The 144,179-nt window shown below is 31.3% G+C and overlaps 1 protein-coding gene across 1 annotated transcript; it reads left to right on the top strand.

Annotated features, from left to right (window-relative positions):
- Positions 1 to 40,525: 40,525 nt before the first annotated feature.
- LOC143071149 (adipokinetic hormone/corazonin-related peptide receptor variant I-like) lies at positions 40,526 to 118,735 on the top strand. The gene is made up of 6 exons (XM_076245284.1): positions 40,526 to 41,553; positions 105,451 to 105,655; positions 111,657 to 111,779; positions 113,428 to 113,491; positions 116,444 to 116,532; positions 116,905 to 118,735. Exons 1-6 carry the CDS (start codon positions 40,927 to 40,929, stop codon positions 117,030 to 117,032), a joined length of 1,236 nt encoding a protein of 411 aa, XP_076101399.1. The 5' UTR covers positions 40,526 to 40,926; the 3' UTR covers positions 117,033 to 118,735.
- Positions 118,736 to 144,179: the final 25,444 nt, after the last annotated feature.

Below are 144,179 nucleotides of genomic sequence, written 5' to 3'. Positions count from 1 at the left end.
TGTCTCCATTGAAACTTAAAGGTCAAACGAGAACCATTTTAATCAAAACCATCCTTGACTTATGTCGTGTGAAAACGTGCCAGATATCGTACTGATATCTAGTCGCTAGAAAAAGATCATAAGGGACACATTGAGAAAATCCGTTATATAGTTTATGATCAATTAAAAAACGGTAAAGGTAAAACTGGTCAAATGTAAAGTTATACCAGCTGTCAATTTTCAACAAATTGTCAGACGGCAGTTGTCCCTAAAATGAAGACGTTCGCTTATTATTTGCATTCTTCTTATTATCTTGTTGTCTTACTGAAGTGTTTGAAAATAGGTTTCCAAACCTCTGTTGCTTTACAGTAAAACAGTTCTTTTAAGAGCTTTCAATAAGAGTAGTTCACTTTGTCTGGGAGTCTGAAATCGAACATGAATAAATATCTGTACATTTTTTCGTCAACACCTTTCTTCGATGTTAAAAAAAAATCATCCACATGCAAAGTTTTCAATTCCTTAGTTGATTTGACCTTACCGACTGCTTTTAAAGTTAAAAGTGTTATTGGCATATCGATAAAGATCCGCTGATTTTGGGTTTATATTGTGGGTACTAGGTAATATAACATTTAGAAGATGTCATCATAAGCTTTCTTAATGGTTCCCATAACAATATTATCACCAGAAAATTCAACAACAAGAAATAAAGTAGACAACTTACGCTTTCTCGTGTGATCTTTGTCCACTTTTGACAATTTTGAATGATGTCTATATAATTTATACCCTGCTGACAACAGATGTTGTGACTATTTATTTAAATGAACACAACAAACTATATACATCTTTTAAAATAAAAACAATACGTAATTAAGATTGAACGAGACATTCTTGAAATTCGTTTAAAATACCTGTACTTGTATATGGCTCATTTCATGCTGATACTACATGTACTTGTAAGTATTTGTTATGGTGAATTACATGATACCTTTTTGTTTTTGTTTTCACCACATCAATCTTTGTTCGTCGTTAACTTCTACTAAATAAAATGTCACAGAACGTTAAGCAGACAACAATCAATCAATATTCTGAAATGAAGAAATTGATTTATCATTTACTGACCTAAGGTTGGCTCGATGCGGAAAACATACAAATTTCAAATAATGGCAGTTAGTTATTCTTCAATACATATACAAATTTAAAAGTGTTCATTATTTCGACATTAGTTCAACAAGAAGTGATAATGATAAAACAATAGTAACTCAGTGACAGATGGTATCCATTCGTTTGATGTGTTTGAACTTTTGATTTTGCCATTTGATTGGGGACTTTCCTTTTTCAATTTTCCTTGGAGTTCAGTATTTTTGTGATTTTACTTTCTTCAATTACCTGTCTTTAAAATCTTATATACTTTCATTAAGATTTTAAGTCGAGATACTATAAAAGAAGACATTGGATCTTTAATTACAAACATGTATATCACGATATTCTTATTTTCATATGGATCGGAGTTCCAATCCGACACTTGTCAAAAACAAGAAGATCAAAGAAGTCAGGTTATTTAATTTCACTTTCAGATATATTGATGATGTTTTTTTCCATTAACAATCAGAACGTTTTCTGATGGGCTTCAATTAATATATCACCCAGAAATAGAAATTGAAGAAACAACAGACACGGATTCCTTCGCCTAAATCTTTAGACTTATAGTTGTATATATTGTTACTAAAATCAAAGTAATGTCATGGAAAATCATATACATGTACAATAAGCAACAGTAGTATTCAATAGAACACTATACAACATTTCCAACTCTTTTCTGTCTTCTTTTTTTGTTCGTATTCTTTATTTTTTGTTTGTGCCGTGTTTATTCTTTATAATCTATTGTTTGCACTTGACATTGTGGCTTGCAGCTGTATTGTATAATTTCACCGTTATCGTCGATGACAGCATTATTACTCTAAATGTATATCAATGCCGGTGTACCTTATGGTGTCTAAATAGCTTGTGACAGTATAGAATTTGAAATAGAATTCCCACAGCAATTTTTCCAAATGGTATATAAAAGATAATGATGGCATATTTATATAAAACAATAGTAACTAAGTGTGGTAAGGGTTATTTTCGTGCAACGATTTCGGCCGTTTTATTTCACGTGTTTTCGTGTTTTGACGTTTTATTTCTCGTTTTCTCGTCTTTGGTTCGATGTCGTTGTTTCGAGTTTCCCCTTATTTATTTTTCTTGTTTCTGTATTTTGGGTTCTTGTGTAAATCTTCCCGCGGGATAAAATTACATAGTCGATTCCTACAAAACAATAAACAGTTACTACTGCTAGTAATTACGGCGTTTTGCTTTTGCGCTGATTTTGTTTCTTCATTTCGAAGATTATTTTACTGGTAAATTTTCAACTATCATCATAGACCTCTTCCGTTAGCCAATTGTACAAATATTTTGAATTCACACAAATGGCTCATAAACCACTTCACATATGTTCTGTAAACACTCAAGGTTTACTACAATCTGAAAAAAAGAAAAAAGAATATTTGAGTGGTGCAATCAGCAAAAATGTCAAATTTTAATGATGCAAGAAACGAATTTCACGAACTATTATGTCTGCTTAGTTCACGCATCATTGTAAATATAACGGAATTTGATGAGACTGTCATCAAAGTGAGAGGGTTAGCGCTATGAAACCAGGTTTAATCCATCATTTCCTACATTTCAAAATGCCTGTACCAAGTCAGGTAAATGACAGTTCTTGTCTATTCGTTTTTGATGTGTTTTGTTATTTGATTTTGCCATGTGATTATGGACCTTCCGATTAGGTTTTCCTCTAAGTTCAGTATTTTTGTGATTCACTTTTCACCAAAAGTATTTATGACAATTTAAATAATGACTTACCTGGAGAAATTTTTCATAGTTGGGGTAGTAGCGCATCAAGGGGTGTAGCTATTTGGTTTAAAAAAAACAAACAAAATATAATATTATGAATGAATTTAACGATAAGATGGACGTTATCTATAAATTAATGTTGAACTAGGAGATAATGTCTTTTCTCTTATAAACATATATGTATCAAAATAGCAAAAACAAGAAACACTTTCTGTAAAAAAAGTAAAAGACTGGACCCAAGAGCCCAGGACAAATTATAATAGGAGAAATTTTAATGACATTCTAAAAATCAATGATACAAAAAATAAAATAAAACAAAAAACAAATTTAACAAACCAGTTCACGGCCTTAAAACGCTCATAAAATATTTCAAATTTATAGATATATGGAGAGATAAAAAAACCCACACAATATAACGTATTTGATGAGACTGTCGTACAAAGTGAGAGGTTTAGCGCTATAAAACCGGGTTTAATCCACGATTTTCTACATTTGAAAATGCCTATACCAAGTCAGGAATATGACAGTTGTTGTCCATTCGTTTTTGATGTGTTTTGATTTTGCCATGTGATTAGGGACTTTCCGATTTGATTATTTTTGTGATTTTACTTTTTATTCAATATACTTGACGTAGAAAATCAGGGTTAGACACAAATAGTCAAAGCAGATATAAGGCCTATTATATCAAAATCAACAGACAATAACGGTATTTCGTTAAAAATCAGAACTCAAAAAGTCAAAGGCAAAGGATACTGGAATATATTACGAAAACAAGGAAAAAACAACAGAAAATTTAGGTAAACTGTGGGATAACTTTAAAGCTGAAGTTCGGGATATCAGTCTAGATTTTTGCAAAAGAAAAGCAAAACAAAAAAGAGAAAAAATAAAAACTTATGAAAATGACCTTAATAAGCTAAATATTAAATTAGATCGAAGTGAAAGTTCTAATAATTCTGAACTACTTTCACAGATAAATAATAAAACCGACCATTTAGATCAATTATACCTTGAAAAAACTAAAGGAGCTCAAATAAGGTCAAGAGCAAAATGGATAGAAGAAGGTAAAAAAATATTGCTTTTTTCTTAAACTTAGAAAAATCAAGACAAGTAAATAAAACTATAATAGAATTGCATGACAATAAAGGCAATATTACAACAAACCAAACTGAAATTTTAAAAGAGGAAGCAAAATATTATGAAAAGTTATATAAATCAAGATAAATTACATACTAAAGAGTATATTCAAAATACTAAAATAGAACAAAAAACTCTCAGATAAAGATAGTAATAGTTTAAAAGGGCTAGTAACATCAGAAGAAATTACAGAAGCAGTGTTTAAAATGAAACTTAATAAAGCACCAGGTTTAGACGGACTTAATGTATAATTCTATAGAAAATGTTGGCCCCAAATTCAAAAGTTACTAACCAAAGTATATAATGAGTCATATAACAAGAAAAGTTTGACAAATTCTCAAAAAAGGGGGCAATTTCACTGATCTTTAAAAAAAAATGATCCAAAATCTCTGGATAACTATAGGCCAATAACTTTATAAAATGTAGATGTTAAAATTCTTGCTTATACACTTGCACAAAGACATGGCGTTGTCAGTTTGTTTTAGATTTATGAGTTTGACTGTCCCTTTGGTATCTTTCGTCCCTCTCTTGCACAAAGACTTAAAATAGTTTTACCCAATATTGTTAATGCCAACCAGAAAGGCTATACGTAAAACATAGATACATTGGTTTTAATATTAGACAAATTCAAGATGTCATTGACTATGCTAAATATTTCAAGGTAGAGGGGGCAATTTTATTTCTAAATATTTTTGAAAAGCTTTCGATTCAATTGAATGGTTTTCATGATATCAACATTAAAAAAATTTGGATTTAAAAAAATTTTATACACTGGGTTGAGACTACATACAATGGTATATCAGGGTGCATTGTAAATAATGGTAGGGTTGAAAACCCCTTTCAGATCTGTCATGGAATTCGACAAGGATGTCCGTTGTCCGCTTTGATTTTTGTACTAGCGGTGGAGGTACTAGCATGCAGAATTAGATCTGAGAAAAACATCAAAGGGTTCCAAATTAAATTAAATGGAAAAGGTTGTAGTATAAAAATATGTCAATTGGCAGACGACACAACCTTATTTTTAAAATCAAAAATGGAAATATCTTTAGTCATGTACTTAATATAGAAACATTTGGCTCATTCTCAAGATAAAATTAAATAGAACTAAAACTGAAGGAATTCTAGGCAGACTTAAACATACTAAAGATAAATTCGAAAGAATTAATTGGACGAAAGAACCTATAAAAAGTTTGGGCATTTATTTTGGCTATAATAAAGAAAACTGTCAAAAAAATTAATTGTCAAAAACAATCTGATAAAATTGAAAAAATTATAAACATGTGGTCAAAACGAAAGCTAAGCATGCTAGGAAGAATAACTGTAGTGAAGTCTCTAATAATCCCAAACATAACATATATAGCAAGCAGTATGATATTACAAAAACAAATTATACAAAACATTAAAACTATGATATATAACTATATCTGGAATGGAAAAAGAGATATGATTAAAAGAGATACTTTGTCACAAAATTATATTGATGGGGGATTACAAATGATTTGTAAAGATACTTATATATCAACAAATGGATAAAACAATTATTGTTTGATGAAAATTATGAACAAACTTGGAAGATAATTCCAAAATATTTTCTGGATAAGTTAGGAGATAACTTTTTGATATTCAAGATGAATATAGACAATATAAATATTATTGAAATAATATTACAAAACAAATCCCAGAGTTTTCTCTGCAGTTAATAAAGACCTGGATTAAAGAAAAAGAGAAAACTAAACAAAAGCCTATCTTGTTTTGGGAAATTATGAAACAAATAATATGGGGCAATAAATATATTAACATCAACAATAAATGTTTACGGTTAAAAACTGGATACAAAGCAATATTCTGGTTATAAATGATTTATTAGATAAAGATGAAAACATATCCTTAGACATCATACTAAGTAAACTAAAAAATAAGGAAAACTGGATAGCTGAGCTAACAAAACTGAAGAAAGCTATTCCAAAACAGTGGACCAATATCATCAAAAACTCACCATCTAAACATACCCAAGTCAATATAAATATAAAAGAAAATCTTAACCTCATATACAAAAAACCTATTCAAACCCTAAATAACCATGAAATGTATTCAATATTTTCAATTCAATATTTTATTTAAGTCTCATCTCTCAATAATATACAATACAACATTACATTAAATGTAAAAATATATAAATATAAAAAGAGAGCCATTCTGTACAGAATTACAAGAGACTATAACATTAAAAATAATATAAAGAATGCATCTATTGTTAAACATATTGACATTAACATTATTTACAGTATAAAACATTTCTACGTCTATTTAAAATTAGATTACAGGCTTTGGCACAGCTACGAATCATATTATTATCTGTAAATAAAAACACCAATTTCTGTTTATCATCAAAAGACATAAAATCACTATTAAAATGTGTTGCTTCATCAAATATTTTTTTTCTAAAATCGTCATATAAAGGACACGATAAAATAACATGGGCTTCATCTTCTAAAATATTCATACAATTATCACAGACTCGATCTTTTAAAATTAATTTTTCAAATCTCCCCGTTTCTATTCTTAGTGGTGCTACACCACATCGAAATTTGGCAAAAGAACTCCTTTGCGAAAATGGCATTGGAATTTTACAATAGGTTTCCGTTTCAAAAATGTTCTTTAATAGATTATATGTACGAAGTTTGTTACCACCTTTACCACATAAAGTTTTCTCTGATTGCAAATTGCTTTGCCACTGTTCGACATATTTACTAAACATTTTAGACATAACAGTATTGACAACTGAGGTACTATCAACATAATCTGTAATGATACACAAATGTTCTGCATTATACTCAGAAAACGTTTTCCTTACATAAAAATTCCAATTTTTAATACACTTATGTTTTTTACTCATAATGTCTGCCCATATGAAAATTTTTCTGTTTAAACGATCAGAACTCATATTGTTCAAACGACACCATAGTCGAATTAAGCATTGCCATTGTTTTTGAAAGATAGGTATCCACCCCATATCCCCTGCAACTGCAGCATTTGGAGTATATTTACCTACTCCAAGAACAAATCTGCAAGCTCTATTATGGATGGCATTTATAAAAGAATAATTTTTGCAACCCCAAATACCAGCACCATATTCAACAATGGGAAGCACCAGACTCTCATATAATTTTGAAAAGACATTATGAGTAACACCAACTAAGATTTTGCACTTAGCTATAACAAGGCCAAGTGCTCTATTTGCAGAAGCTGCAACAGCTTTAGCAGTTACATTATAATCTAAAAATTCACTTAAAACTAAACCTAAATATGTATAAGTAGTAGAATATTCAATGATATCATTCCCACATTTAAATTGAACATGTGACTTATTAACAGAAGGTGTTCTAAAATGCACAATATTACATTTTTTCGAATTAATGGTAGTTGAGAAGAGCAGGATTTGGAGATAGAAGAAAGTACAGAATTATTAGAAACACTTTCGCAAAAACAGAAGATTATTAGTGCTTTGGATGAAGAAATTCTTAACTTAACAAAGGATGAGGATGTTGAGGATGAAATTCTACAGACAGATGAGTATAAATTCTTTCTGAATACTAAAATTAGACACATACGTAAAAAATACTCAAATTCACCAACCTCGAATATTACCAACTGGCCTAATCAATCATTGGAAAATACTAATCAGCATAGTTCAGTAGAAAACACATATAGCTCTGTTCAACAACAAATGTACCATGTTCCGACCAACGTTACGCAAAATCACCAACTTCCGAAACTCACCTTACCTACATTTACAGGAGAAACACTCATGTGGCAAACTTTTTGGGACTTGTTCGAATCATCTGTACACTATAATCCCACACTTACCGACATACAGAAATTCACATATTTGAAATCGCAACTTTGTAATGAAGCCGCTCGATGTATTGATGGACTACCGCTCACAAATAATAATTATACGGAAGCTATAAAATTGTTAAAAGAACGTTTTGGTCAGCCACACAAAATCACGAATGCCTACATGCAAGCCCTGTTAGACCTTCTCGCACCACAATACAACCTTATTAGCCTCCGTAATTATTACGACAAACAAGAAGCATATATAAGAGGCCTAGAATCGTTAGGCAGATCGGGAGATTCATATGGGGCACTGCTCATCCCAATTATCTTGAATAAGCTACCGTCAGCTGTAAGACAAAACTTAGCTAGAGAAAACGGAACCGATAATTGGGAATTAAAAGAATTAAGATATGGGCTATTGAAAGAAATCACAATTTTAGAAGCCGGAGAGAAACGCACCGATGTATTTATTGACACCTTACCGTCTACAGCGTCATTTTTGACTATCGCCAATAATAGAGACTACACGCAAATACAAGACAGATTTGAAACCGATGGAGTAAATGAACATTTACCGTCTATAGCGTCATTATTGACAAGTGCCGATACGAGAGATTACCCGCGAACACAAGATAGATTAGATTACCGCCAAAGCACAAACATTCGTCAGAAACCTTGTATTTATTGCAACGATATGCACGACCCCGCAAAATGCTTAAAAGTTCCAGGTTATGAACACCGGATTAAACACAAGCACTTATGCTTTAAATGCTTGGGATCGCACCGCGCATGTGAATGTAGATCTCAATTTCGTTCGGATTCTGTAACAAGAATCACCATACTAGTATATGTACCCAAAATACCGGCAGATCGTACTTTGATAAAACCGCTAATGTAAGTAGATATGATACGTCAGTTAACGCCGTAGTCAACAATGAAATTGTTGCCACTGCCACAAGTTTTTATTCGTCCACGATGCAATCCCGTTCTAGCGTATTACTGAAAAGCGCCGTAGCACCCGTTTGGAGTGAACATCAAGGAATGAATACGAATATATTGTTCGATGAAGGAGCACAGCGTTCTTTCGTTACCGAGGAATTAGCTTTAACACTAGATATTAAGACAGAAGGTACCGAAGTAATTAATCTTTCGACATTTGGAAATACAAACACTAAAGTTCAAAACTTACCGAAAGCAATTATATATGTTGAACCAATAGAAGGAGAGAAAATACCCATTGAAGTTTTAGTAGTTCCTACTATAGCAAGTCCGATCACAAATTATAGTGCAAATAAAACACGAGATTGCAAACATCTAGAAGGATTAAGATTAGCACACCCGATCACGAACGACAACAATTTTAGTATATCTTTACTGATAGGTGCTGATTTTTACTGGGATTTTATAGAAGATACCGTTATTAGAGGAAAAGGTCCGACAGCTGTTAAATCTAAACTTGGTTACCTGTTGTCTGGTCCGACATCACCAGATGTGAATCGTAAATCGGGAGCAGTAGGAATGGCCAGCATTTTAGCAAATCAGAAACCGGAAGAGTTTAAAGTAGAGTCACTAGGAGAAGTCGATACACAACATGATGAAGAAAATATGTACCAAAAAACATCAGTAGAATTTCATGAAAATAGATACGTACCAAAGTTGCCCTGGAAACATGATCACGATACCTTACCAAAAAAAGTAATTACAAAACAGAGAACTGATAACGTTAGAGAGTTACATAAAAAGGGTAGAGACACCACAATCAACATCCGTTTAGGAGTTATTGGGCAAGTTCGTGAAGAAAAACCACGAACTCGGTGGAAAAAAGCAATTTTTCCAGATCGTCAAACTTTATCCGCTAGAGATCAGCAAAGAGGACCTACCAAATACAGCAGATGAGACGAATGAAGTTGATACCAGAAGAATAGTGCCTATGCGAAAGACATCTTAAAACTTGGACAAATTCTTCTAGACATTAGTTGTGTGTTCGATTTTAAAATCGTTATAGAGACTGTTAATTTTTAATTTTATCATAGTGACAGTAACTGCCCATCATATTTTAAATCATATTTTTTCGTTTCAATTTTGGACATTTAAAGATTATTTGAATTTTATACAAAGATATACTTTTGCGGCCCCCCAGTATGTTGAGAATATAATGCAAATGTTAACGTTATGTTTCCCGTATTTACGTCTTATGTTTATGACGTTACTTTGTACCTTTGTATGGGCGCCTTCGATATAGAGTTTGAGCATAAAAGTAACACAACGCAAAGTATCGAGTTTTAGTCGTTTATTACAATACAATGGTCATACAATTTTCTCCACACCATATATCTAATGCATTTGACAGAATTTGTAATTCTTTTTCATCGTTTGCAAGTAAAACCACACCATCAGCATAAAGCAAAATATAAACTTTTTCATCATCAATATCAATACCACACTCATATGATTTCAAGAATGAAACTAGGTCATAAATATATAAATTAAATAACAAGGAAGATAATGGACATCCTTGTTTAAGACCACTGTTAACATTAAACCATTCTGATAAATGGCCGTTTAATCGTACTGAACATAATTCATTTGAATAAATAGACTGTATAGCAGCACAAAAATTTTCAGCCACACTCATTACATTCAACTTGGACCATAATATATTTCTATTGATGGTATCATATGCCTTTTTAAAATCAATAAACGCACAAAAAGTAGATTTACGAAGCTTCTTTCTGACTTCAATTATGTTTGTAAGAGAAGACAATTGGTCTATAGTGCTTCGATTTTGACAGAAACCATTTTGTTCGTCGACTAATATGTTATTGTCATCTATCCATTGCGTAAACCTTTCGTTTGAAATATTACAATAAAGCTTATAAGAAACACAAGCTAATGCAATTCCTCTGTAAGACAAAGGGTCGCGCGGATCTGTCATGTTTGCTTTAGGTATAGGATTGATAATAATTTTGTTCCATAATTGTATATTTTCTCACTTGAATCAAAGGAAATGCAAACACCTATTGGCTTTTTAAAATGGAAATCTTATTTTACACTAGAAAATACTAATCTAGTATATGAAACATTAAAATTTATTTTTACATTCTTTACAACAGAAAAAGATAACGGCATGTAAATAATCCTTTCAAAACAAATATTTTGGAAAATTTCCTTGCACTAATGTATATTCCATATTAAGCACAACACGTGTTAACTAGCTTCTCTGTAAACACAGAAACTAGTATAAAATATTAGTCAGGCGAAGACATGAATTATATCCGGATTAATGAAAAATTGTGTACTAACATAATTAAACATAAGGCCTCAGATCACAATTAATTCCCTTTGTTCGTGGTCTAGGAATATAGTTCCCAATTATTATATGGGGTATTTCTTCCCAAGTAATCGGTCTACTGTTTTCTTTGAAATGTTTACTATTTGAGTGGTCCTATCAGTTGCATATATATTTAAATAAGTAAAACATGTGGAAAAAAAATGATTGTTGAAAGTGAAAGTAGTGATTTGGCCAAAATGAAAGTAAGGTAGAAATCAGCCTTCGTCATTTGTTCAAGATTCAAATCCTACCATTGGCATGCTAATAGGGCCCTCAAAAGAAAAAGCACTGATGGATTGTACTGGGACAAGCATATTTTATTAGAATAATAATGGTCTATAAGCAGTTAAATTTATATCATGTTTGTGGCGGTGCAATTTTTTTAATTCAATTTGACTTTAACTAAAAAATGCATTGTAGCCAAGGGGAAGAATAATTGTGTTCTGAGGCCATAATAGATGTTCCATACTAATGATAACGAGGCTGGGATAAGGTACCGGTATTTAATGTATCTATTAACAAATGTAAATATGTTAATAAAACTAAGTTTAAAAAAAAAAAAAATTTTGAATCGTCAATTAATCTAGATATCCATTTATCAATGTTACTGAATTTGTCTTTATACTCTGTGCTCAGCACAACAGACTGAATTTCCCTCCACCAGCTATGAGCCTGATAAAAACAACAACAATCTATTCTACATTAAGAAATGCATACATTATTGCGGTATGTATTGCTTGCTCAAAATCAATCTGTATAACCTCAGCCACACTGTAAATATACCTGACGCCTGACGCGTCCGGAGGCGTTCAAAATTTGTACACCGAATGCTCAATATTTTAACGTCATATGTTCATGTTTAGAGACGTGTTCAAAGTTTTAACGTTTGTGTTTAAAATATTAACATGTGTGTGAACACCGGTGTTCAAATTCTGATCTAAAAAAGAAGATAGCTGTTTGTCCGATTTTCTTTCCTTCTAATTGGCAAATTTACAAAGAAATTCATTAAAAAATATGAATGTATACGCAGGATGATGATCTTGTAAATTTTTGACTAATATTTTAGTAATTATGAAATCTTAAACTTCCAAGCTGGCATATATGTATAGTTTATGAACTTATTTTATTATTATTACTAGTTTTACTTATAAGTGACATAATTATGCATATCAATGAGGCCTGTTATGATAATATCGTAATAAAAATGTCGATGTTTATCTTATTTCATGATCCGTTCAGTTTATTAACATTACATGTCCAATCAGTATTCAAATCGCTCGAAATTTTGAACACATCGCGTTAAAAAAAATATACCAGGGTACCAAATACCGTAAACAGATATCGGCTGGTGATTTAGGCGGTTAAACGAAGAATGGATACACACAAGGAAGAGAACTGGAGAAGGGACTTCTATCCCACATGAACACAAAAGAAGTGAGTAACACGTTAGGATAATCTCCATAGGTAGTTCGATGGCTTCCTTAATTGTTATTTTCTCATGTCAGATATCTATTTGTCAAATATTCATAACTTTTGTATCCAAATTTTCAATATTCAACATAAAAGACGAATTAAAGAACAGGATTTAGATTAAACGTAAATAACTGTCAGCTTTGTTCTGATGATTTCCTAAACTGATGAATAACCAGTCTGTGATCGTCTCTCTGTTATACAGAATAAATGATGATTTTTGACATCCACGTATATTAGCTGAACACTAAGTGTTAAGAACTCTAACATCAAGTGTTCAAAAATGAAACACAAAGGCATTAAAAACTGAACACTACACATTCAATTGATGAACACTAAGTGTTAAGAACTCTAACATCAAGTGTTCAAAAATGAAACACAAAGGCATTAAAAACTGAACACACATTCAATTGATGCACACTAGTGTAAACATTTGGAACACCATTTTTGACTTAGAAAATGCATTCGTTTTTTTCTATTTGCAGGAATCGTTAGATTGAATGTTTGAACTAGGAACCGGTAGCCAATAATCCCACGAAGCTCATTTCTGCATGCTATAAAGTGTTGGAAAAAAGAAAGATGTCAAAAAGGTATGACAATATATATTATATGTTATTCAGGTCTCAGACAGGGTATATACTGTGACATTCCCGGCTTAGGGTTTATATCCCCTGAGCCGAAGGCGAAGGGGATATAAGCTCTAAGCCGGGAATGTCACAGTATATACCCTTTCTGAGACCTGAATTACACATATATTACGGATTACCCCTGACTTAATGTTATTTTACAGTGCAGGTATTTGTTGACAACATATAAGTTGAAAACCCCAACCTGATATGTTTGTCATACGTAAAGGATTTTCTAATTTGCTGTCAACATAATTTTATCGTGTATGTAATAATTTATAATAACACTTTTAACATTAGATTTAAGAAATAAAAGTGTTAATTGCGTGATTTTGTATCAAAAATGTATTATTGACTGAAGCACGTCATTATTTTCCCTCTGTGAGCCTCTGACAGTCTGATAGCTTTTGACTACGTCACATAGTAACCGGTGTTATGATGACGTTTTTGAGGTTCTAATTGGGGATTAAAACGTCGTATATACCCCGGCAGTTTCCTGAATATATACTGACATCTCTGTGTTGTTATCCAATCACAAACCTCGACACATTTGTAATCCGTAATATATAGAGAATAATACATGGCAAAATCCGTATCATATGTCGTATCATCCCGAGACATCAATATCAGCCCGAGGGCCTTTAGGCCCGAGGGATGATATTGGTCGAGGGTGATACGGCATGTGATACGGATTTTGCCATGTATTATACGCTTTATCATATATTTCAACAGAAGAGTTTTATATTATATGAATGTTTTCTGATCCAATAGCACTGGGTTACCTTCAGTTCTGCTTTTATCTTGTTTCAAAGCTTTAAAATAACTGCTCAATTATTTATACGAAGCACCTAGGTTACCTTACAATCTGTTGTTTTGAAAATATTTTGTTTATTATAATTGTATTATTGAGTGTTTTGTATTTTTTATAGTTGCATTTAGTGTGCCAAAAAAATTGTTGTAAAAACTTGATGTTCGTGACGTTACATACCAAACAATGACGTAATTCAAAAAAATGACCTATTTTTAGAGAAAAAAAAAATCTTTTTTTTTTTTTTAATTTTTTTTATATTTTTTTTTTTTTTTTTTTATAGAAAAAAAATTCTAAAGCAAGAAAAAACCTAAAAAACTGACTTAAGTTTAAAAAAAAAAAAAAAAAAAAAAAGGTATGCGATACGGGTTTTACCATGCGATACGGGGTATGCGATACAGGTTTAGCCATGCGATACGGGGTATGCGATACAGGGTAGGTGATACAGACTGGAAAAAAGAACCTTTATTAGATATACAAAATAGCTGTATTTTGTACTAAATATATGATAAATATATATATTAATAGCTTATGTGGGTGTATCATTTCTATATCTGTATACCTTAGGTCAAGACTTTGTAATTTATAATGTCAAAACTTGCATTTCACTGCCATAGAATACCAATTTATACTCTGGTATATACCGAAATTTAAGCATAACAACCATTGCATAATTTGATGCTTTATGAAAACTCTCTTCTATTAATTTTAAATTTTATTTTGCAGGATATATAGGCTCATAGACATTACATGTAACGTGTTGTGGAGGATTTTGATAATGTAAGTTGATAACAGCACATACAATGCCACCCAGTTGATAATTTTAAGTGAAGATGCACTGAAAAATGGAGCGTACAATTGTATGTGATCGTACAAGAACTGTTGGAATTTGCAAACTTTAAACTTTCATTGTGACAAATATCTATATCATAAAGTTAAAGCTATATACTTATGACATTGACATGCTTTTTTGGTTAGGATACACATGATGTAGCAACTATCTGTCATGTAGGGGTAAATCATTATTTGTGATATATTTAAGTCAGTTTAAAAACGTTATGTATAAGATTTCATTGACTTTGATATCATAAGGTATTCTTGTGTACTTTTCTTACATATATGCTCATTCGATTATATTAAGAATTACTTGTTAAAATAAGTTTTATTGTTATATTTTGCCTGATTCAATGTAGTTTTTATAACAGTTTAGTTAAGTTTAGTACTTATGGAAAATTGTGTACGCTTGAAAATAGAACATGTTCCACATTTGAACACCATCACTTTGAACACCTATGTCAACTGTTCTGAATGTTAACGTCCGGTGTTCTGAATCTTAACATTTTGGTTTTTAAACATGTTCTGTGTGTTCAAAAAGTGTAACATGGCTGTTGAACGCGTCGACGTATAAAAGATTTTGAACATTCGGACACGTTAAATCTTTGAACACTATTGTTAAGGTCTCTAACACCAAGTGTTCAAAAATGAAACTCAAACTCATTAAAAACTGAACACCACACATTCAATTGATGAACACTAGTGTAAACATTTGGAACACCATTACACGTTCAAAAAGTGTTACAAAAAAGCGTTCAAGCAGTGTTCTTTTTATTAACACTTAGATTTACAGTGCACAAAGGAAGGTGTTGGGTGACGGCAGAGATCGCAAAATATTTTTCTCATCACTACATAACACTGTTTATCTTTTGCTGGTAAGAGGGCGTATCTTAGAAGTGCGTAGTTTTCCAATTTTACATTTGTGTTAAGTATATAACTGATAAAAGTACTTAAACGTTCCATCTATAAATATTGCAGACATATCATTGCAAAAAAAAAATCAAAATTGAGGTGCAGAAAAAAATAAGTATACCTTTCGCAATCATTTGCACTGACCTTCCGATATGTATGGCCAATATTTAGTCACCTATGTTAAGCTGTAAATGCAATGAGGAGCAAATATTAAATCGATGCAAATGAAAAAATGAAATCGGCGCAAATGAAAGAGTGAACATTTAAAAATCGGGGCAAATGCCAAATATTTAGTAATTTGTGTGAAATCCTAAAATAAAAAAAAAAAAAAAAAATGACGATAAAGAACAAGTAAAATTTTAGAATAATCTAAATTCTGTATAAGCCGTTTGTGTCAATAAGAAGTTGTTATTATTAATTTTAGCATATTATTATTATTTTTATTATTATTATTATTTGTAAGAACAAAAACAGATACTGTCATTCTAATGAAAACGTTCAAGTATATGTATATGATAGTTGTTCAAAAATATATTATTCACAACACTACACACACATAGTGGAAATATTAAACAATTCCGAACAAGAACAATATGATTAATAAATTGGAAGCTGTCATTGTACTTATAAAATCATGTGCAATGTAATCAAGTATGCGTCCTGCTTGTCACATTTTCCTTTTTGTCAAATATTTCCGATTTGTAATTATCAATCTTTTTTTTATTTATTCCAATTGTAATCTGGTTCTTAAGTTTCTACTTATACAAATAACTTTAGTCGACAAAATCTCAAAGTCGATTAAAATTATCGTTTGCAAATTAATACATTTGTTATGAAATTTAAAACAAATAATGTAATGATTAATATATCATATGTAAGCTATTACAATCTTGGTTAAAAAACAAAAGTGGGAAATTTCAAATTTTGATTAACATTGATTTTCCGAATTTTGTGCTGCCATACCTTAACGGACATTGTCATGTAAATAAACGAAACGTGTGTAATATTATGAGATTTAATAAAACGAAGTTTTTAGGCTGAGGCCCAATATCGAATTTCTTGGGTATGAAAAAAAAAATAATTACGCTACAGCATTGTCTTATTCGAATAATTGCTTGTACATTACATCAGGTTCTCCAATGGGACAAAACAGTCGTAAAGTCCTTACCTTCCCCCAAAATGTTTATTTAGTTCATGTCAAATACTGACGTCATTCTTAGAATATTAATTAAATATGTATTCATAACTGTTTTTACAGACATTTTCGTATTAAATTTGAAAAATACCACAAAAGATTTTTTAATTGTACCTTTAAGAACTTCAGAATCTGTGTTTTTCGTTTTTTGTTGTTATTTTGACAGGACAATGGAAAGGAGGAGATTCAGTCATTGCAAAGCAACTTAAATATTTTAACGCGATGATTATACCATTTTAAAACACGTTAAATTCTTAATCCGATTTATCATGTGTATGTTATAAAAAATAATAAAATTCGTATGCAAATTTGAACATGTGTCAACTTTAAGCACGTGTGTTCAAATCAAAACATGTTCATGATTAATTTGATTGGACAAACAGTAAGTTATAACTAGTTTAGGTAATATCAATCATGATAACTTCATGCTAGTATTTAAGATTGTGTTTATATGTGATGGCAGAGGTCGATGACAGCAGATTGTACATTTGTGTTATTATTTGTAATAGAATAAGTTTTCTGTATTGTCGCGGTGAGCTGATAACCAAATAACGGTGTTGAGTTTTACTTTATAAATGGTTTATGTTCGTTTGAAGTATTGAACAAGAACATAAAGCTAACTTAACTCTTTACTACAGAATGAACATAAAAGACTTTTATTTATCATTACAAAACCATGTGTATTTTATTTATTTATTTTGAAACGATATATCAACCATGATTTTATTATGAACTGAGATATAATTACCAAACAATATTACAGTCAGGATAATTGAAATCTGTAAATCTAAGACGCCAACTATACGGGGACATTACACTTACAAATTACGACAGGTACACTTAAATACGTAAATTGTTAAAAGGTGGAGGGGTAAATTATAGAAAGAATTTGAGAGCAAAAAATATTTCTACCATTCAAATATCCAATAGAATCTCATAAAATCAAAAATTATGGGAAATGACAATATGTGCAGTCAAAATTGTGGCAGATATGAAAATTAATAGTACCATTACGATGATTGAGTAGCCTGGCTTATACATTTATAGCACATTATTGATTATAACATGGAAGCAAGAAATTTGTCTTTATGATTTATTATCGCAGAAGAAAGTAAAACTGTACTTTTGGAATAATTAATTACCAACATTTTCATAAATTATCTGCAATTTTTTTCTCTAATGCTCACTTACACATGTTGCTTAGTCTTTAGTTTTCTATGTTGTTTTTTGTGTACTATTATCTAAAATTGACAATGGAAATGGGGAATGTGTCAACAACAACCCGACCATAGCAAAAAACAACAGCAGAAGGTCACCAACAGGTCTTCAATGTAGCGAGAAATTCCCGCACACGGAGACGTCCCTCAGCTGGCCCCTAAACAGATTTATACTAGTTCAGTGATAAGGAACGCCATATCTGTCTGTTTTTCTTTTTCTTTTTAGCCATGGCGTTGTCAGTTTATTTTTGATATATGAGATTGAATGTCCCTCTGGCATTTTTCACCGTTCTTTTTAACTATCTTTGAAACCTTTTCAAATTTTTCATAAACCAATTGAATCGAATGAAGTCCAAAAGAGGCATCCTGGCTGTTTCGATAACGTATGTATTTCTTGCTATATTTTTCTCACTGCTTAAGACTGAACCTAAAGTTTCTTATATTGTTGTGATTTTGGTCAATGGTAGTTAGTTGTCTCCTTGGATCTCATACCACATCTTATAACTGTATAATGGTCCTGAATAGTTGGACTGGAAACTGCATGAATGTAATCTTGATCATCAGTGATTTTGACATTTGCAACTAAATTGCAGGTTTCAAAGTGATTTATACCATAGACATGACCTAATAGGAACATCTTTCTTTTGAACTTTTTGTACTACACTTTAAATCGGTTGTTTTCTGACTGTCTTATTGAGATTGATTATGATACAATAGAAGAATATGTAAAGTTATTCAACGGTAGCAATGAGAAAATTACCATTATAGATTATTTGTGCTTCAGTATAATTCAATAGATTAAGATGGTTATACAACATATTACCTTCGTCAACATAGTTTGTAAACAATAATTTAACAATACATTGATGGGATAGGAAATAAATAAGTGCAGAAAAAATATAAACCTATTAGCTTTGTGATTGTCGAAACATGTTTCTACCCGAAATTCGGCTGTCATTCAGCCTATTAAAATATTACAAAATGTACATAACATCCCTCTGATTACTTTATTACTCTCCAAGCACCATTTGTCGACAGCTAAGGCTTTGATGTGTTTGAGGTATTATATTTGTACTGCTTTAGGATATGTAGTGTCATAATGCCACAAAATAACACATACAATAATGTTTTTACTCTTTTCTTGGCATAATTCATTGAGGTCTAAGGAATTTTTTTTTCTTATCTTTAGTTGTATCTCTACTCTCTATTGTCTAATATATACCAGCTTTGGTAAGGGTGGATTTTCTTACCCCAGGAGTAGATTACCTTAGCCGTATTTGGCATAACGTTTTGGAATTTAGGGTCCTCAATGCTCTTAAACTTTGTATTTGTTTGGCTTTTTAACTGTTTTGATCTGAGCGTCACTGATGAGTCTTATATAGACGAAACGCGCGTCTAGCGTATTAAATTATAATCCTGGTACCTTTGATAACTATTTAGTATGACGATAGATTTTCACTTCTGTTTATACATGTAGCACTATGAACAATAAAATTATTTCTTTTGTAAAACATGTTTCCATTATCCATTTATACTGTATACCTTACAATTTTTTGTTTTCCTGTGTACATTATTCTATTTTGCGGCAATGGTACTTGTTCAGGGTTATGGTTGACTTTCTGAAATCACAGCGATATGCTACTCTTGACTTTATTTATTGCTTTTTATTTTTTTTTTCTTTTTTAGTAACGTTGTGTCATAAATTAAATTTATTCGTTCAGTGTATGTTCACTTGTGTGAATATGTCTTTTGATTGAGTGAAATTATTTCAATTGATATTTTATATTGTGTCTTTCTATGTTGTGATGTAACGCTAATGTTTCGGGTAAGGGTAAAAGTTGGTACCTATTAAAACGTTGAAACCCACAGCATTAGTTTGCACTTGTCCTAAGTCATGAAACTGATGTTCAGTAGTTGTCGTGTGTTGATGTGGTTCATAAGTGTTTCTAATTTTTCATATAGATTTGACCGTTGGTATTCCCGTTTAAATGGTTTTACACTAGATATTTTTGAGGCCCTTTATAGCTTACTGTTTGGTGTGAACCAAGGATCCGTGTTGAAGACCGTACTTTGACCTATAATTGTTGTTTTTTTAACACATTACTTGAATTTACACATGTTACTTGGATTGATAGCTGTACCATTGGCACTCATAGTACATCTTCTTATATCTATAGCCTGAACATATATGTAAGTGTTTTCTTAACAACATTCCAAAATTTCAATGTTATATCGAAGCGACAGCAGAGGAAATAACTTGTGTGAGGTATGGCACTTAAACCAGTATTGAAAAGTTGGGATATACTAGACTAAGTAATCATTTTATATATGATTTCAAAAATAAAGCATGTTTTTTCTTCGTTTAAGGGGTAGGCCTTGGTTAGACCAAAATATGCCTTTCGTTTAATTTTTCTTATATTTACATAATAGAAAAGGAAGGGGCAATTGCATCATCTGCCAAACTCTTGGTGAGATTCACCGTTTCATTTTATGTTGAGGGTATATTGAATATGACCAGTTGTGGTGTACTCGAAATAACGGTCGAAAACACTAGTAGGTAAAAAGCATTGTGTGTTTTTGCACATGTTGTTATAAGAAATACCCATGACTGTTGAAATGTATAGCAGAAACATATTTTTAGGTAAATCTGAAATATTATGGTAATACTAATAGTCTGAATGTAAAACAATTGGTGTTTAATTATTGATAAGGCTGAAATTCTGGCCAGCTGAGATAACACATTTTTTTTTTCAAACTTATCCTGGAAAAAAAAAATGTCGTTTAATTCCTGCCAAAAATTGCTGAAACATTTTTTGGTTATAAATCTTGAAAATCGCAAAGTTTGATCAAAACTGACTGTTTAATATTGTCAAAATATTTAAACAAGTTGGCTTACAAGGCACAGGAAAAAAGGAAAAGTTTTAGAAAAAAATCATTTTTCTCCAACAAAACCTTCTAAAGACTAATTGCATTCCATTTATGTGCAAAAGTCAAAATTGTACTATCCCAATACTATTGTAATACAGTTTATAAGGAAAAACAGTAATATTCAGTATGGGACGAGTACCCTTGGGGGCGAATTGATATATCACAATTATGTATTGGTTAATCTCCCCAGAGTACAAAATGCCCCTGTCATTAGTTCAAACGCTATCAGAATTCATCGTTTTGACAGTCTGCCACTATCTACGTACTAGCTTTGTGTTAATGCAGATCATTTATTCGCTTAAATTTGTACTTGGGTTGATGCCCAGATCATATCTTCTATCGGTGACAATGTAAGGGAATTTGATACGACTGTCATATAAGTGAGAGGTTTACCTAGCTATAAAACCAGGTTCAATAACCATTTTCTACATAAGAAAATGACTGTACCAAGTCAGGAATATGACAGTTGTTATCCATTCGTTTGATGTGTTTAAACTTTTGATTTTGCCATTTGATTAGGGACTTTCCGTTTTGCATTTTCCTTGGAGTTCAGTATTTTTGTGATTTTACTTTTTTCTAGATAGCACCCTTTATATTTGAAAAAAAACCCATAGACAAACAGGTAAGTACAAACTCTTTATCACTGTCTTAGCACTAAAACCAAAAAACTTCATTATCTAATTCATTTGTTCAAATTGAATTTCCCAAACCTTCCAAGATTTTTTTTTCTAAATGATGTCACAGTCAGTATAGTTTTTTTGCAGACTCAGACTAAGTACATTGGTGTTTTTTAAGCATTTCATGAATGGTAATTTTCTACCTTTTTATCTACATTATCAACATGATTAAAAGAAATATTTTCCTTAAAAATGTTTGCTGGTGTCAAATATGTACATTTTGTACACTTTACTGGATCTGTTTGCAACATTCTCAAAGCCAAATGTAAACAACATAAATGCTTGATCACTGTTTAATTTACTGCTATGTTAAAACGCACAAATGACTGCCAATACTTGTGTAAAAGAGGGACGAAAGATACCAGAGGGACAGTCAAACTCATAAATCGAAAATAAACTGACAACGCCTGGCTAAAAATGAAAGAAGACAAACAGACAAACAATAGAACACATGGCACAACATAGAAAACTAAAGAATAAGCAACACGAACCCCACAAAAAATAGGGGTGATCTCAGGTGCTCCGGAAGGGTAAGCAGATCCTGCTCCACATGTGGCAAGAGTTGTCTCCCATACACCAGGTCTACCCCCTTAATACTGATTTCACTAGTTCTCGTCACCCAGCAACTAATCTTTTTTGCGATGTGACAAATTGCTGAAAAGTTATGAAAGCAAAATAAAATTAGAGCTTCAAACGGATACGTAAAACTCATAAACCAAAATAGTTTCAGAAACGTTCGTTCCTCAATGATATCACGCAGATTTGCAAAACATCGTATTGAAATAAAATTTAAACAATGTTATCTCTTCGTTATTACTATGTGGTTATATGACAAGGACAGTCACTTGGTCAGATCCTTTGCAAGGTATCATTTGTGGAATTTTCTTTGATGTTCAGTGACCTCTCTCATGAGATTAATATTTCTTTCGGAAAATGCCTGTATAAAGAAAATAAACGACAGTTGTTATTTTAATTGTTACATTCGTTGATAGCGTTTATTTTTAATTAATTCACAAGGACTTCCTTTTTTATTATTTGCTTTGAAGTCAGGTATGAACATTTTTTTATTGCTTATTATTATATACGCTGTTATTGTAATTAGTATCAAGTTTTCTTTGAATTAAAGGCGTGTTCGTAATACAAATGATAATCATTATATTCATGGCACGATCTTGGCCTCGACTGTCCGAATACTGATATGAATTATAAAAGATCTATATAAGACATATGTGTTTTTGGATCAATATTACAAGATATGAGTCAGGCGATCACTGAACACCTGAGACTATCATGTATACCAATCGTTTGAAATCATACACACAATATCAAATAAAAAGATAAAATAAATATGAAAAGATCTTTGTATTTGTTGTAATGTGAAGCTTCAAAGAAAAGTGATACGAGCAAGGCTGCTACACTAAATTAAAATCATTGTAGTATCAGAAGGTCATGAGCCTTTATGAATATCGGGATGACTTACAATCAACATGATTGGTAATGTAATAGATGCCTCAAAGACACCAAACTTCGACTTCCTGATATTTTTTTTCCTTTTGTCGATTGATTATAAGTTTAATGACTATTTTCTTCCTAGTTTTCTCTTTGTCTCAACACAACCATCTAAATAATTCTAAACTATGACTTTATATTTTTGTAAATATGTTAATTTCCTTCACAGCATATTTAAAAAAAAAAATCTGTTTTCCCTATTAGTCTTTGTTAAATTGGCACTTTTAAAAAAATCGTACAGTATTTACCTTTATTTCAACCAAAGAAATACTTTGCATGTGTAAAGTTCAATCCATTCCAGTGATACAGTGAAAATTTCACACTACATTTCATTGCATATAAGAAAGTAACCACCGCCGAGGGTAGACAACCCAATTTTTACACTGTTATTTACTGGTTACCTGCTTTGGTAACTATGTAACCTTAACGTTCCAAAATATTTTATAAGACCATCAACTAAAAAAAAATTGATGCTTTCAGACACCCAACATTCATATTTACGACTCAGAAAAATTTAAGTGCATTGAAATGCAGGGTTAATTTTCTACAACTGTCAAATTCAAGGGAATATTTTTTTAGGCCTACTTTCGTATGCAACCGGATGTTACGTACCATGATTTGGTAGTATTACACCTTTACCTTGTGTATTTCTTTGATGGCTTCAAAAAGGAATGGATTATTTTGGTGAATATTCCACTTAAATATTGGATATACACAATTTAATAAAGATATTTATATTTTAACGACTACATTATTTCTACGGGGCGCCGAATGGGACTCTTGTGGTTTTGTACTCAAAATTCGATTTTGTACGGACAAAAGTGACTTTTGTTCAACAAAAATAAGTTCAGTTTAACAAAATTTGTATCATACTACAAATTTAAAATTTTGTCATACAAAATTATCTATCAGCGGACAAAAGTCACTTTTGTCATGACAAAATTCATTTTTGTTACACAGACTTGAATTTTGGTACCTAATTTGAAAATTGGGCGACAAAGGTCAATTTTGTATTCAAATTAGTTTAGTTTGGTTTCTGTGAACTAATTTGCATACAAAATCGACTTTTGTTACACAAAATTGACAAAAATGAATTTTGTCTCAACAAAATTGACTTTTGTCTCAACAAAATTGACAAAATTGAATTTTGTCTCAACAAAATTGACAAAATTGACTTTTGTCTCAACAAAATTGACAAAATTGACTTTTGTGAGACAAAATTGACAAAAATGAATTTTGTCTCAACAAAATTGACAAAATTGACTTTTGTCTCAACAAAATTGACAAAATTGACAAAATTGACTTTTGTCTCAACAAAATTGACAAAATTGACTTTTGTGAGACAAAATTGACTTTTGTCTCAACAAAATTGACAAAATTGAATTTTGTCTCAACAAAATTGATTTTTGTCTCACGAAAGTCAATTTTGTCTCATAAAAGTCAATTTTGTCGTCACAAAATTGACTTTTGTCTCAACAAAATTGACAAAATTGACTTTTGTCTCAACAAAATTAACAAAATTGACTTTTGTCTCAACAAAATTAACAAAATTGATTTTTGTCTCAACAAAATTGACAGAATTGACTTTTGTCTCAACAAAATTAACAAAATTGACTTTTGTCTCAACAAAATTGACAAAATTGAATTTTGTCGTCACAAAAGTCAATTTTGTCTCACAAAAGTCAATTTTGTCTCACAAAAGTTAATTTTGTCTCACAAAAGTCAATTTTGTCTCACAAAATTGAATCTTACCTCACACAATTGACTTTTGTGATTTAATTTCCATATCAGGTAACAAAAGTCAATTTTGTATGCAAATATCTTATATTTGCATCAAATATCTTATATTTGCATACCTTTTAGACAAAATTGACTTTTGTCATGACAAATATGAATTTTGTCTACAAAAATGAATTTTGTCATGACAAAAATGAATTTTGTCTACACAAATGAATTTTGTCATCACAAAATTGAAGTTCTCACAAAACAAGTCTGTAGCACATAGTTTTGTAAGACAAAAATGATTTTGTTATGACAGAATTGAATTTTGTACAAAACCACAAGAGTCCCATTCGGCGCCCCGTAATTTCCTCAATGATTATTATTTTATTCTGACTAAATGGAGGATCTTGAGAAGAACTTTGAACTACTTTGACATATTTTGGTCCACCAATTGTTTATAACTATTGAATTGTCATTTCCTAATTAAAATAGTTTTTTTCAAACGAATCAGAATTTGCCTGACGTTAATACCTCAAATCTGGTTGGGGAGGGGGACTATTTGTTTTCTTTTTAACATAGAAAATATGGGTTATTAAGCAGTTGAGTAATTAGATATCAAATAAGCTTGAGGTAAATATGTGGTTATTCTCTTAAATCTATAGAATGTCTTTTTTGTCATCCTTGTCTAAGTATCGATTTGATAGTTCTAGCCATTTCCGAAATGGTGGTTTGTGTATTTAAGGTTGTTATTAGAGCTGTTGCACGTATTGAACCCTCCCGTATTATTGTCGTCAGAACACCAAGGTACGAAACAGTTATGGTGATTACCGTTTGTCATACTCATTTTCAGGCAATCATTTTTTTTATTTTAAAAAGTCAGGCCGAGTGTTTTCTCTTTTTATTGTTTCCAATTGTGTCATTGTAATTTTATCTAACGTTATGATCAAAGTTTTACTAAGTGTCGAAAGCTGTGTGGTAACCTGTACTTGTTTACATCTTTGTACTTTGGTGTTTATTGACAACTTCCTCATTGTCATGCACTCCTTCTTTTATAATTGAGATAATGCAACCTTACTGATTTTCTATGGTTAATTCATACAGACTTACAAACTGGATTATATTCGTGATTCCAAGATAGTAATTACTTTTGTCATATTCAAATTGGCTATATTTATTTATAACATAGTAATCTTGAATATTCTGTTGGTAACATCACAGCAAAATAAACAAAATCAAAACAATTGACGAAAAAATTACAGTTCAAAGCACACTACACAGAATACTGAAGATTAAGCAGCACAAACCACATCTAAATATGGTGAACTTGGTAGGCAATAAATAAAGGCAACAGTAGTATACCGCTGTTCGAAATTCATAAATCGATAGAGAAAAAACATATCCAGGTTACTTGTTATGAATAAAAAATACTTATAAACAGTTTGGTGAATTTCGTAAAACTTCATTCGCCAGACAAGTAAATTCTCACAACATCTATTGGTTGGAAAGTTCCATCGTTGTTGAATTTTGAGCATATAAGATAATGACAATTCATCGTTTAATATAATGTTCTATATTAGTAGAATTTTAATATTCAACATGTATGTCAAACTAAAACATTGATCCGGACTAAGAAGCACTTATTGTAATGTCTCTATTTTGTCAAATCTTGTGTTGAAATTATCACAATGGAACTATTGGAATAAAGTTCAGGGACGATTTTTTGTGATCGAATCATACAACGATAAACATATAAGTTTAAAGAATGCAGGGCGATACCTGTTGGGTTGTAAGTGAATGATAAAACACCTAAATGCAGCATAAAGTGTTGACATTATATGATTGCGCAGTAAAGGGCGACAACCCGCAGGTCAGAATTGTTTACAACTATATCTTTAGTTCAAGTTGATAGAAATTAGGTCATCATACCGATAACAGGATTGCAATTTTATATATATGCCAGACGCGCACTTCGTCTCCTAAAGATTCATCAGTGACGCTCAGATAACAAAAAGGTTAAATAGGCAAAAAAAACGCCATTTGTCTAATGCGCGTTTGTCTCATTCCTAACATTTTAATCAGATAAGCCAAATTTGAGTTGAAGATATGTCAGTAAATAACGGAGGTATACATCCCCCCCAAAACAAAATAATATCTAAAGACTTTGAACATAGGTAGACTAAAGATGACTCTTAATAAACAGAAAATTATGACTTGAAAGATTTGTATAATTTTAACAATCACTTATTTTCTTCTGTGTCTAGATAATAGTGACAGCCTCATCACTAAGAACAGGTTTTATAATCCGATCTAAGTCATGGGAGAGAAAAAATACATTTGACATTTAGTTAAAGAAACAATGCTACGTTTTGAATTTCCCTTATATCAAATCACATAAATGAGTCCTCTAGTACGAGTTTAATCTACAAGAAGTAATTATTAAAGGACAGTTTCATTGAATATTATTATATTGTTTTCTCCTTGTTCATTAAAAAGATGTCAGAGCAATAAGTAAATTGCTTGAAATTATCCGTCTTTTTGTGAATTGTTTAATAAATCTGTAAGTATCGGACAATATAAAAAAAAATGCAGATGATTCATCGAGGTCTGCGAAATATAATTTACCTTACGATAATCTGTATAAAACTCAAATGTTGTTCTGCACTAAATTGTTTCATACAAAGATGTAGCAAATCATTGGTTTTGTTTGAACAGTCTTTTATTTGTTTCTTCGAGCTTCGTAGACGTTATACTTATGTCAACACGAAAGGCATAAAAAAGGCTGTTGCTATGCAAAGGCAAAATCCTTTTTTGCTTTTTGAATTATCAGCCGTTGATTGCCAGGGCGTTAAAAGACAAATCAGAACCAATATCGTTGAATAAATGTCTCTTTTTGTCTTTAATGAATAGATTCAATGGCAATCATACTACATCTACATTGTAAACGGTCAAGTTTGCCTCAGGGTGTAGTAATCTTAGTTCTAGTACTAAAATTACATACTTATTTAGGAACTTGACATTTACCAATCAATTGGCTACCACAATCATGTTGGTACCGAAGCACTAGATCCATACTGTCAGCTCGAGGCTATTGTCGGACATTCACCAACACTCTGAAAATTTGTTTTTGCCTGGATAGAAAAAAACAAACAACAGTAGTACATGTTTGAATAATGTTTTACAAACACTAAACTTACAAAAAATTATCGGTCAACACAGCAGTAATCATCGTTGTCAGGTAATATTGGTGTCCAAATGTCAGTCATCAGTGACAACAACTTAGTGCCTTTAAAAAAGATTAAAGATAAAAAAAATATATAGGTTGGTAAGCATAAAACGTATTCTTTTAAAAAATAGAACATTTTAAATCTTTTTTCGTTTTAAGTTTTGGGACAATTACTATTGGCTACGATTCTGCTACATGTGCATTTATACTTTAGTTTTGTCCTGTAAATATATAGTAATAATCGTAAGTTCTGATTGGAATTGTTTGTTTGTATCGTCCGGCTTTGTAAAAGTGACAAGTTCCAGGGTCCCATTTAATCTTGTGAAAACGCAAACTCCCTTACAACGTATTAACTTATTATAAATTTTAAGTTTTAAAACAACAAAATACTATAATTGTGGTTACATTGTTCAAAAGTCAAGAATGATTTAAATTCATCTCAACTTATTAAGTGCCTTCAGTCGGATTGACAAGGTGCTTCAAAATAATGTCGCTGAGAGAAACACAAAGACCGATTTCAATAAAATTACATATATCCTACAGAAACCAACGAATAAATAACGTCAACAACATTACCAAGAAATTTAAAATAAAACTGATTAGAATTGCCTTAAAAATAGATAAAAGTCAATTTGTACGAAACGTAGACTAATTGGTATAAATGATCTCTTCCGTTGAGAAATAATGCACTGAAAGGTCCTCACAATAACACGGATAATTTAATGAATACTGTTCCAGTTTTCCGCATTTAGTTAAGAGTCATGCACTTTTATTTCGTTACATTAGAAGAAGAAAACTGTAACCCCAAAAGTAAAACAAGCTGCAATCCACGTTTTAAAGTACATTTATGATGGTTGGTATTTCGTGACACGCAGATCAATGACTGATAGTTCAGATAAAAAAATGAAACTTGAAATGAAATAAATGCATTCCGTTTTAACAAAGCCCAAATCTTCCAGTTCAAGATTAAAATTCAATAATTGATAATATAAAGCAACTTGTATATAGTATACGTATCTTAGTATTGTGTTTGCATTCTTAGATTCTCACCATTTGCTTAATGGTTTCTTGAACGTACAAGTATGTTTAACTTTTTCTTAAAATTCCAACTGGCTGTTTTATATAGCAATGTAAATTGCAAGTTGATGTCAATACATTATTATGTGCAACATTTGCTTAGACTACATTGACAGACTATCGCTTGTATAACCAAGTTTACACCCATGAGCAACTATGGCCGTGTTCACACAAAACGCCGTGTACAGTAAACATGTTTATATTTGTAATGTACACTAGTTTCACATTAAATTTGTTCACATCTATACACCTTGTTTAGCTACCTGTACGTAAGATTTGTTCACACTTGTAAACTATATGTCATTTAAATGTTAATTACGTAGAACCGAATTCAATTTTTCAAACAACTTTTCTAGCAGTTTAGGAACGAATTTAGAAAAAAAGGGGGGGGGGATTTTTCCACAAATTGACTTTAAAAAAAAATCAGGTCGTACAGATGATTAGAATAAACAAATATTCTGAATCCAAAGTTTCCCCATACAATATAGCGTTGAACATTGAATTGGTACATAGAAAAAAACTAAACATAAACTTTCGCGCGAGAAAAAATTCTGACTCAAAATCCCCCCCCCCCGGGCCCTTTTTTAAAAGTAAAGTCGTTGCTCCTTTAAAAAAGTCATTTTGGATGATTTGCAGTAGTTTAAAGATGTCTCGATTACGCGTTAAAAACGTAGGCTGCATCAGCGTGCTTTCAAACGAAGAAAAAAAAATTGCGATGTTTGAGTAAAGACCAGTGGCAAATATTTCTGTCAGTGTGTACGTCCAGTCGATTCGGGAATACCTTTTCAAATGAATTATGTGTTCGGCAATGATGATGGATGAGTCTTGATAAGAGGTTAATAAGGCTACGTAAAGTGTTTTTGTAACAAATAAATATATCAAGTTTAGACAAATATTTCTGTAAAGAACTTAATAAGATTTAAACTATATGTAACTATTGAGTTTTATCAATGGGAACGTAATTAAGTTTAGTTTATGTGTGAGTTACACTAACACAACACCGAGTTAAGGTCAATGTGAACACAGCCTATGTCATGTCTATCTTATACGAGCAAAAATTACTTATTAAAACAACAGGTATTTTCTGCAAAGTGTGAATATTGGCAAAAAGGACGGGAATTACCGCCATTGGGAAGAAATGTAGAAGGATGTACAAGGCTGGATATTTATATTGTATGTGTCACTTTGAAATCTTACACATGTATCTTTACTCATAAATAAAAGCAACAGTAGCTTATAGTCATACATTGATTTAACCGAAAGAAATTCAGGTCAAAAACCAAATTCATAAAATGTCTATTTGCCAAACTAGTACAAAACATAATATGTCTTTAGAGAGATTTATAAGAATAATGACGTTTATCTTACAAAATACTCAATTCCAAAGACGATAAAATTTTGTTCGTGTCTCTGATCTTGTCTTGGAGGTTGTTTCGTAACACTGAAGCTTGTGATAGAAACACTACAAGCATAAAAGTCTATTTATCCGATGTTGAAAATAGATTTTCATCAGACTGTACTCGTATAGATATCTAAACGGAAATACAAATATAAAACCAGTTTACAACTTGACAGCTGTGGTAACACGTAATTTTTTTCTAACCAGCTTGTCAGGGATGTAACGATGTCGAACTTCTCATAATGACATGTGTACCTAAAATACTATGCATAGCAGAGAAATATCTAAATTTGAAAATTTCTTCGTTTATTACAGAAGACAAACATGAGAATGCCACATAACTGACGTACATATATGTGTATTAGTTATATATCAAAACTTAGCTCAATTCAAAAAATGGGGAACGTTTTGTTTCATTACCTCATTATGGAACAAAAATTGTACTGTGAAAATCTAATTTGAAATGGTAAAATCTCTTAACCATTAAATAAAAACATTCTTATCATGATTTCCTGGATAGAAGATTGCTTGATAGTTTGGATAAATGTTTTGCATTGTTATAAATCAACTATGAGAATTTGAGTCAAATCTGTGACCATGAATTTGACAGCTAGTGCACCTTCAACAAAAAGGGCACTAGACGTTTTAAATATCTAGTTTTAGGAATGAATTCAGCTTACTTTGTAAAAATCATACAGAGTCAAGCAAAAAATACACCGAAGAGGATATCACTGCAATGCTGGACTTTTTGATTGACAACATATTTGTTGAATTTGGAGGTTTGGAATTCCAACAGATTATTGGAATCCCAATGGGTACCAATTGCGCTCCTCTACTTGCAGATTTGTTTTTGTATTCCTATGAAGCAGAATTTATCCAAGGGCTTGTACAGAAAGGAGAAAAGAAATTAGCCCAGTCTTTTTATTTCTACTTTCGGTATATTGATGATGTACTGTCTCCTAAGAAAGATATTCAGTGGTCACTTACATTTGATATATCTAAGTGAACTTAAAATTAAAGATACTACCGACACAGATAAATCTGCATCATATTTAGACCTTTTTCTCGAAATTAATACTGATGGTAGGTTAAATACTAAAATTTATGACAAACGCGATGATTTTAATTTTCCTATAGTCAACTTTGTGAAGCAACATCCCAGCGGCAACCGAATATGGAGTATGTGTGTCTCAATTAATATGGAGTATGTGTGTCTCAATTAATACGTTACTCCTACTCGAGAGCTAGCTCAAAGTACGTTCATTTTGTTCAACTGCGTTCTCAAAAGTTGATAAGACAGGACTATGAATCAATCAAATTAAGGTCATCACTCAAGAAATTTTACGGTCGCCACCATGAGCTGATTGGCAATTATGACAAAAGTATGTCAGAAATCATATCTGATATTCTTCCTCAGTCATAAAAACCTTCCACCATTACCGAACTGAACAAAGACATAACACAACAGGTGCCGTATACGGTGCAGGAAATGCTTACCCTTCCTGAGCACCTGATTTCACTCCCGGTTTTTAGTGGAGCTCGTGTTGTTTCTTAATTATTATTTTTAACTGTTGATGTAAATGTCTTTTGGTTTTGTGAGTCTTTGTTTACTCCTTTGTTTTGAATGTTATTGTCTTTAAAACATACGTACAGATGTCAATAAAGAGCTATCAATATCAGATAGCCCTATAGCCTTATGATTCTTTGTCGTTTATTAATTTTACGTACTTTCCTCATAGAGAATACACGCTTCTTTAAGTGTCTTTAACTATGAATTTAACAACAATAAATATGACCTTTTCTGTTTTAAGAAAGTAGAATAAAGAAATAAAATATCTCTATTAACAGTCATTTTGTTAATTTCCATTAGAATAAGCAACACAAATATCTCTAGTGTATTATTGACTTGTAAGACAATAATGCAACTCAATTACATCCGTTTTCCGACAACCTTGACCTTTGGAGAATATTGTGGCTTATTTACTTACAGAATAGAATGTTAACATTGCTGATGAATCAAATGAGCAACAAGTCATAACAATTTAGTTGACTGACAATGATTTACCTATAAGTTTTAACCTATTGCAAGAAATCTGTATTTACTTTAGTATTTGGTTGTATGCTTAGATCAGATTTAATAACCGTCGGGTCTGGTATTTGTTTTGTTCAACTCTGATCAAAATGAATAGACACGATAAAAAAAATAACTAGTTAAACCCCATCACATTTTGTATGGGCCTGTCCCTAGTCATGACCCTGTCATTCGGTGATTGTTGTTTTGTTTACTGTGTTATATAAATTTGTTTATTATTTTGCATCTAAATAAGCAGTTCGTTTTATCGTTTAAATTGTTTTACATTTGTCATCTTGGGAATTCTTTTAGCTGACTATGCGGTATGGACTTTGATAATTTCTGATGTTTGGTCTCTTGTGGTTAGCTATCTCATTGACAATCATACCACATGTTTCATTTAAGTAGGACCCTGAAATGACTATAACTAAACTAATCTCAATGTAGACGTTTAATGGTAGGAAATGTCAGTGTTAATTTGAGACGTGTTTCGTTAGATAATATCCTGATGGCCTGTTCGTTATAATTTAATTAAATTTAGGTTATAGTAAAGTTATAAAACTGATGATGTTATCTAGTTTTACAGAAAACTAAATGAAGATGTATCTTTGTATCACCGCACATCTATCTTTATATGGTTGTGAATACTAGACTGCCGCTTACATAACTATCCTGGCTAACCATTAAACTTTACGATTTAAAGAACTTGAGATTACCTACAGTGTGCATTATTTTGCAACTACAAAAATAATACACGGAAGATGACAAAGAAATATTTGTCAAAAACGTGGCCAAACAAAATGAAATACGGACCTCTTTATTCTTTGCATTGGGAACATCTAAGCTTACTTCCATTTGTTGGTCGGGTTCGTGTAGCACTGTTTATATGTTGTGTTTTGTAAACTTGGTTTGCCTTTTGGTCGTTGTCCGTTTTTTTTAACATGGTTAAGTCCCCTTGGTTTCTATTGCCTCTCTTTTGTTTACAGATATTTCTTAACCATGTTGAGTATAATGGCAGAGTTAACAGTTAAATTAATCAAGGGCGCTTACAATGAATAACATACTTTACAAATTTTAATAAATATCAACGAGTATCTCTAAAGTCTGCTAATTTCATGCTGTCACATGTTAGCTATGTTCATTAATCAACGGTAACGGTGAAGAATATAGCGTTAAAAATTATGTGCCTTAAACAGATATATTAGTTATTAAATAATACTAAATGGTATTTGTGTCTCCTACTGCATTCCCTAATCTTTATCTTTCCTCATAGATTATAACTCAGAACTCTAATTTTATTATTTGCATTTGATTAAAGCTATCAGAAATCTAATTGTTTGCTGTGGTACGACATTTTCATAAGCAATTCTTGAAATCAAAATATTTGTAAAGTACATGTTCACTTAATGTTCTTTCACATTTTATACCCATTAGTATTCCACAAGCTATGATTTTAAAGCCTTTACAAATATTGCTGTTCGCTTTAATGAGATCTATTAATGAAAATCGTGAACATTATTATAACCAATAACTAATGAATTTATAGTTTGTTTGCAATAGGTATCTTGTAGATTAATAGTTATCAAAATATAATTATTTTTTTATTCGTGCGCCACATATGAAACCTACGCAGAGGACACGCGCGTCTTTGGTACTCTTTTTTATGTGTTCTTATTCTATTTCAATAAACTTTGGAGTTCGATGATCTCTATACCTAATGACAAAATTTTACACTTAAAGCAGATATCTTTCACGGCAAGTAAGTTTTAGTTGCGTTTAATTTTGTTTGTTCAGGGTATTAATTGTTTTATCGTCGTTGTGTGTTCAAATGGTTCGTATCCGTTAACTATTCGAAAACTACTGGGGTGTGCTTATCGTTATTGTAAATGGAGCAAAATTGTTTTCACGTATTTATTAACAGTCATTTTAGAACACCGTAAAATATGTCTTCTCATTAATGAAGATGATTCAACCAGGTTTGAATAGTTTAACCCACAATCTTTTCTTAACATGTCCTGTACCAAGTCAGGAAAATGACAGTTGTTATCTTATAGTTGATTTCTGTGTGTGTTGCATTGTCCCTTGTTTTTGTTGTACTTCAATGTTTCTGTTGTTTCGTTGTTGGTTTTTTATGTGTTTTCTTCGGTTTTAGTTTGTAACCAGGATTTGTTTTTTTTCAATCCATTTATGACTTTCGAACAGCGGTATACTACTGTTGCCTTTATGTTGCTTATATTTTGTTTTTCAATCTAACTATAGTATGAGAACTACAGTAGCGTATAATAGTGTAAATGCTTTTGAATTAAAATATTCAAATACTAACCCATTATGAGAGGGACTTTGGTTGTGTATATTGTCAACCGTATCTTCGGACTCCTGTTAGAAATCGTATAATAATTAACTGATGTTTAAAACTAGAAGAATCATCAATGCTCTTCAAATTTGTACTGTATTTGGCCTTTTTAATTTGTTTGATTCGATCGTCACTGATGAGTCTTTTGTAGACGAAACGAGCGTCAGGCGCATATACAAAATTTCAATATTGGTAACTATGATGAATTTATTTTAAATATAAAAACAAACAGATAGAATATAGGGAATCAAATCGGTAATGGATTGTTCAAAGAGTTCTATCTGTTGTTTTTTTTACGTGTTAGAACATGATTGTGTGATAGACGATGTTCAGTGTATGGTCAATTATTGGTTGTTAAAACAATTAACATTCGTCTTGTTCAATCATTTCCATTGCCATCATCTGTTTACCACGGTGTGCATAACGACTTGATCTGATAAAAACCAGATATCAATCAATGTGCAAAACTTTGTTTAAACAATTCTTAAAACAGATTCTTCAAGGTTGTTTGAAATAAAGTGCATTATTGATTCATTGTCTGGTAAGACAGATACAAATATTTTTTTTTTCGAATTCCTTTGTAAATGAAAACATACGTGCATGGCGTTTCCTATCATTTCACTATCTTGTATTAATAGTCTATTTTGTGCGCATGTTGTTTTGCGTATAATTTAATAGTCTAGAGTAATTTACTTTGAAATTACAGTATGATAACTCGATGGTTTATTATGGTTAAATTTGCACTATCAATTTGATTTAAGGAAAGAATTTCTAATTATATCATGCACTTTTCACCGCAGTCATTAAATAAATACAGTATGACTAAATTTTATACATCTTTTCCGTTGTGCTACCAATGCATCTTCTACATGATTTAAACACCAATAAACAACTGTTGCACGAGTTCATAATAGTTTAAAAAACAGGAATGCTTAAATATTAAATGAATAAAACCAACCACTAATTGATTCATTTTCGATAAAGAAAAAAATAGCAAAATTAAAATGTCAATTGTTCTTGAACAATTGAGAGGTCTTTCCTTTTATAATGTAAAATATATGTTCAAATAGACGTAGAATGTATTGAAAAGCTTTAAAACACACTGAAAATCCTTTAAATAAGGTCAAAAACACATAATTCGCTATATGGGACATGACCTTGACCTTTGACCTTTTGACCTTTGTAAAGGTCATTAGTCCCCAATGTCATTGCTGAAGACCCCATGGGTCTAGGACCTTTGGTTATATAGTAAAAGCTGATTTTGTCTTTTCAGAAACCTAAAACAGGGGTTATGCCCCTTATAAAAAGGTCAAATCTCTTTGGTCAAAATGTAACAAAGTTGCGCCTTAATGACCCAAACATTTTCCACTATTCAAAACTTCTGTAAGTATAATGGTTTCTGAGATTATCCCATAACAAGGTTTTGGGTCAAAGGTCAAGGTCAACATACAAATTTGACCTTGAGGTATTTTTCAAAGATACATGAATTGATGATGATTGGTGAAGATCCTAGGTGTCTACAACTTACGGTTTCTGAGTTTTGGTGGCCAACCGACACCGGTTAATTTTCATAGGGGCATAACCCTACCAATGAGTCGTTGAATCTTTTCGATCCAAATGTAACGAAGAACCGGGGTCTGGTCTTGAACAAATTTCACCCTTCGTTTTTTTTCTACCTATTACGGTTACGGTGTTGGAACGATAACAAGGTTTTTGGGTTTCGGAGGGATTACTCCGAACCGACAAAATATTTCGACTCACAGGGTGAGTTCCGGATAGGTATTCATGACACCGATACAAAGTGTGAACATGAAAGCGACACGTCTTACGGTTAACGCGGCTAAATTTGTTAAAGTTTGGCGGAAAAAGAATAATAATAATAATAATAATAATAATAAACAGAAGAAATACAGTAAGGTCTTTCCCTTTTGTAAAAGGAAAGACCTTAATTATTTGCTGCACATTGTTTTCTAATTATCAGATTTTCTCATTCATATCATTATGAAATTTAAAATGTTCAAAGTAAAATCGGTTATAATGTCAAAAAGTAGGGATTTGAATCAGATTTGAAAGCGCCATCGATGTTTTTTGCAGCTGTCTATGCATGTTGTTATTTATGTATTATTAAGGTCTTTCCTTTTTCAAAAGGGAAAGACCTTACTGTATTTCTTCTGTTTATTATTATTATTCTTCCGCCAAACTTTGACGAAGTTAGCCTCCGTAACCGTAAGACGTGTCGCTTTCATGTTCACACTTTGTATCGGTGTCATGAATACCTATCCGGAACTCACCCTGTGAGTCGAAATATTTTGTCGGTTCGGAGTAATCCCTCCGAAACCCAAAAACCTTGTTATCGTTCCAACACCGTTTTTTCAAGTAGAAATAAAAAACGAAGGGTGAAATTTGTTCAGGACCGCACCCCGGTTCTTCGTCACATTTGGAGCGAAAGGATTCAACGACTCATTGGTAGGGTTATGCCCCTATGAAAATTAACCGGTGTCGGTTGGTCACCAAAACTCAGAAACCGTAAGTCGTAGACACCTAGGATCTTCACCATTCATCATCAATTCATGTGACTTTGAAAAATACCTCAAGGTCAAATGTGTATGTTGACCTTGACCTTTGACCTAACACCTTGTTATGGGATAATCTCAGAAACCATTATACTTACAGAAGTTGTGAATAGTGGAAAATGTTTGGGTCATTAAGGCGCAACTTTGTTACATTTTGACCGAAGAGATATGACCTTTCTGTAAGGGGCATAACCCCTGATTTAGGTTTCTGAAAGACAAAATCATCTTTTACTATATAACCAAAGGTCCTAGACCCATGGGGTCTTCAGCAATGACATTGAGGACTAATGACCTTGATAAAGGTCACAAGGTCAAAGTCATGTCCCAGATAGCGAATTATGTGTTTTTGACCTATTTTAAGGATTTTTAGTGTGTTTTAAATGTGTTTAAGGTTGACCTTGACCTTTGACCTTTCAACTTTTTAGTCGATATCTCAAAAACGGTTAATCTCACAGAAATAGTAAACAGTGAAAAATGTTTAGGTGACTGAGGCACAACTTTTTTACGTTTTGACCAAAAAGATTTGACATATTCTTAAGGGGCATAACCCCCGTTTACGGTTTCTGAAAAGGTAAAATTAGCTTTAACTCATGAACGAAAAGTCCTAGACCCATGGGGTCTTTTACAATGACATTGTGGACCAATGACCTTCACAAAGGCAACTGTTTTGATCTGAGCGTCACTGATGAGTCTTATGTAGACGAAACGCGCGTCTGGCGTATTAAATTATAATCCTGGTACCTTTGATAACTATTTACACCACTGGGTCGATGCCACTGCTGGTGGACGTTTCGTCCCCGAGGGTATCACCAGCCCAGTAGTCAGCACTTCGGTGTTGACATGAATATCAATTATATGGTCATTTTTATAAATTTTCTGTTTACAAAACTTTGAATTTTTCGAAAAACTAAGGATTTTCTTACGCCCAGGAGTAGATTACCTTAGCCATATTTGGCACAACTTTTTTGGAATTTTGGGTCCTCAATGCTCTTCAACTTTGTATTTGTTTGGCTTTTTAACTGTTTTGATCTGAGCGTCACTGATGAGTCTTATGTAGACGAAACGCGCGTCTGGCGTATTAAATTATAATCCTGGTACCTTTGATAACTATTTACACCACTGGGTCGATGCCACTGCTGGTGGACGTTTCGTCCCCGAGGGTATCACCAGCCCAGTAGTCAGCACTTCGGTGTTGACATGAATATCAATTATATGGTCATTTTTATAAATTTTCTGTTTACAAAACTTTGAATTTTTCGAAAAACTAAGGATTTTCTTACGCCCAGGAGTAGATTACCTTAGCCATATTTGGCACAACTTTTTTGGAATTTTGGGTCCTCAATGCTCTTCAACTTTGTATTTGTTTGGCTTTTTAACTGTTTTGATCTGAGCGTCACTGATGAGTCTTATGTAGACGAAACGCGCGTCTGGCGTATTAAATTATAATCCTGGTACCTTTGATAACTATTTACACCACTGGGTCGATGCCACTGCTGGTGGACGTTTCGTCCCCGAGGGTATCACCAGCCCAGTAGTCAGCACTTCGGTGTTGACATGAATATCAATTATATGGTCATTTTTATAAATTTTCTGTTTACAAAACTTTGAATTTTTCGAAAAACTAAGGATTTTCTTACGCCCAGGAGTAGATTACCTTAGCCATATTTGGCACAACTTTTTTGGAATTTTGGGTCCTCAATGCTCTTCAACTTTGTATTTGTTTGGCTTTTTAACTGTTTTGATCTGAGCGTCACTGATGAGTCTTATGTAGACGAAACGCGCGTCTGGCGTATTAAATTATAATCCTGGTACCTTTGATAACTATTTACAAGGTCATGTCCAAATTATCGAATTTGTTGTTTTCGTCATTTTTTAACGGTTTTGTGTGTGTTTGAGAGCTTTTCAATGCAATCTACGCCTATTGGCACATGTACTTTACATTTCGAAAAGGAAAGACCTCTCAATTGTTCAAGAAAAATTGACATTTTAATTGTCATTTTTTTTTCTTTTGTTACATCTTCTGACATCGGACTCGGACTTCTTTTGAACCGAATTTTAATGTGTGCATTGTTTTGCGTTTACTTTTTTACATTGGCTAGATGTATGGGAGAGGGTTGAGATCTCATAAACATGTTTAATCCCTCCGCAATTTTGCGCCTGTCCCAAGTCAGGAGCCTCTGGCCTTTGTTAGTCTTGTGATTTTTAATTTTAGTTTCTTGTGTATAATTCGGAGTTTAGTATGACGTCTATTATCACTGAACTAGTAAACATATCTTTAAAGGGCCAGCTGTAGGACGCCTCCGGGTGCGGGAGTTTCTCGCTACGTTGAAGACTCATTGGTGGCCTTTGGCTGTTGTCTGCTCTATGGTCGGGTTGTTGTCGCTTTGACAGATTCCCCATTTCCTTTCTCAAGTTTATTTTCACATATCTTGTTCAATGAAATACTGCATGATTGTTCAATTAATAAATCAACCATAGCAATTTCAATATGCATTTACCTCAGCAAATAACATTAACGGTACCAAAGCTTTTAAATCAATTCCCAATAGTTTTATTAATTTTCATTCATGTTTCATTAATCATAAAACTCTTCATCCTACATTCTCTGCTTGATAACAATAAAATAATGATCAGTAAATGATTTAAAATCTCTTTCACAGAATGTCTGCCGTAACGATGAGCTCAGATTCATCATCACATGTAAAACCACCTGGTGTCATTGATACGAAATACTACAGATTTGTTTAACTATCACCCTGTAAGATAAGGGCGTTACAATTCGATCTGCCAATCAGAAAATTGTTAACAGTTCATTAGAATCTTCCTGGAAATGGACATCATTAGGAAAATTTCTCGTGAGTTAGCATGTTAACTGTTGAACTCGTTGTATTATCGTATTGACTGACATATCGATTTGAGAAAATAACTGTTCTATGTTAAATAAAGGATAAATATATAACTTCTCTTCATTCACAAACTTTCATGGTTGGCAGTCACAACTAAAGTTGATTGATTTTTACCTTTCCTGCATTTAACATCATATCTTTACATACATTTAAATGAAAATTAAAGGTACTTACCGGCAATTTAAAATGTAAACACTTACAGAAAAGATAGTAGGACTAATAAACAAGACAATTTTGTATTTTTTTAACAAGCATGACAGCACAAGAAGATCCGTTCGATTTCTTTTCATATCATATGCCAGATGTATCACGCTGGAATATTTCCGGTGGGTTTGATTCAGAAAGACCATATTCGTCGTGTACGGAAAATGGCATTTGTAAATGGGATGTAAACTTAACCGATGGTAAAACTCAAATAGTGAACCATTTCAATGGGTCAATTCCGCCGCTTCCCCGGGAAATGACATTTAATGATGATAGTGTTCTTTCTGTGATTGCATATTCTTGTCTCTTTGTGATCGCTGCTACCGGAAACTTGACTGTTCTGATAACTTTGTTAAGGAGTCGGACTATCAAATCACGTGTCAACACCTATATTATGCACCTATCTATCGCCGACCTTATTGTTGCCTTTGTTATGTTGCCTTTAGAAACCGTATGGAATATCACCGTTTCATGGGAGGCAGGTGATGCAGCATGCCGAATCTTGATGTTTTTTCGTGCCCTTGGATTTTATTTATCTTCTTTCGTTTTGGTGACTATAAGTCTTGACAGATATTTTTCTATAGTGCACCCAATGAGTATACATGATGCTGAACGCCGCGGCAAATTAATGATATCCTTAGCTTGGGCTCTTAGTGTCATAGCTAGTCTACCACAGGTAAGTCACCGTTACAATCTTATTTTTTGCAAGACTTTGCATTTGTCGAGCTGATTTTAAAGAAATTCGGACTTTGCCTGATGTTCTTACGTAATTTTATATCGGGATATCAGGATCTTCAGGGATTAAGAATGAAATACATTTTACCATTACTTTTTCATGATTTTGTTATTTTTTGTCGACTCTTGTGGGAAACATCTTATTCGTATTTTCCTAGGAATAGGTTCAGTAAGACCCCTTTTTGGCCCCAAAGTATAGCAGTTTATGTAAACTTGTAGCTATTAATTTGAAAGTAGAGTACTACTGCTGCATACATATGGTCTGTTTTAACAATACAATGCACATATGTCGGGTACTAGCATCATTAAGTCATGCTAAATTACTGAAATCTTCACAATTTTAGCATTTGAGTGAAATTTTACATGGTTTCCGTCTTCAATGGAAGTGGCTGCATTTGTGTTCATTCTTTATATTTAAATGTAAGTTGTATTTGATAATTATACATACCATATATAAAAGTTGAGAGTTAAAAAAGGGATGCAGTACCTTTCATGTTTGACAAAATCCATCTAAAAAGTGATATATTATGGCATATTCGATAGATTTTTTCATATTTAATGTTGAATTTGACGTCTTTAATGACTAAATCAGTTCAATCCTTTCACATAAACTAATAGAATCGACTGAAGTAGAAACTTAAGTGTTTAAAAAGAGTTCAAAATCTTTCATCTATTGAACCTGAAATTTGAGGCCGAAATCGACCCTTACAGTTTTAAGTTAAAGACAAAACAAAACCAAACAATTGATTCCAAATGTTAATATTTTCATGTGTTTTTTTATATTTGTGTGCTGTATTTAAACAAAATCATTTATAATGCCTTGCATGTACATAATCATACAACATTGTACAAGAGAATAACCACGGTTCAAAAATCTTTGTCTGTGATCACTTTCAATAGGCAATACAATATGAAATGATGAACAGTATAAAAACGGATTATATTATTTAACAACCTAATGATTCCAACTTAGCTTTGATCAATGTGTGTCACTGATTAAAAGACAGAACAGGGGATTGCGTGTGGATTTGAATTCAGTGTAAACAAGATTTTTATATGCCTCTTTTGGTTTATAAAAATGGGTGCATGTTTATCAAATGATTTTATTTTATAGACATATCACATGTAGACGCATATTCTTTTTATGTGGATAACCAAGATTGTTATAAATCTGGATTTAAATATTGAGTTTGTTTTCGAACATTTTATAATTATGTAAGCCTGTTTATAATCTGTAATGTGCAATTCTATATTTTGATACTGTCCTACAATTGAGATGTTTTGCTAGCTATAAAACATTGGTTTAATCCACCATTTCCTTCTTGCCTGTACCAAGTCAGGAATATGACAGTTGTTGTCCAGTCTTTTGCTGAGTTTGAGCTTTTGATTTTTTTTCATTTGATTATAAGGGACTTTCCGTTTTTAACTTCCCTTGGAGTTCAGTATTTCTTTTATTTTACTGTTTACGATATATAGACTCAAATTTAAAAAACAAAATATTTATTAGTATTCTCACTATTACAAAAATAAATGGACATTATGGTGTGCAAATATATTTCTTAGTTCAAACCCCAGGGCATATATATCTTCAATTAATCAATGGCATACGATGACGCTGCTAACGTAAATTTTCACGATGTCAAACTGTGACATACCGAGAAAAGATGCATTTCAACTGATTTTTAAGATTTATTTAACACAAGCACTAGTTCATGACCGACATTTTTTCAAAATACTACATTTGACATGATTATGTATGGAGATTCCTTGTGTCAAAGTTTTTGAAAAAAAAACACAAATAATTTTTTTAATGAGATTCATATACATGAAAACATTCCGATTTTTGACTAAAATCATGAAAATGTGATACAAAAGTCCTCTATCGTTATATATATGTTTAGAATCTAAAAAGTAAAGTATATCTTTCCAAATAATAAAATGTTCAAACAATCGAAATTTCCAGTGAATACATAAAATTTCCACCCCACTGGTTTCTAAAATTAACACGGGAAGGGATAGTGTTTTATTGCATATTTAATATACGCGGGATAAAAAGCTTGTATGTAATCTTTTTATTCAGTTTATGATAATATCTGTATCGTATTTCTTTAATACACTTAGCTGCTTATTTCATGAAAATTAACCTATTCCTCTAAATAAGCAGATAAATTCGGCCTTATCAACTGTAATGGTAATCTTCTTTACAAAATCAATCACAAACAGTTCTTTTCCTATGGTTACGTTTCCTTTCTTCATGATAATGAATAGTTTACTCGTTCTTTTAGAGCGTAGATGTGTTATTCGTTTCGGTATGAGAGTATTCCTATTAATATACCATAGCTCAATGAATGTACCAATTTCCGTGCTGAAAATATAAAAGGACAACTGTATCATAAATTATAACTTTAATACATGGCCTTATTTTGGCATATAATTATTAAGTTTTTACAGCACACACCAAGGTGTTAAAGGTTCTACAATTTACAAGGTAAACAAGCTCAGGAATAAGTATGCATGTCTGTACGTTTGTTGTTGAACCAGAACCTTGATGTTTTCTCTAATCAGATTTGATTTGACTTTTAACGTTTTATCTTGGGATCCAGGGGCATGTTTTAAATACAGCCATAGTACTGAAATATGACATTGTCTTTAGATTATATTGGGACACATCTTTATACTCTTTGGGTTTATCAAACATATAGCAATGACATAATATAGTGTGTAATGATGGTCCTAATGTGCTTCTAATGTTACTTTTTATGATGCTTCAATTGTATCTGTAAATTCTGTTTTACCTATAAATATTATTTAATTTTGGAGTCGTTTGATTACTGTTTTATTGAAGTACCCTACAATTTCTTTTGATACATAAATATATGTTTAATTAGACAGCCATAAGTTAATCAATTATTACTGAACACATGATAACTGCTACGGCTAGATAAAGAAAACAGAAATTGAGTAGAATGTTATTTTACATCTGTTAATATCTTTCCGAAAAGTCATAAATATTTGATAAGTTTGATAAATAGCAATTATTACCTTTTCATTTAATAAAAATATTTGAAGCTTAATGTGTATATCGGTTGGTTAAAGTTTATAGATGACTATCGTCATTTGAGATAACAGATGCTTTTACCATAACGTCATTAATTGACGAGTGTATATATATTGAATGCTGAAGTTTCATAAAATTGATAATTCTTTGCTGAAGACTTCGTTTTAAATAATACATATCACAAGGGATTTTGATATTGTGCAGTTAAAATAAGTTAAAGTAAATAAAAAATTGAAATTTTGCATTAAAAAATAACGTCAATCAAAATAATCTAGTACATCAGTCAGTTTCCGGTTTAAAATGAGAACTAATGTTTTTGCTAACTTTAACTTTAACAGTTCATAGGACACATCTGCAATTGCATCATCAGCTGTATTCCCTGGACCAGTTTTATTGTATTATGATTGCCATTACTCGCCACACTTCATATTCGCATGTCTAGAATTGTTCAAATGACTGTATAAACTAATAATACTACATTATATACTCAGTCCGAAATCGAGTTTACGGAAACAAATAAAGGTTCGTCTGATCTCTTTGCTAATAAAACATAATACACACCTTACTTCAATTTTTGCAGAGACAGTTAGTAACGGCATAGATATGTATATCTTTATGCAGATAAAAAAACCAATATGTTATGTTATTACCATATATAAAGATTAATTGATAGCAGTTATGTTATTTGTTTATGATGCGGTATAAAATTGGACTGTTACACCTGTGATAAGTGGACACTTAATGGATTGAGATGTCATGAGTTGAACTACTACGTGTTGACCTCCTCCACTCAATATTTGAGATTCGTCCTGTTAGAAAATATATGACAAGTTGTATTATATGCAGTCTGTATTGAAGCGAAAAAAGCCCACGTATGATGGTCGAATGTAATAATTAGAACAAATTCAAGCTGCAGTACATATTTGTAGTAAACGTACAAGAAAATTTGTCAAACCCTCGATAACTTCGCAAAATCTTTATATAAGAACTACATTGTCTATTCTATGAAATACCCATTAAACGTTATATTTTTAATATCCCAAATACCTCAACCCCAACTGCTAAGCGTTGTTGTGAAATCCACTAATCAATAATCTTGAAATTGACGAAAGCCGTAATCAAATCAATACACGTGTTGCTAATGTTTTTTTTAATCTTTAAATGTCAATTTGCATACGAAATAACCGGGGGGAAAAGTTTTGTTTCATTACATGTCACATAAAATGAAAGTCTGCAAAATGGTACTTTGTATCGATTACATTTTGAGTAGCCAATGGCGTTATAATGTCATGATTTAGACTATCACCATGTACCAGCAGAAGTTCAGAATACATGTAAATATATGATAACATAAAAAAATTTACCAGATTTAAAACCAGGGAGAAGAGTTAGTCCATACGCGATTTTCATATGTTTCGTATCATAAAAAAACGAATTGCATTTTTTTCTAATTTGTACTTTAAAAAGATAGTGTTTATACAGAAATTATCTTCGAATGTAGCAAAAACAGACAGATTTACTGTGATGTTCGAAGTTTATTGCAGAAATACTATTCAATATGTAGCTAATAAGGTTACGAGAAGATTTTAAAGTGCCTCATTACCGATTGTTAGTTGTACGTTTTTACCTCTACATGCTATTAAATTACGCAATAATGTTTGGCGGCTTTGCAGCACGTATTCATTTCCTATTAAACGTAAAATTATGAAGGAAAGAAGCAAAATCAAATAACTGCACTCCATTACATGAAACGTATCAAGTGTTACGCAATTTAGATTCTAAAGTAGGAAGTTCGTTTCAACGATGATCAGTTATTCCGAAGAAGATTTGGACATTTATATATAAATGCGCGTTCAAAACACAACACAGTAACCACACAAAAAGACTTCTGTACTCTACAGGACAGACTTATATATAATATAAATTAGCCAAGCTCTAAACCCTTTGATTGTAAAGGAGATGACAATATATTAAACAGATGCTTTCGAAGATCTCCGTTTAAAGTAAAACTCCATAGATGACAGAGACAACCACAAATGAGGTTCAATGTGTCTAGCATCTGACAAACCAATGATACATGTTTTGTGTCGTCAGTATACTGTTCCATTTTAAAAGTACCTCACAACTTCTTTAAGTATAAAAACATAGTTTCAAATTATTCAGTCACTATTGAATCAAGTAGTATGAAAAAACAATATTTGTTACGGATAGACAAAGATCAAAGATAAGATTAAAAATTTATTTTAAGTCTGTTAATATCTTTCAGAAAAGTCATAAATATGTGATAATAGGTTTGATAAATTGCAATTACTACGTTTTATTTGATAAAAACTATTGAAACTAAAAAGTGTATAAATGTTTGTGAAAGTTTATAGATGCTTGTCGTAATTTTAAGATAATAGATGATTTTACCATAACTTAATTAATTGACAGTTATATAAATGCTAAATCTTCATAAGTGTATAATTTATCGCTGAATTCTTTGTTTTACACAGTATTAATCTGAGCTGTAGTATAAAGTTTAACTTAATAAAAATTTGAAATTTTGCATTACAAAAAACGTATGTCAGTATCCTATGAGCGATGACTTCAAATATTTGGCAGAACTGATATCTTTGCTGGATTTTTAATAGTTCATTTGATACATCTGTAATCGTATCATCAGCTGTTCTCTCGTGCTTATTTTATTGTATAATAATTGACATTATCCTTCTTTCATATTTGCATGTCTAGAATTGTTCAGATGACTGTATGAACTAGCTAGATTTAAACATATACTAAATCCTAAAACGAGTTTACGGACACAGTTAATGGTTTGTCTGATTTCTATGCTAAAAAAATAACACACACCTTACTTTAATTTTTGAATAGACAGTAAGCCATGGCAAAGAGTTTGTACATCTTTTCGCAGATAAACAAACCAACGTGTTGTTATGTGTGTTCGGCGAATGAAACCGTTCGATCAACGTTATATGTCTGCTTTTTCGAAAATAAATACAAGTAATTACTATATGTACAATTTATTGTAACCAGTTTTGTTTTATTGTTGATAATGCGCTATAAAATTGAACAATTACTCCTCTAATTGGACACTTAATGTATGAAAATGTTACGAGTTGAACAACCACGTGTTGGCACCAGCCATTACATATTTGATAATCGTGTTGTTAAAACAAATATGATAAGTTATAGTATATGCAGCCTTTACTGAAGCGAACAAGAAGAAAAAACAAAAAACACGTGAGATGGTGGAACGTTATAATAAAAAAATCAGGCAGTAGTAGTAAATGTACCTGAAATTTCTCAAACTATATATAACCCTAACCCTCGATAACTGCGGCAGCTCTTCACATGAGTACTGTCGTTCCTAGTCTAGTGAAATACCCATAAAGCGATCTAAAGAAAACATTTGAAATATCCCAGATTCCTCAATTGCAACTGCTTAACCTTAGCTTTCTGTTAAATACTCAAATCATTAACCTTAAAATTGACGACAGGCGTAATCAAATCAGAAGTCATGTTGCTAATGTCAATTTACATTAAAATCAAAATTAATGTGTGTATTTTAGTTTTCACGCAATAAAGTTTACCGGGTGAACCAGCTTTATTTCATTACATGCCACAGAAAAGTTTTCAAGCCCGTGCAAAATCGTAACTCGCATCGATTACATTTTGTTAAGACAATGACGTTATAATGTCATGGTTGAGACTACCCCCATGTACCAGCCGAAATTTATAATTTTATATTTAAAACCAGGTAGAGCTAGTCCATACGCGATTTTTGTCTGTTTCGAAGCAATAACAAACAAATTGCATATCTTTTGTTTTCCATTTTGTACTTTAAAAAGATAGTGTTTATACAGAAATGATCATCAAAGGAAGCAAAAACACAAAGAATTACTATGACGCTTGAGGTACAACACTATTCAATATGTAGCAAATAAGGTTACGAGAAGATTTCAAAATGCCTCATTACCGATTGATAGTTGTAAAGTTTTGACCATTTCATGTAATTGACGTTACGTAATAATGTATGGCAGCCTTGCATCTGGTATTCATTTCCTGATAAACGTAAAATATCAAAGAAAGGAAGCAAAAACAAATAAATGCCATTTATTACATAACACCGTATCAAATGTTGTGCTATTTTATTTTTTAAATGGTGAATACCTTTTCAACGCTTATCGTTTAATCCGATAAAGTAGATTTGGACATATTTAAAAATATGCATTAAGGATGTATTCTTCTGACGTTTCAGTCTCATTCAGTCTCATTAAAATCTCGTTCTGAAATTATTCCCAAGATATATTTCACAAGTGGAAAATAGCAATGAATTTGCTAAATATCATAATCAAACTTAACTCTGTGAAATAATTGTGTATTTCCAATAAGTAGTTTTTGAGTAATAAAATTTTCAAATTTTGTTACTAATCTAGTTTGTCTTTTTAGCCAAAATTTTGACAAAATGGATGAAGGTACAAAAAATGATTTTACCAGAAACCTGTACATGCCATACAACTTTTTCTTTTCAAATTTCTTAGATATGTATTTTTTCCAATTATGTATAGCAAAGAAGTTGAAATAATATGCATTTTGTTCTTAAAACTGAGAAAAATACACTAATTGACAACATTGACCATGTTGACAACATGGTAAATTTGACACGAAAAGTATAAAAATATGATAAAACTTTCTTATACACCTGCGTTTAGTTTTTTTTTAGTAGAATTTATTCAGATTGGTCCACTTCTTCTTTATTGAAAATATGAAAAAAGTTTAATTGTGGAACTGTGATTTTTTTAACCAAAATAGGCCAAAAATGGGTCAAAATTGATAAAAATTTGGATAATCATCAAAATTGTGTACTTTCAAAGGGCTGTAGCAGAAAAAGAAGCGCACCACCATATGATTTTTTCTTCACCAATGATTTTTTTTTACAATCATATAAACCCACATCTGTTTATATCTTTCAGAAAAGTCATAAATATGTGATAATAAGTTTGATAAATTGCAATGACTACGTTTTATTTGATAAAAATTATTGAAGCTTAAAAGTGTATAAATGTTTGTGTTTAATTGACAAGTGTATATATACTGACTGCCGAAGCTTCGTAGAGTAGTTTATAATTCATTGCTGAAGCCTTTGTTTTTAACAGTTTAAAACACCAGTGATTTTGAATGTGTGCTGTAATATACATGATATAAGATTCAACTATATAAAAATAAATTTTACATTACGAATACATATAACACATGTCCATAGTAATTATCTAGTACAGTATGTATACAAAAGAATATGTGATGTGATTGTTGATGAGACAACTCTTCACAAGAGACAAAATGACACAGCAGTTAACAACTATAAGCAACCTTACGGCCTTAAACATGGTGCGATATACAAGATGTAAGTTTGGCAAATTACACCTGAAATCATTTGACACATTTGACACATTTTAGGATAGAAAACAGTCATGAGTAGAATAACCACGTATTTACGTCATTCACTAAATATTTGATATTTGTGTTGTTATAAATATATGAAAACAGGAAGTATATGCAGCCCTGACTTGAAAAAAAATATGATGGTTGAATAAACCAATTATTACAAATTCGAGCAGTGGTAGTAAATGTACATAATAAAATTGAGAATGGAAATGGGGAACGTGCCAAAGAGACAACAACCCGGCCATAGAGCAGACAACAGCAGAAGGTCACAAACAGGTCTTCAATGCAACGAGAAATCCTCGCATCCGGAGGCGTCCTTCAGCTGGCCCCTAAACAATCATATACTGGTTCAGTGATAATGAACACCATACTAAACTCCAAATTGTGCACAAGAAACTAAAAGTTAAAATAATATAAATATTTATCAATCAATTTTCAACTGACGATGCCAACTCTTTTAATAGAGTGTCGTTTTATCCAATTTTCACAGAATACTCATTAAGCATTTCAGAGAAAACGTTTGAAATATCCCGGAAACCTCGACACCACATCCTAAACGCTGTTATTTTGATTTACACTCGACACCACATCCTAAACGTTGTAATTTTGATTTACTCCCATCACTAACCTTGGATTTGACGGTAGGTGTAATAGAATTAAATATCTTGTTGCTTAATTGGCAACATGATTGAGATTGGTGTACCTATGTTTGGCTTTCCTTAAATGACCAGTTTCATATGTTTTATTTCATAACATGTCACAGCGAATGAAAGCATTCAAGGTCATTACATCGATCATATCACTTTGCCAAGGAAATGAGGTAAAATGTCATGATTGAGACTGCCACTGTGTATCACCAGACGTTAAGTTTACATGTAAATATATGATAACATATATTTTTTCTAGATTTAAAAGTAGGAAGTAAAGCTAGTCCATATGCGATTTTCATAGGTTTCGTAGCAATAACAATCAAATTGCATCTTTATTTTGTACTTTAAAAAGATAGTAATTAAACAGAGAAATGGTCTTCAGATGTAGAAAAAAACTGAAAGAATTACGTTGATGTTCGAAATTATTACAGGAGTACTATTCAATATGAAGCTAATAAGGTTACGAGAAGATTATAAAGTGCCTCATTACCGATTGTTAGTTGTATGTTTTTACCTCTAAATACAATTGACGTTACGTTATAATGTTTTCCGGCCTTGTCTTCATTTCCTGTGTAACCATACATTATCAAAGAAAGGGAGCAAACTCAAATAAAAACGTATCAAGTGGTGTGTAATTTAATTTTTAAAATACGGAAATTGTTTTCTAAGCTTATCGGTTAATCAGACAAAGTAAATTTGAACATATATTAATAAATACAGCACACAAAAGATATAGAGAGGTCACTATGCTACCCTCAATAAGCCACAAACATATATAAATATGTCAAACTTTTCATCCTGCTGATTGTAAAAGAGAGGACAATGACTTCCAAAAATCTACATTCATAGAAAAACTCCCTAGATGACAAAAACATTTTGTTTTAACGAAATGTAACCACTAGTTTGGTTCCTGACGTCTGGTATCTGACACACCAATGAAAATTTCAATGAAATATCATTGATTAGAAGTTTTTGCAGAATGATCACGTATTCTTCTTTCGATTTTATTTTTGTAATAATAATTGTTAATAGTATTACATTTTGTAAATGAGTATATAACTGTGTGCATAAAATTTAGAATAGAAAATGTGTCTGAAAGATTTCAACCCGTTTTAAGGGCAGAAAATAGTTGAAGGCCACGTATGGGTCCTCAATACTTCGAGAAAATCCTGCATCCGGAGAAGCTGGCCCCTAAACAAAATATATACTAGTTCAGAACTCCAAAAAATATAAATGAACTAAAATTAAAAAACATTGAAGAGCCAGATGCTCCTGACTTGAGACATGCGCAAAAATGTAATTCATTATGCCCACTCTGTTTTTGTTAGATGTATTTCATTTTTAAACTATTTTTTTTACTTTGTTATTATGTTGTACTTTTACAACGTAGTTCAAGGTTAGAGGAGTGTTTAGTCCTCACAAAACCTGTTTAACCCCGGCACATTCTTAGTGTGTCTGACCCAAGTCAGGACCCTGTAGGTCAGTGGTTGTCGATGGTTCTCGTTTGTCGTATTCGTTTGTTATAAAATATATATATATATATATATATACATAGAAATTAGACCGTTACATGTAGCTTTCTAAAGTGTTTCATATTTTTCATGTTGGTGAAATTATAGCTGATCACACATGTATTTTATTTCGTGTGAAATAGGGTTTTCCCCGTTTGCTATTTGTAGTAATTATTTATAGATGGGAACTAGTATAACTAGTTCGGATACTGGTTTTGTAACAGTATGTACAATTTATAAATTTGATGTTAGATGCATATGGCACGAGGAAAGTTTTTGTGGTTTTTATGGGTGGGGTTTAATGGTACTATATAAAGCTTGGCATTTAAATGTATTAGTATCGAAGGTGCTCGCAGTTACGTCGACTTGAAGTTGGTCACATAGGTTTATATGCAGTTGCTGTTATGTTTATTGCACGTACAGGCGTTGGAGGTATTAGCCGAGGAAAAAGAAACGATGCTAAAGAGGAACAATGTTATATGTCATGTATTTATATATTGTTTCAATCGAAGAAATATGTACAATAAAGTAAAATTAAATATTGTATCGCAAGAGAAAATAAGATGTTACTGCGAGCAACTAATCCTATATCTGTGTTTGTCTTGTTTATAGCCTATTGAATTTAGAGATTAAATACTTTAAATTCGGACGAGCAGGGCGAGGGAGAATTTAAGGTTTGATATTTTGTTCATTGTTGAAGAGCTTTAGGTTGGCATTTATGGCTGACTTCCACTTCATTTGAATTTAAGTGGAAGGTTGTCGCATTTGAAAATATAACACATCTTATTATGTTTATTAACCGGCCAAAATATATTAACTATCATTTTTTTTAAAAACCTGTAATTCCGGCAAAGTCACAATTAAGTCGGATAACCGTTTCACAAATGATATCGGATATGTTCCTTACGTCGTAACTACAATCCCCTTCCCTTTCATGAATGTGACCTACCGAATTAGACTATGTACCGGATTTGTTATCACATAAGCAACACGACGGTTGCCGCATGTGGAGCAGGATCTGCTTACCCTTACGGAGCACCTGAGATAATTCCTAGTTTTTTGGTGGGGTTCGTGTTGTTTATTCTTTAGTTTTCTATGTTGTGTCATGTGTCCTGTTGTTTGTTTGTCTTTTTCATTTTTAGCCATGGCGTTGTCAGTTTGTTTCACATTTATGAGTTTGACTGTCCCTTTTGTATCTTTCGTCCCTCTTTTACTGTAACATATCAATATATACTAAGTATATCGAATGAATGCGTGACAACAGATAGTTAATTTGTTAATCAACAGAGCACATAAAAAAATATAAAGACGAAGCATAAAATAATAATGAAGATGTGTCAGTTTCAGATGATGAAAAAGACAGACTTCTAATTGCTTTTAATTATCTTTGGTACATGTTCTTCTTTACACATAATGAACATGGGTTGTTTAAATGTAATGACATACAAAAACGTCATGTTAGTACTTCCCTCTCTTTAAAACTGTAATTGCTACTTTTATATAAAAAAAAAAAAAAAAAGAAAAGAAAAGAAATGAAGCACTGCAATTAAAACGAACAAAATAATATAATAGCGATATGAATCTGTGGTCTAGATCTGTTTCATAAACTCGAAAAGAACAAAGAGTTAGATGTTTTCAAGTTTATGGTATACATGAACATGTACTTTAAGTTAGTATTTTTTTCCGTCTGCTTATTGTTAATGTTATGATGTACTTTTATTCTTTGTACATTCCAGATTTGACCGATTCTGACATACATGACATGAATTCTCAACCAATATATTATCCTGATATCGATAGGATTTTATACTTGGACATCTCATTGTAAACTGATTAAAAGCTCTTCTCGTAGACAGTTCAAAAATCTTACTTGTATCATCTCATCATGTATTGTATGATCACTACAATATAAAAATAAATTGGCAATACAAATGTATGCCATTCCAGTCGACTAGTGAATAAAGTTGACTTTTAGTGCTAGTTTCTGTTATCTTATTTTCTTTCAAAAGTCAGTATCGATAAGCTTAATTGAAGAAATTGGAAAAAAATATTCAATTTAAAATTAAAAAAAAAAAATGATTTTGGAATTCAAATTAAGCTTTCTTGCAGCAACAATACTGTTTTTCTCATATAAATACCAATGCAAAATACTGCTCCTCTGTCTTTAGGGAAATGAGGAAATAATCTAATTTATATAGCCACGTTTATAATTTACATTTTGCAATCTATTACAAATACCTCTAATTGTGCAACAAATCATAAATTCTCCATTAGCTTCCGCTCTGAAAACTACAAAATAATTAAATTTTCGATTTCTTGACATTTAGTTCAAAACGTTATTTAATTCCTTTAAGGTTACTCGCTCTAAAAAAAAAAATACTCCAAGCTATGAATATTTTTTGTTCTAAATTTACGTAGGATTTCAAGTTGACTACACCTTATAAAACTGACACATAAAATGAATTTTGAATAAACATTGAAACAACAGACAATCCAGAATATTCATTCAATAAAGAGTTGTGTGATTTTTAATGTCAATTCTTAGATAACATTAAATGTTGTCTATGTATTACTAACTGACTTAACATCTAATTGCTTATTTCAGGATCTTATCTGAAAAGAGATTGCCACACTCTTTGCGCGGTAAGATATATTGCAACAACCCTTTTAGCTATACGTATATGGCCTATTACAAGTCCATATTACTGACCTATATTATATAACTCTTCTTTTCCGTGGTAGTCGGAATCCGATTCTCAGCCCGGACGCCCTTTACACAAGATCTACCTTTTGTATTTATAATTATTTATTTGTTCTCGTCCTGAATATACAATACATATTTGCCATCGGAAGCTAAGCAATCGATTAATCAATTCAGATATAGTCTAAAATGACTAAATCTTCCCATTATGTTTCAGAAATTAACAAATATAAGTTTCCGTACGGCATCAACAATGAACAAAGCCCATACCGCCTAGTCAGCTATAAAAGGCCCCGAAATAACAATGTAAACCAATCAAACGAGAAAACTAACGGTCTTATTTATGTACAAAACATGAACGAAAAATAAATATGTACGACCTCCTGAAATATACACATGGAAAAAAGTATTGCAACACCAAATTGAAATTGAAATTAAAAAAACACTCTTTTTTTTTCTGATATAATTTGTTAAAATAGAACTAGTTAAACATTATTTAAATATCACCTGAGTTTGATCAATAATTATCGACTCGATAAGTTCTTATCTGCACATGCAGCTACTGTACTCGTAAACAGCAAAACAGGTGTTTTTATCCTCATTGTTTTCAACACTTTAAATAACCAAGTTTATAAAGTTATGTGATTGACACCTTCTAATGGGTCCTCTACAACTCTTAACCGCAGCAAGATGGCAGATTATCAGCATGAGAGAAGCAGGAATGTCGCTGTGACAACCGCACGTATTGTCGGTCATCACTTTTCCACTATTAGTCGTTTTGAGAATAAAAATCAGGCAATAAACGATATAAAAGACTATCCGAGATCACAAAGACCCCCTATGCCATCTGCTAGGGAAAATCAACCATGATGAAGCTTAGTCAGAAAGAAACCCATTGCATACAATACAATCCTAAAAAGAGAGTGGTGGGCATACAGGAGCCTTTTAACAATAATTGTTCGAGATTGACTCATCTCTACTGGTTATTGTGCGATAAGACCATTTCGGGGACCTTTGCTTACGAATAGACACACAGTTATCCGTATCCAATGTAGTGCAGAGCTCGCCAAAATTGGAAATAAGCATCGTTGAGGAAGATCCATTGTTCAAATGGAATTCTGTTTATCTTCCTGGCCCGATCATAGCCCGGATTTGAACCATATCGAGCATATATGGGACACTATTGGGCGTAATGTGCGCGAAAGGACACCCCAGTCCAAACAAGTGATGAAATAAACAATGCCCTTCATCAGAAATGATTGCTGCTACCTAAGCAACACATTTGTCGATTTATGGCAGGAATCATAAGACGTTAAGTGGCGGTTGACCGTTTGAATGGAGACTGCGCACAAAGAACTAATTCTTTGGCGTACAACGATCAACCATGATGTGAACAATCATCTTAAGATTAATTTTGAAATGTCTGACATCGTAAAGTTCGACTACAGTAAAAGTTGTAAAATGCAGTTTTTTGTACAAAAACACTTCATTTTGTTTTTAAAATTGTGGTTAGATAAATCATTTTTTTTTCAAACATTTTTGTTCGTTAAAATGCCATTGTAATCATAAACTATGTTTCAATATTATTTTACAAATATTTTATCATATTCCATCCAAAATAAAAGACTGATTTTTCAAGTTTTAAAAAATCAAGGTGTTGCAATACTTTTTTCCATGTGTAACCATAAAATGGGAGATTGATCAGGTTTATGGAATGTTGTTGCTTGTGGGGAGATAATATTATGATACATCGTAAAGATACACTAGTGAACATCAACGTTCTTCTTTGGTACAACTATGCATAATTATGTAAATTACTAAAATCAAAAAGAGTCTGTTTTGTTTCAATTTTATATTATATATCGTGCAACTAGTCTCTTGCGATTATAGTTTTCCATTACTGATACTCAGATAGAGTGCCATATATGCATATATCACGAGTGATAGAAAATGTAATCAATAATAATAATAATGAAATAGAAAAACAAGAAAACAAACGAATTGCTCAAAATCCGTCATTAGCTTAAAGTTGGTCATTAGTTGTAAAGGCATATAGACTGGTTCTCCTGTCTAAATACATGTTCATTTTACACAATTCACAAATTAAGACAGGCAGGAATTAAAGGCCATCTTTGTATTTGATATCGAGATTGTTGATGAGTTTAAGTAACATGGATAGTTTATGTAACATGTCAAATGAGAATCGCCTTTTTAATGGAGATTCGTATAATATTTTCATGGTAACACCGATGTCCAATGATATAATTTGATTGATGCATTGTGATTACTTGGTTTGGTAGACGTTTGCAACCCATGCATATTACAAACTTTTATGGGTATCTTTTCTATGAAGTTTAATACAGATAAAACATTTTGCTATTTACAATTAGTTTACAAAGTGGTAAAAACTTCTTCTGACTGATAAAATTAAATATGACAAAATATGATATGCAGCTACATTTAAACTGCATTTGGAAAAGTGTGCATGCACATTTTACGATGAAAGACAGTCTATCAATTAAGGATTTTCTTAAAACAAATATTGTTGTTTTGTAAAGCTGAAATGTTAGTGTCGTTATTTTGTGGTTGTGTGTGTGGACATGAATAAGATGTGTGTTTACTAAATTGAAGAAGTTAGGATAGATTATTTTGTTAAACAAATAAAAAGCAACCCTATGATTCCAACAACATTAATACTTAAGTGTGATTATCAAATACTATTACATTTTTAGGAGCTTCAATGTCACGTCTATAAAACAATTGACCTTAACGCTCAACTTAGTCACATCAGAGTCCGCAAAGGTTTCAAATTTATCATTTTGATAACTATTTGTTAAGTAAAGACACTCTATCAACGAATAACTGATCGAAATCGTTAACTCTGAAATATATTATTAACTCGGAAATATATACTTGGTAGAGAGGTGCTGTTGACAGATTGTTCCATAGATACCGATGAAACCGTCTTGACTTGTCGTTTTTGCGTTGTTATGTGTATAAAAGTCATGGAAATTATGGAATTATTTGATGAATGCGTATGTATGGAACCTTTTATTTTTTATAAATTTTGATTGATTCGATCAAAAAGAAAATGAAGGTACCAGATGTATGCCATTGAAACAGCAGTCTTAACAAACACATAGATTAGATCGTTGGTTTTCCCGTTTGAATGGTTTTACACTAGTAATTTTGGGCCGGGGCCATTTATAGCTTGTTGTTCTGTGTGAGTCAAGGCTCATCGTTGAAGGCCGGACATTGACCTATAATGGTTTATTTTTATGAATTGTTATTTGGATGGAGAGTTGTCTCATTGGCACTCACACCACATCTTCCTATATCTACATAATCCAGAACAGAGATATATTAATAATTAGCAAACAATAGAACAGTGGTTATGCCATCTGTCAAAGTCGTAATAGTGCAAATAAAAAGTATATTTGGAATAACCTTCAGCTAACACACTCGTGACAAACAGTTTGGAAAGCCAAAAACATAAAAATCGTTTAAGGACAGTATTTGCAACAATAAAGCTAATATTGCACATTTTAAATAATAAACCAGATTAAACCCGCCTCACCTCGCTTCCTAATAGTCTTAAATGCATTGATATATTTTCAATTGCGCTAAAATTTACAAGAAACATGTAATTATTCACTTTACTTAAAAGCCTTTTTCTGCTTTAAGTTCAAATAATTGACAAAGCCACACTTCTGACGTCATTAAAATATTAAAATCCAATTGATATAAAGTCGGGTTTTACATTAAACAAAACAAAATCAAATTGTATGAATCTTTATTAAAACACTTTAGACGGTATACCAGTACCAGCTGGCTTTACAAACTTGAGTTGTAATGAAAGGCTCCCAATAAATACATTTCCAATACCATGATGTTTTGTAAGGATTGAATACTCTGATGCAAAGTGAAATGATGTGTTCCAGGTTAAAGCGATTCTTATTATAAAAGTATTGACTAATAAAGTGCTCCTTCTGTAATATCAATACAAATAACAATTTTAATTAACACAATTAAACAAAAAGTCATGTTTTAGTTAACAAAGACTGCAAAACAAATCGATACTTTCAAAACAAAAATTGTTTTCTGTTGTCCTGGGGTCTTTTACTAGAATGAAGGATGTTATTGTGCACATCGGCAATTGTTCCTCTTTCAAACCCAAGCTGAAATGCTAAAAAAATGGGAATGTTGGATAATTTATTTATATGCCATGATATGATAGACAAATTATTTTCAGTGATATAAATTATATTAAACGATAAGGAATACATCATAAATATCCAATTAAGGACCTATTACCGAGCATAAAACAGGGTTTCAATAGTTATTTACAGTACCATAGGAACCATCGAAATGCTTCAAAATATGCAAAACCATTATAATCGTAAGTCATGCCATAAAAATCAACTGAATATTACGATATATACCTCCATGGTGAAAGTCATCCATTGAACAAGCTATTTGAAAAAAGTTTTGAGAGAAAAAAATGCAATAAATAAATAAGCAATGATATCTCATATTGAATAAGGAGAATGCTTTACACTCGGTTATTTCGCGGTATTCATTAATGTTAATAAATATAATTAAGATAAATAACCTTAGTCAGTGTACTGCTACACGACAAATAATGGAACTGAAGTAACTCATGTATGCTAATTATTTAGAAGATCATAAACTAGTATCTAACCGATTCATGGTTTGTCAAATTTTCGATTTCATCTTTTTCAAGTAATTACATAGATCAGACAAAAACAATTCGTGACCTTCGAATGTGTATTTTAAATTCTAAAAAGGGTCTAGTATAAGTGAAAAAAATAAGAAACAAAATTTGTTAATCATGTGACCTCGCTTGCATTTTCGTGACAGAGAGGATAGTGCACGTGCTTAATGTTAGGTTCACATTTTGCGACTAAAACATCAATCCGTATATTTATGGAAGATAATCCTTAAGGCCGTGCGGTTGCATATCATTGCTGACGGATCCACTTCATTTGAACTATGGTGGACAGTTGTCGCATTGGCAATTTCATCACATCTCCATTTTTTCATAGTTATTTGTATCGATAACACCCTGTGGTGTTGATCGGCGCTTTGGTTTTTGTCATTGTGAGGTCGCTTTAGTGCTCTCCAATTTCCATGGGGGGTTTCTAATCCATGTATTACAACTGTTATTTAATCTGATTGTATTTCTTTTAAGCTGTTAGTAATCTAAATAAAACGGCGAATTCCTCGAAAATGCTGTTTTTAAAACCCTTTATTTGACAATCAACTAGTTAACTGATTATTAGAATTGCAGTAATCATCATTTATGACCTATTTATATTTCTCTACTAAAAATAATGACAGACAATCTCGAACTCTGTATTTACTTGAACAACTTTATGGTTTCTATTTTCCCTTCATTTGTGCTTCAAAGACTGATTAATCAAAATCGTTATCATAAAACATCGTTACAAGTGAAAAAAGGGAAAGTAATTTGTCTATGTAAGCATTTAACGGAAGAAGTATTTTTACCTATAATGGTTTACTTTTACAAATTGTGAATTTTATGAAGTTATCACATTTGCAGTCATACCACATTTTCATATATTTATTTATGTGGTAGAATTTTATTTTGTAATTTGAACAGGACATCGGCATGATCATAACAATAAAAATATGTTTAGAGAATATGTTGTGTATGTCTTTACCAATCAGGATTTGTAATCGTAATGTATTGACAACACTTTGATTGTGAAAAATGGCGGAAGATGTGAAAAGGGCATTCAAAACTCATACGTGAAAGAAAAACGTAAAACGAAATGGCAAAAAAAAAAAAAGAAGCCTAACAACAAAACTCCAATATTAATAAGAAAACTAAAGAATGAGAGCAACACGTGCACTGGTTTAAAATCATTTTGATAAGATAAATCCTTTTAGTTCAGTTATTAAAAATAACGAAAAAGTAACTTAATTCGCCATTTTCTACAAACAAGTATTAAGGAAATGCATGTACAAATGTACATTTTGTACCAAGTCAGATTAATGACAGTTGTTTTCTATTTGTTTGATGTCTTAAGCTTTGAGCTTAGATTTGTCGTTTGATAAAGAACTCTCCGTTTTGAATTTTCATTGGAGTTCAATTTTTTGTTATTTTACTTTTTTACTTCGATTGTCACCATAATTATGATTTACATACTTGTCAATTCAAAACAGTTTCTTTCACATAATTTGTCATCAAGTTGAAAGTGTAAATAGATATCGGAAGATGTGATATGAGTGCCAATAAGACAACTCTCCATCCAAGTAACAATTTTTAATAGTACACAAAGGTTTTGAGAAGTTGGACATAAACATTGACATTGGTTGAAATAAAGTATTGCTTAAACAATTCCAGACAAGTCGTGTTACATTAAAAGAGCTTACGCAAAAGATAATGTTGTAACTTGGTATTAATATTGTAATGAATAGAAATAACAATTTTATTTGTAATAAATAATGCTTGTCATGTGTCGTTTATTATCCTTATTGAAGCTCATCTTAGACCAAATATTTGTATCGATAAAATTGAGAATGGAAATGGGGAATGTGCCAAAGAGACAACAACCCGACCATTGAAAAAAAACAACAGCAGAAGGTCACCAACAGGTCAAGTAAACATTCATCGCTAAAGTTTTTGTGGCAGCTTTTATTGGTCGAGGATTGTATGACCATTATTACTGAACATTTTTGTTTGGGTCCAGCTGAAGCACGCCTGTCACACGTGTTATTGTCTATTGGCTTTGTAATAAATCAAACCGTTAGTTATTCATTTAATTATGTCGGAAACTTTATAGCTTACTATACGTCATTGAGTGTGCTCATTGTTGGAGAGTTCCCCATTTATGTTTATATCTTCAACAATATAGTTGTGACATTGGCAATCATATATCATCTTGATATTGTATATCATAATTTATTTATGTACTATTAACACTCTTAAATGATCTATATTCAAGTATAATTGTGTACTTTCCGATAGTACGAATAAGACATTATGCCTCATGTTTCATTTGCATTTACACGTATTTTAATGATCTTCATCATCAGCAATAATTGTAAATAATCCTACTCTGATTGACTGAACCATATTTACATAATATCGTATATCTTTTTGTCAATATCTGATTATTTGTGAAATTAAAAGATTTCGTTTTAATTTTCTATGTTGTAATTAGTAAGATCTTTACATAACTGGATTTTCATCGATGAACCTTTTAGGTGCGTTTGGAATGTTTCAACCAAACAACTTTCGAATGCATATATTTTTGTTGGCAGCTAATCGTAAATAATGTCAAGAATGATTCAGATACTTAATGTTTTGTATTTGACAGTCCTCCAGTTGTGTAATAAAAAAATCAAAATTCATATATTTTTAAGGACTTAGGACTAAGTCTTAGTTAGATGCTTCATACCAAAAGATGTCATTTTGTCCTTGATGGGATTGCTTTTATTTCTTTTCTTTTTTTATTTTTGCATACAATTATGGTTTTTACATTTACTTGTATGATCTTAAACATATCTTCAACTTGTCAAACTTGGAGACAGGAGGGTTAAAATTAAGATTAAACTAGTCTTGTTTGTATGTACAAATTGTATATATGTTGTCTCAATTCACTGTGTAAAACTGTATCCCTTAAAAAAATATCGATCATGCCTACCTATTTTTTATTTTTATGTTCTAGGGAAATTTCGAGTATATGGCAGAAATTTGAATCGCTTCCATAATCTACACTAGGGTTCAATTTAGAGTTTGCTGCATTATATTTACTCTTGCCTTTTGTAGAAGTCCAAAATCGCAGCACTCATTTTGTCAAAAATATATATGGCGTAGTTTCAATTTTCAATGCTGTTTTATTTTCTATTTTCATCATTGAAAAAATACCGAGAATTATGTGTAACTAATAATTTAAATCATTTCAGATAAAGCTCCCGACTTCAAAAGAACGATAACGACACAACTGCATGATAAAAGGGAATACATAATATGCAGCAATATGCTTTTAGTGCAAACTACTTGATTTGATAACAAGGAAATCATAGTATCTTATAATCTTATAATGGCCATATACTTTTAAGTTTTAATGGGGGAAAACGTACATTGTCTGATGCTGATATATCATTCACGTGTATGATCTGAACAAAAACCTGCATTGTCAATCTTTTGACCTCTTTTGTCACAAGTACAAACATATTTTATATTATCCGACAGTGAATATAATTTTAATGTACAAATGAATGCAATTTCAAATATAACAGTAGGCTGTGAAAACTTTTAGAATCTCCTCTGACAATTGATGACGAAAGAGAACAAGCATTGAACACTGAGTGTGCGTAAATACTTATAACTAAAGTTGCGTACAGTAAGAGAAACAAATACAATATTTTAATTGTATCCTATCTTTTGACAATCTTTTTATTTCGATATTAATAGGTAAACAGTTTGAAATCAAAATAAAATATAAGCCACAATAAATTCACAATATAATTGTATTCTTTAATTTTTGGTGTATTTCTAAAACAAGTAAATAGATAATATTTATGATTGAAACACTTCTAATATAACTTATTGGGAAATACTGACTGCAGAAAAGATTACTTAATTATGAAATTTTTTTAAGACTTTTTTTAGGCTAGCATAATGATTTTTCAAGTCGCTGTCATGGTTAATTGTTCTGTTAGAGAAACTATCATGATTGTCTCGCAAAAATGGACAAGGGACAGATTGAAAATCAATTCCGATGTGAAATAAGATTGAATCAGTATTTTGTATCCTCATATAGCTGGTACTAAATGTAAATAAATCTACTTATCTGTGTGTCACAGATGTCATTCATAGCGTCCGTGTTAATTGGTTCCAATCAAAAAGCACTAGAAAATATTATTTTGAAGCAAAATCAAAATTAACATACTTATTTTGTTGTTTGTTTATGTCTGAAAACATAAAAAGTTAGATAAAAATTGGAAGTCCATTATAATAACATTATTATTTGATAGTTTGTTCCCGGGTTTTGTAATGTAGTTGTTTATCTATGTAGATTACGTACTCATTTTTCTTTCGTACTCACTAACACGAAGTCCAAAATGTCGCGCGGTGCTAAAAGATGAAAAGCTACAAATCAATCCCGCTATATAGTTATTATTGAACCACGCGTTCAAAACCAGGAGTGTTAAATTATAGACCTTGAAAACAATAGCCTTTAATGTTTCAGTTTACATGTCACTTTTATGATTAGCATTTTTGGTTTCATGTTTTGACACTAGTACAAACTAGATGATTGAGTGGTGTGATATAATCGGTAGTTCTACGACAAAACATGTGGGCTCAATAAAATTTGAGCAAATAAGATTTCGTTCTTAAGGTTTGTCCATATAACCCTTTGAGAACAACAGGAAATGATTAAGAATTTAATGACGAGATGTAGTATCAAAGGATTATTTATTTACCTATTGTAAAGTAAAAGTCTTTGGTTTCTGTTGTCCTTGGATTATAGAAAAGTGATCCATTATGTTCACTGATTCATTATATATTGCTAATGTATCTGGATAATAATCTCTCATTATTGTAAACAATGGTTTCAAGTAAAGGTTCGCTGACATATGATTCGAATAATGTGGATCAAACAGAACAATGTAGATGGGTCTATTCATTGGATTATACATAAGGTTGCAAGGCCTTTGTTTTCTTTCTTGTCAATAATACGGTAGATTTAATGTGTGGGAGCACATTGATGTTTTGTTAGTAGGCTAACTATAAAAAAACAATGGCAAAATAACAAAGCAAAACGAACAATACAAAGTAAACAAAACAAACTTTTCAAAACAAAAACAAAAGCAAACACAAACACAAATAACAGAAAAAGAAGAAAGGAATTGAAGAAAACAATAAGGAATAAAGAGAAAAATACAGAAAAGCAAGGCAAACAATTGCCATAAAATCGATCAATAGAAAAGGAAAACATGTTCTTTGATTAAAACAAGAATGTAGTACCTTAACCGATGGAATTAAGCTTCCAGTATTGTGTATTTATCTTTTGGTATGAGTATTGATGTTAGTTTGAAAGATAATGTACTGCTCTATTAGAAAAAAGTTAAATAACAAAAATACTGAGCTCCGATGAAAATACAAAATCATTTATTGATAGTCCCTAGTCAAATTACAAATCAAATTAAAGCTCAAACACATCAAACAAATGGATAACAACTGTCATATTCCTGACTTGATACAGACATTTTTTATGTAGAAAAGGATGAATTAAACCTTGTTTTATGGCTAGCCATACCTCTCACTTGTATGACAATCACACAACATTTCATTATATTGACAACAGTGTGAGAAAAAAACAAAGTTAACAGGCATAATAGGTTAAAACAATATCAAGAGTAGGGGTACAGATTACACCAGAGTTTGTAATTAAAGGTGCAAAACGTCTATATGCGAAATTATATACTGATGTGTATTGTATTGTACTGCATCACGTACGATTATTATAATTACGTGGTTATTATGTGTCATTACTTAAATGTTGTGTTTTCAAGTTTGACAATATCCTCATTCATATAAAATTATAACACTGTGTATTTCTATTGCAATATATGTTAGCTTCCTTTTCAAAACATAAACATGGCGTGATGTGTCGGATATATCTACCGCAGTTGCTTAAGAGTTCGATGATTTGTTTGTATCATTTAAGTTACCTTATTTATTTCCTGTATTTTAAAAAGTCATATCATGATTACAGACCTTATATTTGGTTTTGTATTGTTCTTCATGGCAAAAGCAATGTGTATATAGATTTATCAATCTACAATTTTTTGATAAAAAAATCTATCGCAATAAGTGTTATGATTATTTCCAGAAAAACTTGTTATTATCACACAGGAATAAAAGAAGCTATTGTCTAACGTAATGTGTATCATCTACATGACAATGAGACGCTTAATGAATGCATATGACAGACGACAGAAATAAATAGTAATTGATTTTCACTATTCTTATACCTTCTTTTTAAATTGTTCAATACGTGCTCTAATGCTTTGATCTAAGTAAGTTTTAAACACGGAGGACACGTACAATTACTTATCATTTATTAGTCGTACTGGTCTTGGAATTGAAATAATTCATGATATGTTTGTAGAAGATATCATACTTAATCATCAGTGCCTGTTTTTTTAGTCTTTTCTATGTTTTTTCTATTTTTTATTGATTCAGACTGAAAGAGTTCGTTTTATTTGTTTGGTTTATGGATTTGCTATGTACTTATAGATTGTTGTTGATTTCTTGGTTTTTTTTTTGTTTTTTTGTTTTGTTTTTTTGTTTTTTTTTTTTTTTTTGGTAGAGTTTTCATTGAATCGAAAAGAAAACAATATTCCAAAAAATATCTTTTACACTTTCCTCTTTTTCATTCTTAATATTACATAAAGGCACCAAAGTATACCGGTGTAACAAGTCATTAATCGATTGAGAAAAACAAAACAAAAACAAATCCGGATTACAAACCAAAAACGAGGGAAACACATCAACTATAAATGGAAAACGAAGGAACAACAGGAACACAGAAAGACAAAATCTGGATTTTAATTCTGATATTCATTTCGATGCTGCAGAAGATGGAAGGCTAGATTGAGTACGGTTCATCCAGTTACACTGTTATACTCATGTAGTATTGTGTGGACTCTTTTGTACATAATGTGGTCAAATAACTTCTTGTCGTTTTTCGGAAAAAAAATTCATCGGAAGGTATTAAGAACTTGTTAATGAATATTCGGTATCAACTTCACAAAAAATACACGAAGGGCTTGAAGTATAGATTCTGGCTAATGACGTTGTTTATCATCTTAATAGCGTGTTAAAATATTCTTTTATTTATTTTTATGTATAGTTTTTACTGTTTAGTGTGGGTTTTTTTGGTGGTATCCATTTGACGTGGCTCTGTACTTATACATCCCATCATTGTGTTATTGTTCTATTTTGAATTTTTGTAATCTCGTCTTTCATTATTGCTGAAATGCTTTGTCCATATGTCTTGTGGTGCTTCTTTGTTACATATGTTTTTTGTGATTAAGGTTAAAATAACTCACTGCTCACTACTTTACTCCTATTTAGTACATTTTTCCCTATTATGCCTGTTTTTTTTTTTGTTCACACATCGTTGTTAATATAATGGAATTTGATGCGACTGTCATACAAGTGAGAGGTTCAGCTAGCTATAAAACCAGGTTTTATCCACCATTTTCTACATAAGGAAATACATGTACCAATTCAGGAATATTAAATAATTTTTTTAATAATTGAAATCTGCAATTTTTTTTTTTTTTATCAATCTTTAATAAATTGATATTTTAAGATTTTTTTATACTGATGAAAAGGGTATACACCTACTGCTCAATGTACAACCAATCCATATAATTTGTTTGCTACAGTAAACACAAGCCTCTTTTAAGCTTCGCATTCAAATATTTGTAGATTTATGTATAATGATGTGTATTTTTTGCATCACATACGATTTGTACATTGTTGTTTTCGTGTACGTCGATTACGTTTGACAATATCCTCATTCATATGAAATTATAACTATATGTTTTGCTATTGCAATATATTTGCTTACCTTTCATAACATGAATGTGGCGTGGTGTCTGGGAGTTATCTCCCATGACGGCTTAAGAGTCCGATGATTTGTTTGTATCATTTAAGTTATCTTATTTATTCCCAGTATTTTAAGAGTTCATGTCATGAACATCGACCTTATATTTGGTTTTGGTTTTCTTCAATTCATGCATTAGATATTTTATTTATGTATTTCATATAAGTTTTGTATCTGAGTACAATGCATTGTTCTGCATGACAAAAGCAATTTGTATATAGATTTATAAATCTACAATATTTGGATAAAACCATTTTTCGCAATAAGTGTTATGATTGTTTCCCGAAAACTTGTTATGATCACACAAGAATAAAAGAAGCCAATTGTCTAATGTAATGTATATAATCTACATGACAATGAGACGCCTAATGAATGAATATGACAGACGACAGAAATAAATAGATATCGATTTTCACTAAACTTTTCCCGTCTTTTCAAATTGTTCAGTAAGTGCGCTAGTGCTTTCATCCTTCATCTAAACAGAACGGACACGTATAATTACTAAGCATTCATCATATCGTTTTCAATCTAGTAAAGTCACATTTGTCTTGGATATGAAACTGTATCATGACATCCTTGTAAACATTATCATACTCATTCAATGCCTGATCTTATTTTACTTTTGTATATTTTTATGTCCTGTATAATTTTGATACAGACTGAAAGGGTTTGTTTTATTAGATTGATTCATTGTTTTGATATATGTCTATGTGTTTTTGGGGTTTATTTTGTTGTTGGTGGTGGTAGAGTTAGTATTTAATCGAAGAAAAAAAACATTTTTTTTAAATACTTCAAACATTTCATGTGTAATTCAAAGTGTTACAATTTAAATATATTGATCTAGTATGCAGACACCTATGTGGAAAGATAAATAGTTGTTAGGAATCGTATGTGACTACCAACCTCGTGTTATCGCAGCGTTCATACTAGGTTTTATAATTGGCTCTTCAATCAGTGGAGGTAAAAACACAACAGGTGTTTACTATCAATACACCAATGTATTTAATTTTAATGGCATACATTTTTTTAAATTGATTATTTATCATGTATAAATATCTTTCAGCATGTAAATTGGACAAATCTGTTGATCTTCATGTCTGACGTATATGAAGCTATAAAATGTTTCTGTTTTCTTAAAGTTAAATTTCTAAGAACGTCACACAATTATTATTTGCCAAAGAAAATTATAACAGTGTAAAATGGTCTTGCTGTTAATATTCCAAACGTATGAGGATATTTTTTAAAGTGTTGTTTTAAATTGAAATTTATAAATACCGTAATTATACTCACACAAAAATCTCAGCTCATAAAGAAACAAGAATCATTGTTATGATTGCTAGTGAGGCAACAATAACGTAAATGGGAGCAACTATTGGTCACCATATCAATATATCATATATACAACGGTCACCATATCAATATATCATATATACAACGAAAAAACACGTTTTAGCAAGATACATAAAACACCGACATCGAATTATTTGAAATAAGTATAACGAATGTACAAAACAATTAATTCAACAAAAAACAAGTATGACAAAAACATACCAATGACAACCACTGATTCAAAGGCTCCCAAAAAGAAGGGCAAAAGGTACCAGATGGACAGTCAAACTCATATATCGAAAATAAAATGACAACTCCATGGCTAAAAAATAAAGAGACATATAATAGCACAAAACAGAAAACTAAAGACGAAGCATGGCGCAACGCGAACCCCACAAAAACTGGCGGTGATATCAGGTGCTCGCTCCGGAAGGGTGAGCAGATCCTAGGGACAGAACTAAACAGAATATTGTGCATTAAAAATTAAAATTACTAATAGTGTGTGTTCACCTTTCCATAAACGGGTTCGATGGTGTAACAGTTAAACAATAAAATCTGTAAAGATTAGCTAAGCAAATGCGTGCTTAATTCGATCAGCACAAAGTACAAAAATCATCTAACAAAATGATTCAAGACTTTAGGTACCGATATAGTAATACTCGCAGTTTCTAAAAGAATTACAGCTTATAAGTTAATCCCTAACTAATCATTATCAAAGCGGTTAAGTTAAAATCTAATTATCCGTATGTCAGTAAATTGTTCTTACATTCAGTACTCTATATTCATCTGCACATAATTAAAACACCCTTAAATTCATAAGGTGATTTTCCTAATTAAAGGAGTTCTCTTTTGGGAATAATCCATATGAACTTAACTATTAATATATAATGAATAATTTTATACCATCATTAGTTCATTTTACGTTATAGACACTTAATGTCAAAAAAAATTTCGACTACCTTATATAATATAGCTTTATAGTTCGTTGATAAATATATAAAATGCTTATTATTTATGCAATAATCATGAAAAAAGGAAATGTAAAATAAAGAGATAACTGTTTAGTATTTTACGCTTGGCCTTTGTAAAATGTATATTTTACTGTACCGAATTGGGTTTACCTAGCGACGATCAAGTTTTACGAAAGCAAATCTCAAAATACAATACAGTTAGCTCTATTCCAGTGCAGCATATTAAAATAAATACCATTTAATAAATAATTTTGGGGGTAAAATGACATGAAAAAATCCGCCAAACTGTTGCATTAATTCTACCAACTAAACAATATGACGTGATATGTACACTCGCGAGATCAAACATATTTATACTTTTCGTACGCTTCAGAATGGTTTCAAGGTTGACAAAAAGATTATTTTGAGGTTCAAAATGCGACTTTCTTAGTTTCGGACTTATTAACGTTCAATAAGAATAATCGTTACAAACGAATTGCATTACAATATCAGAAATGTATACAGCACAAAATTAGTGGATGGATAATGAACTCAATGGAGATACCAAGGGAAAAATAAAGGAAAATTTATGAATTTGTTTCTGACCTGAAAATGGAACTTTGCAAATAAAAAGACATCTTGAAAATATTCTTGAAAACAGTCACTACATTGTAAATCATTATATCGGGAAAATAAGCGATGGTTATAGGAGAAAATATTTTAACTTATGAAAGTTACTGCATATAGACACTTGACATGACTTCGTATCTATAAAACAGCAACCTAATAGCTCTTCCTCTATTCTAAATCTAAGGTACTACGTTTTTTTTCTCTATGACTTCAATATAAAACTGTTCTAAACATAAATATAACACAATGAGAACAGCCAATCATTTTTGGAAAATTGACGCTTTCAGCGGCATGTTTCCGATACTAGTGAACTGAACTTCCATTACATTTCTCTGCCTACCGCGCTTGGTTCGTATTTACTTTCCATTACATTTCTCCGTCTACCGCGTTTAGTTTCGTATTTACTATTTCATATACAAACTGGAATTTGCTTTTATTGGTATCATTTTTGTGTAGTAATCAACCGGGAACCAGTTTACATACCTCTGGTCCTTCTTATTACCAAAAAGATCGAAGTGTACCAACCAATGTTGTTAAGATACTCATAAATCTATTTTTATAACTTTATTGATTATGTGAAGTAAAACTAAAACATTGTTAAAACATTTAAGATATATAATTAATCGGGGAAAACTCGATAGTCTTTTCTTTTTACAAACAACTGCCTTTTTTATAAGAAAATATAATGTGTCCTTGTTGGTCCACTTTCTACTGGTTATGAGACAGATCGAAGTACCGGAAATCCGACTCAATCTTTGTTTACAAAGTTACAACAGTAGGCCGAGTTCAATTGAAACTCTCGAGTTAACTTTACTTACTTGGGTATCAACAAAACGATTTTACTTGAACCACTCGAGTTAACCCCTTGTACCCTGGTTCCAACCCTCACCGAGCCAGGGTTAAACTCGAGAAACACTTGAATGACGTCAAACCAATGAGAATATTTTATTTTTTATGCTTGGTCAGGCCTTACCCTAGAGTTACTTTGAGTTGTTCCGAATATCAACTCTAGTGCGTTCACGTGATAATCTATTAACTCTGAATTCGATTGAAGAGTTTCAAGTGAACTCGGCCGTAGAGTCTGTAACAGACTCTATCTGTATGACATGTAAATAAATTGTCGATATCGATGCTGGCTTAAATACAACGGTTTTATTGGCGGGGCGAGAGAACAGATTTGAAGCTCTCTATGTTTGATGCATGCACAGCAGTGTCGTCTAGCTGATTCGGCGCGATCACTGTCTTACGGAATTCTAGTCAAATCGGCACTTGGTTAAATCGGCACCTGGTTAATTCGGCATCCGGTATAGTCAAATCGGCATCTAGTCAAATTGGCACCTGGTAAAATTGGCACTTGATATAGTCAATTCGTCACCCATGTTAGATTTGTTTAATATATATTTTAACAGTATTTTAAGCAAAAACAGTAGAAATAAGGAATGGGTTGTCCAGAAATTTTACAGTATTTACCCAAGAAGAGTTAGATAAGGAAGGGGTTGGCCAGAAATATTAACTTTATTTTATCATGTTTATTCACATTTTTAAGGGTTGAATTATTTATATATATTATTGATGCCTAATTGACTTTAAATAGGTGCCGATTTGACTAGATGTCGATTTAACCAGGTGCCGATTTGACTTGTACCCTATTATTAAGGCCCTAAAGTGAGTTTGAATATTGTACGGTGTTTTACTTGGTTGAATGTCAATACACTCACAGTAAGAGTTATTCTTTACTTGCTTTTCCACAATAATTGTTGCATGGTATTCTTTGAATTTCTCGGCAGATATGGTTCTCTTCGGACATGCTATTAAGAGGAATTCGTCTGGTTAAATAGCGTGAATCAGTCCCTCAACTTCTTTGTACATTAATACTAACTTTGGCTTCAACGCCTTGTTCGTCCTTGTCTGGAGATTTTGTTGTAGTTCCAGTTTGGCAAGCTTTTTGGAGACTTATCCATCCTCTTTTGACTTGTAATCTCTGGTGATAAATTTTGCCGCTTGACATGTTTATTTTTGTTACCGAGTAGGGGTTGCATACGATAGCTCCATATTAAATTATGAGATCAATTCCTAAAGGTCTAGTTCATTATCCAATCTGACACAAATTTCAATAACTGGAATGCCACCCAAGATGAATATATGGGGCCATAATAAATAATAGGTTTGTTTGCCCAAACGCTACCTACCCAGAAAAAAGTTGCCTTCTCAAATTCTTTTATTGTCCTGATTTGAAGAAGTTTTTTTTAAAATCAAATAGGCATGAAGACTAATAAACATCTGATACTTCAATTTCTTTTTTTGAAAGAAAATGCCTACCTACCTACCCACTGTCTCAACCTTTGGGTAGGGATTGGGCAAACCAAAATATTTTTAAGTGTGGCCTGGTTACCCTCTATAACAGCATAGTTACTTGGAATTGTGTTTAATACCATGATGGTTCAATGGCATAAACTTAAATGGAGACAAAATTTAACATGAAAGATTGTGGATTAGTGTAAAATAAAAAAAACTAGCTTACTATGATATATGGTTAAAGGGAAACTTCGCAAAAAAATCAAAAATTGATATTATGTTCATTCTGTATAAAAATGCTCAAATTCATAGATATTAAAGTTTTATTCCGCTAGATAAGCGATAACCATCGATTTTAAATTTAGAGTATCAATCATCTGCGTTCGGCCATTTTGTCTTCTTTCCCGATAAATAACAACGATATGTCTATAAACCACAAAGGAACAAAACTACAGTAACCGATGTAGTCGTAATTGCGTGTCGATATCTTGTTAATCGTACGGTTGTTTTATCCGACTAACTAACTTGATACGGATAATATTCTTATTTTTTTAAATTACCATGGTCTGTTGTTTTTAAACTGTTGATATTGGAATTAGGTAAAAAGTCGAAGTTGAAATCATAAATAAGTGTTCCGTGAAAATTGTTTTCGAAAATCTAATTTGTTCATAATTCTTTAAAGTAATACACTTTTTTCAAATAAATTCTGATCTTCCCTCATCTGATCACCAGCATGGCTAAAGGTATTACTTCCAAAGGTATGACATGTCCAGGTATTCAAGCGATTTCCTGTCGGGCTTGCAAGTTTCACTTCTGCAGGTATTGATCAGTGTACACGGCCGATAACTTATAACTTTCCATTTTGAACTATCAGATGTATAATATACAACTCTGTCTTACTTGTCATTACTAAACTCATACGCTTGTTTTTAAATAATATTTCTGGTGTAAAGAATATTATTCATAAAAACATAAATAATACCCTAAAAATGAGATTTGGTGAAATTAAAATCTATTTGAATATTTTTTCCAAGGGTGAATTTGGGAAAATGTAATATATATACTCATTGTCAATTAATAGTGAAGGGCAGATTGGAACATACCAGAAATATTGATTTAATAAAATGTACGCACTTGTCGACGATTCGTTTATACGACTGGGTAGAAAGTTACGGAACTATAGCGCAATTTAAAATATATACATGTCTACATTGAACATAAGAAAAAAAAATATATTTTGAATAAATTGGGCTAAAAGTTTTGTAAATAGACTAGTCCACGTATGCCAACAGTATGTTATCATCGAATGTCGATAGACTATTGTATACCAGAAGAAGAAGAAAAAGAAGAAGAAGAAGAAGAAGAAGAAGGGAACCAATTTGATTTAAATACAGGTCGATGTATAACTTTTGCTTTGGTTCACTGAAGTTGTGGACATAGTAAAATCACAGATTTATATTTCAATAAGATTGTTCTCGAACAAAGGAAGGAATTCGTCATCACAATTGTTATATATGCCACTGGACGAACACTAAGTATCCCCAAGGGATGTAAATATTTTGCTGGGAAACTATTGAGTATCAAAGTTTCAAATTAATTTCGGGATATATTTTCTTTCTTGGTATTCAATAACAGAAAAAAAGAATAAATTACTTGTCCACTAAATAGTGGTATTCTTGTCAGATAAAAGACTTTTAGTTATATTTAAAAAATAGGGAAATATGACATTAAATTGGTTCTGTCTTTTTTTTAAAACATCGTTAAAAAGATGTGCGTCAAAGGTGAACGCCACAAGAACCCTGTAATACTAGTACGAGAGTATAACATGTAAACAATCCTTCTCAATAATATGGTTGTATTGGAAATCTTTTCATACAGATTGACAACTCATGGTCCGATATGCATGTAATATTTGCCACATGACGCCCATAGTTCTTTCTACCATCATCATCTTATTCTTTGATATTGCTGTAAACATCGATGGTTCACACCCAAACAAAATTGAAGTAATGTACCTTCAGAGCTTCTCCGTGTTATACACTTGTGAAACTTAATATATAGACGAAATTTCTGTATTGAAATAAATCTACATCTAACAAACAGGATTTTCAAATAACGATTTTGAGTAATCACCTTAATACAAACCAATATACACGTATGGCAAGATATAACCATGCAGGAATTTATTTTTTGTCAGACGCAAGAACTCATCACTATCATAAACGTATACGTATATATGTATGCAGTTTCAAATATCAAGAACAAGCGGTCGATGTCGATAGTCCGTTTTCTAACTGTTCAGAGTTAGACATGTCACTTGTTCATTCTTGGAAGCCTTCAATTCCCCGTCCAACGATGGGAACTCTTTCTGATTGTGTTGACTATAAATGCTTGTATGGTAATTCTGTCGTTTATCTGTACAAGTGGTTGCATTTCCTCTCCTTCCCCAACAAACAAACGAACGAAACGCTACTAGTCTGCTTTCTCTGGAGCTCATCCTCAATGGCGCTTATACGTCAGGAAACTTACATGAATACTAATAATGATTGTTTCAAGAACAACGATGTATGGACGAACTATTCTAAATTCGTCAATATCAGTTATGCATGACTAAAATATAAGTTTTATTACAACTACTGTATTACTCATTTGGATTAATGACGGCTGTCATGTTCAACATTGCACAAATATTATCATAGAATTTAAAAAAAAGATGTACAAAAATCCTCAAAAATAATAATGCCTTAGCTTAGATAATTGGTATTCTTTTCACAAAAAGTTCGTGTAAATGATTGTCCTATGAATTTAATTATGTGAAAATGAAATGCAAAAAGGAAACTAAAAAAAAATCATGCATGTTGTATGTTGTATTTTTTTTTCAATTAAAAACTTAAAAATTGCGATAGTTTTATTAGCATTTAAACACAGCCAGATTTGAATACAAGTTAAGTAATTCCGGTAAAGTCAATGATATCAAACAGATGTGCAATGGTATATCAAATTGGGTAATATTGCATTTAGTATTTATTAAAGATTAATACTAATATTTTTTACTTCATATTTGAATCTTTACGCCAATTGCCGCTAAGAAAGTAATCAAAAATTGTTTCCCTTTATTTTTATTCACTTTCGGAATTACGAATCTGAATTTTATTTTCAATTAATTTACACAATTTTTAAAATTGTTGTATCTTTATTCTCATCGTGTATTAAATCTTAGTGTATTTTAATTAAATACAGCATACTCTTTCTAATCCTTTCTGTTTATCCTTTCCAAATAACAACATTCATACCTGTGTACGCTTGAACTCACACCTGCGGCTAAATAGCTACAAGGTAAACGAATTGACCTCAAGCCGAGAAATATACAGTGACCTTTACAAAATAATATGCACACTCTGCTCACACATTAGTTGCATTAAAATGATTATCAAAACAATAACGGTAAATAGAACTGAAATATTTTTAGTTCAATATCAGTAAAAATGTTTAATAAATATTTTATGAAAAAAAATCTCAACAATAATTAATGAAATTTATTCGAAAACATTTACTAGAGATAATTTTATAGGAGTTGAATTCAATCAATACAAAACGGTTTATGCATATTCATTTTCGTTCATTCTTATATTGTGGTTAATAACTACGACCGTTCGTCAGCTGTACGCTTTTAATTACGTATATTGTCGATAAGCTATAAGAGTTAAACAGATTTTATTTTTTCCCAGAATTCAACAAATCGGGCTAAAACGTCACGACCCACTCGAGAATTCAACCAAAAAAATTACAAATACTTGATTTTCTCCGTTATTAGAAGGAATATAAATTTAAAACTTTGCAAATGTGTTTTTTATGTTAAGATGAACATAATTAGATGATAAGTAAAAAATCGCGGAATTTCCCTTTAAAGAATGAATATCAAATTATATGGGTCATGGGCAGAGTTGTTATAAAATATCAATATGGCAGTGAAGTGGTTTCAAGTTTCATATAAAGGGACCTGACTGACATGAAATAAAAAAATCAAAGGAGTATCCCTATTTGTCTAATCTTCAATGTGAAATAAAACAAGTATAACAATATTGTGTAAATCTACAGAAATAGAATTTGCTTCAAGTAACAGAAATAACTACATTTGTGTATGTCATTAGTAACTTATTTAATGAGTATGTGGGTAATTAGTCCTATAACATATGACCTCAGGAGCATTATTTACTATTTCTATTTACTGTTCTGATATTTTTTTTAACTATCAATGTGTCACACTTTGCATTCAAAAATTTTAAAACAATGAAAATATCAGTATAAAAACGTTAAAAATTGAATAAGAATGCGAAGTCATATGTTATAGGACTAGTGGGGTATAAGAGCTTATTACAACAGGCTCTTCATAATCATTTGGTTTGAAAGGATACTAGTAGTCTGTATTCTTGATTTAGAAAAATGTAATTGCAAGAAAGAAAAAAATACACATTACTTAGAATGCTTTTGATCATTCGGGTAGTTTTTATTTAGTACGTACAAAAGAACAGCCAGTAGTCATTGGATATTGTAGATCATATAAATAGTCTTGACCTATTTATTAGTACAAAAGAACAGCTAGTAATCATTGGATATTGTATATCATTCCAGTATTCTTGACCTATTTATCTGTGCAAAAAACCCAGACTGTAGTCATTGGATACTGTAGATCATTCATGTAGTCTTGACCTATTTATTTGTACAAAAAAAAAACCCACAGCCAGTAGTCATTGGATACGGTAGATCATTTAGGTAGTCTTGACTCTTGACCTATTCATTTGTATTAAAAAAAACCAGTCAGTTGTCATCTTAACTTCACACACTTATATACGAATATCAATTATATGCTTACGAGACGTGTTGCAATGTTCAACTTATTACGGTATGTGAAAATCAAGACTTGCATAAAAAATATCCCAACATTAGAGGCAGTGGCGTCATTTTTCCTCAGAGCTTTCAGCTCTTTGATTATATTATTGTGTTGATTGAGAAAAATGTTTTTCTTCGTATAATTTTGAATTTCAAAAACAAGAAATATGATAAAAGAGTATTGTATAGTACAGGCATGATACAAATGCAGAAGGAAGATGGTCTGAAATTCAAACCAATTTTTGATAAAAGAATTAACATTACATGTACGTAGACCTTTCTTGTTTCTGTCTTGTTAATTCAGCAAAAATATTGTTTTAAAGAGCCGCTTCATACTTAATCAATATTCTATCGCAGACTGAATTGATTGTTAATCTTGAGGCGGTATCGGTTCATTAATTGCTGAAATAAAAGAGAAAAACCTAATAATTGACAAATAAACAGTTTATTACAAGTGTATCTTTGGTATTAAATTTAATTGTCGATACTTCTAGACAATACGCCCCTTAATGAAGCAATGAAATCTAATTAAAATTTTTAGGACTGCTATTATATGTTAGCCGATATTCCTTAAAGGCATGACATTACTCGTATCAAAGCTTAATTTGACGATTTTCTAACAATTTATACTACCTCAGTTTCTGCGTTTGTCTACAATATAAAAATAAGGAAGTGTGGTATATTTGCAAATGAGATACGGAGCAACCAGTCGTAACAGTTAAAAATATGTGGATGTAAGCAATTCAAGGTCACCATATATCTTTAAACAATCAAAAATGTGAAGCAAGTTTGATGTTAAATTTTGTGTTTTTGCGCTTTTATCTTTTTGGAATATTGACGTTGTATAGATATATAAATATGATTTGCAATGAGAAAACTATCAAAACATAATGTTGTAAACAACAATGGTTCATTGTGAGGCTTCCAACAATTTATAGAATAGAAAAAAAAAACAAATTAGCTATACAAAATGAGCGGCTTGACAAAATGTGAAATAACTCAATTGAGAAAATCGATGGTCTGATTGATGCTAATATTTATCCTAAACAAAATATTTGCCAGACAACGACTAAAGAAAACCACTGTATTACAGATGTCTTACTTGTGAATAATGAACCAATTGTCCATGTGTATTGTTTGGTTGGTGTTTATCAACACTTACAACACTATGGTACTATTTCGTAGCAGTCAAACTTTATAAGTAGGGGACGCCAAAGTGTCTGGAGAAATATTCCGACCTTCTGTATAGGATAGCTGACTATCCTAGTCAATCAAGATTGGAGAATTGATTAGTGTTGCTATTTTATTCACTCATTAGCTCTAGTCGTTCAAAAGACTACACTTTGAAGCGTTATAATACTACTTCATCCCAATAAGTCAGACATCTTGAAATTAAGGGCTAAGCATTTCTGCAATAAAAATGTAATCAGCACTTTATTTATATTAACACTTTAAAGCTATAATTTTTTTTTCAAGATTGCCTTTTATGTATAGACAACAAAAGTTTATTGACTTGACATAATACAAATGTAAGGATTCTGCACGAAATTGGAAACGTTGTTACATGTCATAATTGTCTGACTTCAAGGGCGTCAGAGATTGAGATTCAATTACCGGATATCCGTTACATTAGATAATAACGTCATTGGACAGTTAGGACACTTAGTCACGGATTCAGATTGTCATTATCCAAATGTTCTATCAGTAGATATATTTATCTAAGATTTATTAAGACATGGCGATATTTCAACTGCGATGTTAGAAATTACTTTTTTTCAAATTTTCAAAATACTATTTCTGTATTTTCTATTCTCACAACTAAACTACATAGTCTTTTAAGTCTTCTACTTGATGTCTACTGCAATATAAAAAATAGCAAGAGGAAAGCAAAGAAAATACCATTTGTCGACAGTGTCCCATGTCTAAGATTCAGCATACTTTCATCCTTATGTTACATCTGTATTGTCTATAAAGTCGATACTTGATTATATTCTGCATGTAACTGAGAAAGTTTGCCTTTTTGAATTGTTTTCTATTATATCATAATTTTCATAAATTTACTATTTGTAAAGTGTGGATTATTCATAATACTAAGGATTTTTCATATCCCAGGCATGGATTACCTCAGCCGTATTTGGAACAACTTTTTGGAATTTAGGGTCCTCAATGCTCTTCCATTTTATACTTGTTTGGCCTTCTAACTATGTTGATCTGATCGTCACTGATGAGTCTTATGTAGTCGAAACGAGCGTCTAGCATATCAAATTATAAGCCTCGTACCATTGGTAACTACTATGAATATAGATCAAGAAGTCAAGAATAATTAAGATGCTTTAACGAACACATAATTAAGCCTATGGTCTTTGTAAATATATATATATATGTGGAATTAAGATTTACTATTAAAAAGAAACAATGGTTAAATAGCCATTGGCTGACTATTTCATGTTCACCGATTTGTCTCAAAGTCAAATGTTGCAAAAATACAAAATTTCAATCCAGGTATCTTTGATGATTTGTTTCTCATGTTCGATTAACAACATTCTATAATGTATATCCAAATTATATAAAGTCTAAAAAAAACATTTTACAAAGTATTTGGGACTATGATATGTATCATCGTTTCGTGTCTATTTTAGTCCAGACGCCATCTAATTAACTATCGAGTTGACTTCAAAAGACTACCGACGATCTCATAAGCGATATAAACATAATTAAATATATAAATAGATATCGAACTCGTGCAATTAGGCCTCTTTAATTTTCATATTATAGGTGAAAAAAATCTGTCAATTACCTTTTGAATTTGTATAAGAATGATTTTTTTGTGGATCGAATCAGACAATCAAATGATATACCTTTGTTTCACATTCAATTTTGACATGCTTTAACTTTTAATAACTGATCCATTCGTAATCGATCTTTAACTAATGGTTAAATTAAAGGTCACATAAATTTGTATTCAATGAGGTCACATTATTCGCTTGCAAACGGATAATTCATTGTCGATGTTTCTTATTTTGACAAATTTAAACCATACTGCCTGCTTAAAGTGAACTATCATTTCAGTTTCATTCATGATTGAATAAAAATTATATCATGAAAACTCGTAGCTAGTGCACTTTTTATAGTAGTTTATAGTAGAAAGTCATCATTGACGTATGTAAACTAGACTCCAAAAAATAAAACAAAATAGCTGAATACACATCATAGATACCAGGCCCAAATGTTTTAGTATTAGACGCCTGGTTCCTCTACAAAAGACTCACCAGTAACGATCGAATCATAATAGTTTAAACGCCAAAATAAAAGTACAAAGTTGAAGAGCATTGAGGACCCAACATGCCGGAAGGTTTATCAACCACATTTGTGGTAATCAATTCATATTCTAGAAAATCCTTAGTATTTGGAAAAAATCTAAGTTTTGTCACCACTTCATTTATAAATATGACCATGATAATTCAATTATAAGGTTTAACCGTTATTACAAGGCTGGATAAGGATAATTATGTCCATTTGATTCTCCGCATAAAATATACAAATACATTAAGGAATCGAACTAAAATAGAATAAACATGCAAAGAATTATAGCGGCAATCCTTTTTCTAAATTGACGTTTATTCAAATGAAAGTGAAAGATGTTTAGTTTGCTGTGTGCTGTTACTTGTCTATCGAATTGCACTGAAATTTATCTCACGTATTCCCAGTTTCATTTCCTTGATTGGCACCTTCATTATAGACGTCATATTTGATAGAATTGACTAAGAGAAAATATTTTCAAAATGCTGTACCAAACTCTTAAAAAATTTGAACTATCTGACAGTATATGGCATTTTAATACAAATTTTCATCGATATTTCACAATTAAACTTGAGCATAAGAATGGTATAATTAATTATCATAATAAAGCAAATGCCATTTCATTAACAAGTTTTTGAAGACACTGCTGAAAATTTGTTAAAACAAAAAAGGATATTTTCTTTATAAAATACAGCTGTGGTATTGAACACAAACAATATACACTTATCTAATTTAAATGTTCTTTATAAAAAGTACTTGTACACAGATTAGTTTTTGCATGCATCGTGGTGATTTTCTTTCTTATATATATATTTATCTTCATTGTAATAATATCTGGACATTTCATCTTTTCTCATCACTTTGCGTCCGTCGTCCGTCGTCCGTCGTCGTTAACTTTTACAAAAATCTTCTCCTCTGAAACTACTGGGCCAAATTTAACAGAACTTGGCCACAATGATCATTGGGGTATGTAGTTTAAAAAATGTGTAGAGTGACTCGGCAAACCAACCAAGATGGCCACCATGGCTAAAAATATAACATAGGGATAAAATGTAGATTTTGACTTATAACTCTGAAACCAAAGTATTTAGAGCAAATCTGACGTGGGGAAAATTGTTTATTAGGTCAAGATCTATCTGGCCTGAAATTTTCAAACAAATCAGACAACCTGTTGTTGGGTTGCTGCCACCAAATTAGTAATTTTAAGGAAAATTTGTAATTTTTGGTTATTATCTTGAATATTATTATGGATAGAGATAAACTGTGAACAGCAATAATGTTCAGCAAAGTAAGATCTACAAAAAAAGTCAACATGACCAAAATTGTCAGTTGACCCCTTATAGAGTTATTGCCCTTTATAGTCAATTTTTAACCATTTTTCAAAAAATTTAGTATTCTTTAAAAAAAATCTCCTCTGAAACTACTTGGCCAAATTTAACCAAACTTGGCCACAATCATCATTGGGGTATCTAGTTTAAAAAATGTGTGGCGTGACCTTGCCAAACAACCAAGATGGCCGCCATGGCTAAAAATATTACATAAGGGTCACATGTAGATTTTAGCTTATATCTCTGAAACCAAAGCATTTAGAGCAAATCTGACAAGGGATACAATTGTTTATCAGATCAAGATCTATCTGTCCTGAAATTTGTAAGGAGTTATTGCCCTTTATAGTAAATTTTTAACAATTTTCATAAATTTTTGTAAATTTTTGTAAAGTTTTGTAAATTTTTGTAAATTTTTGTAAATTTTTAGAAAATATTTTCCACTGTAATTACTGGGTAAAGTTCATTATAGATATAGATAATTGTAGCAACAAAAATGTTCAGTAAAGTAAGATCTACAAGCACATCACAATCACCAAAACACAATTTGTCATGAACTTATGTGTGTCCATTGTTTAATATGCTCATAGACCAAGGTCAGCGACACAGGCTCTTGAGAGCTTCTAGTTGTTAAATCTACTAGTGTGTTTGTTGCTTAAAAGGAATCTATTAAACCAAGTTATGAAGTTGAAATTATCTCTTTTTGATTTCACGGTCACAATCACGAGTTATGGAATTACCATATCGCAGATGATAGCGGATATGCTCCAAATGTCGTAACTGCAATCCTGTCTCCATTTTCACGAGTTTGTCCTGCTAAATAAGACTTAAAACAGGGTTTTTAATAACAATGATCAACACGACGGATGGTACGTATACATGTGGAGCGGGATCTGCTTACCATTCTGGATCAGCTGAGATCACCCCTTGTTTTAAGTTTGATAGACTTAAATAGTCAGTTACCTTTTCGCAATCACTAGACGCGACATTAAATTCCCTCTATACTGTAGTTTGAAATCAGGTGTATTTTAGCCTACCTATGAAGCAAGTGAACCTTTGCTCTAACTTTTTGATAAAACCAGGATCAATACACCATTTTCTATATAAGTAAATGCCTGTACCAAGTCAGGAATATGACAGTTGTTGTCAAGTCATGTGATGTGTTTTATTATTTCATTTTGCAATTTAAATTAGTGACTTTCCGTATTTAGTTTTTATCAGAGTTCAGTGATTTTACTTTTCATGTGTATTACAATTATGCTTAATGTTGCTTCTAAATCAGTAAAATAATCAGCTGTATTCGTTCAATGATTTCAACAGTTTGCATTTTGAAGCGTAATAATATTTCTTTGTGAAATTAAGTAAGAGACATTTAAGGGATGAATATAGTTATTAACGGTACCAGGCTTATAATTTGATAAGGCAAATGCACATTTCGTTACACAAGACTCATCAGTGACGCTAAGATCAACATAGTAAGAACGCTAAACAAGTATAACTTTAAGCACATTAAAAAATTTGAAATAATCAACATACTGACAACACTATAGTATAAATATGAATTGTTTAAAATTGCATTTCTAGACAACGATAGTATATTGACTTGACGTGATGCAGATGTAAGGATTGGACACGATACTGGAACAAGTTAGATGTGATTATTGTCTGATATCAAGGGCGACAGACATTCAATTTCAATCAGCGGATATCCGTAACATTAAAAGTTGGCGTCATAGGACAGCCTTTACTCAGAAGTCACGGATTAGGATTGTTATTATCCAAATGTTTCTTCAGTAAATATTATTCTTTCAGCTTTAGTAAGAATAGTTGATTTTTTAACTGCGATGTATAAAATTAGTTTTGAGGCTTTTTTCCCCTATTTTCACTACTAAAGTGCGTAGCTGTATAAGTCTTTTTATTTGACGTATAATACTTTGAAATTAATTACAAGAGAAACAAAAACAGTATCCAAGCTTCATCCCTTGGTTACATCGGTTTTGTGTAAAACATTAACTGGGTGTTTATATCCTACGTGTAGGTTTACGTTTAATCGTTTTCTGTTGTATATATGAATATCAATGTAGATTGGAATGATAAAGATTCTTTACCGTACATATAAGTAAGCTTGTGGTAAGTATGGATATGTATGTGACACTCAAATCTCCCTTGAAAGTAAACAAAGAACTAAACAAAGGTTAACAGTACATTGAAGCAAATAAAACACAAAAAATAAAAATATGAAACTATATCAGACTTACAATTGTGCACGTCCGTTTCTTCTACAAAAGACGAACGAATACAAAAGTTAAAACGACCAGACAGTTGATAACCCCACATCCAAAAAAGGTTTCGCCAAATGCAGCAAAGCTATTTTAAGAGAGAGGTGAAATATACAAGAGGAACAGTCAAACTCATAATTCAAAAGTAACCTGACCATAACAAAAAAGGCAAACATTAAACAAACAATAGTATACAAAACATATCATAGAACACTAAAGACTAAACAAAACGATCCCCAATAAATTACTGGGAATGATCTCGGGTAAACAGACCCTACTACACTTTTGGCACCTTTCATGTTGCTCATGTTTGTACAAACCTATTTATTGGGTAGAAACATTTGATTTGATTTATAGTTATAGTTATGGTTATAGGATGGAGAAAAGAAATGTCCATTTGACTCTTTTCTTAAAATATACAAATGAAATTAAGAAACTATAATAAAATTAATATATGTAGAATTATAGGATCAATCCCTTTCTAAAATGTCGTTTACTCAGACAAAGCATGTTTTGTTTGCTGTATTTTGTCTCTTTCTAATTACACTGAGAGCTATATGTGTGAGCTTTCAAAATAAAAAAGAAATGATAAAAGTACAGGAATGAACAATTGACAATGATTTAGATCGTTTACATTGGAATTGATGGCAGACAAATGCTAACTTCTAAATGAAGATACAATACAGGCTTATTTATTACGGTTGGAATGTTTTTTAAAGGTTTGTCTTACAAATTGTTCCTTCTTTCCGAAATATGGTCATTTAAGATTGTACTAATGAATGAAAAGTCGATATACTTTATCCGTATGGAAAACTATAGATCTATATAATTGTTCTATGTAAGACTATCCAAAAAGAACAAATCGTTTATAATATTAAAATCCTACAAGACATTCGATGAAGATAGATTCTGTTCCAAGTAATCCTTAATTAGAATATCAGTAAGCATGGTATTACAAACGTAAGAGTTTAAGTATTGAACAACGAAATGAATTGGAAACCACTATGTCGTACTCCTGACTAGGTACATGTGATTTCCTAAGAAAATAGTGGATTAATTCTCTTATCTTGAGTTTTAGGAAAGCATTATCATAAAATTAAATCGAGATAACTTGTACGTTAGTGTGCTTTTGAAAAACTATGCACATAGAGGCATAATTGCCATCTAAGAACCATTTGTTAAGGATGTATTCTTCTGACATTTCAGTCTCGTTCAGTCTCATTGAAATCTCGTTCTGGAATTATTTCCAAAACATGTGATATAAGTGGAAAACAGCAATGAATTTGATAATTATCATAATCAAACTTAACTCTGTGAAAGAATTGTGTATTTCCAATAAGTAGTTTTTGAGTAATGAAATTTTCAAATTTTATTACTAATCAAGTCAGTCTTTTTGAGTGAAATTTTGAGAAAAATGGATGAGGGGTACACAAAATGATTATTTTCCAGAAACATAAACATCCCATATAACTTTTTCTTTTCAAATTTCCTAGATATGTATTTTTTTCAATCATTTATAACAAGGAAGTTGAAAAAATATGCATTTTGTTCTTCAAACAGAGAAAAATCACAAATTTCCAAAATTGACAACATGGTAATTTTGACACTAAAAAGCATCAAAATATGATAAAACTTTCTTATATTAACACCTACCTATAGTTTTTATTAGTTGAATTTATTCAGATTGGTCCCCTTCATCTTTATTGAGAGTATGAAAAAAAGTTTAATTGTGGAACTGTGATTTTTTTCACAATAATAGCCCAAAAATGGGTAAAAATTGATGAAAAATGGAAAAATCACCAAAATTGGGTACTTTCAGAGGGCTGTAGCAAAATAAGAAGCGCACTATCATATGATTTTGTTCTTCACCAATTATTTTTTTACAGTCATATAAACCCAAAAATCAGGTTTAGAAAAAAAGTTTAATTCTAGAAATTTTTGGCTCCTCAGAGGTGTACATCTTTAATTGGGTAGATCGAACATGTAAGTCAATGATTGTTCTATATGATTTGCTTTTTGCTTGTTCAGACTGAGAGAATTTATAACTACGAAGTATGAAAATATCCTGAACCTATTTATTACATTATAAAAATAAGAAGATGCGTTATCATTGTCATTATAAAATTGCAACTATTTGCCAGAGTCCAAATAATGTAGATATAAACAACTATAGGCTTTGTCAATACACGCCCTTGTACAATGAGCAAAATACCTACTATATACATAGGTAGACAGCTATCATAACAAAACAAATATAAAAAAAACCAGCAATCACCAACAACCGCTAAATAGGAAGCTTCTAGCTTAGGGCAAGATGTGTTAATCATGTTCGAGAGCTACATGTATTAATTCTCCCTTAACTTAAAAATAGCACACCAATGGGAGTTGTTAATTTTATTTTCTTACCAATACACGAATTTCTATTGGTCATTCGGGGGCCATTATATGTTGTATACTGTTACATGTGTGCAATTATTAATTATCACAAGAAGACAACGAGGAATATCTCATTTGTATGCATTTAAAAACATAAGTACGGATAAGATATTGACACACTGCATAGACAAGTGTCTATTTTTGTTGAAAATTGTATGTTTTCCTACAAATATCTTTTCTGGGTTTACTTATTAATATTTACTGCTGTTGTAAATGGCTTATAATCCTGGATTACATTAAATCGTATTAGATCAGATAGTATAGGTAACACGAAGACGTGTTTCAATGAACATTGAGAACTCTTTCTATTTTTAAAAACAAATAATTGATACAAAATGCAATATAACCAAAATAACGGTTTATAATTGAATACCACTAACAGAAATTGCATATAATAGTTGTTAATGAGTAAAACATTACATATGCATTTAATTTTGTATTCAATTTGTGAAGTAATGCTAATCTTTGTTGCATATTTCATATATTAAATGGCTGTAATTAAACAGAAAAACCAAATACCATATCTGGTTTTAAGTTTGCAGCTGCAAAGGTTGTATTTATTTTTTTTTTTAGAAAACAAAACTTAAAACAACCAAGTTAAAAAATCTTCCTTTATATTTTTTCGTCGTTTCTAAGTTGACTGGATTCTAATATAATTATTCCTAAGGCACATTTTGTTAGCATTAAGTTGAAAAAGATATGATTTTATAAATTCAGAAAAGAGGGACGAAAGATACCAAAGGGACAGTCAAACTCATAAATCTAAAACAAACTGACAACGCCATGGCTAAAAATGAAAAAGACAAACAAACAACAGCACACATGACACAACATAGAAAACTAAAGAATAAACAACACGAACCCAACAAAAAATTAGGGGTGATCTCAGGTGCTCCGGGAGGGTATGCAGATCCTGCTCCACATGCGACACCCATAGTGTATCTTATGTGATAACAAATCGAGTAAATAGTCTAATTCGGTAGGTCGCATTCATGAAAAGGAAGGGGATTGTAGTTACGACGTAAGGAACATATCCGATATCATTTGTGAAACGGTTATTCCATAACGGTCAACCAACTCGTAATGGCGTCCGTAATATTTACGAAAGGGATGATTTTAACTTCACCATTTGGAACTCTTGGTTTAATAGCTTCCTTGTGAGCAGCAACCCTCTATCAAGAAACTCATGATAGGAAATGCAAGCACGGGAATATCGTATCAATTGGGAGATATAAACCCCGTATGCAGGTGCTGCTGTAATGTTGCTACTTAGAAATGGTAAGTTCACAATTGGAAAGCTGAAATCATCTCTTTTGTCGTAAAGTTTTGTTTTTAACCGACCCTCATTGTCAATTTCTAGATGTAAGTCAAGATATGAGGCCGACTTAACTGTATCTGTAGTACCCTTTATCTCTAGCTCGATGGGATATATGCGTTCCAATTGTCACCAAATTTTTAATTATTTAGTGAAAGAACATCATCTATATAGCGGAAATTAGAGTTAAAGGATATTGCTAACTTCTTATCTTTCTTCCTAAGAAGTTCCTGCATGAGGTCAGCCTCATATTAATAAAGAAACAAGTCGGTAAGTAGATACAACTCTTTGCTAATTTATTGCTGTGAGGCAAAAAAATATAAAACAAGATTGTGTCCCCAGTACACGAATGCCCCATCCGCACCATCATTTACTATGCTCTGTGGACAATTCTCTAATTTGGCATTAAAATTAGAAAGATCGTACCATAGGAAACATGTGTACTAAGTTTCAGGTTGATTGGACTTCAACTTAATCAAAAACTACCTCTACTAAAAAATGTAACCTGAAGCGGGACGAACGGACGATCAAGCGAACGAACGGACGGACGGACGCACAGACTGACGGACGTACAAACCAGAAAACATAATGCCTATAAATGTGGCATAAGACATATCAAATACCATTTCAAAATAAAAGTGTGTTTAACCATTAAAACAGTGAGGTTTGGCTCCATTTTTAGGTAAAGAACATCAATAAAAGAACTGTTATCTTTACTAAGATTACTGCAAAATTAAGCTGACCTTTTGATAAAAGCCTAACACGGAGAAATTGTACCGTAGTATAAAATAAGAAATTATGGCTTGATCGGACTTGATTTAAAACTTTTGATTAGTTGATCTAATGACTTCTCAGTTCATAAAGGTTCCAGAACACAAGTCATTCACATTGATTTGGCAGACAACCTACAGCAAACGGTTATGGTTTATTATCTATTTAGACAGCAATTTGAAATAAAGTGCGCCTGAATAACTGTCAATGAAGCAAATGTGTGTGAATAAATCAGTATTCTTTAATTAACAAAAACCAATTGGATTACGACAAATGACAAACGATTAAAAGGTTAACTATTATTGACAGAAATTTGTGTCATCAATGAAAAGATTCTGGTAAATCAGATTAAACATCTCCGAAAATTAGAATGCTATATAGAAAAATATCACTTGATTTGCTTGTTTGATTTCTAAATATTTTGAGCTTTAGTTTTTGTGAAGTCTTGGGATCACTTATATGCTCTTAATCAACTGTGATGGGCATAAACAATAGGAGTCTGTGATGGTAATATTCCACTGTTAAAGCTTGCGCGGTTTGTAGACTTGACTTTTTGCTTTGGAGTTGGCACTCTTAGAACGGCTTTTCATAACTGATGTCAGTGAGAGGTTGTTTTGACAAAATTTCAATCTCGAACTGATAAATGAATTCATCACATTCGAGCACAGGCAATTCTGTAGCGTAATTTGGTTTCTCGTTAAGTTCATTCTTTTTTCAAGTAGTAATTCTTCACTGTTTATTACAGGTTTTTTTTAATTCCAAGTATTGCTTTCCCTTTTTTGTCAATGATGGGACAACATTTGTCGTAAATTATTTAGTATCAGTCGTTGTATGTTACTAATTAACTCCTTTTAGACTAATTCATTGTATACTTCCGTCATATAAGCCCTATCATAATATTTCAAGGTTTTTGTACAAATGGGATGTATGATTAAATAATCCATTCCTTCATAAAGTATATCACTAATTATATATCTCATCCGCAATACTAGTATTTCAGTTAAAATCGGAAAAAAAAATATAAGAGTGTATCTAAGATTCTCGCACTCGATGGTACCATTACCATCAGTATTACTGATTAGAGTGTAATAAATAAACGGATAAGTGATGGCTATGGAAATGGATGTCAGTCGTAGAACCGTCATGATATTAATCATTGCAATTTGTCTCCCTTCATTTGTGCGATCAAATGTGTCTGATGATGAAGTCTGAAACCTAACAACATGATAAAACCTTACATTAACCTAATTCTAATTAATTGAATCGAGAGAAATCGAAAAACTAAGCACTATTGAGTGCACCATTTAATTATAATTTGTAGACACGAAATGATTTTGGTGGTATGTAAGTTTGTAAGTAATCAAGATTTCTTTATTCGTATACCAAAGTAAAGTGAACCGAGTAAATAAAAATTCAAATATCGTCTGAGATTACCTTACTTTCAATCTGATTAAAAAGACAAATTATGTGTCCATGCTTTCCAAACAAGGACCTGACAGTGCAACGTCCTTCCTTTGATTTTTAAGTCCTTATATTGATCTTCGGATTGTATCTTAATGTAACATATATTTGAAAATTTGGTACTGTTATTTATTTGGTTGACATACTAACTTTAGGACAATACGGACAGATCCTTATACGTTAAGCATTGAGAGATTGTCTTATATAAATCAGACTACAAGTTTCAGCTTTCAGTTTCTTTGTTGTATCCATAAGTCTTTGTTCATTTTTACTGGCTCGTGTTTTTATCTTCCTTGTATGGCTGCTGGAAAACAAATCTTTTTTTAATTTTAATTAGATTTGTAATCGGCAAAAACGAAACGCAAAACGAATAACGAAACGTTACATACATGTGTACTTAACTAAGGTAATCAAATTTAATGAAGACTCGATTTTTTTTATATTAGAGATGATTGTGTGTGGTGATTTTTCTACAGAAATTTTCATCAGATACTTTATCGGAATTGTTAACTATATATGTATATTAAACATCGAGGTTCACATTGTCAGCATACAATCTATAAATGTTTATTTTGTTTTGCTTTTTTGTGGTTGTATATGCTTATTTTATTCATATTAATGGTAAAACGTTCAATAGCTATGTTGTAAGCTCATATTGGATTTGCTAAGGGAAAAAAATCAAATTATTCACAGCATGCAAAAAACACTATTACGTCATTACAAAAGATATTTCTCCTCTGAAGCAGATAATAATTTTAAAATTAATAAATGCATGTTGTATATCCTGCATATTGTATATCCACTCAAAGCATACATGTTTGTACCGTACATCATCATACTTATCGGATAATCAAAATAAAACCTAATCAAATACAAAATAAAAAATGCTTGGTACCTATGATATTTGTGTTTTAAGTTCAATGTTATTTAACGTCTTGTAAATGAAAAGTACTGATGCAAAATTTGGATTTGCAACATTCACCTCTAGCAATAACTGTAAAGGCTTTAATTAAAAGTATTATATAAAATCAAATGATTAAAATCAAACTAGCAGTAAATTAGTTACGGATAACTAGAAAAAATACTTTTCTATGTACAGTCAATAAAAGAAGACTTGTGTGTATAATGAAATGAAAAATTTAGAAACAAAAGTATTAAATTAAGTTTTTTTATACTAATATCAGTCTAAAAGATCTAAAGTCTATACTGGAAAACAACTCAAAGTTACGGAATTTGATGAGACTGTCGGAAAATTTAGAGTTTTAACGCTATAAACCAGGTTCAATCCACCATTTTCTACATTTGAAAATGCCCGTACCAAATCAGGAATAAGACAGTTGTTGTCCATTCGTTTAATGTGTTTTGTCATTTGATTTTGCCATGTGATTAGGGACTTTCCGATTGAATTTTCCTCTGAGTTCAGTATTTTTGTGATTTTACTTTTTACATATATATTTGTAAAGCATTTGTGAATCTGATGATGGTGTCTGATATACATTAATATCAACATTCTTTGCATGGTTCTAACATAAAGGTGTGATTTTAATTTTGTCGCCATATTTAGTGTTTGTGTGTTTGACATGGTTCTTGAAGCGTTAGGTTCGACTTTCCAATTTTATGTAAAACAATTTATCATTGCTAGACAGCTATCAACCTGTCTATCTCTTCATGTAATAGTTTAGTACTGTAACATCGCATAAAAAATCTGTTGTTACTCTTTTATCTAATTAAAAGCTCAGAAACAAACCTGAGACAGACTAATATCAAATCGAAAAAGTCTATGAGAATAAAAACATAACAAATAAACGCACCAAGTCGTTTCAGATTTTAGAAGTGCAGAAAAAAACAACATGCGAAACAATCTTAATTTGAATTTGACAGAATTCCGCTTAAGAGTGCATCATGTCATCATCCCTCATCCCTTACTTATTTTACAATAGTTATAATACAAGCTGTAGTACTGTTATCTGATATTGCAACATTTAAATCGCATTCTTTCTCTCCTATAATGTCATATTGATGTATGATTGATGTTTGTGTCTGGGTTTTCTCCTCAAAGCAGCATATAATTTTCTACACGGTAAATTATGCATAAAACAATGTATCAAAATGATTTATTAAGACTGAAGGTGAATGCACATTTTCAATAATTCATATTTTATATGAGCATTCCAAAAGTCTGTATGTAGGGAAATTGAGATTTACTGTAGGATTGTCGCCTGTTTTAAATTAAACAGGAAAGCAATTCAGCACCTCAGCAGCCACTGTGGTACCATTATTCAATGACTGAGCACGGCACATGTTATGTTATATAACCAAATTGTCTGATTGAAAACTATATATTTGTCGTTTTAAAGAAAAAGAAAAAAACAAAATTGTCGTAGGGTTGTCATGCAGGGCAATACACACAATAAATTTGTTACGCAACAAATCGTGTGTAATACCATGGTCTTAACGGTATTACTTCCTTTCAAGCAATTTAAAATCTCTTTGTGCAAATTATTGTGTGCAAATAAATATTTATAGAATAGTTAATCAAAGAATTCCAAAATGGAAAAATTATTCAACGAGTTACCGAACAACGCATTAATCCACGAACGCGCGCAGCGAATGAGGTAATTATCAGTGTTGTTTGGTCACGAGTTGCATATTTCACATTTGAAAATTATAGGATCTAATTTCAGTAGGAAAATCAATGTCATTTATTGCAACCAATGTAATAATTTCATATACTATGCACATAAGTTGGCGTGTGTCCAAAAAATTCTGTGCTACCCGTTTCTCTTAATTTTATTCAAGAATGGGATCCGATTGACCTCAGTTGATGTCAAGTCTGTACAAAAGTTTAGTCATCAATTTATTACAAGGAATTCCAGACTATAAGTTATGGAACAGAGAAAGTAACAAAGATAACCAAAATAATTAAATCATTTAATATCACATATTTAAGACTCAACCCTGTTGAAATTTAATACTTGAAACCTAGTGAATTGCATATTTGTGCTGCATATTTATCTAAAATACATCGAGTTCGTTGTCATACATTATGAAATGAAACTCCCTAGCCTTACGTTCAATAATATTGTTACTGTTTAGTAACATTTAAATGCGTATAAGATATAGTATTATGTTAACATTCTGATCTGATCACACTAACTGATAATTCAAGCTAAAAATGTGGTTATAAAACCACGTTAAATTTGAAATGGAGTAATTCATTGAAAAGGGCAAATTCAATCCTCGACTATTTCAACCAACGGAGTGCCCGAAGACAACTGACATTTTCCAGACTTAGTCCATGTATATTCTGAAGATTATGGCTAGTGGACATGGTTTGATAGATAGTTTTATCATTTGTTTGAAATATGTACAATATATTTTATTGAATTGTGGGAGCATCCCAAACAAACTTAATCGGTTAATGTTACAATAATGTGTATCCAGCAGCAAACATTGTGTAAGCATGCATCATAGATATCGAACATACATTTAAATATTATGTGAATTTCTGTTATTTGAGTTATACAACTAATAGCATCCTGCAAACAATGTCTGTACGCATTCGTTTTAAATGTGTGAAATGACTATCTAATTGAATTAAGATGTTTACTGCTATCAGTGAAACAACGGATGATCTCATTTCACGATCAAGAGATTCGGGTCCAGAGTCAACCTCAGGGTATACATTTGTAGGTGTAATTCGTCTAGCTTTAGTCGTCAAATTTCGGGATTGAATCTGAAGAGGGTTATGATCTAGAAAAAAAGTTAAACAACGACTTATATTTATCTGACTGTCCCAGTTCGAAACCATTGTTATTTTGAAATTTTGTGTTATTGGTAGATCTTAAATTGTTAAATTTAATACTTGAAACCTAGTGAAGACACCTGTAAATGGTTGATAATTGTTAATTACCACGAATACGTCTTTTGATTATTTTTTCGATTGTGGATGCGTTTTATGGACGTATAGTCTACATCGTGGTCTAAAACACTCTTCAGTTGGTTAAAGACTTCTGCCATTTGTAGACTTAATCACATATAATGTGTTCAGAAGGGGGTTTACTTCTAGGTATAGATTTTCATATATAAAATTGACAATATCAGTCTTACTAATCAATTGTTTATGATTTATACGAGTGTAAATTATAATTGCATCTCTATTAAGCAGTGTCGCTATTAAGAAACCTGCAATTGTTATTTTACTCTATAAAAATTGCCTCACATTTCAGACTATTAGTAATAGTACTATATACATTTGTTATCCAGATTAAACGCTACGTTCGTTCGCTAATTAAATTGATCAACACTGAAATCCTAGAAATAATATATGTCTGCTGTTTAGACTGTTTACGTCGTTTGTGTTGCTTCTTTGAAAGAGCTATTTACGAAAAAAATAACAAAGGCATGCTCAATGAAAAAGTTTGGATTTTCCAAAAAGGATTCAAATTGCCAAAATCACATTTTATGGCACACGAAGTAATTATCTATCAGATATTACAAGGTATAAATGGTATTTTCGTACATAATATATGAATTACATGTTGGTTAAGTGTAGATGGGGTGATTTTAAATATTGAATGATCATATCTAATTTAGCACCAAGAATTAGTGACACGTTATAGTTCAATGTTAAACATTTCCCTCTGGGAACAAAAAGTATTTTTGAGTCAAGTATACAGCTTGGTATACGAATATTTTAGTGGGGTTCCTTCTATATAAATGTACTATCTAATGGATCAATTGGTTAGAAACAAACAAGATGTTGTCTATCAATGTCGATGCAGTGTTACTGACGAATACAGTTGTTTAATCAAAACCATAAAAGAAACAATGAAAAGTGGTTCATAAAGTATGACACACAAAGCTAAGAACTTGAAAACACAATATTACTCTGTAAAAATTCAACAAAAAATGTAAAAACTCCTTCCTGTGTAACATTCTTCTGTGTAACATTATTGCATAAATACATAAACCGTACAATGACAATCCTCAACTCCATTTTCTGAGGGCGTTATAGCTCATTGAAATTCAGAACATTAGATATACCATAATCATATTGATGTGGTAACCAATTTTGTCTGAGATATGAATTCTGTAAAATTAAGTTATATTCACGTCACAAGCATTTCAATTTAATTTATTTGATCAAATCATAAAAGTCTGCGGAAGACTTACATGTAGCAAAATATGTAGAAAAAATAATTTACAATTTGTCCTGAATAATCAGATTCAGAATGTTCTGTTAGATATTTCTATTCCATTAGCCTGGAGATGAAACCATAACATTTCAATTTTACATTGTAAACCAATCTATTGCATAATCAGACTCTCTTAATAATCTGATGTAAAATAAAATAACTTAGTCTTCAAATTCATCTATACAATAACACGATTAACAAAATGAAAAAGTATGAGAAATGCACGTATTCTAACGTATATTGCTGTCTCTCTTCAACTTCGTAGTTTGTTTGGCCTTTTTTACTTTTTTGGATTTGAGCGTTACTGGTGAGTCTTTTGTAGAAGAAACGCACGTCTGGTGTAAATACAAAATTTAATCCTGGTATCTATTATGAGTTTATTATGTTTGAGCAAAGAGATCCTTGTTTAAGGCCATACCATACTTTGGAGTATATGATCAATTGGATGAGAGTTGTTTCGTTGGCACTTATAACACATCTTTTTCATGTCTATTATAAGTTTCCGTAAGGAATGTAAAATAAGTAGCTGTGATATGATGGTACAAAAACCAGCTATCCTACAGAATCCAATAACGTTGGTTTAAGCAAATACACGTCATTGCACATAAGTTTCCGTAAGGAATGTAAAATAAGTAGCTGTGATATGATGGTACAAAAACCAGCTATCCTACAGAATCCAATAACGTTGGTTTAAGCAAATACACGTCATTGCACGGCCGTCAACAATACACATAAATTACATAGTATTAGTCTATTTAAACTAAGCGACGTATAGGAATAAACAAAATCAAATATGACAGACAGCAACCAGCCAAAATCATTAATTTATAGGCTCTTGAATTTGGACATGCAAATGAAGAATGATGTGGATTTAAAGATGCTGACGAGAGCTCTATCATCACCTAACCCTGGACAAAGTTGTCATAAAACAACATAAGAACAACATATAATAATCTGTTTCACTCGTAGTACAAACAAACCAAAAAACACTACAAAAATATAGATTAAGGTAACAGTAGCATACTGTTGTTCATAAACACATGCAACAGAAATACAGTACCAATCTAAAAGTCCTCGAATGAATGAACACTAGTTCAAACTCAATAATTACGTCTATTAAATTAATAATGTTCTCCTTGTTTTTAAATATCAATAAGTGCACATTGAAAGGATCAAGTATGAAGACTCAATAAACAGTCTAAAAAAGACACTATAAAAAATAGAGACAGGTCTTTTTGTGGCTGCAATAGATATTCTAAGAAAATAAAGCAAAACCTATTCAATTAAAAAATCAACTTAAAATTTAAACCTGGTTCTATAACTAGCCACAAAACCAGGTTCAACCCACCATTTTTTCCTTTAAAAATGCCCTGTACCAAGTCAGGAATATGGCCATTGTTATATTATAGTTCGTTTCTGTGTGTATTACATTATAACGTTGTGTCGTTTGTTTTCTCTTATTTTTAAGTGTAAATTCACATTGCGATAAGACGTGTCGCGGTGCTTGTCTGTCCCAAATTCATGTATTTGGTTTTGATGTTATATATATATGTTATATTTGTTATTCTCGTGGGATTTTATCTATGTGTGTTACATTTTAGTGTTGTGTCGTTGTTCTCCTCTTGTATTTAATGCGTTTCCCTCGGTTTTAGTTTGTTACCCCGATTTTGTTTTTTGTCCATGGATTTATGAGTTTTGAACAGCGGTATACTACTGTTGCCTTTATAAAACATAAACTAACATTAGCTGTTGATACGTGTATGTTCTGGTATTCTGTCTTACAATAACAAGTCTCAAGATTAAATTATGCAGTTTACTGTCCCGCATTAAAAACATACATGTTTGAATATTTTCTCTATTTCTTCATATATTTTTTTATAAAACCTCCTAATGTCGTAGTGTTTCTACAATTCATATAGTAACTAAAATATCATAATGTTGAACTGTATGTATGAGCGAAGCTAGAACATTGTACGTGTAATTTTATAATGAAACGATAATTTCCTGAAGTAAAATTTTGTGTTTGGTTGTCTATTGCAATAGCATTTATATTGACTTATATGAAAACTTGACAGGTATACATAAACAGTCAGAAATTTCTACTGTTCGAATTAAATCTCGGTAAAAGTTAATTAGTATTATTTTCATGTGTTACGTTATATGTACAACAAAGTGGAACTGTCATATTTAAATGAAATGTCTGTTGTTACAAGCAAAATTTGAAAGAGCAATTTATGAAGTCTAATGTAAACGAAGAGAATATGACCCGAGGAGAGTGTTTTACAGAATTTAGAACTTAATCAGATTCTGCAGATACAATTTATCGTTTTTAAAAGCTATATATCATAATCAGTCAAGTTTCAATTTTTTTCTATAATCAACTACAGTTATAATTAGTTCTGAATATTTAGCATGTTGAATAATCGTCTATAATCGCACAAGAAGAGCATTGAGAAACAAAAACAAACATGCCAAGCTCATGTGGATAATAATTATTCAGTGTCAGAATACTTTTTAAGCACTTCTATGTCTTACAAAGTCGTGCTCGGCTTCAAATTCTAACGTGAGATTGTGTATTTTTGATAATTGTAATAAATACGACGATGTCTCAAATAAAGGCTATACATTGTATCATTCTATTTTCAAAATAGTCTATTCTGTTCATTTCACAATATTTTTTGGTGATGCTCGCGGTTGGTCCTCACTTAAGCTGGTATATTTTTTTGCGATGGTTGTTGGACAGTTATGAATAGAATACTGCCCGAAAAATCTGTATCCAAAATTAGATTAACTTTGATATTGTGATCATGGTGTATTTAGTTATGGTTGTCAAGTGTTCTTTTTCTGACATTTGATTGTGCAGTAACCTTGGTAACCTTAGTGAGAATGATATGATAAGCAATGACCTTGAAACTTTAAAATTGATTGATACTTCAAATCAGCATTTTTTATACATATATGGTATTTGCGGGTACTTGATTTGATTCCAATCTTCTTTTTATTAGTTTATTCGGACTTTTGCTTGATTTATTCGACCATTTGTCCGAAGATACTACCGACACAGATAAATCTGCTTCATATTTAGACCTTTTTCTCGAAATGACTACTGATGGTAGGTTGAATACCAAAATTTATGACAAACGCGATGATTTTAATTTTCCTATAGTCAACTTTCCATTTCTGTGAAGCAGCATCCCAGCGGTACAAGCATATGGAGTATATATGTCTCAATTGATACGTTACTCTAGAGCTAGCTCAAAGTACGTTGATTTTGTTGAACGAGGAATACTGCTTTCTTGCTAAGACAGGGCTATGAATCAATCTAATTAAGGTCATCACTCAAGAAATTTTATGGTCGCCATCATATCTGATATTCTTCCTCAGTCATAATAACCTTCCATCAATACTGAACTGAACAAAGAAACAACACGTCGGTTGCGGTATACGGTTCAGGAAATGCTTACCCTTCCGGAGCACGCGTATTACTCCCGGTTTTTAGTGGAGTTCGTGTTGTTTCTTAATTATTATTTATAACTGTTGATGGAAATGTCCTTTGGTTTTGTGAGTCTTTGTTTACTCCTTGGTTTTGATTGTTATTGTCTTGTAACACTTAATTTAATGAAATTTCTTTTATCTTATATTTATTGAACTGTTCTTCTTTGAAGTTTTATTCCTTACGAACACTGATTATTGCTTTTTTAAGAATTGTGTAACCCTATGGAAACAATATCCCACTATCATATGTGTATAATTAGTTTAATTGGAAAGACGAAAAAAATCAGTCATTAATTTTCTATGATGCACATGTAATTAAACGACATATTTAAGACGCATTTATGAACTATGAATGATAACTGTTATTGATACATTTTAAATTCAATCCTACACTTGGTTTTTGATAAAGCATCCTTTAAATTAAATGATTAAAGAGTTTGAAATGTTGTTAAAACGGAAATAAAACCCATTTCGAAAAGGAAATCTGAGTGATTTCAAAATGTGTTTTCATCAGTCATTTTGACGCTAAACGGTTTCTAGCCGGGATAATTGCATTCAATTTCAAGGATTGTTAAATAAATGATAAATATTTTTTTATGCCTAAATAGACTTTTCTGTGGCAAAACATTTGAAATAGATGAATTGATTTGAAACGTGACTGAACTACAAAATCTTTGACAATATATTGGTGATTTAAGTCTTGATTTAAGAGTTGAAATATATAGGGAAAATTATAAAGTATGTTTTGTTATTTGAGCTATGTAATATGTGGCACAGTTTTAATCATCTGTACTTTAAACTACCCGTACCACAAGCAGTCATTTTCTGCCCCATACTAAATATTCATAATGAAATTGACAGATTGTTTACATCTTAACTGTCATTGAGTACACGTATGATGTATATTAATCATGTGGTCTGATTTCGAAAATGCAAACCGGTGTTTTGGCATTTCATAAAATATCGTGTTTCTCTGACTGCTAGTTGTATCTGTTCACTAACTATTTTAGATATTGGATGTTTGCCGATAAATATGTTAGTCTTAGATACATAAGTAAGAAGATGGGGATACTTGACAATGAGAGACATACTTCAAGACATAGAAATTAACAACTATTTGTCCCTTATGTTTTGGTTAGTTGTTATTACCTTTGAACTACTGGCTTTCCGTAACTAGGACTTTATGTCTTTGCTGTTTTTGTTATTAGTTGGTGTGCTTTGTATCGATTTCATAAAATTACATCTTTCAACCGATTTTTTATCGTTTGTTTTTACGTCATTCTGTAAAAACACTGTCTCGGGTATTATGACGGGTTGGGCAAACATTCTTAACTTCGCCATTTTATGTACATGCTTGTTCCAAATCTCGAGCCTGTAGTTCAGTAGTTCACCTTAAACATATAGCTTTTTTTTTAAATCTTTGTATATTGGTCATGTAGGGACCTTATTTGGTTAATACGAGTTACGGTTTTTGCTGATTGATGAAGGCGATACGGTGACCAATAGTTGTTAATTTATTTTTTATCATTGTGTGTATTATACGTATATAAACCATGGTTGTGAGTTGTCGCATTGGCAATCATACAACATCTCCTTTGTTGTTACATAACTATTATGTAAGTGATTGCTATAAGATCTTATATTTGATGACTAATCACAATCTTATGATGAATGATATTGATGATGGACTGAAATCTGTTTTATCAAATTGTTTTCAAATCCAGTTACATAACTATTATTTAATAAAATTGAGAAATGAATTTGGGAATGTGTCAAAGCGACAACAACCCGACCATAGAGTAGACAATAGCCGAAGGCCACCAATGGGTCTTCAATGTAGCGAGAAACTCCCGCACCCAGAGGCGTCTTTCAGCTGGCCCCTTTAAAAATCTGTATACTAGTACAGCGATAATGGACGTCATACTAAACTCCGAATTATACACAAGAAACTAAAATTAAAATCATACAAGACTAACAGAGGCCAGAGGCTCCTGACTTGGGACAGGCGCAAAATTTCGGCGAAGTTAAACATGTTTATGAGATCTCAGCCCTCCCCCTATACCTCTAGCCAATGTAGAAAAGTAAACGCATAACAATACGCACATTAAAATTCAGTTCAAGAGAAGTCCGAGTCCGATGTCAGAAGATGTAACAAAAGAAAATAAATTAAATGACAATAATACATAAATAACAACAGACTACTAGCAGTTAACTGACATGCCAGCTCCAGACCTCAATTAAACTGATTGAAAGATTATGTTTTAATCATATGAATATATGATGTTAGGGTTAAGTATCATACTATCATAAAATATATGAGAAGAACATAACCCGTGTCATGCCAACAACTGTTTGTTTTTAAATAAATGTGTTTAATTCCGATGCAAAGACCCTATAAGTGAATCAATATTAAAGCCAAAATATGCAATCTTTAATGACCTGACAACAGTATCGTAACTATATCCCTTCTTAATCAGTCTGTTCAAAGGTTTTGTAAGCTTTTGAGGTGAATATTGACATTTTTGTGCTTTGTAAAGAATATTACCATAAAAGATTGGATGTGAAATACCTTAAAGTATATGATGTCTGCATGTTGAGGTATATTTACGAATTATTTCCTTATACCGATGATAAAATTTAGTAAATTTTTTGACTAGTTTGTGATATCGAAAACCCTGGTGTAATAATTTTTCAGTAATTACATAAATTTCTCTCGCTAAAATCTAATACGTTGTTACATACACGAGCGAATCATACAAGTTGAGATACATGAACACCACAAGTTGGTGACAAGGGAAAGTCACCATCTAAAAATGGATAATTAACGATAGAAAATGAAAAAAAAGTCATCTCTTTTATCATAAATGTTTGTATAAAACTTCCCGTTAATGATATAGATATCAGGATCAAGAAAAGGGAAGTGGTCATTGTTAGCATTAGCTTTATTTAAAATAAGTTCAATAGGATAGATTTCTTTAGTATACATACTGAAGTCGTCATTATTGAGAGCCAATATATCATCCAAATATCTAAAAGTATTGTTAAATTTTTGTATCAAATGTTGTTTCGATGGGTTTTTGCTAATTTTAGTCATAAATTGTAACTCATAACAATACAAAATCGGGTCCGCAATAAGTGGTGCACAGTTAGTCCCCATTGGAATTCCAATAACTTGACAATATACGGAATCTCCAAAGCAAACACAAATGTTGTCAAGTAAAAATTCAAGCGCATATATAGTATCAAAGCATGTCCAATTGACATAGTTCTTTTGTTTATTGCTACTATAAAATGACATAAAAGAGTTTGAACATATGTACTAGCATTCTGACTTTTTAAATGCCCATTTAATTAGGGATGTGAATTTTTTCTTAATAATAATAAGAGGCAAAGTGGAATATAGAGTAGAAAAATAAGTATGCTTTAAACTACAACTATAGAAACATATTATTATATTTGCAATCGATGCAACTATTTATATACATAAATAAATGCAAAACTATATCACCAGCTGAAAATCAAGAAGGTCCATAGATACGTGGAAACATCGTTGCTATCCTCTGTATAGTTTTATGTAATTAAATTTGTTTTATGAAATGATCAAATAATCATTTGTATTTTGTAATTTTTGTTTGAATTATGCAATAAAATTGTATAAACCGATTTAAAATCGAATTATGTTTCAATAACGAAAACGTTATATCATCAATCTTGTTGATCTGATTTTCGATTTAATTATTTAACACCCACATCTATTTTTTTATTGAAGGTTATTCTTAGTAGTTCTATATCCCAAATCCATGAACACGTTTGTATGAGATATCTAAAAGTTGATCTTAGTTTGCAATGCCTATACTACCGACGAATTATCCGAGGATTTATAAGCTGATTTTCATTATCATACATGTACTAACATGATTTGCTCAGTACGTAGTTCATCTTCGCTGGAATAAATTCCATTTTGAATCCACCTTCATTGATTATTTAAGAAATTGATAAAGTACAAAGGTTCACACCTTTCATAACATTTTTTTTATTTTGGCTACTTTATGTCCCTTTTGATCATATGGTTCCGGAAGTAGGCAAGTATGTTTACATCAATGCATACGGCTTTCAAAAGTTCTTATAACAGTCTATCTAGAAACGCACATCGTATGCACTGTTTTATAAAGTGTTGGATTTTTTCTTCATTTTCTAGCAATTTGTCAATACCATTAATTTATTGTTAGTCCCTGAAGCCAGAATTTAGGGTTCCGGCACTGCTATGATTTGAATTATAAAGTTTTGAATTCTCCGTTGATAAATTAATAACTATTAAAAACTGAGATTTACACTTCTATAGCAAATTTGACCTAAAGTGAACCCTTTCATATTGCTCCAGATGTCCTTATTGCGTTGTGGAATAGTTAGATTAAAGCGGTTCTGATGCAATTTAGAAAACACTTTTTTTTTAAAGACATATGAAGTCGCATGTTTTACAAACTTATAACATATCAAATAAGATGATTTTGAAATAATCAATGACTTAATGAAAGTTCTTTATTTGATGCAAATATCTAGGACATTACATCTTAAACAATGAATTATGTTATCAAATAAAAACGCAGATACTTTTGTAATAATTTGATCTAGTGTCAGTGTGAATTCGCATTGCTATAAGACGTGTCACGGTAACTTTATATCCAGACTATTTTTAATTTGTAACCCGGATTTGTTTTTTTTTTTTTCTCAAACGATTTATGAATTTCTAACAGCGGTATACTACTGTTGTCTTCAATTTGAGTTGAATACATGATCCATCCTACGCTTTTTTCAAACATTGCTAACTCAATTTAAAAGTTTTGACATTATACCTTTGTTTTTGCATCTTTTTTCTGTTTTGTTTCTTCTGTCTATCAGTCGTGGACGACTGACTTTATTCAACTTATTACATCAATTGGGCTTAGGATAATATACATCAGACATCAATAACTAACCGAAAAAGTCACAATAACACTATCGGTACCAGTTTTACAGCAACAGATGTGTATATTGATAAGTAATGTCTCTTGGGGACAAATTATTTAAAAATCAAACATCATATACAAACTACGCAGAATTGAAAATATTAAAAATAGCCAAACGTAAAGAAAAGTTTAGACAAGAAGCAACATTCTGAATGAGCAAAATTTAATACAACGATGGAAATCAAATACCCTCGAAGACTTACAGTCTACTAGCAGAAGTACACGTTTGTTTGTGTTTTTGTTTTATCGTGCACTAAATTTACCAAAGTACACTAACACACGCTTACACTTTTTATCGTTACAGAGAATGTGCCTATTCGATCTTATAATACATTTGTTGAAACTTCGATGCCACTGCTGGTGGAGATTTATTTCCCCAAGGGTATCACCAGCCCAGTAGTCAGCACATTTTTGTGCTGGTATGAATTATCATTGATATGGTTATATTTATAAATTACCTGTTCACAAAATTTTGATTTTTTTAAATACTAAGGCTTTTCTAAATCAGGCATAGATTATTTTGGTTGTATTTGGCAAAACTTTTAGAAACTTTGATCCTCAATGCTCTTCAGCTTCGTACTTTATTTGGCCTTTTTAACTTTTTTGGATTCGAGCGTCACTGATGAGTCTTTTGTAGACGAAACGCGCATCTGGCGTATATACAAAATTTAGTCCTGGTATCTATGATGAGTTTATTTTCTTTAGTTGTTTTCTTATCAAAAAGTCGAGTTTCGGCGATCATTCGATTTGTACAAGTAACACGTTTCCAATGTGAAGTGTAATTGTAACAATATCAGTATAGATTCATTACCTCAATATATTTAGTTTCCAGAACACACATTGAAATTCCAACAAAGAAAACCCTATCTTGATTTACTCTTTTTTAAACCTCTTGATGCATGACATTACTTCATGAATTGTGTTACTCATAGACATGCTTTTATATATTTATTCCTATAGCTATATTTTTCCAACTAAGAAAAAGGTAAACCTGTATTGATTTGCTATTTTTTAAACTACTTGTTGCCTGACATTACATCGTGAACTATGACATACTCATAGCTATGCTCTATATATTTATTCTATGTTTACATTTAATTGTTTTTCTATTTGTAGAGTATAATATTCCATGTTGAACGACATCCAATTTTTACTTGGTACACACAGTGTGTGACATTTGGATTTTTTCCGACACCAAGACATGAGCTAGCTTACAACTTATTTAATCTTATCACAGTTTATGTAACACCTTTGGTAATCATCACTACATCCTACTGTTTGATACTTCATAAAATCTCGAAGAATGCAAAGCTAGCTAAAGGTATGGTAAATCATTTTCTTATTAGAAATTTTTCTTATGAATGCTAACATAATGTTAACAAATGTCTTGAACTCACGTACATCTTTTGTACTGAATAGAACAATTTTTTAACTCTTCCTGATAAGACAATTGAAACAGCGCAAAAAAATATTAAATATCATTAAACCAATAACAAAACACCTGCACACAACAGAACGACAAAAAGGAAACTAAATAAAAAGTATCCAAGAGATGTTTTCATTCTAATTATTGTAGTTTTTTGATACTATCATTTTTATAAATAACACATAGTTTCAAATGGTAATGTTAAAACTGACCTAACTATGCCATCCTTATATGTCAAGCTGATTAGGACAATTAAAGATCATATAGCAAAAAACTAGTAAGAAAATAAAAACAGGTTCAAACACTCCCAACCATCTTCATTTGTTTTACCTCATCAGGAAACTGATATAAGACTTAATAAGTCAATTCAGAAATGAAGTCATGTTCTACATTCTACAAGTTTCCGATGGTTTATATCAACATCTTAATAGTTAGTACGTTGGTACTTTAAAAGTTGAAATATTAATTGGACTTCACCAAACCCTAGAACACATCTTTTTTAAGTACGGTTAGAACGCACTTTTTTGTTTTCTCTGAACGTTATGTTTATAAATTTTCAAATTATTAAGAACCAAAGTAACAACCATTTCAGGCAGACCTTAGATGGATTTTTAGGTATTTTTGTCATATATTTTTTTAGGTATTTTTGTCATATATTTCTTCGGCTGTTTCAGTTTCTGTCATACATAATTTACTTTCAAATAATCGACTATGAACGTTCCTGATGAACATGTTGTTTTTCCTTTCTTACATATATAAAAGCAAAGTAACTCTTAATATGTTAATACATGTACATTAATTTATTAGATAATATTTTAAAAGTACAAAGCAGTTATAAGAAACCACGAATTCTAGAAAGATAAACAACATATTAACAAAATTATAAGATGACAAAAATATAAAATTAAAAAAAATTCTTAACCTGGAAGTGTACCAGGAAATCAAGCAGCTACTGTTCTAAATATGACAATAGTCTAACTTCTTATGTCAAAATACCTTGTTCATTGAAGAGACAATAATCGACAAAATACGCCTCTGGTTAATTATGTTTGCGTTAACACTATTTTTAAAAGAAGGAAAAACGGGATTGACTATGTTTCCGTTTGATTTCAAAGTGTCAACATTTTTATAAACGACTTCCTGGTCGGAAAATGATAGATCTTTTAAAATATTTTAAATTAACTTTATTAAAATAGATAATTGAAGAAAAACGTGAAAGAAGACATAATTTCTCCAATGTACATTCAAAATGTATACTTCTATACTTCTATATATGAAGGACGCCTCCGGGTGCGGGAATTTCTCGCTACATTGAAGACCTGTTAGGTGACCGTCTGCTGTTGTTTTTTCTATGGTTGGGTTGTTGTCTCTTTGACACATTCCCCATTTCCGTTCTCAATTTTATTCTATAATATGTTATGAAAATCTGACATGTCACAAAGGAATTTTAAGTGTTTAAAAGGAAAAGTAATATTTCTGAGAGCATTTATTGAATATCAAGAAATATTCCAAAATTAAAATGAGGAGGAAACAATCTAAATGGAGACTTCAGTTGTTATTTTCGGTGTCATCTGATCTCTTTGAAGAGTTGTCTTTTTGAAAATTATACCACATGTTCTTTTTAAAACAAAAACATGAAGGCCCAAGGCGAATCAAATAGTTGTGACATTGTATAAAAAAGACATGGGGACGTTAGTTAACATTATATACTGATATCTACAACTTTATAAAACAGAAGAATAGTTAATTTTAACAGTTGTCACAACAACTGGAATAAAATTGAGAATGGAAATGGGGAATGTGCCAAAGAGACAATAACCCGACCATAGAGCAGACAACAGCAGAAGGTCAACTATTTAACAAAACTAAATTAAATTGTTGGCTTCACTGATGATTATACTACAGACATATGTGTATCATTTATATTACATAATTATAAAAAGAGAAGACAGCAGAGAGTATATTCATTTCACATGATCTCAACTTTGATTTTTTACCACAATCAAGTATGCCAGCGGATTGCAATTAGTTTATGAGTAGTTCCTAGGGTTCATCGATAGTTCATCATATTGAAATCCAACAGGGAAACACAATCGAAGCTGTTTAGTTGAAACCAAAGAAGACGTTTCTTTTCACAACTCTGTATTATATCAAAGAATGTTTAAAAATGTAATTACTGGCATGCTGTGCCCGACCAATTTTAAAGGAAAATATCGATCGTCAAAACTTGTTTAAATAAAAAAATAAATGACACCACTATGACGTGCAGAAAGTGTCAAAGTTGACATTGTCGATCTACAAGTGTTATTTCACACTAGCTTTTAGTGTAGCATAATGACCGCAAACGACGATTTACTGAAATTAACAACATTGTAAAGGAGGGACGAAAGATACCAAAGGGACAATCAAACTCATAAATCTAAAACAAACTGACAACGCCATGGCTAAAAATGAAAAAGACAAAAAACAACAGCACACACGACACAACATAGAGAACTAAAGAATAAACAACACGAACCCCACAAAAAACTAGGGGTGATCTCAGGTGCTCTGGAAGGGTAAGAAGATCCTGCTCCACATGCGGCACCCGTCGTGTTGCTTATGTGATAACAAATCCGGTAAATAGTCTAATTCGGTAGGTCACATTCATGAAAGGTAAGGGGATTGTAGTTACGACGTAAGGAACATATCCGATATCATTTGTGAAACGGTTATTCCATAACGGTCAACCAACTCGTGATGGCGTCCGTAAAATTTACGAAGGGATGATTTCAACTTCACCATTTAGAACTCTTGGTTTAATAGTTTCCTTGTGAGCAGCAACCCTCTATCAAGAAAATCATGATAGGAAATGCAAGCACGGGAATATCGTATCAATTGGGAGATATATACCCCGTATACAGGTGCTGCTGGAATGTTGCTACTTAGAAATGGAAAGTTCACAATTGGAAAGCTGAAATCATCTCTTTTGTCGTAAAGTTTTGTTTTCAACCGACCCTCATTGTCAATTTCTAGATGTGAGGCCGACTTAACTGTATCTGTATTATCCTTTATCTCTAGCTCGATGGAATAGATGCGTTCCACATAGTCACCAAATTTTGAATTATTTAGTGACAGAACATCATCTATATAGCGAAAAGTAGAGTTAAAGGATATTGTTAACTTCTTATCTTTCTTCCTAAGAAGTTCCTGCATGAAGTCAGCCTCATAATAATAAAGAAACAAGTCGGCAAGTAGACGGGCACAGTTTGTTCCCATTGGAATGCCGACAGTCTGTTGAAAAACACGTCCTCCGAACGTAACAAATATGTTGTCAATCAAAAAATCAAGCATCTTGATAATATCAGTTTCAGAGAACTTTTTGTTCGAATCAGAGTGATCCTTTACAAAGTAGGATTTATCCCTCCCTAAGACAAGATACTTGTATCTACGTTGGCCATTCTTTTTACGAAGCAAAGCAGTACCAACTCTTTCAATTTGTCTTTTAGTTTGGAATGTGGAATACTAGTGTACAGAGTAGAAAGATACCATGTGTCTATTCTGCTTCAACATGTTTTTCATGAAATTACGTCTTGTCGAGGTACTAATGCCTTGATTCGAAATGAGTCTATTATGACAATTAGTTACTGTCTAACTTCAAATAAACATGAGTAGATTTAAAGCTAATATTTCATTCACAAGCTTTTATCTGAAACGCTCATTTTAGTCTGAATAACTCGTCAAAGTTTGAACATTTTTTTTTGCCGTATTATAGTCAATTGTCAAATCTATCAACTACTGTAATATCAGAACTGTTCAGACAGTTAATATCTCTACATTTTATGTTCAGACAAGTCAGTGGCTGTGTGTACAACATCATACTACTGAATTGTCCAAACAAACTTATTCACCGTACTTAATTGACTGCAAGCAATGTTCTAAATAGTGCTGAGCTGAGATGTTTTTAATGATGTTAAGATACAAAATGACAGATTCAGATCAATACGTAAAACTTATATTTTACAGCAAACAATTGAACAAATTTTGTTTTATTGCAAAAATGCACTCGTTCATTCTCTAATTCTCGAATGTGCGAAATGGTCAATATCTATAAACTTATCAGTGTCATACCCACCACTGTGTGTTAACTAACTAAAGACATTATTCTTTCATCTCATGCTCTTAGCTTATTTAACAATAGTAGACTTTGTATTTGCCAATATTTTTTCACCGAGCGCTAGGGAATATTCTTATTCCGATTCCAATAGGAAACTTATTTAGTTGACATATTAACCCGACAACGATTTCATGTGACGATTTTAAAAAAAATAATTGGAGTACCGATAGTTTCACTATACATAAAATTATAAATACAAACACATATAGACTTGCTTTTCAGTCATTGAATTGAATTTCGTAATTTTCGAGTATGCAAACCTAGATATGTTTACACACAGATCGAAGAGTGACATATTGGAAATATATGTTAATGTCTAGCTTACAAAATTATAAACCTGCTATCTTTGGTGAGTTTTTTTAAAGCTAAAAATAAACACTGTAAAATAACATAAATGTATCAATTCAAATAGATCTGTACGATTGCAATCACGTGGTTTGACATCGACAGATTACATCATTTATTACAGTAACTCTAAAAACCAAATATTTGACCATAATTTTGCAGTTTGTATTTTTTTTTTTTTTTTTTTTTTTTTTTTTTTTTGTAGAAGTAGATTTGCGAAAGTTAAAATTCCGTCATATAAAGTTTTAGCCTGTTGTTGATGTTTCGTCTTAGTGAGTTATGTGTATCTGGCTAATCTTATATCTTATCACTAGCGTGGTAAATTAATCACGAACTTATGTCAATAAAGATGGCTTCCTCCGCAGTAAATATAATTTCTCTTCAACTTATCGCATATTTATATCTGATTCGGTCATAAAATAAAAATAGACAGACGTAAACTTTTTTGCATTCACACTTTCGACATAAAGATGTCTTTTGGTGTTTTTGTGCCGTTATGGTTACATTCTCAATAACGTATTTGAAAGGTGTCTCTTAACAAGTGTACAGTCAGAACTATATTTTTTAACAAAATAACAGTTTGTTATAAAAATACCAAGAAGACTGACTGAGGTGGTAATTTATGAAGTTAATTATTACTTGTCGTTACTCACAGTGTATCGATGAGAATTATATTTTGACATTGGTTGTTTCTATTGATCAGTTCTGTCTAAAGTTTCATTTATTCAGTTTATCAACGTTCAAATAATTACGTAGGCATACACTAGAATAAAGAGTACACACAATATGAATTCCTTCTAGTAGGAACAGTATACAACATATGTCGTCAAAGAAAGAAGGACGGGATTGTGTTGACGACTCTTGCTGTATACTGTTGCCACAAGCATGAACTCATATAAATCATTTACATGATTTAGTTCCACAACTGATTCTTTAACTAAATTTTTAGCATTGGTTGAACTCTGATTTTATTGAGACTGGTTATTTGGGCAGATTTATCGTCTCCTGTGATGTATGCATCATCCACCATTCGATTCCTTAGTCGGTCAAAATGTTACATTAAGGGAATAGGACACAGACGATCAATAAGAATTAAAGGAGTGGTATGGAATCAAAAAATGAAAAACCATTTTTGATTGTGAATTAGAACAGAGATATATTGAGTCGGTCAACAAATTCCAAGCGCTCCAGCTTATTTTGAATCAAGTTTTCTTCATACTTATAATCTGGAAGAGTTTTTTTAACAGAGGAGACTAAACTGCTTATGAACGGGACATTGAAGTTTATAGTTTGAAGTCGGCCATCTGCATCGATTATGAAGAAAAGATCAAGATATATGCAAAGTACAATATAATTAGTTAGGTATAGACTTTATTCTCAATTTTCCAATTTCAGATGATTGCCTTGAATATGGTGAATTTAAATATAGATGTCATACGTTTCCAGCTCATCACTGTGCCAGAGCAGGAAAAATCGGAAAAGCAAGAATACGAACATTAAAGATGACGTTAGTAATAGGTATGCTTAATACAATATCGTAGGCAGTTATTCTTTAGTTAACATAAACATATACAAAAAAGATATAACAAAGATTTTGTGCCCAAAGAAATATCCAAAAAGAAAAAAATTACAAAATTAGCCTTGAGCCTTAATATCACCCATTAGACCAAACATTGTCCTGATTTGGTAAAGGCATTTTTCCAGAAAAAATACTTTAATAAACCTGGTTTTATAACAAGATATAGAAATTACCGACAAGTACTGAATCAATCAACGTTCTTCACACCAAGTCAAAGATCCTTGGGCAATGGTCCTAATTTTTGCCAAGAGAAATCTAAATACATGTAGCATACGACTAAAATACGCTGTTTTTCAATAACGCTGAATAAATATGCCTAGGTGTAAATGTATGACAACTGGAGCTTAAGGGATGGTTTAAAAGGTTGACTCATGTAGTTACAGTCGACTAGGGGAACCTATTTCAAGCATGATCTAGAAAATATGTATTATTTATCGCTTCCATGGCCGAACAGCTACATCGTCAGAAAGTATATTTGGAAACATAAAATGAAATCATGTAAGGTTTTATAGAAATCTTTATTTACGTAACTAGCACAGTTATACGTAAATTACTTCTCCTCACGGCAATTCGTTTCCTTGCTTGATCACGATTTACCTACATAAACAGAATGAGATGCAGACTGAACATCTATATTTATCAAAAAAGTTAATCTTCAGTCTGTGTCACATAAAACAAAACTCACCATTCATTTTTAACCCAATTTATGACACGCATAGGCGTTAAACATGAAGTTAGAATAGGATAGGTATAATAAATGGCGTCAACTCCGATGTTATTCAAAAATTAAAAAAATATATATTTTCTGCAAATACATCCGAACATAATGATGTAAATACGAAAAAAATCTATAGGGCAGCATAAAATATTGTTGTCATACATTAGCAAGTGAAATTGAAAAAACATTGCGATATGCTTTTTCTTTGATAATGATGTGTATGTATTTTTCCTCATGTGAAAAAAACAACAAATTATCCAATAAAGTTACCCGATTATGTTTTTTGATCAATTTAGTTCTGTACAAAATGATATTGTATGTGCCGTTTAAAAGAAAGTTTATATCGATGGTTCTCGTTTTTGTAGATAAGACACTGTGAAATGAGAAAATAGTGTCGGTTTAAACTAGTTTTGTTTTAGATCTCAATCACCCCTAGTTTTTGGCGGGATTCGAGTTGCTTAGTCTTTAGTTTTCTATGATGTTTTTTGTGTACCATTATTTGTCTGTTTGTCTTTTTCATTTTAAGCCATGGTATTGTCAGTTTATGTTCGATTTATAAGTTTGACTGTGCCTCTGGTATCTTTTGCCATTCTTTTACAAACCATCCCATGTTTAATATCAATCAATGACAGAACTGCATCTCTATTACGGTACAATTCGGTCTGAATGCACCTCAATTTTAGGGTTATTTCTTATTTTTTATCGCTAATTAAATATAAACATCACAAATCAACTGAGTTACGTTCTTCTAAATTTAACCTCAATGCATAATGGCAATTGAAATTTTCATGATATGATAATAGTTTAAACAAACCTGGTGATGTACAGTAATGAATCTCAATCAACGTATGTCTTTTTATTTATTCTAGTTACAGTATTTATCCTGTGTTGGACACCTTATTTCTTTATGGCGGCATGGTGGTGGATCGATAAGTAAGTTTGATTTAAGCTACATGACAACTATACATCTTTAAGGTAACGATAATATTCATTTTGTAATAGGAATGGTTATTTTTTTATATCGAATGCCCGAATAAAAACCACCCATTAAAACCTTTATGAGTGCTGAATTTTTTTTTTCTGAACTTACCTTCATCAGGAACTCGTAGCCGAATATTTGAAATCCATAGATGAATCTAATGAGTTGAGGAGCTATATGAACAAAAAGGGCATAACATAATAGTCAAAACTGAAGGAGGTAAAATTTAGTTTCTGAATATTATAATAAATTTATAAACGGACAATTTTTGTTATAAATCATTTAACCACTAAAGCACTGGCTACTGATATGATGATCCTCTCTAAGTCTGTTGCTGTTATAACAATGTTTCTACTTGTTAAAAATGTCATATAATCTAAATGTGTCTGGTGTACAAATGCTTCTTTCTTCAACTATTGATTCATATTACTATTTATTGATTATAACTCATTACATCAGGAAATGTAGAAATCAAATTATTATTTGTCAGGAAATGTTTCAACTCATTTTCGTCACAAAGCCATGTGGTGGTCGTTTTACATGCTGATCATATTTCTAGTCAATGATTTCTTTCCACTGGTCTGTCAATGACAGAATTGCGTGTGTTATAACCTTATAATTTTGAATCCGGAAGTTATATGGTCCTAATGAACTGGTATTTCTGTATTTTTAAACGTTAATGGAAATCAAAATTGAACATATATAACTGTATGTGAATGAATAAAATGGAGTGAATGTCAATGAAACAAATACAAACTATTAAAACAGTAATTGGAAATATTTCATTATAGTATATACAGTCTTTAAAATATTACAAGTGTTTAATATAAGAACACATCATTTTCAATATAATGTCATACAAGTGAGATGTTTAGCTGCATGTAGCTATAAAACCACGTTTAAGCCATCTTTTTTGATTAGCAAATGCCTGTTTCAAGTCAGGAATAAGACAGTCGTTAAATGTGTTTGAGCCTTTGATTTTACTATTTGATTAGGAACTTTCCGTTTTGAATTTTGCTCGGAGTTCGGTATTTTTGTAATTTTACTTAGTAATGAGATTTTCCCGAACAAGTTTGATTCATTAAATCACATATATGACTAAATGATACAAAGCGTTTTTTGGCTCAATATCAAACGACGAGCTATGTGTAGAGTGATAAGTAAAACTTTCTTTTTAAAGTTGGTTTTCCTTTCTTTAATGAACAAGAAACCAATTTTCCTTATCATGCATTTGCATTCAACTACGATACATAACCGATAAATGGGCATTTCAGGCTTACTTTAAGAAATGTGAGGCTTTCCTGGATTTTAGACATAAAGGATAGTGCTGGAATTTGGTATTGCAATGGGAAGATTTTGTTATGAATGTACATGTAAAGTCGATATTTATCTAAAACTGTTTTAAACATGATTCATATGACTGAAATTGCACACTTTCAGACAATATGTGGTGATTGAAAAAAGTTAGTAATTGATGTTTGCTCTTCTTTGGCGGATGTTTTGCATATAGAATACTGACAATGTACACAATTAAAGATCGGGAAAAACTCAGCAATATTTCAAGCAAGTTCATACTGCATAAACGATTAAGCTACGTTGTTTAATCATGAGTGGAAGATTTTAACTTATCATTTTTTACTCGAGTAAAAATAATCCTCGGCCATGCAAATAATCATATTTGAAGAGTAAAATGATTATTATTATTATTTATTTTTTATGATTGGTTCTTATGATATGATTTCTTTTAGTAATCTAATTTAAAGGTTTAATATTATATCTTACAAACGCCTTGGGTAGGTACCACCTTATACTTGAAAAATATACTTTCTGCATTTATCTACTATAACCGAAGACGTACTACGAAAAAACAGGAATTGTAGAATATAGACTACCCAGACATGAATTTCGTAATTTACGTTCATATGTTTAGGTATAACGATCTGACGAAAAAACGTCAGTACTTTATTTTTCTCTTATGATGATCTTGTGTACTAAGGTGAAAAAGAATTCTATTCATATGAAAATGAAGATAGATAACTTAAATTGTCAAATCAATCAGTCAACTACACAATGTAGCATGATTTCTTTATCCGATAAACACAAACTGTATTTCACAACTAACACAGAAGTTAGAAAAATAAGCAAACGTTCTATAATGATTTAGAACTGATAAAGTAATAAAAATATATTGTCGTGTGAAATTCAATTATAAAAAGATCACCGTTAAATTGAAACATCAACTTTCTGACAAAGCATTCATTTAAAATGAATATTAGATATTAACATATTGTGTAAACTTTGGGCAATTTAAAGTTTGTCAACTTGTATAAAAGTTCATTTATTATTGAACAACACAATATGTTCTCTCAAAATAACTAAATAACTTTAATTAGTTTGTTATTGTGATGTTGCTTCATTGATGTCTCTTCCAAATTTCGACTCACTCTTTCATAATAATTTCATTTCATTTTCAAATTTTCATTTGATATATAATTGCCTCGACATCATTATTCAAATATGGTTTTTAGTCATTCGACAATGCAAGATACTTTAGAAAAAATATTTTAGTCGTAGGCACTGAAATTAAGGACGGTGTTTGTTCTGTATGATAGCTTTGCCCACATATGAATCTGGTTAATATAAATCCTTATATCATATTCTCCTGCTGACAATCTAATTCGGATCTTGTTTTGTTATTTGCGCTTATTTATTTTATAAGCAATCGTTACAGTTTCCTTAAAATCGTAAATCTATTTGTGATTGAAGAATAACAGGAGGACATTCTATTTAGGAAGTGCGTTAATTATTTCGTATATAGAATGTCTCATTGCACTGCAGGGTACAACCTTGATACATTGTATGTACTAATTACTATGTGTTTCTGAATAACTCTTCGTTTTTTCCAGGCAATCCGCCCAAGCTATCAACCCAAAGGTACAAAGAGGATTGTTTATATTTGCTGTGTCCAATTCGTGTATAGATCCTATTGTATATGGTATGCTAATTGAAGTTTAAATCATAATAAATGTTTGATGTGTTCAACTCATGTATTGATTCTATAGTATATGGTATGTAAAATATATCTTACATATCATTACTAATTTGATCTTTAACTGATAGTTAAACGAACGGTAATGCTTTTAAAACGTAATGATGAAATAGTTTGTAGCTCAAACAAAACAAAAAACAACACTTATGGTTACTACTTTTCAATTAATACATTCAATCAATATGTTACCACAAATGATATCTTGGTATTCATGAATCATTTACCGAAGTATAAATTTATCTTATTGTTATATCAAATATTTAAGTATTTCTTTAACTATGTATTGATTTTATTATCAACTAACGACATATTTTATAGGTATGTTTACAACAGCTTTTAGACGTGAAGCACGGAAATGGAGGGGCTGGTTTAAGAGAAGACTAAGTGAAATGGGCCTGTATACATTAACACCAAATACTGCAATAGCACAGGAGTTCTTCAAATGAATCGAATAAAATTCTTGTGATATATACCATAAGTGTCTTACAGAAGTCTGATTATTTATCAATAATTACTCCCTTATGACAAAGTGTGAAAAATTCTGTATTCTGTTCATTTTCTTACAGGAGTATAACTTTAATTTGAATGTCTTTTTGAACAAGAATCAGTTTGATGAAGTGTATTAAAAGTTTTTACGTACAGCATTGCAAAAACATTTCTGTGTTAAAAAACAAAATTGTTTTTTTATAAATTGACTATTACTGACGCATTTGCGTTTTATATTATGTAATGAAAGATTCTTTTTTGATGGTATTACAACATGCATTGTGCATTACTGTATTTGATAAACAAATTAACAGATTTCTTGTAACAGACATTTAACATTCTATAAATTATGTCATGTCTTCAGTTTTGTCAGTGAAATGATAAAACCTACAAAACAATGCAATATTAACAACTTTTTTTATTTCATAATTATATGGTTACTGTTTGCATAATACATACATGACTGTCAGTGTTATTAAATAATTTTAAGTTCTAGGTAAGTTACTTTTATCAGGGTCACTTTATCTAAAAACAAATTAACACTTAAATAGGTTGAGATGTTGCTAGGCCAAAACAAGGTCCAAAATAAGGGCATCCAAATTGTTGTTAAAAATCGGCTCAGTACATTTATATATAAAGAACATTATTTCAATAGAATGCATAAGAAGTGCAGTTGAACCATGATAACATACGGGCCCTTTTCAAAGACGGAAACGAGTTCTCCGTTTATTAGTTGACACATGTTCAATTATTCAGAAGTTAAATAAACGGACTATTGTAAACTTATCATTCAGGAAGCATTTACTTCCAGCTTCACAATTAAAGCCTTTTTATTAACTATTAACCTTTTGTTACAACATTTTAATGATTGTTTGTTCCTTTGTAACTCTTGTGATAAAATTACTAAAGACATCATGTTCAATATCAGAAGCGATTAAGTTACAACAATTTCTTATGATACTTGGAATTGAACAAAATGGAGATGTAAGGTATATATTAATTAAAATTTACCAAAATACATGCATGTAGGTGGCAATATACAGCATTCAATAATGAAAATATTTCTTCACAATGTGTCAAGCTCCAAATCGTACAGAGTTTCTAAAACATATGAATAAATCCAAAAGAGTAACACACACCATTCTCCAAATAACGGAACTATTTTAAAAACATGAATGACATACAAAAACAATTACTAAATCTTAGATTTTTATTAAACCTTCACTTCCTTTTCAAAAATGAAATTTGAAACGTGGTTTTAAAAAAAATGAAGGAAGAAATTCTTGTATGTCGTGTTAATCTTGACCACCAAAGTGTCATTGTAGACTGAAATTAGAATGTCGTTACAATTATAACTCATATAAATTTAAAATATTCAGATTTTCTTCTACACTTTCTGCTTGTTCAATATTTCCTTCTCTAATTTTAAAACATCATTACCAATTCAAATTTGAAATACCAGGGGCAAAGGGGAATGGCATATCGATCACTCCATATGAATTAATAAATACTACGTAATACAAATTAAAAATTGTATGTCAATGTAAATTGACATAATAATAAACTATAGAAATATGTATTGGTTATTTTTGTGTATTTGTATATCAATATTATGTGTTAGATGTTTGTTAAAAAATCATTCCTGTTAAATAAAAGCATAACTATTTTATTCTCGCATTGTCTTTTCAATTGGCCAAGCACCTCCCTTTAACTACCATATTTCGATACGGTTTGTGTTGATCAGTCGTTAAGTTTGCAAACATTGTTTTTATTCTGTGATATTTCTTCTTTTACGATTTGAAAAAAACAATACACGAACTGTATAAAAGAAACATTTTGATTAAAAGATTTAGTTTAATCTATATCCGAAATCGTTCAATAGTCTTTACATTCAGACGCCTATGTCAATTGTCTCTGTGTATAAGAATATTCAAGAAAAACATATGGACGCATTGTCACCTTGTCATCACAAAGAAAGAACTTCATGCATCTTTGCATCAAAAAGTCAACGTAAAATGTAATATATATATTATATGATTCACAGCTAGGACTTACTGTATGATATATATCATAGCTTTGCATATAGTAATAAGTCAACTATATCACTAAGACAATTATTCAATGAACAAACCAAATCGGTCGAAAATGATGATAAAAATACCAATATAGACCATATGGAATACTTTTAAAAGAACATGACAGAAGATTTTATCTAGGATTCAAACCCTTCCATATTCTGCACAATATTTCAGTACAGACAACAAATTGTATACATTGTAGTTAATATGACCTATTGATATGTACATGTATGATGTAGCTATACAAAAATAAATCCCATACAAAGTACAACAAAGGTATAGTTTATTACACAGTCTAATTTAGCTTTAAGTCTGATTGTAAACATCTATAAAGTTTGTTTGTGTGAAATCATCATATAAAGCTGTAAATTTTAACAAATATTCAAATAAAAATACATCAAATAAGGAAAAATTACATCATGGCAATGTGGATTAAGTTTGTATCTCCAGGCGAATAAACAGCATTTGATTTCAATAGTTTTACATTTAATTTAAAAGAAAAGCTTTTGATTTGGGTCACATGTTTATATGTCAACTAGTTTTTTCATGCCGCTTTTTATTTCTTACTTATTGATAAATTGATTGTATAATTGTGTGTCAGTCATTATTCTAGAGCGTAATTGAAATAGGTTTTCCATCAAGGAAATTTCATATGAAGAAAAATTAGTTCTTGGGTTTATGACATGATATATTTGGATTAATGTGATAAAAATCGCGGAAAATCATGCAATCTTGGTGTAACATATGTATGCTTGATTTTCCTTAACGAGTTGTTTTCCTTTTGATGATATATCAAATTATCCTTCTCTCGTTTTTGTTTTACAATATCGTAATGAAAAGATTATATCTTGTGTTTTGCATCTGATGTATCAAATTTCGAATAAGGTTTATATAAGAAATATACAATTTGTTATATTTGTTGGTTAGGGTGTTATAGTTTTAGTGAATTACTATATCAAAATTGGTAGAAAACCTTTAACGTTAAAGATTTTACTTTTTTTGAAAAATAGACCAATTATTGTTATGGCTTGTATTCAGTCCTGTTGTTTGATGTCGTGTATACTTATATTGTCTTGGTGACAAAAAGAAGCTTGATTCTCCGTCAAGTACACAGCTACTTTTGCATAGGTACTATGTCTGTACCGAAAATCTGTGGTACGTAGTACGTAGTACTGGAAATCTACTTCTAATATTCAGTACTATTTTGTTACTCTAAAATTTTTGTAATATTTAGGTACCTGTATTTTACAGTACTTGATTTGTACTTGAAAATTTAAATACTACATATTTTTGGTTACAACGTTACATTTTCAGAATTTTGATAGGATGTCTATTTCAAATCTCTTAAAATTATGATTTTCAAACATGGAATACTGTGATCGCTTTTGGTATTATTTCTGTACCAAAATGTTTTGTACAAATTAAGTACTATAAAATACAGGTACGTAAATAGTACAATAATTTTAAAGTAAAGAAATAGTACTTAATATCAAAAGTAAATTTTCAGTACTACAGATTTTAAGTACAAAAATAGTACCTACTCAAAATTGGCTGTGTACAGTATGGAAATGGGGAATGTTTCAAAGAATAAAAAAACCGATCAAAAAGCAGAAAACAGCCAAAGGTCATCACAAGACGAAAATCCTGTAAAATACAGGTACGTAAATAATGCATCGAGAGGTTCGTTTCAGATGGCCCCTAATAAAAAAACGTGTACTAGTTCAGTGAAAATTGACAACCGTTTAAACTCCTAAAGATTTAAATGAACTAAAATTAAACAAACGACATTAAGGACTTACAAAGGCCAAACAAGCGAAAAAATGCGGCCCAAGAAGTGTGAAGTTCATCAGTATTTGAGTTTAGAATACAATTGATAATTGTTTAACTAACCTTAAATGTTCTATTTTTTACAACGTCTTAGTTGATGTTAAACAAGTTTGAAAAAACAATATCCATTTATTAAATGAAATTGAGCTTTGAACTGGCTTTTAATTATTGCAAGTTCTTTTATCCGGCAGTTGCCATTTGTCTTCGGTTGCTGTCTACCATATAGCGTATGCTTTTAAAATTAACTTATGGTTCGAAAAGCAGTCCTTCCGTGTAATAAAAGATCAGGTGTTTATCTCTCCCATTACGTATTAGGAAGTTAGTTTACCAAACTAACAAATACAAGTTATCCTTTAATTGACCAGATCTTAATAATACTTTTACAACGGTTACCCATTCAACTAGTACTGAAGGTCTACACGTACTTTGCCAAATTGAATTCGAATCTTCGGTTTTGAAACGATCAACTATTTTACAGACTGAAACACAACAGGGTAACTCTTAGATCAAGAAAAAAAACATAGACTTTATATTCCAACGTTTCCCAAGAACCTGCAACATTATGACCTGTATGTTTAAATTTGTATGTCATATACTTGGCTTTCCAAATAGTATTCGAAAATCTGTCCGATATAAAATGCAAAACAAATTAAAATATTTTATAAAAATTTATATTAACATTGCAGAGGATTTTTAGGAAAACAAATTGCTCTGGGATTTCAAACAAATTTATCTTTGTCGACATTATTTGAGTAAATTGTTTTTCATGCAAAAGATGATTATGATCTTACACTTAGCTACAGTCTGCAACAGAACAGGGAAGTAAACATCATTCATGAGGGTTTTCTTGCTGTCACGTAAAATACTTCGACACTAAACTTGTTGATCTTAAGATTGATACTTATAGAGAAGGTTTATGACAATGAGATTGACTCTGTACGATAAAAGCTTTTTATTTGAGGATTGGTACTTTACAGGAAAATCATTTGACCTTTAGTTTTATACTTCAAGAGTTAGATTTTAACCTTAAGATTGGTACTTACCGGGAAAGCTTTATGACCATATACTGAGGTGACAGTAGAGTAGTTTATTGATGATAAATTCTCGTTAATCTGGAATGGACAGATAAGTCAAGGTGTTGAGAAGAATGTGATGGAATCACATGAACTCTTAAAAAAAGAGAATGGGTGTGTTTACAGGTTAAGTGTCTTCTATTATGCATGAATCAACAGCCATGCGAATTAACACTAAACATGACGTCATCCCAATCATGACAATTGTGAATAATACTTTATCGTTAAAATTGTAGACTAGAAAACTTAACTGATAATAGTATCTTAAGATCAACGTTTTTGAAAACATGGTGCTGATGTGTTCAGAAACTGATACGTGTCGGTCGACCAATTCGTGTTAGTGACAACAAATAGATAAGGAGGATGTGGTATGAGTGCTAATGAGACAACTCTCCATCCAAATAAAAATTTATAAAAGTAAACCATTATAGGTCAATGTACGGCCTTCAACACGGAGCCCTGGCTCACACCGAACAAAAAGCTATAAAGGGTCCAAAATTACTAGTGTAAAACCATTTAAACGGGAAAACAAACGGTCTAATCTATATAAAAAAACGAGAAACGAGAAACACGTATAATATAGTATCGTATAATAGTGACAGTAGTACTGTTATAGTAGTAATTAAGTACAATGAACACAACCCTATGTTTCAAGTGTGGACATGCACACGACCGTAACGTGTTAATTGGGATGTGTAAACGCCAAATGATTACTGCTGAGAATATGATGCTAACAAATAAAAAGATGAAATCACTTTATTCGTCGTATTCTCATTTGAAGTCGTCAAAACGTCTCAAACTTTGGAACAGATCCTAATATGAAATAGATCTTCTACTTTCGTTAGTATTATTAATTTCAATTTTTTTTATTATTAATATTAATTCTAATATAAAAAATTAAAACTAAATCAAAGATACTAGGTTTATATTTGTGTGCGCCTGACGCGTGTTTTGTTTACAACAAAACTTGTCATAGACGTTTGAATTAAAATTAAAAGATCTAATGATGAATTATTACCAAAAAAATCGCGGTCCGCAAAGCAAGAGTAAGAAATATATGATTAACAAAGTAACAAAAAGAAAATTGTCGTTCAAAAACACATACGAAAAACACAAACTACTAGCTAGTTATTCATTTAGAAAAGCTGAATATAACGAAAGTAACTATGAACGAACGTGTGTTACCGTGGACGTGACATGAAACCTGTTTTACTTCCTAGATATTGAACAAATCGTAATGAAATATTTTGCAACCTTTTACAACATGCAATTTCTTATTCATTTTATGTAAAAAAAAATTGGCAATTGGTTTATATTTAATGATTTATTGATTTATGGTGTTTCACGCCCTTTTTCAGTACCTCATTTAGGCTATTTCGTGATGGCCAGTTTTTATTGGTGGAGGAAGCCGGAGTTCCTGGAGAAAACCACCTACCTTCGATAGGAAAACTGACAATCCTAGTCAATTAAGGTTCATTATAACAAACGGACAAATATGGCTGTATTTATATGCCAAAAAATTACTCTGAGTACAGACTTATCTGTGAGTTGGAAAAGTTTTAATGTATGGCATCCACTAGATATAATAAAGTTAAATGCATTTTGTGTTTCAGAAAGATAAAATCTCTTTTGGATTTTGGTGGGCCTTTTTTTCTTCATGCAAAATGTGTGAAAATTAACTAAGTTGTGGTACAACTATGAGATGCTCCCTCAGGTAAAAAAAAAAGGTATTGTTTTGATTGTCCTTAATTGACATGGACTACAGGTAAATTCACAACTACAGGTGACTTAAAGAGATTATCTGTGTCAGTGAGTGGACAGTATCAAAGTAATTTAGGTGTTTGTTTATTTTTACACCTTCTGTAGAAAGGGAAAATAATACCCATCAAAAACCAAGAAAATTTTTATCTTTCTTAAACTAAAAATGCATATAACTTTTATATATCTAGTGGATGATAGGCATTAAATCTTTCCAAACAGCACAGGTAAGTCTGTACACAGAGTAGTTTTTTAGGTGAAAATACGGCCATATTTGTCCATTTGTTGTGATGAACCTTAAGATTGGAGTCGAGTGCACCCGCACAAGCGGGGTTCGAATTCCCAACCTCAGTGTGGACTGGCTAGTGATTACAGTATACGTAGTAACTACTTAGACCATCCGGCCACCGAAGATTTTTTATTTTTATATCTAATGAATGAAACGTAATAAATAGCCGAAATATCTAATGATTTTTTTCTGAAGTTATGGATGTATTTTTCTGACGTTTCAACTTGGTACTTGTTTGGCTTTATAAATATTTTGATATGAGCGTCACTAAGGAGCATTATTTAGACGAAACGTGCGTCTGGCGTACCAAATTATAATCCTGGTACCTTTTGATAAATATATTCAGTCTCGTTGAAATCTCGTTCTGAAATTAATTTCCAAAACATGTGATAGAAATATCAATGAATGGTTGAGAGGTACAAGAAATGATTTTACCAGGAAGGTGTTCATCTCATATCACTTTTTTTCTTTTCAAGTGTCTTAGATAAGTATTTTTCAATCATTTCAAATAAAAAATTTGAAAAAAAAAAGGATTTTGTTCTTAATTACAAATTTACAAAATTGACAGCATGGTAAATTTGACACGAAAAAGCATCAAAATATGATACACACTTTCTTATATAAACACCTACCTATAGTTTTGTTTAGTTAAATTAATTCAAATTGGTCCACTTCGTCTTTATTGAAAGTATGAAAAAGGTTTAATTGTGGAACTTAGTTCCGATAATAGCTTAAACATGGGTAAAAATTGATGAAAATGGGAAAATCATCAAAATTGGATACTTTCAAAGGGCCGTAGCAAAACAAGTAGTGCACCACCATTTGATGTTTGCTTCACCATTTATCTTTTTACAGTCTTATAAACGCAAAATCAGGTTAAGAAAAAAGTTTAATTCTAGAAATTGTTGGCTCCTCAGAGGAGTACATCCTTAATATAACACGAGTCAATTTCACTTTTTTGATAAATTCTATTTCTGTAATGTCTTTTCAAAAAGTACGGAGTTTAAATTTATAAACCCCATTATCGTTATAAAATCTTATAAAATTGTTTTGAAAATAATTATCGTTTCAGAAATAACCGATAACGCAAACAATACTGCTTGTTTCTGTTTATCCAAAAAATTACAGTTGACATATGTTACAGTTGCCACTACTGGTGGACGTTTCGTCCCTGAGGGTATCACCAACGCAGTAGTCAGCATTTCTGTGTTGACATAAATATTAATTATATGGTCATTTTTATAAATTTGCTGTTACAAAACTTTGAATTTTGAAAAACTAAGGATTTTCTTAACCCAGGAATAGATTACCTTAGCCGTATTTTGCACAATTTTGGGGAATTGTGGGTTCTCAATGCTCTTCACCTTTGTACTTTTGCTTATAACTATTTTGATCTGAGCGTCACTGATGAGTCTTATGTAGACGAAACGCGCGTCTGCCGTATTAAAATTATAATCCTGGTACCTTTGATAACTATTTTACAATTTCCATGCATAAATGCGGATAATAATGTTATGTGATCTAGTTCTATTATGGATGGACTTTGTTTTCGTCCATGTAGAGTTAGTTGTCTTATCTGTTATTGTTGCATTACATAGAAGATCAATATAGGGTCGATTAGAAACCTATTTTTATAATCAAGTTTCACCCATTCTGGTTTGTCGGATTGTTTTGTTTCACAGTTAATACGATAATGATTATAGACATATATTTCTCTGATAATGAAATCAACTGTCTGTTGTCTTTGGTATGACATCATTGTATAATAACTTGACAAATTGATTTAGGTTAAATGCAGCGTACAAAAAAGAGATGTGTTTGAATTACAAACAATAAGAAGATATCAGAAATATTTTCAAAAACTTGAAAGATACAGATTGCTCAATGACCGAAATATAATAAACAAAAACACAAATAAGTCTCACAAAATATCAAAAAATGAAAGATTAAGCTGCATGGAACATTCTGTGGAATAAACAATTTTATTATATCTACATCCCCCCTGTAAACATGATATAATTGTATATCATGCCTTAAAAAAGGCGCGCACATTTTTGGTAATTCGTGGATTTATAAGATTAATTTGAAAAGTCTGTCCAGCAACTTTTTATACTTTGAACCATTTCATGAATAAATGATACATATAACTAACAACTGGGGAACGAAACCATAAAATGCAAGCTATAAGACGCACAGCCCGTAAACAGTTCAAATATAAAAATTGACCATTTATGCCCTCTCTTATCAAGAATTCCCTATTATTCGTTTTATTTCAATTAGTTATCAGTCTTTGTGAAAACAACATAATAATCAACAAATATTTTAAAAACAACCTGTAAACCTTACTGTGTTCGTTATTATCTCCCCTTTATTGAAGGAAAAAATAAAATAACAAAAAATATCTAGCTCCCAGGAAATTTCAAAACGGAAAGACCCTTATCATATTGCAAAATAAAATTCTCAAAAAGTTAAGATTATGGTTGTTCATTCTTAAAACACTGCTTGGGTGTGTCAGTTGAACAGATATTTGCTTGATAAAAAATACCAGGAACAAATGATAAATAAAAAAAATCGAGTTATTTTTCAGTCTATTCTTTTCTTTTCTTTTCTATTTTGTTTTGTTTTGTTTTTGTCTTACATTTTGAATTCAATTCTTTTTGGTATAACTTTAGTTTGAATAGAGCCGAGCCGTCTATTCTAACCTTAATATAAAAATGATTATTTTCAGCCCACCAGAATATAAAATAACTATTACATGCCAATTCAGAACAAATTCAATGATAAGTCATTTATAGCAAATTCATTTGCCTACTTTTTTATGTCTGTACCTTTATTTGTAGATTAAAGAGGGTTTGGTTGGAATTCATAGAAATGAAAATAATAGGAAAAAAATAACCTGGTGATAAATGTTAAAAGAATACTAATACCTCGTTTTTTTTCTAATGAAATATAAATGACGTGTAAATTTCGGTTTCTATTCTTATTAAGTATGTATGTTTATGACAATTCACAATGAGATGAAATATTTTTGAATATTTTATTAATTAACATCTGTAACTTTTTTCTGTGATAAATCCTCTTAAAATAACTGTTTAGAATATTTATTATTTCTATAGATACAACAGTTTAACAACAATACAACACCAACTAATTTGATGTTCGTAACAAAAGGGTATTTTAATGAATATATACAATTTTAATACAAATCATGAGCAAGTAAAATCAACTTTCGTTAAACGCATTATAGGAGTAGCGTCCTCATACCAACAGAACATGTACATCAGCGTCAGACCTTTTGCATCATTTCTTCGATTTGCTCATAAAAGTGATACAGTCTTGTTATGTATATTGTTTGATAGCGTGACATTAAAGCCTATAAGAAACGTATTAACTTCGTACCTGATTAAATGGATGAGAAACAGGTTTTAACACGACTGTATATAATAGCATTTAGTTCTAAAATATATTCCTGGACATTCATCGTGATATTGTCTTATTGTTCCATCAGTGAAATGACAGTAATGAAAATGGTCAGATATTTATAGGAGTTTAAATGTATAAAATGTAAAACTCTGACATATCCATTCACAATCTTTTCTATAATACGTTTAAAGGAAATGTTACAATTAAAGGTTTTTATAAATGTCAAGACCAATTAAGAAAGGTTATAACAGGTAATATGCAGATATCTTAAAATTGAATGCTTTTTTGTACAAAACATACTAAATAGCCACAAATAATTATTGCTGTATTACATTATGTTGAAGGATTTTTCTGTTTTCGAACTGATTTTTTTGTCACCTTTTCTTCTTACAGTTCATTTAAGAAAGATTTTATAAACAGAAATAATATGTGTTCTTATCCTATAAGGAGCAAAACACATATCTTTTAGTAAGCTATAAAATGATTCATGCATGACAAAATGGGAATCATATGATTCAATTGAGACAACAACGATACGAATAATTCTTAAAACAAAAAACAAATATGTCAGACAATAACCAATAACAACCCATTGGCGGATCCAGGGGGAGGTTCCGGGGGTCGGAACCCCCCTTTTTTGGCCGATCAATGCATTTAAATGGCGACATATAATTGAACCCCCCCCCCTTTTTGTTCTGGGTTGGGACCCCCCTTTTTTAAAAATGGCTGGATCCGCCCCTGCATCCACTGAATTACAAGCTAAGGATCTTGTTGTTCAGTGTTTTTGTTGTTGATAAGTGTTTCTATTGTTTATATATATATTATTAGACCAGTGAGTTTCCTGTTTAGATTATTTACACTAGTCAATTTGAGGCCTCTTTTATCTTGATGTTCGATGTGAGCCACAGTTCTGTGTAGAAGGTCGTACGATGTACTATAATAGTTAACTGTTTATTTATTTTGACTCATTTATATTGAATGAATTGAGACTCGCAAAGAACGGAAGTAGCGTGGTTGAACATATTTATAAACCGTAAAGTATACTTTTAATTGGGAGAGTGATGAAACATTACAGATCAAACTATAAAAATCAGTTAGAAAAAGCTTAACTAGTTAAATTCTAAGGAAGCATAAACAACGATCAACAAGGCAAAAAAAACATGTAAAAGAGGGGCGAAAGATACAAGAAGAACAGTCAAACTTATTAATCGAAAATTAACTGACAACGCCATGTCTAAAAATGAAAAGGACAAACAGACAAACAATTGTAAAAATGACACATCAAAGAAAACTAAAGAATAAGCATCTTGAACCCCAACAAAAATTAGGTGTGATCTCAGGTGCCCGGAAGGGTAAGCAGATCTTGCTCTACATGTGGCACCCATCGTGTTACTTATGTTATAACAAAGCCAGTAAAAAGTCTAATTCGGTATATCACATTCATGAAAGGGAAGGGGATTGTAGTTACGACGTAAGGAAGATATCCGATATCATTTGTGAAACAGTTATTCTATAGCGGTCAACCAACTCGTGATGGCGTCCGTAAAATTTACGAAGGGATGATTTCAACTTCACCATTTGGAACTCTTGTTTTTATATGTTCCTTGTGAGCAGCAACCCTTTATCAAGAAATCATGATAGGAAATGCAAGAGATATATACTCCGTATGCAGGTGCTGCTGGAATATTGCTACTGGAAATGGAAAGTTCACAATTGGAAAGCTGAAATCATCTCTTTTGTCGTAAAGTTTTGCTTTCAACCGACCCTCATTGTCATTTTCTAGATGTAAGTCAAGATATGAGGCCGACTTAACTGTATCTTTTGTATCCTTTATCTCCAGTTCGATGGGATAGATGCGTTCAACATATGCACCAAAATTTGAATTATTTAGTGAAAGAACATCATCTATATAACTTACGTGTTAGGAAGTAAGTCTACCAAACTTACAAATACTAATTATCCTATAGTTGACCAGATCCTAATGATACTTTTACAACCTTAACCCATTCAATTGAAGGTCTACACGTACTTTGTCAAATGGAATTCGAATCTTCGATTTTAAAAAGATAAACTATTTTACAGACAGAAACACAACAGATCAAGACAAGAACATAGAGATTATATTCCAAAGTTTCCCTTGAACCTTCAACATTATGACCTGTATGATTAAATTTGTATGTCATATTCTTGGCTTTCCAAATAGAATTTCGAAAAACTGTTCGATATAAAATGCAAAACAAATTGAAATATTTCATTATAATATATATGATTCATATTGACAATAAAGATGACTTTTTTTAGGAAAACAAATTGCTAGATGGGATTCCTTACAAATTTATCTTTGTCGACAACCAACCGTTAAGTTTATTTGTGTAAATAATTTTCCATGAAGAAGATGATTATGATCTCGCACTAAGCTACAGTCTGCAACAGAACAAGGAGGTAAACATCATCCATAAGGGTGTTGTTGCTGTCGCATAAAATACTTCGATACGAAACGTGTTGATCATAAGATTGATACTTATGGAGAAGGTTAATGACAATGAGATTGACTCTTTACGAGAAAGGCTTTTTACATTAGGATTGACCTTAAGTTTTATACTGCAAGAGATAGATTTTAACCTTAAGATTGGTACTTACCGGGAAAGCTTTATGGCCATATACTGAGGCGACAGTAGAGTAGTTTATTGATGATAAATTCTCGTCTATCTGGAAAGAACAAATAAGTCAAGGTGATGGAAAGAATGTGATGGATTTGCATAAACTCTTATAAAAAGAGAATGGGTGTGTTTACAGGTTAAGTGCCTTCTGTTACGCATGAATCAACCGCCGTGCAAATTTACACTGAATTTGACATCCCAATCTTGATCATTGTGAATAACACATTATCGTCACAATTGTAGATAAGAAAACTTTACTGATTATAGTATCTTAAGATCAACGATTTCGAAAACATGGTGCTATTATGATCAGAAACTGATACGTATCGGTCGACCAATTCGTGATAGTGACAGTGAAACTGCTGAAGTGAATCTGCACACGATCGTAACATGTTGATTTGCATGTGTAAATGCCAAACGATTACTACTGAAAAAATGATGCTAACAATTAGACAGTTGAAATCACAATGTTTGTCGTATTCTCATTTGAAGTCGTCAACAAATCTCAATCTTTGGAACAGATCCTTACATAAAACAGATATTCTACTTTCGATAGTAGTATTAATTTCAATATTTTTATTATTAACATGATTAAAATTAATTCTTACATATGAAATAAACCATTTCAAAGATACCAGTTTTGTATTTGTGTACGCTTGACGCGTGTTTTGTCATAAATGGTCGAATTGAAAAATTTAAAAGATCTAATAAATTATTACCAAAAAAATACGCGGTCCGCAAAGCAAGACTTTAAAATATATGATCCACAAAGTTATAAAAAGAAAATTGTCGTTCACAAACAAATACGAAAAAGACAAACCACTAGTAAGTAATTATTAAAAAAAAAAAAAGCGGGAAATAATGAAAAACTATGAACGTGTTACCGTGGACGTGAAATGAAGCTTGTGTTACTTCATAGATTTTAAACAGATCGTAATGAAATATTTTCCAACCTTTTGCAACATGCAATTTCTTATTCATTTTATGTCAAAAATTTCGGCAGTTGATTTATATTTAATGATTGATTGATTTGTGGTGTTTAACGCCACTTTTAAGCACCGCATGTAGGCTATTTTGTGGCGGCTAGTTTTTATTTGTGGAAGAAGCTGGAATGCACGGAGAAAAACACCGCCCTATGATAGGAAAACAGACAATCCTAGTCTAACTAAGATTAGAGTCGGGTGCACCCGCACAAGCGGGGTTCGAACTCACAACCTCAGTTTTGAATGGCTAGTGATTACAGTAGTAACTACTTAGACCCCTCGACCACAAAGGCTCCTTTATATTTATATTTGATAAATGAAACGTAATGAATAGCCGAAATATTCAATGATTTTTTTCTGAAGTTAATTTTGGAAAACTGTTCTATTTCTCTTATGTTTTGTCAAAAAATACGGAGTTTAAATTTATAAGTCCCACTATCGTTATAAAATGTTATCAAATTGTTTTGAAATTATCGTTTCAGAAATAACCGATAACGAAAACAATACTGTTTGTTTCTGTTTATCCAAAAACTTATAGTTTGAATGTTTTTGACAATTTCCATGCAGAAATGCGGATAATTAAGTTAAGTTATCTAGTTCTATTATGGATGGGCTTTGTTTTCGTCCATGTAGAGTTAGTTGTCTTATCTGTTATTGTTGCATTACATAAAAGATTAATATAGGGTCGATTAGAAACCTATTTTTTATAATTAAGTTTCACTCATTCTGGTTTGTCGGATTGTTTTGTTTCACAGTTAATACGATAATGATTATAGACATATATTTGTCCGATAATGAAATCAACTGTGGTGTTGTCTTTAGTATAACATCATTGCATAATAACTTGATTAATAATTGATTAAAAAGGCAAAAGGCAGCGTACAAAAAAGAGACGTGTTTGAATTACAGACAATAAGAAGATATCAGAAAGATTTTCAAAAACTTGAAAGATATAGATTGCTCAATTACCAAAATATAATAAACAAAAACACAAATAAGTCTCACAAAATTATAAAATGAAAGATTAAGCTGCATGGAACATTCAGTGGAATTAAACAATTATATTATATTTACCTACCCCTTGTAAATATGATATATTTGTATAACATGCCCAACAAAAAGCGCAAACTTTTTTGGTAATTCGTGGATCTATAAGATCAATTTGAAAGGTCTGTCCAGCAACTTTTTATATTGGGAAACATTTCATGCATAAATGATACATATAACTAACAATTGGGGAACGACACCATATAAAGAATTCCCTATTATTCGTTTTATTTCAATTAGTTATCAGTCTTTGTGAATACAACATAATACTAAAAAAATATTTTAAAGACAAACCCGTAAACCTTACTGTGTTAGTAATTATCTCCCCTTTTTCGAAGGAAAAAGTGAAACAACAAAAAATATCTAGCTCCCAGGAAATTTCAAAACGGAAAGATCCTTATTATATTGCGAAATAAAGTTCTTAAAAAGTTAAGATTATGGTTGTTCATTCTAGAAACACTGCTTCGGTGTGACAGTTGAACTGATATTTGCATGATAAGATAAACAGGAACAAATGATAAATAAAACATCGAGTTATAATTTCAGTCTATTCTTTTCTTTTCTTTTCTATTTTGTTTTGTTTTGTTTTTCTTTTATATTTTGATTTCAATTCTTTTTGGTATAACTTTAGTTTGAATAGAGCCGTCTACTCTAAGCTTATTATCAAAACAATTATTTTCAGCCCACCAGAATATAAAATAACTATTATATACCAATGCAGAACAAACCCAATGAGTATTCATTAATAAAGATATATTTTCCTGTCTTTTTACTGTCAGTACCTTTATGGTAGATTAAATAGGGTTTGGTAGGATTGTACAGAAAAGCAAATAATAGGCATTTGATGTTCGTAAATGATGAGCCAGTAAAATGTACTTTCGTATATAGCATTACTTCTTATTAGTAGACTCCTCATATCAATAGAATATGAACATCAGCATCAGACCTTTTGAAATATGTATTCGATTTGCTCATAAAAGTGATACAGTTTTGTTATGTATATTGTTTTGCAGCGTGACATAAAAGCCTATAAGAATCGTATTAACTTCGTACCTAATTGAATGGATGAGAAACAGGTTTCAACACGACTGCATATAATAGCATTTAGTGCTAAAATATATTCCTGGACATTCATCGTGATATTGTCTTATTGTTACATTAGTGAAACGACAGTAATGATAATGGTCAGATATTTATAGGAGTTGAAATGTATAAAATGTCAAACTCTACATTCTTTTCTATAATACATTTATAGGAAAGTTTACAATTATAGATATTTTAGAAATGTCATATAACCATATAAGAAAGGTTAAGAGGTAATTTGGAGATATCTTGAGTTGAATGCTTTTTGTACAAAACACAATAAATAGCCATAAATAATCTATACATTTCATTTATTACTGCTGTTTTACATTATGGGGAATGAGTTTTCTGTTTTCGAACTGATTTTCATCTCAACCTTTCTTCTTTCAGTTTATTTAAGTAAGATTTTATAAATAGAAATAATGTATTCCTATCCTACAATTGGCAGCTGTCAATTTGTCTACACTAGTAAATTTGGGGCCTTTCGTACCTTGCTGTTCGTTGTGAGCAAAGGCATTGTGCCAAAGGTCGCACTTTGTCCTAAAATTGTTAACTGCTTATTCATTGTGACCCATTTATATTGAATGACTTGAGACTCGAAGAACAACGATAGAGTAGTGTTTAATTTTAATAAAGAAGATGTGGTATAATTGCCAATGAGACAACTCTCCACACGAGACCAAGTGACACAGAAATTAACAACTGTACGGCCTTAAAAAAATGAGCAACGCCCATACCGCATAGTCAGCTATAAAAGGCTTCGAAATGAAAAATGTAAAACAATTCAAACAAGAAAACCAACGGCCTACTTTATGTACAAAAATTAACCAAATCAAATATGTAACGCATCAACAAACAAAAACCGCAGATTTAGGACATGCACATTGGTAAAGAATATGGCAGAGTTAAACATGGTTATAAACGGTACTTCAACCTGGGACAGTGGTAAAACATCAAACATCAAACTATGAAAATCAGTAAGAAATAGCTGAACTCGTTAAATTCTAAGGAAGCACAAACAACAATCAACGAAACAAAAACATGTAAAAGCCACCAAGGACGGATCTTAGATAATTAGCGGTTACTGAAAGCCACCAAAGGACGAATCTCAAATATAGATAATTAGCGGTTACTGAAAGCTATAAGAACATTCATTCGACCACAAGAGTCTCTTACTTTTAAAATAAACGATACATAGTATCTATAGTAAGTGCAAAATGCTTTGTTCATTGCTGAATGCCGTACAGTGACCTATAGTTGTTAATTTATGTGTCATTTTGGTCTCTTGTCAACAGTTGTCTCATCGGCAAACATACCATATTTTCTTTTTATATAATGTGTATGTGATTATGGACTTTCCGATTAGATTTTCCTCTGAGTTCAGTATTTTTGTGATTTTACTGTTTTTCCAGGACAAGCAATTTATCTATGCTTGGTGTTCTATTAGAAAACTTCTTTTGGTATTCATAAATATCTTTCGTCTGTTTTCTTTTCCCAGACGATTTGATCCTCTTTATATATTAATGCATAGTAATGTCTCATCTTTCCTATATATATTAGTCTGACCTAGTCTGACTTGACAAGGACTTTCATCAATAAATTTTGGTACTCTTATAAACAAAAACTAATACGCTAGCGATGCATAATCATTAACTGTTTGCCTTGTTATAATGACAAGACTCAAGAATAGCTTCCAAGTATACTTCGGGACGAGTAGAATTGAATTAATTTTCAAATGCAAGCTTACAAGTATAAATGAAAAAGGTATTTGAATTTAGTAAAGAGTAAAACATGTAATTTGTATTCCAATCGGATACCAATAAAATATATTAGTGTCAGCCAAGTGGCAATAAAATTACTTAAAAATTTAAATGAATGCTTTTCGCTTTATTAAACATTGTGAAGTACAGCCTAACAGCTCCCATTTTGTATGACCTACTATAGTAATGACAAATACATTTGATCATAGATTCTTATTTGCATTGTCTGGATTTCAAGGGAAAAGAAAAACTTAGATTATGTTTAAAAGACTTTAAATTTCTACAAATCGAATAAAGAAAGAATAATTTAGACATTTTAAGTATAATTCTGGAGAGAGAGAGAAAAATGATCAAAGATCACGTAACTGTACTCTGTTCCGATCATTTTAAAATTAATTTCTTCCCTTTAAGACTATATAAGATAAGATCTTAAAATTAATTTCTTCCCTTTAAGACTATAAAAGATAAGATCTTAAAAGAAATTTCTTCCCTTTAAGACCATATAAGATAAGATCTTAAAAGAAATTTAAGACTATAAAATTATAAGATCTTACAATTAATTTCTTCCCTTTAAGACTATATAAGATAAGATCTTAAAAGAAATTTCTTCCCTTTAAGACTATATAAGATAAGATCTGAAAAGAAATTTCTTCCCTTTAGTACTATATAAGATAAGATCTTAAAAGAAATTTCTTCCCTTTAAGACTATATAAGATAAGATCTTAAAATTAATTTCTTCCCTTTAAGACTATATAAGATAAGATCTTAAAATTAATTTCTTTCCTTTAAGACTATATAAGATAAGATCTTAAAATTAATTCAGTGTATCCCAAACTCTGTCTGACCAACAAAATGTCAGACAAAAAAATCAGTCAGACAGAACTTCTGTTTTTTTTGGTTAATATACAGTAAAAAAGTTCAAATTTCTTTTTCAGTCAGACAAACCCTAAAACAGTTTGGCACATACTGTATTCTGCAGTCTACAGTTTAAAAAAAAGATTTAGGCATTAACTCCTGTTTATTAAATCTTGATTTGCTGTTTCATAGGCAAAATTGTTAAAATATAACATTTAAAAAATATTATTATTAAACTCATGAACATAACATGTTGTCATTTGTGTTTACCATTCATACTTCATGCATTTAATAAAAGAACAGTGTTACAATGTACCTCGCCAATTGATGGCTATATAAAGTTTGCTGTCAAAAAGCAATAACTTCAAAAAATATGTATGTTCTTTTAACCTTTTTCATAAATTATAAAAAATCTACCAGAAATGTAAACATGTGTGGTATACAATTTTCCAAACTTTTTCCAAACTATTTCCAAGAGGCATAACTCCTGTAAAGATACTTTATTGATCTTGTATTGCTTATCATTTTAATAGCCTGTTAAGTTTCTCTCTATCTTCATTAGTTTTTGCTCAAAACACAAATGAGGATATACATTTGTTTTCATTTCAGGGAAATTACTCCTATAATGAGACACAGTCTACTTATCTTTGTTAAAGATTGTGTATAAAGGGCAACAACTCCTTATAGGGTCAATTGAGAATTTTGGTCATGTTGACTTTTGTAAATCTTACTTAGCTGAACATTATTGCTATTTACAGTTTTTCTCTATCTATTATAATATTCATGACATTAACCAATTTCCTTAAAATTACCAATTCATGGGCAGTAACTCAACAACAGGTTGTCAAAGGCGTCATCTTGGTTGATGTGCATGGTCATCAGATACATTTTTTCAAACTTGATACCCTAAGGATGATTTAGGTCAAATTAGGTTTTTGTTGGCTCAGTAGTTTTATAAGAGAAGACTTTTGTAAAAGTTCAAGGACATTGACAGACAAGTTTTCCTTGATTTTTTAGTCTAAAAAGAATAAGCAATGAAGTGTTAATAGAGCTTCCAATGCTATTTTCTATAAAATTGACCTGTAGAACAAATATTTTTTTACTGCTTACATGAAATCAAAACTTGTAACATGTGGAGAGTCTGACAACAACAAAATATTCAAATGAAGTTATCCTTTTCATTACATACCTCTATTCATAAAATAATTCATTGTCTGCTGCTCTTTATATGCACATAAAGTCATAAATCAATATGAAATCTATGAATCCATTATATATTCTAGAAAGCAATGCCTCAAATAATTCCGTTCTGTTGCTTAGCTTCTTCTTCTTGAAGAACATGTACTTTCATTGAAAATGCTAAAAGAAATAATTTAAAATCAAATGAAGTTAAAATAGATCTGCTAAATTGCTGTAAATATTTTTATACATGTTATATGGCAAAATTGGCTTATTTTGATTGTTTAAAACAAACCCAACAGATCTAGACTTGTCCTGAAAAAACTACTAGTAGTATATACATGTAAAACGTATTAATTATTTGAATGTTCTAATCAATTTTTTCAATGGTCAGACACCGTGTATCAAAGTGGTTAAATTGGATTTCTGACTAAAAAAATTATGATTTATATTATGCCAATCTTTTTCATCAGTTAACAGTACATGGTTAAGGGGATAACTTAAATGAGTTATTAGTGAAAAAAACATGCATTTTGTTATATGCCAGATAATTTCATGAATTGTCTACTCTTTGTTTCTAAAATTTTCTTCATCTGTAGTAACGTTACAATTTGTTTGTTATTTGTTGTTTTTGGTGGGCACTAGGGAACTTTTGAAACTATATGTGCGCAGTAACTACATGTAAATACAGAGCCTTTATGACTAATTTTCAAATTAAATGAATACATTTTTAATCAACTATGGTAATTTCTTTAGTCAATGAGACAAGGTTTCAAGTCACAAGTGACTTAATTTAGCTATTATATAACAAGGCTTAGTTATCATGGTTATTACAGACTTTTATTAACCAACTAAGTACATTATTGCCAAAAATGACTGGTTATTAAAAATAACATATTTTCTGTAATGGCCCTGTTTTTCTGTAATGGCCCTGTTTTTTTCTGTAATAGCCCTGTTTTTCTGTAATGGCCCTGTTTTTCTGTAATGGCCCTGTATTAATGCCCAGCTTGTCTGTATTAAGCCCAGTTAGGGTTTTTAATAAAGTTAATAAAATTAAGCTGTAAAAAGTATAATACCTTTTTGTATTTTATTTAATTTAGTAACCAGCAACAAACATTAAAGAACCATATAACGGGATAACTGTTCATCCTGTTTTGCAACACATAACTTCTTTCAACTTGATATCTTGGATATTTGGTATATTTTAAGCTTGATCATGGTGAATTACAAAATATTTTTTTTCAAACTAAACTGTCATTAAAAGAGTAAGAGAGTACATCAAGTTGGTAGCAACACATACACTTTTTTCAGTTGATTAATAAATGTATTAAGAAATGGGTGTTTTTATAATGGCCCTGTTATATGTCCTTGGTCAGTAATAATGGCCTCGGATGTCTGTAATGGACCTCGACGTTGCCTCGTGTCATTACAGACTTCCTCGACCATTATTACAGACCTTGCACATATAACAGGGCCATTATGAAAATACCCATTCATTAATACTATAGTAATGTATAACATGAACATGTATTATAAGAGACAGTTTGGTAATTACTTGGAAGCTCGCTGTAAATCAAGAACCTCATTGCATGCTATGATCATCATGATCATTATGTCTTACAATAAATTAAAATACATTGTGATTAAGCATGATACATGTACAAATGTATATGTCTGAGCAAAAGCTTTGAAGTTATGTAGAAAATCTGTTATAATTACATGCTTATTGTAACGTCCCGCCGTATTTGGTGGTGGGGGAGTAAATTTTATCCTTGTGCATCCGTCAGTATGCATGTCCCAAAATTGGTTTCCATTCTCTAACTTAAGTTTGCCTCTACCAAATGCTTTGAAACTTTTACACAAAGCTTCTAACCACATTATTCAAATAAAGTTCACTTTTACCTTTCTTCAGTTATGCCCCTTTAGTAACATAAACATTGCTGATTTTTTTTGTTGAGCTTGCGACATTTGTCGCAGAAAGCTTGATATAGGGGTAGTGATACGGCGGAGGCGGCGTTAGCCTACTTCTTAAAAGAATTATATTTAAGAAGGTGGAAGACCTGGATGCTTCATACTTTGTATATAGATGCCTCAAGTTACAAAGTTTCCATCAGTCACATGTACAATGTCCTTGATCTCATTTTCATGGTTCAGTGACTACTTGAAAAAAAAAGTTAAAATTTTTTTATTATGTTAAATTCTCTCTTATAATAAGTAATAGGATAACTATATTTGGTATGTGCATACCTTGCAAGGTCCGCATTCCCGTCAGACAGTTTTCACTTGACCTCGACCTCATTTCACGAATCAGTGAACAAGGTTATGTTTTGGTGGTAAAGTCCATATCTCAGTTACTATAAGCAATAGGTCTAGTACATTCGGTGTATGCAAGGACTGTAAGGTGTACATGTCCAACTGGCAGGTGTCATCTGACCTTGACCTCATTTTCATGGTTCATTGGTTATAGTTAAGTTTTTGTGTTTTGGTCTATTTTTCTTATACTGTATGCAATAGATCTACTTTATTTGGTGTATGGCATGATTGTAAGGTGTACATGTCTAGCTGGCAGGTGTCATTTGACCTTGACCTCATTTTCATGGTTCAGCGGTCAAAGTTAACTTTGTGAGTTTTGGTCTTTTTTTATATTACAATATGCAATAGGTCAACTATATTTTGTGTATGGAAGTGTTTAATGATCTTCGTGTCAGTTGCGTAGGTTTTATTGGACCTTGACCTCATTTTCACGGTTTATTGCTCTGTGTTAAGTTTTTGTGTTTTGGTCTGTTTTTCTTAAACTATAACAATAGGTCAACTGTATTTGTTGTATGGAAGAATTCTTAGCTGTACATGCCTGCCCGGCATGGTTCATCTGACCTTGACCTTATTTTCATGGTTCATTGGTCACTTTTTAGTTTTCTTGTTTTATGTTAAGTTTATGTGACAGTTGTGATAAAGCTTTATATTTAGGACTATCAATACAATATCAATATGGAAGTCAATATTTCTGGTCAACCCCTTCTTTGACTTTATTTTATCTTTTTGCTTCAATTACTGAAAACAATATACTTAACATGTGAACCGAAATGACCACCGGTACATCGGATGCCGATTTAACCAGGTGGTCAGAAATATTGACTTACATTTTGTATTTACATTTATAAGGGGGTTTCTGTTGTACATGTATGTATTTTTTAACTTAATGCATATTCAAGGTATTGAATTGGATATTTTTTTTTTGTACCTGTTTTAATAAACCAGATTTAACCAGGTGCCAATTTGACTAAATGCCGATTTGACCAGGTGCCGATTTGACTAGAATCTGATTTAGAAGAGGGGAGGGGCTTTCTGGGAAAAAATTGGTTGATTATATTTAGGGAATCACTGACACTGTCAAAAGCTTCAATGGGGGTCTTAGGCAGTCAGTGGGACCCCACTTATGATTTTTTTTTACCCCTACTGTTATGTAAAATCACACAGGTAAACTTTGACACCACAATTCAAAACATCAGACGTCAAGACGAAAAGTGATTGTTGCTTGCCGTCAGAAGGTTATTCAGAATACATCTAAGCATAGGAAGTATCGTTTTAACTATACAAATCCTTGATCTAAGTTTATTCTGAGGCAAAATTCAGCTAATTACCAACAGTGATTGCCCCCCCCCCCCCCCCCCCCCTTCTTTCAAAGTTTATACTTATCTCTAAACGGTTTACAAATATGGTTATTTGGGATGTATTTGTGTCTTAATCTTGTAACATCCTTATTATAGATAATGTAACGGATTACTAAAAGCAATTTATAAATTACAATATCGTTTTCGGGTTTACAAATTACAAATAACCGTTACGTATCAACAGTCAAATAGTTTTTCGTGAAAAATAAAGCACACACATCTTCCTGCTTTTGTTTATTAATAAAACAAATTGGCATTATTATATTTACCTTCCGTTGCCCTGTTATTAAGCAAGGTACGTAATCCATGAAAACAAAACACTATTTTTGTCCATCTGATGAGTTGAACCTTTTTCAACTGATTTTTATAGTTCGTTCTTATGTTGTACTGTTATACCACTGTCCCAGGTTAGGGGGAGGGTTGGGATCCCGCTAACATGTTTAACCCCGCCACATTATTTATGTATGTGCCTGTCCCAAGTCAGGAGCCTGTATATTCAGTGGTTGTCGTTTGTTTATGTGTTACATATTTGTTTTTCGTTCATTTTTTTACATAAATAAGGCCGTTAGTTTTCTCGTTTGAATTGTTTTACATTGTCTTATCGGGGCCTTTTATAGCTGACTATGCGGTATGGGCTTTGCTCATTGTTGAAGGCCGTACGGTGACCTATAGTTGTTAATGTCTGTGTCATTTTGGTCTTTTGTGGATAGTTGTCTCATTGGCAATCATACCACATCTTCTTTTTTATACTATCGACGTAAGTAAGTAAGTAAGTAAAACTTTATTTGGATTCGGCATATTGACAAACAGTACAAACATAAGCTCTGATGAGCTTTTCACCGAATATAAAAGCATATGCAATAACAAATAAAACAAAGCATGCAGCATGCAATAAATAATAAAAAGCAGCACCAAAATGATAGAGAAATTCGACGTTGCACTCTATAACGACTTTCCTTTCTATGTTTCGTTCCCAGGTTTCATGCATATAGTTAATCGACGTGTGACCCATTTCAATTAATCTGTTGATAAGTAGACGTAGAAGTAGAAGTAGAATCTATCTCTGTCCATTCTTAAAACTTAAAAAAAAAACACAGCTGCAGACGATCGCATGAGCGTCCATGGATTTGCGTCATAGTGTACACAACGTAAACGATGAAAAGATTTCCGGGTTTTCCGAGTTTTCAAATTCGACGTGTCAACTACGTAAAATGAGGGTCCGGAATCAAAATTAGGGATTTAAGAATAGAGAATAATGACGAAAAATGAAGAATAAATAAAAAAAAAAATAAAGAAAAATAAAGAACAGAGAGTAAGAAAAGCAGAAATATAGAATATAGAATATAGAGAATAATGGGGTTATTAATGAAAAAGAATAAGAAAGAATAACTTTATAGAACAAACTATAAAATAATGAATACTTACTCATATTATTAATTATTAATCATAACTCATAACTCATTCACTTATTTAACATTCTGTTTAATTGAGAATAAAAAAAGGCTCTGCTGTGAGGGTGACATATGCATGCTTTTATACTAATTTCAACATTTTCTCCCAACATTTTTTTAATGTCTTTCAAAGCATATGAAAATCATATGTTTTTCATATGTTTACAAACATATGTTTACATATGTCATTAAACATATGAAAACATATGTTTGCTTACATATGTTTTCATATGTTTTAAAACATATGTAAACATATGATTGTAAACATATGTTTGTCCCAAACATATGTAAAACATAGGATTTTCATATGTTTTTCATATGTTTTGGAAACATATGAAAAAACATATGCTGCAGTTTTCCTGTGTACCAGAATTGAAATTTTGTATTAACACCAGACGTGCGTTTCATCTACAAAAAAAATCATCAGTGGCACTCGAATTACAAAAGTTAAAAACACCTTTAAATTCTGATTAACAACTTTTACTCATACTGTTAAGAAGAAATCTGTTCCATTTCACCCTTGCTATTACTTTTCTCTATCATATCAATCACTTGTCCCCGTGTTCACCTTTTGACTTTTCTCACTACCGTTCAAGTAATTTATAATTATACATAAGTAGCTCGTAAACTACAATAAGGGAAACATTTATAAATCATGCAGAAGAATATAAAGACAGCTGATACTTATAAATGGTATTTAATTTAGTCTTTAACATGCTCAGTAAACGTTAATGTTGACTTCTCAGGTTCTTCGTGAGATATGCCCACTCTTTTTTTATTATTAATGTTTATAAGCTAATCAAGTTCTCGAATGACATCTTATAATGGTTTGATAGTAAATAATATTTGTTTACTTATTTATTGATTTTGTTTAACCACTAATACCAGTAGTAGGAAAATATCTTTCCATTCCAGAATTGGCAAATCTGACTCTGTTGTTTTACAAAATAAATAATTCTTGTTGGCCAAGACTTAGTGTCAGATATATTAAAAATCTATCCATATGGCCAGCTTGTCACTGTTGTCATTCACTACAGCTGATTAAAAGTTAATTTTCAATATAATTTTAGAAGTTCCCGTAGGAAAATATACTACGGTTATTTTAAAGTTGCGATTAGTTCCCATGGAAAACAAGTAGACTAGAAATTCTAATGTGAATTTAACTTCACCTATGGGGAAAAAATCCTACCACGGGAACATATCATTTACAATGGGAAAATTCATATTGCCTGTTTTTCTCTTGGAAAAAATTGCAATTTGTTTGAAATACAAGATTTGTGTAAAACTATTGAAGTAATCAGGTTTTCAACACGATACCGATATGACTCGGTTTCCAAAGTTGTACTTTACATTCAATGTTTATCGTTTTGAATATTTGTTACAAAAATATTGCCAATGATCTTAGAAATGCTTCATATTGCTGTAAAAATTAACGTAAACTTTATGGTTATCAAGGTTTTTGTCAACATGCATTTTTATTACAAAAAAATTAATAAGATTAGAAAAATTATATCAATATGGAATCAAAAATAATAATATGAAGAAAAGAACACCATTGCCTAAACGAGAAATGATATAAATATAAAAAAGAAGATGTGGTATGATTGCCAATGGGAAAACTATCCACAAAAGACCAAAATGACAGAGACATTAACAACTATAGGTCACCGTACGGCCTTCAACAATGAGCAAAGCCCATACCGCATAATCAGCTATAAAAGCTCCCGATAAGACAATGTAAAACAATTCAAACGAGAAAATTAACGGCCTTATTTATGTAAAAAAAAAATGAACAAAAAACAAATATGTAACACATAAACAAACGACAACCACTGAATTACATGCTCCTGAAAGACATAAAAAAGTCAAAATATACAAGAGGGACATTCAAACATATCAGTCAAAAATAAACTGACAACGTCATGGCTAAAAATAAACTGACAACGTCATGGCTAAAAATAAACTGACAA

Source organism: Mytilus galloprovincialis, chromosome 4, assembly GCF_965363235.1.
Source record: "Mytilus galloprovincialis chromosome 4, xbMytGall1.hap1.1, whole genome shotgun sequence".
Classification (NCBI taxonomy): Eukaryota; Metazoa; Mollusca; class Bivalvia; order Mytilida; family Mytilidae; genus Mytilus; species Mytilus galloprovincialis.
Note: the sequence above shows the minus strand (reverse complement) of the source record. Positions and strands in the feature narration are given on the sequence as shown.

Bases quoted from the DNA above. Each gene is read 5' to 3' on its own strand.
- LOC143071149 (XM_076245284.1), top strand. From the start codon at position 40,927: ATGACAGCACAAGAAGATCCGTTCGATTTCTTTTCATATCATATGCCA. The intron at 41,554-105,450 runs GTAAGTCACCGT...TTCTATTTGTAG, and splicing joins TCATAGCTAGTCTACCACAG to AGTATAATATTCCATGTTGA. The intron at 113,492-116,443 runs GTAAGTTTGATT...CGTTTTTTCCAG, and splicing joins GCATGGTGGTGGATCGATAA to GCAATCCGCCCAAGCTATCA.